Source organism: Carettochelys insculpta, chromosome 21 (assembly GCF_033958435.1).
Source record: "Carettochelys insculpta isolate YL-2023 chromosome 21, ASM3395843v1, whole genome shotgun sequence".
In the NCBI taxonomy this organism is placed as follows: Eukaryota; Metazoa; Chordata; order Testudines; family Carettochelyidae; genus Carettochelys; species Carettochelys insculpta.
Genome location: NC_134157.1, coordinates 15,596,352 through 15,736,909, shown reverse-complemented (window position 1 = coordinate 15,736,909; position 140,558 = coordinate 15,596,352). Strand labels below are relative to the sequence as shown.

The window sequence follows — 140,558 nt, the reverse complement described above, 5'->3', positions numbered from 1 at the left end:
ACGGTACACGCACATCGTGAGACAGTCCCTGCCTCAGAGGGCATCGGTCTAAATGCACAAGGCAAAGGTGGGGCTGAGAAGGGAACTGGAAGCACAGAGGTTACTTGGCACCAGTGGCAGAGCTGGGACTGGAAGCCTGGTGTGCTGATTCCCAGGCCAGTGCTTCATCTGTTGGCCTGTGTTACCTAGAAGGAGATGGAGCTGTCGTGAAGGTTGGCTCAAGTGATCAGGGTGAAGGAGACGCAGCTATGAAGGCACCTTATGCGATGCACTTTGAGCAGAGGCTGCCATAAGAAATACCAGGTGCCAGCCCTGGATGTGCTAAGGGTGCAGAGTCACTTGCCAAATGACCCGGCAGCAACAGTGGAGAGCGCGTCCTGGTGCTTTTTGGGTGCTTTGCTCTTTTACTGACATTCAGTTGTTGCTGGGTTAGCCCTGGCTGGGAGCGGCTGACTGGCCCAGCCCTGCTCAGTATTTCAGGATGAATTCCCATCAGGTCTGTGGTTGGATCGCAGATTCCCTGGGGCGGGGCAGTGCCACTAGTGAAGTAATTTCTCTGGGCCCTGTCAGCTCATCAAGCAGCCCGGGAATGACTGTGCTTCGCCCCAGGAGGGATGCAGCATCGGCGAATGTCCATCGAACTGGCTTCCTCCTTTGTATCGGATGCTCTGTTCTCCACTTCCTTTCGTGTCCCTGCCTCGCGCGCTTTGGCCATCAGTCAAGGAAAATGTTTGCCGACGTGAGCTGACGTCAAAGACTGCTCGGTGGCTGGCTGCCATTGATTGCAGGCTTCCAAGGCAGATTCCCTGCTCCCTGGAGGTCTGGTGCGGACAGCAGGAGTTCATCCGTTTAGGAGATCGTTGTAGTTGCCTGATGTATTTATGGTCTCTGGCTCCTCCCCTGTTGCTGGAGTATGACTGAGCTGGATGGAGATGGGCTGGTGGGTTTCCATGCTGTGTTTTCCTGTCTGAGACCAGATCTGGCAGATGTCTGCCAGGGAGGCTGGGGCGTGGGATGGCTGTGAGGTGGGCCGTGTCTCCATTGAACTGTCCGTCCCAACTTAGATAATGACCTTCCCTGTGTTGCCTGCAGAGAAGGGTCTGCAGAGGGGTAATTAAGGGGAGAGGCGATAAGACAGAAGAGGTGAAGAATGAGGTAAGGCTTCAGGGGTGAACTTGGAACCAGTCCAAACCCATGCTCTTCCCAGACCCTGATGGAGGTTCTGGCATGATCAGCTGAGCCTTCCCCCTCCCCCGGTCGCCACCCCCACTGCTAGCTTCTAGCCATGACTGAGAGCTGATGCCAACTGGGACCCCTGCACCTGACCATTCCTGGAACTTTGGGATGCTCTTCCCAACCTGGACTCCAAACCTTCCTGAGCTCCTCAGCCCGGAGAGGGAGGAAGTGGTGAAGAAGGGAGGCATCAGAGGGAGCGGCGATTAAGCTTCTGTGGGGGGTGGCTCTTCTGCATCATGATTTGAGGTTAGTTGCCATGCAGCTCGTGTAGCTGCAACAGCCTCCCTCCGGGCACACGTTAGCTATTGTTCTCCCTCTGCTTCAACATAGGCGGTTCTGTGATGGCCATCTCCCTCCCGAGAGTCCCTCCTTCCTTCAGCCCTGCCCCACCTCAGCTAAAAATGCCCTGCCCCTTCTGGAGACAGGGCGTGAACTCTGTAAAGGTTGCATCTGACACATGGGAACCTGCCAACTCGTTCCAAAGGAGGAGAATGGGTTGGCCCGCCCCTCTGGTTCCCACTCGAGGATAGATGGGTGGGGAGTTCAGAGTGTCTCACTAGGCTGGTGGAGGTCATGTTGCATTTCTGGGGTGATCTCCAGGATCCATCCTATTGTGTGCTCCTGACATCTAATGCCAGCTTTCCCACCCTGTGCTTTCTGCCATGGGAGCACCATGGCTGCTCTGCTGCACGTTCCGTGCTCACGAGCCCATGTGCTCCAGCCTCCTGGTGTGGCCGTGAGGCGGGCTGGCTGGAGACGTCGCCAGTGTAAATAATTGTGACAGGAATTTGGGAAGGAACGTGTGATTGCAAGTCAGCGAGAGGCCAGCACAGCGAACTCTGGCGCCTTCCCTGAGAGAGAAGGAAATGGCCCATCCAGAGGATGCGCTCTGACACAAGAGGTCATGGAGACCTGGCTCCGAGAATGACTTTGAGTGATCGGGACATTGGTTGATGGCTCAGCCTCTGTCTGGTTCCTCCAGAAAAGGGTGGTTTGAAGCTTGGGGATCAGGCAAAGCCCCAGGCTAAAACAGTGGGGCGTAGAAAATCCAGGTGGGACAGCCTAGGTAAATCTGTGGGGGAGAGTCCTGGAGCTGGAAGAACAGCAAGGGCTGAGAGTCGGGACTGAGATGCCCTGACCGGGCTCACTGGACTAGAATAGCAGAGGGTGCAATGGATTGATGTCGAGGAACATTGGCAGAGTTGTGTGGGGGACCTCTGGGCTGGGATAGAAGGGGACAAGGAGGCTGCTGGTAGGGGTGACAGATGCCTGTGGGGGGAAGGGTACAGGGAGGGCTGCCTACAGGGGTGGGAGGGTGTGTGGGAGCACCCCATCTAGCAATTAAAATTTTGGCAGGGCCATAGAGGGGCAGTGCCCCTCCCCAGTGCTACCGCGAGTCCCCAGTGCTGGTGGCTGGGCCAGTGGCGCATTGGTTGGTCGAGTTATGGGGAGTCCCTGGGACAGAAGAGCCTGGTGGGTTTGGGGAGGAGATTGCAGGGCGGCTTCTGTTGTGTGGTGGGTGTGGGTCCCAGGAACAGAATAGCTGAGGTGCTGCAGGGTGTGATTGAAGCACTCTGGTTGAGCCATGGGGTGACCCAGCCCAGCTGTACTTGATGCAGCCAAGGGTGAGGTGCTGAGAGGGTGGAAGAAGGAAGGATAGAGCAGGAAGGTCTGTCGAGAGGCGTCATGTGAGATGGAACCTAGGGCAGCATGAAGGCCCCTACTAATGACGGTCTTTCTCCATGCTGGCCTGTCACAGAGCTTCAGTGGCTTGAGCACTGGCCTTGTAAACCCAGGGGTGTGAGTTCAGGCCTCAAGAGGGTCCTTCAAGGGTCTGGGGCAGGTTAGATTTAAAAAGAAATGTCAGGGCTGGGGATGGGCCCTGCTGCGAGTGCAGAGGACTAGACTCAATGGCCTCTCGCGGTCCCTTCCAGCTCTGGGAGCAATGTCCGTATCTCCATGTTTCGACGAGCATTAGTTCCGCAGCAGAGGTGCCTCGGAGTGCTGCTCTGGGCTCTGCAGGCTAACGAGAAATGGAAACACCCTGAGCCTGTGGCCTGGCCAAATCTCTGGTGTCCCATGAGCCACACCGGGGCCAGTTCTGCTGGGCAGTAGTTGCAGGCCACCACTTTTCCATGGCGATGAGGCGGGAGTTCCTGGCAGCCCCGTGGTCCTCGGGACACTGAGATAACAAGGCTGGAGAGAGCTGTGCTGCATTGCGATCAACGTTCCCCAGTTCCTGTGGCGGCCAGTCACAGCACAGGCAGGAGGGTCAGAACTGTACTTCATGCAGGCCCAGACTGGGCTGCTCGTCTGAGGGAGGCCAGATTCCCGTGGCAAGAGACAGATTAAGGATAAGGTGTTGTCCTTCTCCGCGAGAAGCTGCTTGTAAATAACAACAGTGCCCCACACTGCCCGTGGGCATCACCATTCCCATCCCTCCCCGAGGGAAACTGAGGCACGGAGCAATGTGATAATGCCTCAGTCCCACAGACAGCAGATGCACAGCCCTGTGCTCTAACCACTAGGCATGCTTCACCCCAAGGGCTCAGTCGCACCCAGCTCTGCCTAGAGAGACCATCCCTGCTGGCTGAGCTCTGTCCCAGAGAAGGAGCCTCCACCCAGCAATCTCAGCAACAACTCGAACCATTGGGCTCGGCTTCTTCATCAGCTGTACTCCAGCCCCCTCTGAGTGTGGAGCCTGGATCCCAAGGGTTCATGGGGCCACACCTTCATCCACAGTTGGTGGTGAAGGCCATGTCCTCTGTGGTGGTGGTGAAGCCCATGTGGCTGCAGCCATGGTCCTTGAGAACAGAGATTCAAACAAGGGGAAAGAGCCCACTTCAGAGGCACCATGCCTGGTCTCTGGGCCCAAGGAGCCCTAGCCCTGGGTTAATGGAAGTGACTGGAATACCAGTGCCTCTCACACTGCTGTGGAGCACTAAGAGAATTACTTAAGACTTCGTATTCATAATCCAAGCTGGAAAATATGAGGCCTGGCAATGGCCCAGTGTCAGTACCTCAAAGAGGGGTCTGCGGGGATGTGGGAAAGGCAGTCGCTGGGATTGTTGGGTTGCCTGCCATTACTAAAATCCCTCTGGTGGCACTCTTCGGAAGAGTTGGGCGTGAGCCCCAGCGTCTCAGCCAAATCCCAGCCATCGCATGTTGCCTAGCAACGCTTCTTGGTTGGCTCCCTAAGAGACATGCTCTGCCTTCACTCCTTGTCCCTCGGGCTCCTGTGTACAGCCTGCTGGTGCAGCAGCAGTGGCAAAGCAGAATCGAGTCCTGCGGGAAATTCCCAAATTTGGGTTTGTCCCCAAGGGCGAGGAAGAATTGAAATCTCAGAATTTTTTGCAGAACACAATATTTAGAAATACTTCCTGTATGTGGAAGTCGCAGCCTGCTTGGACCTTCACCATGAGCAAACTCCTTCAGCCTTTTTGAGATTCTGTATGTTCCTGGACAACATTTTGCTGTTGTCAAATCAGCCAGGGGAAACTCTTTGACCAGCTTTCCTATCGCCTCAGAAAAGGAGCTGCATTGTCCTGGGGCGTGAAGTGAAGCAATTCCACTGTGTGTTTAAGCACCCCTGGCTGCACACACTTATTTTTCTGCAGCCTTTACTGAGTGGATTCTGGCTCCTGTAGTGTGCAGCTCAGAGGACAGATGCTCTGAGGAGTGCAGCAGTGGCCCTGTGAATCAGTAAATTCAGTTGCAGGTGTATGTAGAATCTCCGTGGCTGGGTATAAGAAGATGCAGAATTGCACAGAGCTGTTGAAGTTAAGTGCATGGGATGCAAGTGATTTTACTCTGTGTTGAGTTGTGCTGTGAACTTTAAATCTCATGGAAAAACAGATGCTTTTATAATAGTGTGACATGCATTTATCACCTAGCTGCAAAGTGTTTTAATCAACCATATTGGAATCCCTTGGAAGTGTAAATTCCAGTAGCCCAGAGGGGGTGGTAGGGAGCTAAGAGTTGCCTCCCCTGTCAGGGTTAGTGAGTTGAAGACCAAAGTGTGTGTTCCCCAGGAGAATCCAGTCTCTTTGAGGTGGGGGGAGTTGTTACAAGCACCAGGAGCTTCACCCGCTGTAGCTCCACTGTTGGGAATCCACCCGGCTTTGGATAAAGCCAATGTGCCCTGTCCTGCGGCTTTGTAACGTGCTACTTGCATAACCTGCCTTTGCTCCATCCCCACTGCAGTGATCTTTGAAAGGGTGTTTAGTTAATAGGATTATAAAGCTCTCTGGTCGTTAAGCAACACTAATCGATGCTCAGCCCCAGGCCAGCGCTTCAGGTCACTTACGAGGGTCAGCCACTAGGTGGCCCCAAGCCTTGGTTTGCGCTTCTTCCTGCCTGACAGCCTGAGCCCCTGGAAGGGGAACCTGTAGTAACATGGGCAGGTAGGCGCAGCTGTCTGTGCTGGGTCCCTGCATCTAATGCCCTCTGAGGGCTGGGGGTGAATCCATATGAGAAGAACTTGTGTGCATCCACCCACAGCAGCTGCCACCAGGATTCTCCCTGGCGGGGATGGGGGGTCCCTGTTGGTGGCAATGCTTGGGATGAGGGCTCTTGCTGGTGTCTGTGGGACGAGAGCCCCGAAGCAGCCTTCCCAGCCCAGCCTGGTCCTACAATGCAGGGCATCAGCCCCTGCTCCTAGCAAGTACAAGACCGGGGCAGAGGTTTCCATGCATCTCATACAGTCACTGCAGTGACTTCCTTCCTTGAGGCTGAAGTCCAGGGGGATATAAGGCAGCTGTTTTCTTTGGGCCAGTGGATCTTGCTGCCAGGTAAATGAGCAGCAGCCACATCTCAGTGGAGGGCTTTCCCTCTTCTCTGTTGGGTTATGAAGCATCTTCAGTCTCCCTGGACCAATTGATAGGTTTGCAGCGGGGTCCCAGCTAGTGCAATTATTGAACAGAGCTATTTGATGCAAACCTACCCAATCCCAGCTCTGTGAGCTGCTGCAGAACTGGCACATGTTGGGAACCAGGCAAGGATCCAGGCCTCTCTGGGACAGGCTGCATTGCTACACTCCAGGCGGGGGGGCCAGGCCTGGGACAACTGATATTTGATACCAGCTGCTAGGGAGCTGAGGGCAGGACCTTTGCCCTACCTGGACTGTGTTCATCAAAGCAGACAGCCCCTGTTGCCTTTCCCTGCTTCCCCTCCCTCCTAGAGGGAAACATGTAGGACTAAAGCCAGACTGTGAGAGGAAAGGAGGAGATGCAAATTTAAAAGAATTTCCTTCTCTGGTCCAGGCTGAGCCAGTTTGGAAAAGGAAAAGGTCTGCAGAAAGGATCAGCTTCTCGCACTGCTGGGGAAGTGGCTCCAGCAACACTGAGCAGCTTTTTGTCCTGATAAGTGGAGGGGAGCTGTGTAGAGACCAGATTTTTGTGTGCGCCACAATGGAAATTCTCAGTAGAAAATGGACCCGCTCAAAGAATCTGTCCGTATGATGCACATGTTCCATCCACCCACCCATCCGGCGCAGAGATAGCAAAAGTTGATCACTTGTCAAACGGAAACCTGTTGAAAAGACCAGGCCTGCAAAGTGAGCGCTGAGAGGACAGACGGCCTCCCTGTGTGACGCTGTGCACAGTCCTCCATTGCTCCGTGCCTCAGCTTCCAGCCTAGCCTGTAGGATCTCCTGGCTTTGGTGTGTTTAGAGGGTTTCGGTGCTGTCAAATGTTGCGATATTTGTCTGAGTCCCAGATCTAGGAGATGAGAGCTTACATGAGAATCTCAGCTTTCATTAAAAAAAAAAAAAGTCCAGCTCATGCAGCTATAGAGAAGTTTGAAAGTGTGACGGAGGTGTGTCCTAGGGACTTAGAAAGGAGAAGGCAAAGAAAAAGAGCCCCGTATGCACCTCCCACATACCAGGGTGTCTGCCTCTCCATCCAGCCATATTGCCCCATCCATTGACTGACCTAAAAGCAGGAGGATGCCCCAGTGGTTCATGTTAGACTGGACTGTGAGAGAGCCATGTTCTATTCCTGCTCTGATCCTAACTCTCTGTAGTCCCTGGGCAACTCACTTAACTGCTGTGTGCCTCAGTTTCCCCCGTGTTAAACTCGGAGTGGGGGGGGTGAGAATGGGCTGCAGGTAGCTGAAGGGGGTAAAGCCCCACCCCCACCCCCAGAAAGAGTGGAGCTTTGAAGGGTGGAGCAAGGGGAGCAGGATGAGGAGCCAGGGGATGAAATGAAGAAAAGGAGCATTTAGAATCGGGAACCGTGTCCTCCGATGTGGTGGACTGGGCTGTGCAACAGCCTCCAGAGGGAGGCCGTGAAGCCTCTTTGTTTGGGTCATTCCGGAGCTCAGCTAAACCCTGGAGAAGGCAGCGCAGTGCTGACAGGAACAGCCCTGTTCCGACGGCAGGGCGGGAGCCTCCTAGGCACTGCCGGATCTAGCACCTGGGGCTTTGTGGATGCCTCTGCTGTGAGGAGAGGCCCCAGCAAAGCCCTCCCCACACGTAGTGCTGTTCTGCACATGCACACGCACGTCCCCGTTGACACTAGCGCCCATGCACGCTAGCGTGCGGGGAAGCGTCACGCCCTGCGTCATGGCCATGCACGACTTCTCTTGGCATCCAAGGAATCCCGCCTTGGCAGCCGGTGCAATGAGCACTTGCAGAGGAATGATAATGGGGGTCTGTTGAGACGGTGGCAGCTTGCTCATGTCCTCGTTTCTCCCAGCCCCAGGCCACCTGCAGATTCTTCCGCCCAGCCAGCCAGGTCCTCACCTGCCGCCAGACTGGCTCCTCAGCCCAGCGGCTCCTGCGGGCGTGGGGTTGGCTGGGTAGTGTGTACGTGCGGTGGGAGGCGGAGGAGACTGTCTCATCTCTGGCCCCCACAGCTGTCACTTTACCCCTCTCTGCTCCCGCCTGGGCCCAAACAGGACACTGCATGTGCAGCCATGCAGCTTCGCTGTGGCCCTGGGGCTTGCGCCTGCGTGTGTCACATGGGCGCCTGGTTTTGAAACAGTCCCCCCTCACCCTCTCCGTCTGCCCCAGAGGAAGGGCCGTCCGTGGCTCTTGGGAGTTCCAGCTGCATCCGACGCTGCGGTCCCTAGGGGCTAATCACCTGCTCCATAACAGCACAGCTTCCCTGCGTCGTCAGGTCCCGGGGGAGTGAGCTACCTCCTACAGAAGCACAAAGGGGGTCAGAGCGAGGGGGTTCTGGCGGAGCTGCCTGTGGCTCCCGGGCACTGAGAAGTCCTCTTATTTCTCAACCCCCCGTTCCCCAGGAGCGCTGCCCGTGGGGGAGGGTTAATGTGATGCAGAGAAGGGGAGACCAGCTGGGTAGAGGGGCAAGAAGGCTGCACGTGGCAGGCAGCATCCGGTTGCTGTAGTTACCCACCCCTTGCTCCTTCTGGGTGCTTTGCAACACCGTTGTGGGATAGGGGAGAACCCAAACAAGATGCCTGTGCAGGGATTTACTGTGAGGGGTTGGGGGTTGCCCCTCCAGCCTTGCTCACTGCAGGGAGCGCTGCTGAGCGGGCAGCAGGGCTGGGGGGTTCGTACACACTGCCCCACAGCAATCTGATGGAGTAAGCTGCTCAACATGGTGCCAGCTGTTGCACTGGGCTGTCCCCGCCCTGAGTCTATCCCAGCTCTGTTCTAGGGTCTGTCTCAGCATTCCCAGCCCTGCTCCAGCCACAGAGCTGAGCAGGTGCTAGTGCTGCAGAGATGGGGCAGGAAAGGCTCAGGAAGGCACTAGGGGCCCAGGGAGCCTGCACAGGTGCCCTCTCCTTGGCTGGGCCGGATTAGTCAGCGGTGACGCAGGGCTCTGGAATTCTTCCCCTGCTCCCATGACAGGGGATTCTTCTCTGACAGCTGCTGCTGTCTCACCCAGCCCTAATAGCTTGTGTGTGTGCATGCCTGTGCCACGGGCGGGGCGAGAGTGAGGGTCACCCTGCTGGGGTCAGGGGGTCAGGACAGGCCAATCTGTGTGACCTAACCAAACCCGTCCAAACACGCTGCAGGTCTGCTGCCGTCACACACACACACACACACACACACACACGTCTGTCTGTCTGTCTGTCTCTCTCTCTCTCCTTAAAGCTTAGTAGGGGCTGGAGGATGGGGAGTGGGAATGTGAAAAATAGATCTAATGCGGCAATAAATCCAGCCTTGTGCCAGTCTGGATGTGGGCGTGGGGGCTCACAGGCCCCTACTAGAGTGCACTGGCTGTCCTCAGGCTAGCACAACAGACGACTGGGGGCTTTAGTTGAATCTGCCCTGTGGGGGGGAATGGTGGGGTCAAGGTATGGGGTGAGAGGTGGTGGGAGGGATGAACTCGGGGGAGTAAAGTAACCCCAAACAAATGGCTCCAGAGGGTCACAAAAACCACAAGTGCCCCTGCCCCATCCCCTGCCTCCTACCCCACTGGGTACGTCGTTCTGCTTCCCAGCTGCTGGCCCTGCCAGATGGCGCCCCCAGAACCACCTGAGTGCAAGAAATGGGAGTCGGTTGCTCATAGTGTGGCGGACATGGGACTGAGTCCTAATCTCCTTCTGCCCTATGCTGTCAAATCCAGCTGCTTCCACCCTTGCTCTGGGTAGCCCGGCCAGTAGCACGGTGAATAGCAGACACCTTTGTACCAGGTGGGCAGAGAGCTGCTTTCCAGGTAAACAACGAGATTCATTGCTCAGTTTCCAACCCGTCCCTGGGCTCCCCACCTCGCGGTGCCCCATGTGATGCAAGAGCCCAGGCTAGGCAATGTTGTCAGGGAGAGTGGGCAAAGCAACCGGGCTGGAGGAGAAAAGACGACACAAGTCGTTTGGGAGCTGTGGCCACTAAGAACAGGTGCCAGACAGATGCCATGTCCCCCATCCAGAAATGAGTCACTCACTGACACCACCCTTTGGTAGGCAGTGCTCACTGGGGGATGAAGAGCCGGTTTCCATGACTGTGCATGGAAGGGAACAACAAATACAGAGGCCGTTCTCTGGAACTGACTCAGTCACACAGACAAGGCGCCAGCCCCGGGCGGTAGTAGAGACTCAGCGCAGGGTGTGTGACAGGGAATGTATTGTCTGCAGAGAGGCCTTTGTGGTTCTCCACAGCCCTGCAGCGGCAGGAGGGCTCCAGTTTGCCACATGTGGCTGGTTGTTAATACAGTTTGAACCTCTCTAACCTTGCCGGACCACGGGAAGTCAATATTGTACAGCACATGACCAACACTCCCACTGCTGACTGGGCTCTTAGATGACATTTAGGGGTAAATTACAGTGAAATGGCAGCACAGAACACGGAGAGCCAGGACTGGTGGCTGCAAACAAATTTTATGGGACCCCAGGAAGCTTGGCCCCAAACATAAGCAGTCATCCGGCTAGCTAAAATCATACCACATTACGGATGTTGCTGGACGAGAGAGTTCTGGATTAGAGAGGTTCAACCTGTAACTGGGGAGCAAGAGTAAGTCACGGGATGGGGCAGCTGCGTTTATCCAAGAAAGATGGAGGTATTTATTAATGCATGCATGCAGCTGCTGTGCAGAATTGAGTCTGTCTGTCTGCATGCATGCATATGGTGGGCTGGGAGGGGAGGGGTGAATGAATGGATGGATGACTAGGACATGGGCAATATTTGCTCTAATTTTTTCCATCCGTGGGCGGAATAAATTTTGCTATGTGCACCAAGGCACGCGCTGATGTACATCACCGATACACATGCATGCTGCTCACGAGGGGTGGCTGTGGGTGCTTTGCTAGTCAGCTGGGCAGCACCTGAATCTCTCCTGGGGGGCTGCAGGAGAGAACACAGGACATGGGCATCTGTGCTGCAAGTGTGTGTGTGCTCTATGGCGTGACATTTATCAGGTCACTGGCCCTCGAGCCCAGCTGGCAGGTGAAGCAGACGTGGCTTGTAACCTGTCTGCTACCGTTGTGATTCCAGCCTCTGTCTGCCACTGCACCCAGAAACTAAGGGTGTCCCGCAGAAACAAGTGCCTGGCTACGGAAATGCCCTCTGGCAGATCACAAGCTCCTCAGAAGCAGGGCTCTTTTTTGTGGAAACTAATAAATTTGGTAACCATAGCAACCTCAAGTAAAGCTCTCCCCTTCTCCGCTTGCAGATGAAATACCCTTCATGACAGCATCAATGTTACCAGCTCCTGGGGGATTTATTTCAGCTGGATAAAGCACTTTAGCACACACTAAGGTGGCCAGATTGCAAGCAGGAGAGCCTCTCTCTCTCTTTTTTTTTTAAACTGCTGAATGAAGATACATGGAGAAATAGCAATGAAGTCTATATACCTGCCATTGTCTCCTGCTCCCATCTATGCAGCAATCCCTCTGCCATTTTTGTGCCATTTCTTAAAAACGCTCTCTTGGTTCCCCCTCCACTCTCCCCCAAACAAAACAGTAAATGCATCTGTATCTGTTTTTTTTCCCCCCCATATCCATTAGGCAGTTGTTACTTATGCTCGTCTCCATGGAGACGTAGATGGGCTCTGCCGTTCCCTAGATACCTATTAGATTGATTGTGAGCAAAACCAACAGCTCGTTTTCTGTTTAGTCTTAAGTACGATAGCGACTGGGGTCTCTGTGACATTCAGGTCCTGGGGTGAAATTCCAACCCACATAGGAGCTTGAAAATTAAAATACATCAAGTGTTAAGGCATGGAGGAATCCCATGAAAACTAATCGGTCTTCCCTTTTAATGCTCATTAGCTATTCAATTTGCATTACTAATTGGCACTCTGTTCTTATTACAAGGTGCTTCCTAAGGTCTTGATCACAAATGAATTTTGCATGCCCGTCTCTTCTGAGGACGAAGGGAGTTTTCAGAGTGTTGGCAGCTGTGTGTAGCTGTGGGCATTCCATGGACCAGGGAGACAGTTTAGGCGGCAGAATTTCTTATGAGTTGTAACTCTGATTGAAGAAAGGGGGCACGTCAAGTAATCTGTTGGCAGCAGGAATGCTGGGCTTTTCCTGACCTGCACCTCTGCAGAAGGAGACTGAGCACAAGGAGCAGAAAAGGGTAGGTGGATGGGAGGTCCCATGGTGGAAAGAAGCTGTGATGGGAACGAGGGTGGAAGAAAGAGCCCTTCCACCATTCAGGGATCAAACCTCAGTGTGGCTTCTGCTTTGACGTCCCCTAGGCCCCAGATTGGCAAAGGTATTTCACATGCAAGTAGGATTGACAGAAGCACCTCAGAGAATTAGCTGCCTAATGTCCATTAACTTTCAGTGGGGCATAAGGATCTGACCTGTGTGGGCACTTTTGTGAATCCCACCAGGTGCCTAAATCCCTTTGTGCATCTGGCCTTTTGGGTTTTTGCCAGTCCTGCCAGGGAGATTCCATAGAGGGACTCTGTGAAGATAAGATTTCTGTTGTTTATAAAAACAGATTTCCTCCCTGTGTTCCTGCTGAGTATCAAAGAGGAAGGACTGCTTAGGAACCTTATTTACTTTTCAGTCCTCAGGCTATTTTATTTCCTATTTACATTTCTGTTAGTTCAGGGCACTGAAAACAAAGGGGTCCCTTTCACCTTGTTTCTCCTGAGTTTCACATTCTCCTGTATGAGCAGGATGCTGCTGTGTTTGGGTTGCAGACAGCTCAATGGGTTGTGGTTTCCTTTGGAAGTGCAAACGGTCCTTTGTTTTTGTGGGATGTCTTTAATTTCACAGGGCCTTTGATGTTTCACTTGTAAAACCTGCAGGTCAGATTGTGAAATCCATGGTGGGACTTGTCTCCAGTGAGCCGCCTCTTCTGCTAAGGCCTGGGCTATGCTGAGTGAGTCACCTGGATAAGTGTCAAGTCTTTGTAAGTAGAAAAAGAACTCCAAAAGTTACTTGAGTAAAAGTACAGCTGCTTTGGGGAGTCTCTCTCTCTCTCTCTCTCTCTCTCTCTCTCTCTCTCTCTCACACACACACACACACACACACACACACACACACACACACACACACACACACACACACACACACACACACACACACACACACACACACACACACACACACACACAAAAAAGCAGCTGCCCTTTACTTAAGTCACTCTTTGGGTCCTTCTGCCAACTCTGATGGTGTCTGTGTTTTCGGTTTGCACTGTCCCAGCCACCTGGGTAGCTAACATTTCAGTACAGACAAGGCCTTGTAACTTCTGTGCCGTTGGTTGAATTGACAAGGAACAAACTCCACACTGCAGCCATTTCCTGCAGGGATCTTCTGGGGGCCGCTGAAAACCTGGGAGCCTTTTCATAAGGGATCTTGGGTGTTAGCCGCCACCCTGCATGGGGACAGGTGTGCATCTCACTGTCCCTGCAGGACACAGGGAGGCATTATGCCCTGTGGCAGTGCAAAGCTCCCTGCTGTGTGGGGGCAGCTTGCCCATGGTGCCACCCCATAACTGGGTGCAGCAGGGCTTCCCCTCTTCTGGCATTGGGGGGCAAGGAGCCAGCATGTGAGATCATTGTAGTGGGGAGGCTTTTTTCTTTCATGTGGTTGTCTGACAGCTTCCTTTTTCGCTAGCACTAAAAGCATGAGCTGGTGCAGCTGGGGCCCAGGAGCCAAGGCTCTGCAACTCACATGGTCTGTGCATCCAGGGAAGAGGTGCACATGTAGCATGCATTGACCAGGGGTTACTTTTGCAGGGAGCAGAGGTGAGCTCTGTATACCCACCCGTAGTGGGGCACCTGTGCTCTGTCTCTGTTCACATGATCCTACTTCTGCCCGAGAAGATGCATAGGCAGGTGCAAGCTGAAAGGCTTTTTGGAGCCTACAAGCCTCACCCATGGCTCAGGGCAGCTGTCTGTCCCAGGACAGTTGTCTATCCCTAGAGCACTGGTGGACCACTCAGAACTGGCAGGGGCCCGTGTAGGAATCCCTGGCTAACTTCCCTGGATTTGTTCTTTTCCTGTCAAGACCTTTACTGGAAATTGGAGTTGCCCAACCGTGGTTGCCAGCTGCCTGGCTGGACCTACTATCAACAATCAACCTGAAGTCCTGTGCAAAATTAGATAGCAAAGCAGCAGAGACTGAATTGGAGTTTTGCCTCCAACAGGAGCCAGGGAGATGGCTAAAGTGATTCGGCAGGGAGGGATTCTGCATCAGGTGCAGCAGCAGATGGGTTGCGTGCTGCGGTTTGTAGATCAACCCTTTCCATGTGGTATAAGGTTTACTCCTGCTGGAATTCGGCAGCGGTAGGATGGCTCCAAATGTAACTGTTGCAGAAATGCAACAGGAGTAAGGGTTAGTAACTGATGGTTGCTTTGGGTCAGACCCTTCTCCATTGATATTGGAGGAACCAGGATCTTTGCACGTGACTTATTTTGACACCAGTGGGTTGAGGAGGTGGAACTGGGGCCATATACCCAACTCCTTGGGGGATCCCTGGGGAAGGTGGCTGGCTTTATTCTTGCTAACAGTAGCTGCAATCTCTGCATTCCACTGTTGTTGAAGATCCCTGGTGAAGCCACACTTCAAAGCTACTGGGATGGGGTCACTAGTTTCCCCATCCTACTGGAGCTGTTGCGAGAGCAGTGAAGGGGAATGAAACATCATTCAGGGATGAAGAAGCTTGTGGGGTCCTTTCACTGACGTGAGATACCTGTTGGGGACCAAGGAAGAGCCTGATTCCCACCAGGAATCCACCCCAGGTTTTACTCTGAGCCCAGTGCATGCTGGGACCAGACAGAGCCAGGATTTGCCCCGGGAGTCTATAAAACTCAGCATCTCCCTGCCCTGGCCAGTCCCAGGGCTCTGGCTTTAAGGTGCTGTTGAAAACAGCAGGGTTGGCTTAAGTCTGGTCGTCCAGCATAGGTGAGAACTGCTGCCTGCTGTCCAGGGAGGAGGAGTAGGACACAGGACAGGGGGGGGCTTCCCACGGGACACTGCTGATGTTGGAAGCTGGGAATGCAAAGGAGAAACAGCCTGGAGCCCCAATGTCGGGGCCCTGCTGGGGCCTCGCTGGCAGAGCAAACCTCCAACCTTCCCTTCAGCCACCTTTCCCCCTGGTCCCGCTGTGGCTGATTCCAGCTGGGCCTGCAGCTCCTCTGTGTAGCCCCCCGCCGGTCTCTGGCTGCCCATGATCATCTCTTGTAAGTGGCACCAGCCTTTCCATGAGGCCATTCCCGGGACACAGTGTTTGTTTTCCCTTCAGAGTCTCTTGCGTGGTTTCTGACTCTTCCCAAGAGGTTATTTCCTCTCTTTGACGGCTTTATGGCTGTCCTACTCAGAGGCCACTGAGCTCAGGCCTGCAAGCAGCCATGCGCCACTGGCCCTGTGCCAGCCATGTGCTGGCTTGCAGGGAATGCTCCTGTCACTTTTCTCTTCCTGCTGCCACCGGGGGTGAGGAGTGACGCAGCTGCCAGGCGGCTGATGGGCCTCGGTTTCCGTATCACCACTTAACCAATTGCAGAGGCGCCTGTTCCCATGGGAAAGAGCCAGGGAACTCCCAGGGGGCTCCGGGGCTTCAACCAGATCTTGTCCTTCTCCAGATGTTGAGTCTGCCAGCTCCCAGGGTCACTGGAGGGCCTGGTGGCATGGCTGAGCTGGGCCCACCAGCTTGTTTCCGTCAGGCCATGTTCCTTCTAATCTCTTCCATCCACGTGGGGAATAAACTTTTGTTCTGCGCGCCGGGGCATGTGCAGAGGTGCACCACCAGGAGAAACACAAACCCAGCTGGGGGCGCTCTGCTCATCCGCCAGGCGGCATTGGAATCTCTCCTGCACGCAGCTGACAGCGGCCGCTGCTGTGGGGATGTGAAATGTGTCCCGCTGTGCTGATACATGTGTTCGCACAGGCTTTGGGGCAGGAGCCGGACCATGGACACTGAAGACAGGAACCCTCTGCACCTGCTCTGACTGGAAAGGTAGTTGGGACTTGGCTCCTAACCCCGGAAGGGAACTAAAGGTCTTTATGGACCATCCTACAGAGAAGATTCTGATCTGCTTCAGAGAATGCACTGATCAGCCTGGGGCAAGGAGGGATTGTTCTCTCTCTCTCTCTCACCGCCCCCGCCCCCAGCATGCAATAAGGGGCCCCATCCTTGGGAGCCCTAGCAGCAGGTACTGTTCTGCATTGGCAGCCTTAAGTACTATCCATCGGTGAAGCCTCTAGAGAGCCCCTCCTGCAGCACCGCTGAGGGCAGAGTCCCCTCTCAGCGATGCCGGGGTCAGTCGTTTGGCATTCTGCATTGCTCTAAGGGACCCTGTAAGCGTCAAGAGGCCGTTGGGTAGCGGATTGCCCCATGGGGGTGTTCTCGCTCAGTAAGGAGCCATTCTGGCTGGGGCAGGCAGACCACCTGGGCTCTATACTGCTCCCCTCCTAGTCCCCCCAATATCAGAGCATAGTGGGGATGGTTACAGAGAGGAAGGCGTGGCTGGAAGGCACCCTAGCTAGTTGTGGTTACCCATGAGACTTATGGCAATCAGAGCTCCTGTTAGAGCAACCCCAGAGCTGCTGTAACTCTCTGAGGACCAGACAGGCCCCTGGACAGGCCCAGACTATGGGCGTAACCAAGGTGGTGTTTAACTCCACCCTCTCCGTTGTCACCCTGAGCACAGTCCCTGGAGGGCGAACACCAGGCCCAATGAGCTCAGAGGCGGCCCGGCAGGTTCACCAGAGCCTGATGACCGGCAGGCACTGGCTCTTGGCCTCCCCCAGCTCTGTCCTGGTTTATGAGGCAAGGCTCTGGTGTCCCCGTGCCTGAGGCAGTGTTTCCTCCAGCTGGCACCTCCCCCAGCTCTGGGTAGCCAGAGCCTGGGAGTCAGTTCCAGGCAGAGGCAGGGAAGTCCACTCCCTTGTGCCTAGGAAGAGGCTGGCTCAGCAGGGCTGCCAGAGTGTGCCAACCCCGTCTCCCACCCCGAGGGAGAGCCCCCGCCCCCATCCTAGCAGCACTGAGGAGGCTGTAGCTTTCCCCCATGAGGCTGTGCATGTGTGAGGCCTGCCTGGCCCGGTGGCTTGGCCAGCTCTGGCTCGAGTGTGAATGACTCACCCCCACCAGGGGATGGCGGGAAGAGAGAACTGGAGCCACTCGGAGGCTGAGTGGTCTGTTACCTCACGGCAGAGGAATGCAGCTCCCAGCAGGACCCGACCAGAGCTCCTCCGGAAATCCATGCACACGCCGCGCCAGGCCAGGCCCCTTGGCCAAGGCCAGCCAGAGGCAGTCGGAACAGCAGGGGCATGGCTGCCGCCCAGCGAGGCACAGAGGCGATTCAGAGTCCCAGAACGGCGAGTTCCCGTTCACTGCCCCCCTCGGGCTGCACAGCCCCAACCGTCTGCCCAGGGGCTCTGTTGGCCTCTGGTGATCAGACCCAGCGTGAGTTCAAACAGCCTGTCACGCCGCACAGCCAAGGGTAAATGTTCTGTTTGCGCAGGTTGGTACGGCTGTGGGGTGCCGGTGATGGTCCTAGTGGGTCAGGTGGGCTGAGGCAGTTCTCTGCAACTGATGGGGGAGATGGAAATTTACATTCCCTGGTCACTCTGCCCTGTGCCAGGAGGCACCTGGAAGGGGGCTGGTTGTGAGCTCCTTCTCTGCTGGCACCTGGCAGAGCCAATGCAAGTCATCCCTGCGGGAATCTACAACAAGCACAGCACCGCGGCCCCGGGGGCGTGCAGCCGCCCCCACTCTGCTCCCTGGGCACCGCCAACGGAACCTGCTGGCCTGCTCCTGTCTGACTGGCCACTCCCCCCTGATTTCTGGCACCGCTGGGGATACAGTCGGTGGGACTTGCCTTGCTCTCTGGCCTGAGCCAGCTCTCTGCTGCAGGGTCAGGTGCTGAGCAGTGCACAGGGAGCAGGGGGGACGGGGCAATAGCGGAGCTGAGCAAAGGGGGAAAGCAGCAGAGCCATCCTTCCTTGGGGGAACAGCCTGTCTCCAGCCAGGGCCCATCACCCTACAACCCCCGGCGAAAGTAAGGAGGACCCAGGCACTAGGCAGAGGCACCCCCCTGGATTCTGTTCTGTGGCAGTCATCTGGTGACCAGCAGCAGCCTCGTTTCACTGGGTCCCCAGGTGCCAGCTCCATTGCCCCAGCAGGACTTTCCTTCTCCTGCCCCCCAGAGGTGTGGTCCCAATGCTGGGGAGCAGGCAAGTCCCAAGGACAGGGGTTTGCTGGGGTGACTTCACCCAGAGAGGCAGGAACACCAAACTGCTGGCGTGGGGAGAATTGCTCATGCCCAACTGACACGGACCCAGTCACCGCTGCCAGCCGCTGTGAGTGGACACGCGCCACGTCCCAAACACGGCACCAGCAAAGCCCCGTTTCGAACCCCGGGGAGAACGCAATGGATTCTGTGGCTGCAGGAGTCCCGGAGTGGTGGCAACGCCTGACCCGGGGCAAAGATTTTCACAAGCCAAATGACTGCGACTCTCCCCTGGTCTGTATTAGCAGCACGCTGCTCTTCCACAGCAGGAGCCCCACTGTGCTCCATTGGCTTGCCCTATTTACACCACCTGCTACCCCTGTGAGCTTAGGGAGGTGTTTGTCTGCAACAGTGCCTTAAAGGAGGTGGGGTGGGGGATGGCAGAAGGAAAGAAAAGGCTGAGGCTGAAGTTCATCCTCCCCACACCCCGATCCCTCCAGCACCGTGTGCCTGCCTGACACAACACCCGCTGGGAAATGCTGTAGCAGCTGCAGACACCGTTCGATCCTAATCGGAACGCAGGACCCGGCGGGACCAGTTGTGGCTCTGAGACAATGCACAGGCTTTGCGAGTGCCACGCATGTAGATGAGGCTGGAAACCCTGCGCTGGTGCAGAGCAGTGGCATAGATCTCGCCGAGCGAGAGGAAGAGAGGCAGGGGGAACAGAGCATGTTGTGGCATGCTCGCAGAGAAGGGCTGTTTCTCAGATCTCAAGAACATCGCCGGCTGCACATGCACACGCACACAGAAAGCCTCTTGGTGTGGCTCTTTGATCCTCAAGGAAGGAAATAAGACCTCTTATTGCAGCAGAGGCAGCAGCTGTTGTTGGCAAGATGCGCTGGCCAAGCTGATGAAAGGGAGATTTTTAATCTACTTCATTGCCAGGGCTGGACTTGGTGTAGGCATTGGAAAGAGAGAGGGAGACAGAGAGAGAGAGCAAGAGGGAGCGGGAGACCCCTCCAGCGCTGGGAAGATGGAGGCGAAACCTTTGTTCAATGTGCAGAAGGCTCTGGTTCAGCCCATGCAGATGTGTATGTTGGATATCCCCCTGAGCGTCCAGGACGACGATGTGAGTACAGAGAGAGCAAGTAGCAAAGGGCGCTCTGGTCCTGGGGATGGGGAGGGGACCCAAGGGGCTGGGAGAGGTTTTTAATCCCCACCCTCCCATCCAACCAGCTGCGGTCCCGGAAACAGGGAAGTTCTGGTGAAGTTTGAGCAGCAGAGGGCTGGTGTGATCTTAATGGGCAACAGTTTGTCTCTCTCCTTTGCTGAGGGGAATGGTCTCTTGCCCTTCCAAAATCCAGGGGACCATATGTGGGGGTGGGGGTAGAGGGGGAGGTTCCAAGGAAGTTCAATGCATGTCACCTGTCAAAGGCAAAGAGGGTTTTATCGTGTGAGATGGGACAACAAACGAAACCTTATTATCGTCTCATCGCAAGGCAGCCGGTCTGCTCAGTGCAGGACCGTTCTGAGGGGGAATTTCGGAGGCACCATTCAGTTGCAGAGCTTCAATCTCCTCTGCACAGGCTTTGGTTTACACCTTCAGTCCTGGTCTCTCCAGCTGTTTGCTCTGCACTAGAGTCTGCTCTTTAGTAGTCTGGTGCAAACCCCACTGGAGCTCCTAAGAGTGGCATCTGGCCCATTATGTTGCAAAAACTCTATTTGGTGCTTGTGGTGAACTCCTCAACGCTGCCCCCAAAGCCAGGAAAGCCAGAGAGAAGGTCACTTCCACGGCTGTAACTCCACTCTGTGCACAAGTACCTTCCAGACCTGTTCGCACAGGGCTGTATCCAGTGTCACTGCCTCTCTTTCCATGGGCGCATTCGTGGCGTGTGGTCTCCCTGTTGGTACTGCCTGGGACCCAGTCCTGGTCCTGGGTCAAAACTTCTGGCTTCACTTAGGGTCAGAATTGGTCCCACCATAGGTATACCTGGGCAGGGCGGCAGGCAGAGTTTGGTTGTCGCCGGGACATTACGTCTGAATTTCTTGACAGCTCTGCCAGTACCGTAGAGGTGTTGGCTGCGTGATTAGGTGATTCCCATGCGGCGGCAGTGGCTTCAAAGACAAAGAAGGAGAAGGACTTTGTGCCTTCCCTCACCCACATGCCCAGGGAGCCAGGTTCAGTCCCAGGAGGGTGGGAAACACAGCAGGCCTTGCTCAGCAGACTGGGGAAGTGTCGCCATAAGTACAAAGCCACTAGCAGAGCACCTGTCGTTAGATACCTCCCCCCTCCTGGGCTTTGCCCAGCAGCTGCTGCGGGGGTGGGGGGGGCAGTAATGAGGATGCCTTCATGGCAGCTGGGCTGCACAGCTGGCTGGAGCTAGGTAACCAAGCTGTGCCTAGAGTGGTGGAGCAGGTGGGGGGCTGGCAGCTGCCAAGGGCTCAGCATCTCACAACTCCCACTGCAGACACTGGGAGTTGGGGTGGCCACAGCTTCTCAGGAACGAGGCGGGGAGACTTGTGTTTCAAGGGAGTGAGGAGAGGCGTGAGGCCAGCCCATGGCCTCCTGCAGCGCAGCAAACGGCTGTGGCAAAGAGGGCTGGTATCTGAACGCAGACACTGCCTGTCTCAGGGCGGTGGCTCCTTTGCAGTTTGCTTTGTCTGCAGTGTGTTGGCTGGGGTGACCAAATAGCTGGTGTGAAAAATCAGGATCGGGGATGGGCAGGGAGCCGGGCGGGGGGGTGTCTGCATTCAACAAAGCCCCTCAGCTGGATGGGCAAAATAATATCAGGACTCCCTATTTTAGGACCAAGAGGCTTGTGCAGCCTTAACCAGGCTGGACTGTTTCACGGTCAGCTAACTGCAGCGTAGTCAGCCCAGAGTCCATTCCTGCTGGGCAGGGAAAGCCAGTGCTGGATTTGCCAGTGACTCTACAGGCATTACCTAGGGCTGTCCCAAGACAGGTAGAGGATTCCCTGGGAGATTAATGTCAATTGAGCAAGAGGAAAACCCGAACTGGATATCTGTGCTCACCTGAGCTGGCTCCTTGGGACTGAGCTTGGGGGGAGAAAACCCTGGCCTGGACCACTCCGGAACGGCCTCTCCTGGTTAACGCATCTCCTGGTTTTACTGCACAGAGTCAAATTTGCTTTTACTTTCGAGCCTAAACAGTGAATTTTAGGAATTGCGGCCGTTAACCCCTTTGCTGCTGAAGGAACACGCACAGAACTGGGCAGCCAAGTTGCTGGGAGAAGCCCGGTCGGGTGGCTGGAATGTCAGGGTGTATCCTAGTCCTGGGGGAACATGTTTTCCCAATGTCCTGGCTCCACCAAAGAGCTGAGTTGGTCCTTGAACATAGCAGCACTGCTGTTCAGTAGGGAAGGGTTAATGGGCATCCCCCCCCCCCCCTTCCCCCGGCCTCAGGCCTGATAAAGATTCTGAATTCTGCTGTCAGTTCCACTGGAGGGAATCCATGGTAAAGAGGCGTCACCCTGGATTTACACCAGTGTAGGTGAGCACAGAATCTGTCCCAGCTTTCCTATTGCCCAGACAGCTGGAGGCTCTCATCCCTGTGTGCCTTGTGCTTTTTCCTGCAACTCTCCTCATTTAGGAGCATTACAAGGTAAACCAAGGTGCGCAAGTTGTACAGGGAGGACGTCCCGCTAACTCGAAGGGAGCTGCTCCTGTCCATCAAGGCCACGCTGGCATTTTACAACTTCCTGGCCTTCCTGCTTCTAGCAGAGAGCATTTGGATGCCGACTGGGCCAGTGTCAGCAGGCTTTTGAGCAGGTTGGAGACAGATTTGTTCTTGCTGTGTATAAACTTGTCTGATTCCTCTGCAAGCCTGAGAAGCATTAACTGTGTCCGTCAGCTCTGGGAAGTGGGGGCGCAGTTGCATTCTGCTGTGCTTGCAAAACCAGCATCCTTTCCTCCTCCACTAGCAAAGTTCATGCCATAGTGGAAACTTCAGTGGGGAAATCCAAAGCCTTGTTGCTCCCGTGCCAGTGTGAAAACTCCACTTGCACAATCCCATGTGCTCACTCCTGCTCGCTGCCCAGAGAGGAAATAGAGCATATTATTCCCTTCATGCCCGCTCCTTGTATTGGCAGCTTCTCCCGCCTGTCTGTGCCACTACTGGTTCTCACTGGTTTGGGCCTCCCATTCAGGGGTGCCAGCCCAGGCATTTCCCCAGGCATTTCCTCTCCGCTTGCCAGGCTGGCTGTCTTGATGAAGTCAAGTTAGGAAATCTTGGGTCAACCTGGACCAGTGCATATGTGTAGAAGGGGATCTTGGCACCCTCTGGCCTCCATTCTCCAGTCCCCAAGAGATCCCAAAGAGACACTTTCTGAGAAGTCTTTCCTAAGGCTTTTCATGGTCCCTAAATCACAGGCAGTCATTGCTTAACCCCCAGCCCTGGCTCAGCAAAACCACCTCCACACCCTTCCCAGCCCCAGGCATGGATTGGCTGCTGGGGGATGCAGTCTCCCGAGACCAGGGTTCAAATCCCGCTGCAGGTTGCACATGAGAATAGGTTGGTCTTCTTACCCCTGGCGGTTCTTTGTCCACACGGTCAAACTACACAGTTGGTGAGGGGGGCTGGCAGAGCTTTGAGGGGGCTGTGGTGCAGGACAGCAGGGGATGTTGTGGTTTAAGGCTGTGGTGCATTGGCAGAGCAGAATGGGGACGTGGATCTGGGCAGGGGATGCTGTGAGTCAAGACATTGATGCATGGGGCAGAGTTATGTGGATGAAAACTTGTCCCGTGTCTGCTCTTGGCTGGATGTGCCTCTGGCCAGTGAAATCAGGTTCTCGTCTTCTCAAGCAGTGAAATTCATCCAGCTGGAAGAATGAAGGAGCAGCTGATTGAATGCATGGCCCATGCCGCAGTGAGCTGGCCCCAGCCATGAGCTGCAAGCAAGAGAGAAGCTGAGGTGGCCAGGCGGGGGAGGTAAAAAATGAACTTCACGCACAGGGGGGAGCAGCTCTCCCAGCACTGCGGGTCCCAACCTGTGCTGCCTCAGCAGCCTGTGAATGCCAGGGGCTGAGTCACGCACCCATTCATGGCCTCATGCCCTTTCCCAGAAGCTCCCAGGCATATCAGCCACTCATTTTCCATTGCACTTGATGATCTTCCTCCACTCCGTCCTGCTCAGCGGTTGCTTTAATCTCGCTATCTTGCAGTACTATCCTGCGTACCCTTTGCCAAACAGCACAGCGCTGCCAACAGACCCTGTGATGCCTCTTCCCAGCTCCACGTCCCTGCTCCCTCATCAGGCACCAGTACCGCCAGGTTAGCCTGTTGCTGGGTGTTCTAGGCAGCTGTGTTCTGCCCCAGAGTTGACTGCATTTCCTTAATGGCTGGAGACATGCCTGCAAGCGTGTCCTTTTGAGAAATAGGCTTTCCATTTAATTTTACTCTCTCTGCTGGGTGCTGTGCAAGCGTCTCCATGCACACAGCCCAACTTGCTGCATCCTCAATGATCCCAGACCCGGAGTCGGCATCCCACATAGCAAGAAGACCCATTTTTTTCCAATTCAGGAGCCACAAAGCAGGACTTAAAGAGCCAAATGTGGGTCTGGAGCCGCATGTTGCAGGCCCCTGTCGCAGACCTTCAGCTCATACCACACTCCCCGTTCGATGCCAGTCCCAACTGTCTGTACTGGTTTGGGGGAGGGGGTCGGTGGGCAGAGCAGAGATGAATGAACAACTGCTGTTTCCAGGTGTGCATTGCAAGCGCTCTGTGCGGTGTGTGTGGAGGAAAGGAGCTGTTATCGTCAGAGAAGCTGGGCCGGTGTGTGTGTGTGTGTGTGAGTGAGAGAGAGAGAGAGAGAGAGAGAGAGAGAGAGAGAGAGATTGGCTCCTCCTGATTAACAGGCTGCAGTTTTGATTTGCATTGGCAGGAGATTTCTTGCTCCTTCAGCTTCTGCCCCTGCCAGCTCCCCCGCCGCCCTCCTGGGGCCTCCTGGAACCAGCCGCAGCACGTGTTCTCGGTGAAGCTGGTTGCTTCCCAGCACGAAGTTGCTGGGCTCCTCAGGCAGAGCAGGCATTTGGGGAGCCTTCCTGTGGAGTCCTTCCCTAGCCCAGCAGGGCGCCGCTGGCATGCGGCGGGTCGTTGCTGCCCTGCAGCTCTGGGAATGGCGTAAGATTGCCGTAGCTCCCCTGGAGAGACTCGCTGGTTGGCGGAGGCCTCAGTGCGAGCCCGTCTCAGTAGCTCACGGCATAGAGAATTTGCCCCTTCCAGAGCTCTCCCTTTGGCTTGGCTGGTGCTGCTGTGCTTCCCTTCACGATGGATGTGGCAAACATCTTCGCGCTGCCCTGTTCAGTGTTACAGTGTTTCCTGTGGCTGGGAGACTGGGTCCCCTCCAATTTTTTCCATCCAGGGGCAGAATAAATGTTACATGCACCAGTGCGTGTGCAGATGGGCACCACCAACAGAAACACATGGTGACCGCTGTGGGCGCTCTGCTCATCAGCTGGACGGCACCTGAATCTCTCCTGGACGGCTGCCCAAGCGCCCAGCTTACAGGGAGCACTGCTGGGCGATTCTGCGTCGTATTTGGAGACTTCGGTGACGGGCAGTTGCGGGAGGGGGCGGAGGAGCGCTCCTGCTCGTATCGTTTTAATGATCAGATCTAGGGGTCTGTCTCCTACTGCCACGCCTGTGGGGAATGAGTGATGTAATGGAGTCCAGCATCACAGGAGAGTGCTGGGGGTGCACAGGACACGGATGCCATGGTGGCACCTACCACAGGTAATAACTATTTTGCTCAGTGGATGGTTAGATAGAGTGCCTCTAGTAAGAGGCAGAATAGGCTGCTAAATAGGGTATTGGACTGGGTTTCAAGAGACCTGGGTTTTATTGCAGGTTTTACTGTTGCAACCCTGGTCAAGTCATGTTGTGCCTCTGTTTCTCAGTTTTCCTGTCTGTGAAATAGGGGCAAGGTTGCTGATCTTCCTTCGTAAAGTATTGCGAGATCCGTTTATAATACGGGATCAATAACCTGATCGTTGCTGGGCCTGAGTTTCAAAATCTGGGAAGCCGAGGGCTGTTGTGATAAAGGAAAGGTGTGTGCAATTGCGCAATGGATTAGTGAGTGCCATTGTCGTGACTGGGCCTGCAAATCAGGACTGAAAGCATAGGGGTGTATTTTTGCACCCAGTGCTGCGGCTTTTGGTTTTTGAAAGCTAAGTGTTGTGTGCGTTCGCCACACCTACCTGACACGCTTTTTAAACATGACATCTGCACCAGTTGTGTTCCGCCTACTGAAGGGGAACATGCTGCCAAAGGTGCTGTAGTTTCCCAGTGCGTCTGTCTCATGTTGTGGGGGTTATTGCAGTTCTACTTGGAGTACAATGAGGTCTTTGTTGTTCAATGGGAAGACGTGATTTTGCTCTGGGAGGACTCCAGCGTGAGTACAATTTTGTCCAAACATCCCTTGGGAGGAGAGAGGATTCAGCTGGTTGATCAAGGGTGAGGAACAGGAGGGTGGTTGTACAGAAGGGTGTGGACGGGAGCTCTTAAGGACAAATGGACGCAGGTGGCAAGAGGACAGCCGGACAGGGAGAGGACTATCGAGAGGCCCAAAGGGAGACGCGGACCAGCTCAGAGGGCAGCTGAGAGTATAGGTTGTTGCAAGGATAGCTGCCCAGGATGTCTGAAGGGTGGAAGGGTTTATGTGGGAGGGCAGATGGACAGGTGCATGGCAGATTCAGGTGGAAGCAACAGAGGGAACAACTGGGGAAGTGGAGCCCCTCGCTGTGGCCTGGCTCCGAGGAGGAGCTCGTCTGGTGTGATGTGGAGCCAGGAGAAGATATCATTCTCCAGGCATGCAACTGCTGTCTATTGGCCCATCTGGCGGTAACGTCATACAACCCTGATGGGACTCCTGGCGAGGCTCCAGCCTCAGCATCTGGGATGCGCCTCTCCCACAGGCTTGGGGGAGATGGGCAGTTAGCTCTGTGTGTTTTTAAAACAGAAGTAATTGCACTGGAGGGTCCCTTTGCTGAGTGATAACAAGGCTCCTACCCGGCAGCTTCCCACCAAGTTCTCTGTACAGTGTCCTTGTATGGGCTGTGGTGCTGCACACCTGCAAAACCCCCTCTCCCTGAGAACAGGGCCCTTCACCATTGCCCTGAACCCAGCAAGCAGGCAGCAGATGGGACCACTCCCTTCAGCAGCAGGGAGTGACCAGGTGCGCGGGAAGCGCTGTATAATGGTTGGAGCGCAGCGCTGGGAGTTCTGGGCTCTGTCCCGAGTCCTGCCACTGCCTTGCTGTGTGACCCTGGGCAGGTCATTTCACCTCTCAGCTTGCCCAGCTGTCAGATGGAGCTCATCAGTAGCCCACTCACCCTCACTCCCAGGGGGTTGTGAGCAGGGTTCCTCCTCATTTTTTCCATTCACAGGCAGACTAAATTTAATGTGCATCCGGGCATTGTGAATGTGCACCGCCAATAGAAACACACACTGCCAGCTGTTGGCCCTCTGCTAATCAGCTGGGTGGCCCTTGAATCTCTCCTGGGCAGCTGCCCAAGTGCTCAGCAGGGATCACTGGTTGTGAGGACTAGTGCATGAAGGGCTGCAAAGTGCTTTGTGCTCCTGCTTCCAAGGTATTTGTTCGGTGCAGAGAAAAGCTAAATGGCTCAGGCCATCTCTCTTCATACAGTGCTTGTGTCTGGTCTAGAGCTGTGAGTCCCAACCTTTTCACTAGTGTGGACCCCCACTTGACCCCCAAACTGTTCGTGGACCCCCAATAACCTCCCAAACTGTTCATGGACCCTCATCAAAGCCGATTCTAGTCGCTAGGTACGCTTCATTCAGTGAGAAAGGAAACGTAAATAATTAGCATTTGAAGCGATACGTACTCATTTCTGACATCACAACGATTCGACCGCACATCTCATCACAGCAAATTACCACAACGATTGGGCTTACCCAGCACCACGCTGTTGGCTTACGTAGTGAGATCCTGGGTGTTGTTTCAGTGATTGCAACTTCATGATTTATTTAGAACTTATTTTTATTTATCTTCCCCCCACCTCCCATGGAACCCCTGCAATGTCCTGGAGGACCCCCAGGTGTCTGTGGACCTCAAGTTGGGCACCACTGATGTAGAGCTTATTGGACGTGGTGTTTAGACTCTCCTTGACTCCAGTGGGGTTTGCATCAGGCTGCTGGTAGCTCGGTAGGTTCTTAAGCCTGCACCCTGCACCATGTGACCCAAACCCGTGGGCTGACATAGGACAGTGCTGTAGGTCTGGACAAGGGGCGTTGGCAGAGCTATTCAGGAAGATTGCCTGGGTCCCCCCCCATCCCGCCTTCAGATAACACAGCTCAGCAGAAACAGTTGCAAAATCTGCCCCAAAAGAGCCAGAGATGGGAACTTATTGCTAAAGAACCTGGAGTGCTGTGTCAGTAAAAGGGCGTCTGCTGCTGTGGCTGCCAAAGCAGATCTGAGAAGGGGAAATCAGGGCTGGGCGCAATGCACGCAGCCTGTGGGGGGCATCTCTAGCATATTGGTAAATGCTTCAGCCAAGGTGGAAAAAGTACCCCAAAAGTTACTTAAATAGAAATGCAGCTGCTGGGGGGGTATACTTAAGTACAAGTTACTGGTGTCCTTCTGGAAAACTACTCAAGTAAAGGTACACACCAAGCTCATCTTGACTGTACTCAAGTATCCAGATGTGAAGGCAGCTGTGCTTTTACTCAGGTAACTTTTGGGGTATCTTCACCTCCATGTGTCATAAAATGTCACTTCACAGTACAGTACGCTGCTTTGCCGACTGAACCAGCAACAGCTGCAACCTGAGACGGGTGGAATCTGCAGGGTCGGGGTGACCGGTGCAGTAGGTTCCATTGTGATTTTACCCCTGTTCATGGGAGGAATGCACAGTAGTGTGCCAGCTCAATGGTTTAGCTCACTTGCTGCAGGAGAGCGCAGGTCTGAGTCCCTGCCCTGCTGCAAAGCAGGGGTGAGCAAGCTTTTTAGGTCGGGCCCCACTTTTCATTCCTACAATTAGCCGCCTCCCCCACCCTCCCAAAGTGTCTGGTGTAATCCAAGGCAACGGAAATGTTGTTTATGTTCATACGGGAAAAAACACCTTTCGGTGTGTGTAGGAAAATAAGGCTGTAGAATGGAAAAACTTTATTCATCAGATATAAATGTGAAGACACAGACATAAAGCCAGGAACATATTCCAACATTTTTAAGGAGATGGATGAGCCTGAGACCCAGCAGCCAATCCTACTGTGCCCCCACTTATGAAATTTCACATCAGCCCCCTCTTTGCATATCCCGCTGTAAAGCAGAGCCGTCGGTCTGCTCCTGTATTGCAGCGCGTTACAAAGCAATACAGTCAGTCCAGGGCTGTGTTACGGTGCACTGCCTGTTAAAATGCAATATATACAATCATACTGGCTGTAGTATGCTGCAGTGTAATGCCAAGCAGCTCAACCACCGGCATTCGTGTAACGCATACTGCTAGGGTACAGGGGTCAGCTACCAAAAGAGCAAGAAGAGACGTTTTTTTCGAATTTGGTTAAAAAAAAACAACTCAGTAATTCAAGAGTCGCAATGCATGTGAATACGAGCTGGCCCTTAATAGATAACTTCAAATGATACTTTTTGTTACCCCTATTTTAAGAGTAGTGCACACACATATCCCACAACGCATGGCACATAGTAAAGGGGGAGTTATCCAGTGTTTCGAGATCACATATTTGCTGTTTAGATAGTTGTTCATTGTTGGGCTTTTAGTTGTTCACCAGAATATTGAAGCTAATTAGGAGGGTTTTTTTTTTTTGTTTACTTTGGAATTATAGCGCAGGGAGCCACAAAGAAGTCCTCAAAGAGCTACATGTGTCTCCAGAGTCACAGGTTACAGACCCCCGCTGTAGTATCTATGCACTATGTAATGCAGTTACAGGGCAAAATTATATCAGTGGACAGTCTTATTTCAATATAAGCAGGCCTTTCTCCCATTTAACTTATGTCATTTTGAAAGGGGTTAAAGGTAAAGCAGAACAGCCATTCTAATGCCAGAATAACAGGTGGATATAGTGGCATAACTATAGTAATTTAATTATACCACTGTAGCTGGTAAACATGTCCCATGCAGGCAAGCTTTTAGAGGTGCAGGAGCATTAAGTCCTGTTGACTTTCCTCTGTTACTTGGATGCTTTTCCAAATTCCACCCCTTAGAGATGTTCCTGGGGGTCTGTCCCTCTTCATTCCCCTCCGTCTGCATGGTGAAAATTTACCAGCACAGTAGAGCCCTTAGAAAATATTCTCCTTTCAAATGAGCTCATTAGAGAAATTGTATTTCACACGTTGATTTATTCCTTTAATATATATTTTTCCTAGCACTCTGGAAGCTGAAAGTTAGATGCTTAGTGTGACCATAGATCCAGGCACAGGAACTGAGAGACAGTAGACGGGAATGACATTTTAGGATCTGGTTTACCCCAGTGCTGGATTATTCCCTGCCACATTCAGTGCTTTGGTTGAGCTTTACAAATAAAAGCTGGCTGAAGCACTGGGTAACTTTGGTTTTACACTGCCCTATGGGACGTACAAAAAGAACTTTCAGGTCAGCTGTAAAGAGCTAGTAACTTTCCGTCTATAGCACTTTACAGGTTCAAAGCACTATGCAAACATGAACTAAGCCACCCCTGCAAGGCTCCTAGCTGGGAATATTGTTGTTCACAGGGGCAAAGAAAGGGACATGCTCAAGTTCCTACAGTGAGTCAGTGGCAGAGCCAGGATTAGAACTCAGGAGCAGTGAACACCCAGGTCCCTGTGCAGGTCAGTAGGTCAGATTGTCACCCTCAAACCCTCTTATTGGGGTTCAGTCCTCCTCCCTAAATAAAAGCTGTTACACAAGGGAGAAGTGGTGCACAAAGGAGGCAGCATCTGTGAGAGGATGGAGAATTGGATCGGAATGCAGCAAAAGATTCTAGTTTCTTTTCCACCACTGGCCAGCTGGGTGACCCTGTGGAAGCCTCTGCCCTGCTCTGTGCCTCAGTTTCCCCATCCGTATAGATTGTCCTGGAGGAGTGAAATGTAGGTTTCTCTTTTAGAGATTGAGCGCAGAGGCTACACTGCTGTGTCCTCTCACCATCCACAGGGTCCTTCTGGGTCAGAAACTTCATTCTCCAGGGCTCCCTGTTAACAGCTGCCCAAAGGAAAGAGCCCTGAAATGCTGAGAACCTTGTGCAGTAGCCAGCTATCAAGGATCAGCACCTCCCAGGCTGTCATACAGCCTGTGCGCCCACCATGGCAGTATTAAGTGCCTCCCTCGCCGTGGCTGTGCAAGCCTGATTTGGGGCTGCTGATCAGAGCGGACATGTTTTGCTGGAGTGCCTGGCGCAGTTGCTCAGCCTGTGTTTGGAGTAACCCTTAGGCTTGGCCAGCTCACAGGCTGTTCGGATGGACAGAGTGTCGCTAGCAGCCTGGTCGTGAATCAAAGACGCTGTCATGTTTATCTCACACCACCGTGTCTTTTCCACCATCAATTTTATCAGGAGGGCGGAGCCACAAGCGAAAAGTGGGACCGTTTCCTGGTGAAGGCTGTCATTCAAAACAACAGGCTCTCTCCCCTCGCTCTCGGCACAAAGGCGCCAAGCTCTTCTTCGGTGCAGTGCGAGGGATGGCTGGTTTCTTCAGAGGAAACAAGAAACCACAGAAGTGATCCGGGCCAAATTCTCCTCTTGCCTCAGAGGTGTAAATCCAGAGGGCATGCAGTCAAACCAAAGAGGCTACTCTGGCTTTGCACCAGGGTTCCCTCTAATTTTATCCATCTGTGGGTGGAATAAATTTTGTTATGTGCACTGAGGCATGTGCACCACCCATAGAAGCACAGGCCAGTGATTGTGGGTGCTCTGCTAGGCAACTGCCTAAGTGCTTTGGTTACAGATAACACTGCTTTTCACCCACGAGGCTCAGGGTTGAGTAAGGCACCAGAAGACACAACTGCATCTATGCTGACAGCATTAACCACCTGTTTTCTGCTGTTTATGTAATGCCAACAGACCTGCATTGCTAGCACCAGGGATAGAACCTGTAAGCACAGGCTCGAAAGCCCTGCACTCTACCCCATGAGCTAAAGGCCAGGTGGCTCTCAGCTGAGGCTGTAGAGCAGAGACTTCACTCACCCAAGCATGAGGTCTTAGTACCTCTGGGTCCTACATGCTTCCCAGGGTTGAGGAAGCACATCCTAAGCTTCTGAGACCTTCCAGCAGTTCTTCCCAGCCAATGCACCAACTGTAACCCTGACAGACCCGGGCTGCTGGCACTAGGAATAGAACTTGTGCGCATAGGGGCTAAAGCTCTGCACTCTCCCACATGAGCTTGAGGCCAGCTGGCTCCCAGCCAAGGCTGTAGAGCAGAGACTTCACTCACCCCAGTATGTGGTCTCAGTACCGTGGGTACTACACTAAGACTGTCTTCGAGTGGTGTCTCACCCCGTTGTGAGCAGGACTGGGTGGCACCATGGCTGGTTACACTGGGCTGTCATGTTGCTCACCCTTGAGGGGTTGTGCCCATGGCTGTGAAACAGCAGGTGACAGCCCTAAAATTGCCATTGTCGACCAGGCCCTCTTGCATATTCTGCCCGGCTGTGCTTTATTTCCTGATCGTAACCCAGCTGGTGATGTGTTGCGTGTAACAGGCCTCATGTTTTCTTTGACATTGTTTTCGAGACTCAGCAAAAAAGCAGCTCCGCAGCAAAGGCCAAGAATAACCCCAAGCCGCCCTGAGTGCTTTTCATCTTCAAAGCACTCTGCAAACATTGGCCGCAGCATTAAATGGGAATGTAATTAATAATCCCAGCCAAATCCTTTGTTTGCCCAGAGTGCAGGCGGAGATTTCCCTGTAAGGGGCTCTCTGCTTTGCAGCCGAGGGGGCTGAAATAGCTCAGGTTTGTTGGCCTCCTGGGAGGATCCTTTTGCTCAGGGTTGGGGGGGGGAGGCATGTGATTGGGGGGAGCGGTGGCTTGCGTGGTGAATGAGAGCTGAAGGCTGTTTATCTGAGGGAGCTGGGGGTAGCTGCCAGATTGGTGGTACGTTCCCCTTCCCAGGTGTTGGAGGCAGTGAGAGTTTTCCTAGGGGTGCCTCTTTTTTCGTGCATTTGTCACTGGAAATAAATAAGCAGCACAAGGTCTCTATGGTGCCAGTCCCAGCAAAGCACACTGAAGGCAGCAGCGTTTGATGAACCTTTCTTGGCGTGACAAGTTGGCCCAGGGCTGTCTCTCCTGTCTGTCGTTTGGGTAGGAACCTTGCAGGTGGTGATCACCTGTTCCCCTGAGCCATGGAAACCTCATGCACATGGTCCTGCATGATGCTATCCAGGGCACTTCCAGACTGTTTGCCTCCACAGCAGTTCCCTCACACTGGTTTCCTTTGTGTCTCATGGGCACTTAAAGGTAACATCTGATCTGTCCAGAAATGAGTGCAGCATGAGGGTTTTGTGCCTCGCCTTCCCCCCCAGATGTAGGCTTAGTCAATTTATTCAGAGCAGGCCTCCCCTCAGAGACCCCAGCAAGGTCTGCCGAAAGCAGAGCTGCTGCAGGTGGGGAGACAAATCCGTTGCAAGTCAGCTACCTGTCTTCCCCCCAACTCCAGGGGGACGCAGCTGGGGGGACCGTGTGTGGTGAAACGGCCCAGGTGATATCTGTTGTGTGGTCGCAGAGGACATCAGACCTAAGGCTGTGAGGCCATCGCCTTTCACTGGCGCTGACTTGACCGTCCGGTGGCAGGTTTGAGTGCCATCACGCAGACCAGCAATGGGCAACCACGCCCGGCGGCTGGGCTGCGTGAGTGGCCCTCCTTCACCTCCATGGGCTGTCAGCTGATCTGCAGCATTCCAGCTCTGGGAGGGAGAGCAGCAGGAATGGGGTGTGAATGGGGTGATTTGTGTGCTCCCAAAAAGCTGGGAGGGGGCAGCCAGAGGACTTGTGGGCCTCAGGTGGAGCTCCAACAGGCCACAGGTTGTCCACCACTGCTGCAGCCCCTGCTAGTGGAGGGCGTGGGGGGGAGGCTGCATAGGAGCTGGTGTGGTGCTGCACCCGCTGGCTCAAAGTAGTTCCATCACACAGGTTGAACGTCCCTCATTTGGCACACACGGGACCATTCCGATGCCCGATGAGAGAATCTGCCGCACCACGGGAGGTCAGTGTTGTCTAGCACGTTACCAGCACTTCCGCTGCTTACTGGGCTCCTAGACATTTAGGGGTAAATTGGAACTAAATAACAGCACAGAACACTGAGAGCCAGGACTGGAGGCTGGAAACAAACCTCAGGGGACCGTGGGAAACTTGGCCACACCCATGATAAGTGGTCATTCAGCTGACTAAAATCATGCCGGATTATGGATGCTGCCACTTGAGAGAGGTTCAGAGTTTGGTTCAATGGTTGCCAGCAGATTGATTCAGCCCCCTAGCAAGCTGCCTATGAGGACTCCTTGTCCGGAATCCCTTTTCTTTCCTCCAGGCAGTGTCTTACTTGTTGTCGATCTCTATCTGGTGTGTGGCTCCCACGCCAGCCCCCTCCAGAACGTGCACCTTCCATGAGCCATCAGTCCAGACTCATTGGCTCAGACGGATCTTCCAGCTGCGGTTGGGAGGCTCTGGGGAAATTGGGAAAGACGGTGTTGGGCAGTCCTGCTGGGCAGCAGCCGAGGGACATTCCTACACAACTGCAATCTAGATATATCTTCTCCTTGCAGGAGGGGTAACAGAGATATTGCATTTGAATGAACAGCGCTGGCTGGGTGCCAGGGCACGAGCTGTGGGACTGGAGCTGTTAAAGCAACTTTAATTGTCTGTGTACCGCAGATTGGGAAGGAGTTGCCATTTCCCGCTATTGTTCCATCAGGCTGCTCTTAGTCTACGTGCATCAGTTACTTTATTGTACCCACTTCTGGGGTAACTGTTTCAGCACAAAAGTTATAACCAAATGTGGCTAGAATACCATGGGTCAGATCCTCAGCTGGTCGCACCAGGGTGGGGAACTACCCCTGTTTACACTAGCTGAGAACATAGCTTGATGTGAATCATCCCATCCTAAAGCTTGTCTCTGTCACTCCATTTCCCTCCTCATTCATTCTGTTCACCTAGCACCCAATTTCCCTCGTCCCACTGCAGCTGAGGCGAGAGCCTTCTCTGCAGCCCCGAGGGCTGGGATGGCTTTTCCCTCCTCTGTGTCTCCACTGGATTCCATCTGAGATGGTGACTCATCTCCCTCGCTTCTGCCTCTTCATTTCTATCCCCTTCTGCTCTTGTTTTTCATCCCAACGTTGTCACTGGGTCATCTTGCGCCATAAAGTGTCTGATGTTGCCGTTTGTGCAGTGATTGATAATCAAGCCCCATTGGGCTGCATGGTAGCAGATTGTGATTCATTGCCTTTTGGAGCACTACAGCTCGACAGAATACTTAAGTGAATTGGCTGTGGGCAGCAGTTAATTGGTAAAGAAAGAGGTGCTGGAGATCAAGCAATTTTTTTACATTCATAACTGATGCAGCAAATCAGAAGCGCCGGAGCTAGGAACTGCCAGGCCCAGAAGTGCCAGGGCCAGGAACTGCTGGGGCCAGAGGTGCTGGGGCTCTGAACTGCCAGGCCCAGAGGTGCCCAGGGCCAGGAACTGCCAAGCCCAGAGGTGCCGGGGTTGGGAACTGTGAGGCCCAGAGGTGCTGGGGCTCTACCTTGACACAGATTAAGCCCTGACTGTGGGACTGATGTAACCCGACTGGCTGCTGCTGAATAGTTTCATTCAATAAGGGTCTATCAATACAGTTTGCTGTCAGCTGTCAGTTTGCATCACGTTGGATGGGTTTAGGTCAGTGCCCTTAGAAAACAGTCTGTGGCAGGGAACAGCAGGAAGGCGGTGAGTACTTGTGAAAGGGGAGGATGGTGGGTGCATTCTTTTAAAAAAAAGTCTGTGTTGACTGTTGTGGTTTGTTGCAGCAATTCAAAGTGCTGTAATTTAAATCAGTCGTGGGGCTAGACTGCCCTGGGCTCAGCTGCCACACCAGGACATAATGCAGCGACGGGCAGTCTCGTCTAGGGAGCGGGCTGCATGAGCGGCATTTCTTCATCTCAGTGGGTCGCAAGATTATCACAACCAAAACACTGTCCCGGTACAGGCTACTCTTGCCAACTGCATTTGTGTACCGGCCAATGTGCCACTGACCCGTAGCAGCGCTGTGATTAGATGCAGAGGGAGCACACGGCTCTCACGGTCTACGTTGTGTGCAGTGAGCGTGGACCTCCCTGCATGTGCCCTGGCTTTTACATGGGTGTCACTTTAGTAATACTGGTAGGAAAAAAACTGCACGGATGGAAGCCAGTGGAATCTGGCGACCCTGTCCTGGGCTGAACAGTAAACGAAATGTCTCACAGGCCGCACGAAGCACCCCAGTGAGCTGCACGAAGCCTGTGGGCCAGAGGTTGCCCACCACTAGCACTTCTGCATGGCCTCCCCCGGGCGTGGATCTGGGGGCAAAGGGGCAAGTAGGTGCTGGGCACATTCTCCTTTCCCCCCTCATCTGCCCGTGGGAGGGGGAGTGGCCGAGGCTGAGTTCTCCCTTCCCTGGTGCACAAGAGCTGGCCGGGGAGAGGAGAGTAATGTGATACAGGTAGGGGCCAGCAGCAAATTACTACCTTGCTAGAGCAAAGGGATTGCAGGGAAGAAAATGGTGCTCCCCTGGCATCTGCTGCCTTCCCTCTGCTACTCCAGGGATAATGCAGCTACGCTTCACCCCAAATGCCAAGGCAACACCTAGCCCTTATGTCCTCCACCAGGATCTCCGTTCAGCTCTTCTTCCAATCACTGGGAGTCTAGGTGTCAGCTCCACTGAGGGTTGGACAAGGCCTGCAAGTGGGCCTAACCGGTCTCTTCTGAGCTCTCTTCTCCCCTTCCTTCCCTGAAGGGAGGTGGCATTGGGTCACCAGATCAGTTTGTTCCAGTGCTCGCTCCATATCCACTTACTGCTACTGAACACAGTCTGTCCACCGATCTCTCGGCTCCACCTGTGAATTCTTGTCTCACGTGCCGCCTTCACATGATTCTTGTCCTCTGCGCGTTGGAAATGGCCACACCAGCTCAGCCGCCTCTCTTGCAGCTCCTCTCTGGTACCAGGCCTTGGTCTCATTCCCCATGACATTGTCCAGCGTCTGGTCTAGCAAAGTCACCTCTCGCTGCCCTCAAGATGTCTCATTTCAGGGGCGCCGAGTCTTCTCCCATGCCCCTCTTCGATAGCCCATGGCTCCGTTCTATACAGAAGAGTTGGCCTCACCTTGGTTTTGTGTGGTTGTTCCTGATGTAGTCTGGAAATCTATTCATCATGAATCACTCCGTCTGTCTTGCACCGGTCTTCCCCTGTGCTCCTCAGCCTTTTTTAAAATTCTGTGATGGTTTCTTCGTTTGCCACTAAACAGCTCCCAGGGCACTTGAATGCTGAACCCTGGTTTAGGGTCAGGTCCTGGATGTTGACACCTCTGTCTTGAATCCGTGCAAATCACCCTCATGGCTACAGTATTCCTTTATTCATTTTGAGGCCATAGCTTGTTAATTGCTCCAGGCATCAATCCCCAGATCAAAGCTTCCTTGCTCTCTGTTGTAAGTACAACACCGATTGCCTATATCAGTGGTCCTTAAGCCGTGGCCCATGTGACCACCTCAGCGCCTCACAGGGAATATATCGATTGTGTGGATGCCACCCACATAACATGTAGAGCACTGCCAGCATGGCCCAGAGTAAGTTGAGAACCACTGGGATAGATCTTCTGACCACTTCCATTTGGATTTGCTTACTTATGAAGTCTATCCCAGTTATAAAAAGTAACAAACTAACTGTGGGGCTGAGCTTCTGTGTTTCTAAATGGTGTCTCTTCCTCACTCAAATGGCCCCAGGAACGGGTTTTGCTGTGCGGCGAGTTAATCCTGATCATTATATGTTGAAGTGATGTCCTCCAGAGCATTGCCGTTCGCGCTTTCAGGAGATCAGACCTGGGGGCAACCTTCTCCTTGCTGCAACAATTAAGTCTGCAGCCAGGCACCCCTGGGGAGAGGGAAGTAGCAGAGATGGGGTGATAATGCGAATTGGGTAAGTTGGGCTTGCATCTCACAGTCTGTTGGTTAGGGTGATATCTGCTGGCCTTACACAGAGACTTGCGTTGTGCATGAAGCTCATTTTAACGACAGGAGCTCTGCTCTTGGAGGTTATGGTGTTGCCAGAACTTGCTAATGGAAATAGAGCCTTGAGAGGCAAGAAACCTGAGTTCTGTTCTAAGTTCTGCTACTGGTTCACTACCTGGCCTTGGTCATGGTACCCCTCCCCCCAAAAATTTTACATTCCTCAGTTTCCCCAGCTCTGATACAGATACACCTCCCTTCTAATGGGCTCTGAGATCCAGGTGAGATTATGTAAGTGCAGCACATGCTGGACGTGACTCAGGACAACGTTTACTCACGTGTTTAGTTTTCAGTGCATACTTAAGTGCAGTCATGAAAAGGAATGCTTTCCTGAGCTGGGGCCTCCAGGCCTGCTTCTGCCAGGCTTACTCACTTCAAGCAATGCCTCCTGACTCAGCAAGCTTGTGGATTTCAGCATGACTGCTTGCTTAGCAAAATGCAGCTTCCCACGTGTACAACATGGCATGAGGCAGTCGTATGTCATTATCAAATATTATTACCTGTTAGATTTTACTCTTCTGCATTTTCAGTATTGATGCCTCAGCTGAAGTGTTAGTTCTACTCTACCCTTAAGAAATACTGTGTTTCCTAGAATTTCAACTCCTGTCCAGTCTGGGGTTATTCACAAGCCTTTTAGCGAACTCTGTTGTGCAGGTTCTAGTACAAGAAGCTGGAACTTCTACAGTGCTGCCAACTCTTGCAAAGTTTCTTGTTTTTCTTAAAGCTCCAGCTCCTGGAATCATGTGAGACTGTCATCTCTTGGAGGTAGGGGCCATCTTTTTGTTCTGTTTGTGCAGCACTTCACATTGGGGGGGCCCTGGCCCATGACAGGCACTCCTGGAGCTACCACGAGACAAATAATACATGAGAATCTCAACTTGTTTGTTTTTAATGGAAGATTCTAGCCTGCATGAGGATAGAGAACAACCTGAAACACGCACCTCAAAGAAAGGCTCCAAAACCATGACGCAAATAAAAAGAGCTCCAACGTGATTCCTTTTTTTAGGATTGTGTAATTTTTGTGTTTGTCATCTGTTGGTTGTTGTTAAAGATCAGCTCCTGAATGGAGATGATATTCAATACAGGATGAGTGGGCAGCTCTTTAATCTTCAGTGTTTTCGCTTGAAGTCTAAAGTCCTCAGGGCGTCGATTACTGATCTTCAGTTTGCTGATGACTGTGTCATCCTAGCGCACACTGAAAATGATCCTCAGTCCATGCTGGATTTCCTCTCACTGGCTTACCTAGTCCTGGGACTCTCACGCCATATTGAGAAGACTAAAGTGCTCTATCAGCCTGTTTCAGACCTTGCCCACGATCCACTAGAAATCACCATCGAGGGTCAGAGTTCGGAGACCATTAAGCACTTTTACTATCGCGATAGCCAACTTTCTCAAAATCCAAAAATCGACCGTGAGATCCAACTTAGGATCCAGTGTGCAAGTGGTTTCCTTTGCGATTTGTTCCCATGTGTTTTCATGGATGTGACCTCTGGTGGGACACCAGGAGCCGGGACTACCAGACAATTGTTGTTTTTCCCACACTTCTTTAGGGATATGAAAACTGAGTGACCTATTGAAGCACTTTGAAAAGTCTGGAGAGGTGCTGCTGATTGCCTCCTCTGGAAGATCCAAATGGCAAGGTCGCTGTACTAATGCCACCATCTTCTCGAAAGCCTAGAAGCAATGTTAGGAGACAAATGCAGAAGTGTTTTGTTGGTTCTTCATGTAATCCACAGTAATGTTTGTGTGCATGTATCTTACCAACTGTGGTTTCCTAGACCTCCTGAAGGAAATTGCAGCCAGCATGGACTTCTATCACTGTTGTCATTTGGGGTGTATGTCATGAATGAATGCCTGTAAAGGGTTAACAGAAGGCACTCAGCAAGGGATGGTCAGGTAAGCCAATGGGAGGAAGAGGAACTTTTTGGAACGGAGAATAATTGCAATCTGAGGGGTCTTTGTCTGCGTGGCTGATGCAGAGGCGACACAGAGAAACAATTTCTCTCGAGCAGTTGGAGTGAATCCCATAAATATCCCGACCATCTCAAAATCAGCCATAGATACATAAGAAGAAGGGAAATGCGAAGTGAGAGGCGATCAGGTTATGGTTATTCTGGACATTGTGTGCAGATGCCAGACTCTCGCCTCCCAGAACAAGTCCTCTACTCTCAGCTCACCCCGGTCAGACATCCTGTGGACATCACAAGGTGGGAAGAGCCAGCGAGGAGCCAGCCACCAACTGACCCCAATGGTGTCGTACCCTCCATCAGGCCGTGGCCTGCTTTGAGGAGAAACACCTTAGCCTCAAAGCTGACGAGAGGGAGAGGAAGGAAGGCGAGAGGAAGCTTCCTCCTAACAGGCAGCTAGCCTGCCACAAAATGTCTGTACCTCCCACGGGCAGATTCCTGGCTCCAGGATCAGACTCCTGAGTCACCTCAGGACCTAGGTGTCAATCGGTGGTGGAGCCCATCTTTGCGTGCAGAGACCACCAAGGAATGAACGATGCATTTTTATAGTCAGCCTCGTGATTTGGAGGGGGTGGCCCACAATCGCTGAGCAGGGGGGTTGGCGATGCCGAGTCTGGAACAGTGGAACTTTGTCCGTTTGATGTCTCCCCTAGAGGCAACTGGTGTGGGGATTCTAGGGCGTGCACCAGTCAAGTGCCTCCCTCTCCCTGCCCCTGCTCCGTGCATGCCCCATTCCTTCCCTTTCCGTGTCCCTCTGCGCACCCCTACCCCTCCCACTGCCCACCTCGTGCTTTCAGACTTTGCTGCTGTGGGGAGGGGTGGGGCCGCCTGCCCCACCCCTGTACTCATCAGAACTGACATGGCACTCAGTGAGTGCGGGGGGGGGAGTGCATGTGTCCCCCTGTGCACCCCCACTCATCCCTCCAATGTCCCCTGTCTGTGGCACACAGCGAAGGCTCACAGTGGCGTGTGTACTAGGACACCGTGCGATGGCCCCTCATGCTGTCCCTAGCTGCTGCTAGCTTGTACCCTGCAAGCTGCAGTGGTTGTTCGGGGGGCACCAGAACTCCCCTCTGTCTCTGCCACTCCCTCCTGATGGGAGCGAGGTCCCCTTTGTCAATAGCTACAGTAGAATTTGGGGCCAGGCCCTGCCAACTCTCGCCTGGCTAAGTCCCCTTTGCAGTTTGCAGGAAGCGGCCCTTGATTTGGAGAGTAGAGGAGGTGTTTGGAAAAGGCATTGAGCTGAACAGCGTGACAGTCGCTGCATCTGGCTGTGATCCTAGCAACGGGGAAACAAATGCACAGCAACATCCTCTTTGCAGCTGGCTGACTGCACGGAGAGGCCTTGTGCAGTTTCATGCCTGTCAGGCTCTAGGATTTGAGTTCAAGGTAACTTAAAATAAACCTCCCTGCTCATGCTTCTTCTCCTCACCTCTCCCTTTCTGTCTGCACTGCTCTGGGTTGGGTTTTCTCTTTGCGTCTCAGATCTGCTGTTCAAAACGTGTAATGTCCAGAACGGAAAGCGAAGTTCGAGGCTGGCTATACATAAACCATGGCGCGTGAGTCTCCCAGTTACTTGCGGCTGGCTGAACAGAGCCGCCCCTAAGCAGCGGCCGTCACGCGCGTGAGAATGCTGGCGGGAGCTGGAAGCGTTAGGAAAAGGAGACGGCAAATGCTGCAATTTTGTCGTGAGCTTGCTGAACCAAGCCGCTGTTGCTGGGCAGAAACATCACGGACCCTGTATTCCTCCTCCACACGGTCATTTGGGTGCAGAGCCAGTGGCTGTTCCCCTGCCGTGCCCCATGTGACCCAAACCAACTGAAGAGCGCTGCTGCGTTGGGGCACCCTGCATGGGGACGTGAAGAGCCAGCTCGGAGCAGCTGAAACTCCAGGGTTCTCTTTCCCCATGGCACACGGATGGCTTAAACCAGGCGTGTCCAGCCCGTGAGCCGTATGCGGCCCCGGACAGCTAGTAATGCGGCCCCACAAGATCGTAAACTTTTAACATTATTATGTGATTTATATACATTAACTATATTATATATTTTATACGCGGCCCAAGACAATTCCTCTTCACTCAATGCGGCCCAGGCAAGCCAAAAGGTTGGACACCCATGGCTTAAACAATAGCCCTGGCCCAAACTCTCCCCTCACTCCATACAGCACAGCGTGGTTCCAGCGAGGCTGATGAGGCTTTCTCTGCTAGGAGAAGACTCTGCAGCTGGATTTGCCAGTCCAGCCCCTTTCTTACTGCGTTAATTTTGCTGCAGCCATCAGCAAATTCTCCTCCTGTCCTGAGTCGTAGGCCATCCTAGTCATCCGGGCCACAGCAACCCAGCAGCAAACCCCACCCAAGTGAGCAGGGAAACAAAACAAACCCCAGTTCCCCTGTTCCACTGATTCCCAGAGGAGCTCCTCCCACCGCCCACCCACGTACTCCCCAGACTCCTCTTCCAAACAAGGGGCTTTGCAGCAGACTCTGCAGAGCCATTTCGAAATTCCAGACCCTCTCCTGGGGGCCAGCCTCAGAAAAAGGCCTGGATTTGCCGTCTCCTTCCCAGCAGGTGCTTCATACCTGTCTCAACCCCGAGTGGATTCTGGCCGCTGAGTTGCAGAGCCCAGTGTGTGTCATGGAAATGCTGAGACAGCTCCTGGTTAGCACATCCTCCGAGCAGTGTGGTAATTAGCCCTTGGTAAGGAGATAGTGTTACCAGACTGATTTGAGCAATAAAACTTCATCAGCGGAGGCTGCTCGGGGGAAGTGAAACAACCCACCCACCCTGTGAAAGGAGACTCGATGCAGTGTTGCTCATGAGACAGCTCACCATACCCCCGTAGATAGGACGTGCCCCAGGCTGTGAAAGGCTCCGCAGCATCTTCCAGGACTGCTCTTGGAACACACACCAAGGTGCATTCACTGTCCCAGGTAGTGGCAGAAATATGTACATGGAGAAACAATGAGTCTCCTCCACAGCCTTATGTGAGCACCAGCTGCTTTTTAGCTCACTCCGTAGAGGCTCCTACACTAAGCTTCAGGGGTCCCAGGTTCAAGTTTGCCTGGGGGTGGCTACACTTTTTCCCTGGGACCAATGGAGAGCATGTCATTGACTTCCCTGGGGACTGGATCTGGTCCTGAGCCGATGCCGCTGAAGCTGCTTTGCTTAGATCTCTGATGGCAGGAAGAAATGGACACCCTGCATGTGCTTGGCTGCTGAAGGCTTTCTACTGAGGTCGACATCTCTAGCTCCAGTCGGGGGCAGGCAAAGATCCTGCTCCCTTGGAGAAAGTCCCTGGCCTTGCTTCTGATGGACTGCCAAGAGCACCAGCCCCAGGCTTGCATTATGGGGCAACGGGGGGGAGGGGTCCCAACTGTTGAACGGCTTACTTATAAGTAAACGGTAGAAAGAAGGAAGGGGGCCATCAGACAGAAGTGAGATGGGTCCAGCTCCCACCTCATTCTTGCACTGAGCTGGTCTCACTCTGGTTTCCAATGCAGATCCCAGGCATAGGACCACCTCTGAAAAGTTGCCAACTCTGAGTTGTCAAAGCTATAAGTCAAGTTCCAAAGTCCTGAGATTGGCTTAGAATTATATTTTGATTTTTCTTTCTCATTCATTTGAATCCTGAGCCTGCAGGGAGCACTCGGGTCACATTTTCAAGCTTTCGTCTGCAACCTTGGGGCCGAGACACAAGCTGGTTCTAAGGAACGGCTTCAGAAAAGCAGCACAAATTGCAAAGCTTGTGATTACAGTCATCAAAGTTGGCAACACTGCGGGGAAGTTAAATGCAATGACACCAGTGTGGGTGAGCAGCAGTGGGGCAGATGTCAGCAGCATTACTCTGTGTTTACCCCAGCATAAGTCGGAGGGGAATATGCACCGCTGACACTGAAGTTGTTTAGAAAACCTGAAAAGAAGTCTTGCGTGCAATTGGCAGGCCTCCGGAATAACATCCCTTCCTGAAACAATGCACCGTGGAAACTGCTTTGTGTGCCACTTTAAGAGGCGGGAGGAACATCCTTTGTCTGGATCATTAACAATACCAGGGAGTATTAAAATGACTTTAAGTGTGTTAATTGCTTTTCATCACTGCTGGCTGTTGTAGTTGCATTTTACCCCGTGTGGGGCTTGAGTGGTGGAACTTTCCAATTTTCACATGAGGTTTCCTTTCAGATTGTCACGGATCCTTGTGTGTGGATTGATGCTACCACAGAAGGTTTAAATTTCCATGCAGTTCCCAACCACCATCCCTGTACAGCCGTGCGGGTGAATTTGAGTTGAAGTGACTTCCCCAAGGTCACATACCAAATTGGTGTCAGAATCACTGATTCCCCACCCAACCACTAGACCTCTGCTGCAAAGCACCTCCACAGACTCCTCTGTTTGAATCTTGCCAGGCTTCGGATGCACTCGCTCTGGGCCCAGCCTCCTCCTTTGGTCACATCAACTTTTCACTTTTCAGTCCACGGAAGCCTGAGCGCAAGGTTTCATTTTTCATTGTAAGTCACATGAGCTCTCCTTCAGGCTAGGGTATTGCTTTGTATTTTATATGAGTTTCCTTCAGCACCAAAGGCTTTCAGGGCTGTTGCAGACACCGTGTCGGCTGTCCTTTAAGTGGCTTTGATCCCATTGTTGAATTTGACTCCTTGCTTTAAATAACTTGAGTTTCCAAAGTTAATTGGCTTAAGTGCTATGATCAGCTTGAACACTGCTATGTTTGGGGCTGGCTTCCAGAGGACCCCCCTTTTTGCTTCCTGCAGATGGATGTCAGACAGTAAGATGCTGCTTGCCACTTTTAATGAGTTGTGTCCTGGGTTCGTTGGGGTCTCATTCTCATTTCCCCCAACTCTAGCTACAGGGCAGGCCTGTAGAATAATCTTTGTCAGACAGTTCCTTGGAGCTCAAGTGGGAAGCTGCCCACTCCAAACCCTATGACAATAGACAGCGAAAATTACAAGTGCTGAATGAGAGAATTTGCCTGTCCATGAGAGATCCATATTGTCTAGCAGCATTACCAACCCTTTCACTGCTTACTGGGCTCTTGGAAGACATTTAGGGGTAAATTACAGCTAAATAACAGCATGGGACACCGAGAGCCAGGACTGGTAGCTGGGAACAAACTTTATGGGACCACGGGAAACATGGCCACACTCATGATACATGGTCATCCAGCTAACTCCAATCATGCTGGGTTACGGATGCTGCCAGACTAGAGAGGTTCAGCCTGTACTGCTAACACTTCCAGAGCCACGTTGCAAGCACTGGTCTGAAGACTGGCGGAACAGCACCTACCGTGAAGTGACGGGAGCTCTCTTTAGCTGCCTGAAATGTCACGACAAGCAGTGGAGGGGGCAAGCCTCTCCCGCCATCTAGTCCCTGTGAGAGCTAGTGTGCCAGGCACTGGCAGGGCAAATACAGGGAGACAGCTGCAGAGCTGGGAGGCTGCTACATCCATCACCAAGAATAGACCCACGGTCACGGTCTCAAAGATGGAGAGCATGGACCACCTCATGTCACATCCCAAGATGGCTTGGAGCTGTCTCGCCTTTGTGTCTGTCCTTTCTGTCCCCCAGATGTTTCCATCCCACACCCCTCCTGCCTGGATAGCTCAGAACAAAATGGATCTGAGATAGAGGATCTGTCAGGGTGGAGCTGGCAGGCACGTGCCCTGCTTAGCAACGTTTCTTCTTTGTCCTGTGAGGTTTGAGCGGGTGCCAAGGCTCTTGTTTCTGAGTCTCCTGTTACTCAATTCAGCTAAATGTGTCATTTTGGCGGCATGTGGTTGCTGGGAAAAATGCACTCACTGCCCTTGAGTATACTCCTGAGAGGTGAGCGAAGACAGAGCCTGGTGTCTCAGACCCACGAGCTCTGCAGCCCGCAACTCCTGCCTCTCCAAACACCCACATTCCCCTTCACAAACGGATTCCCAAATCACGCTGGGAGGTGCTGTACCCTGAGGGTTTTGAGCAGGGAGGGGGAGGAAGGGCAGAGACCAGCTGAAGGTGGTTGCTGCGTGGGAGTGAGTGGATGACTCCCCTCCCCCTACAAAGATAACATCAAAGGGAGAACCCCGACTCCAGCCTCCCACTGCTGGCTGTAGGAAAGGGAGGTTTCTGGCAAGTTGGCTGTTTTCCCAGATCAGCTGAAACAGTCCAGCTCCCAGAACACCAGCTGTTTCCAAAACCCCAGCTAAAGGCCCAGATGCAGGGGAGGATGCAGGCCTGGCTCAGGAGAGAACCTCTTTCTTAGGCATGCTGGATAAGTTTCTTCTCGCTTGACTGGGGCTGGAAAACCAAGCGGTAGATTGACTGAACTGAGCTGGAGTTTTAAGAGGCTGTTCACTTTGTACTTTGCAACTGTTTAGCCCTCCAGATGCAGCGTGAGGGGAAGTGAAGCTGCCCCTCTGCTTGCTGGAGCCATGGTACTGGAGGGCACATGTATCTGCAAGGCATTGAAGAGCTCTATCTGGCATTAACTGTGCAGCCACAGACGATAGCTGGACCCTATCAGACAGGTGCAGGCAAACCACCCCCCGTGCTCTTGGATTGGTTGAGCCCAGACAATCTCCTGCTTTGGCCACTGTATCCATTAGCCCTGCTCTGGGCCTGGCATCTTTTGCTGTGCTCAGTATTGTACAGGCCATTGATGGCTACCGTCATGGCTGTGCATACTTCTGCATAATTAATACTGCAGTAGATAGCTGGGAGAAATTGCTTGTGTACCTGTTACTCACTCTCCTCCTTGCTTCCTGGTAATTCAACATAAGCACAAGAAACAGTGACATTCATAACAAATCCTCCAGAGATTCTGGTTCTTAGTAGGTGAGGATGGAAAAATGAACTATGCCCAGTAAGTGCCTTTCTAGCCTGGGCTCTCTCTTGGGAAATGAGGCAGGTGGGACCCTGGAGCTAACCTGACTTTGCTCTCTGCATCTGTACAGCCTCCAGTTGTTATCTGGACTGCTAAGCCAAGCAGGGTTGGACTCTCATTCGTCGCATGGGGGAGCACGTAGGAGTTTCAGGAAGTGATGATGATGAAGAGAAATTGACATCATTCCTCCTGAGTCAGGATGCCATCTCCCAGCGGGGTGTTTGATGGAGATGGCACCGCTAGAATCAAGTGTACCATTGGGGTTCACCTACCTGCTTTGGGTTGTGTTGTGCGAAAGAGCAAATCCCATGTGCTCCCCACGTGAAATTACTTTTATTTTGGCATAAAGGGACAGTGTCAATTTGAAAATAGAATTAGAAGCATTTAGACAATACTCCTACCCTGCCTCTCTGACCATTATAATGTTTTCACAGTCACATTTCCCTGTTAAACATTTTTCTCTCTTCTTTGCTGTTGTAGGAAAGACGCATGTTAACAACAGGGAAAACTAAGCAGCTTTACTAGGAAAATGGGAAACTGGCTCTACACAATGGAGCAAAAATATTTCTCCTCTATTTTTCACCTTAGCTGGTATTTGTTCCAAGCACCGGTGAAAATCTTCAGAGAAGGGTGATGTTAAGCTAGCAAAAACATCCTTTAAAGCAAAACAGAATAAGAAAGAACAAAAGTAAAGTTTCTCAGGGAGAACACTATGACCCTCCCCTGTTAAACAGGCTGCACTGGGGAGATCAAAATGGCTGCTGAACTGTGCTCACAGGGAGAGTGCTTAGATACATAAAGTTATGGGGTGCATAAAGTTCCCCTACGCAGTGTAGCGCATGGAACATAAAGGTATTACAGATTCAGAGTGACAGGTACCACCCTGGCCTCTTCTGACCATTAAAGTGTCCCACGTCACTTTTCATAAAAGGTGGGCTGTTATCTCAGGTTTTCTGGACAGATCCCAACATAAATAGCCACCTCTCTAAATTCTGCATGTCATTCCCATTGGCTAAAGTGAGCCTCACTTCTCCTCCTAATAACAGCTGTGTCATGCGCTCTGTGAACGGTCTTGTGAAACATTGTCACCAGCTGTTTCTTTTGAACTTCTTTGGCTTTTGGTGATGGTACAGGTATGTCCAGTAATCAGGGGTGAGTGAGTCTGGATCAGAATGGTTTATGTTGTCCCCGAATGCCCTGGAAGCTGCTCAGTGATGAGGTTGATATAAGAACCTGAGTAGAACAGAAATTCAGAGAAAAAAACCTGTCATGGGCTCATTAGACCTGGAGGCAAAAACACACCCATGGCATAATCGTGAGCCTGTAGCTCAAGTGGTGAAGTTTGACACCACTGCATGGGGTGGTGGAGGTCTAGTTGAGCACAGAGACAAAACAAAAAAGAAACAAACAAAAAAACCCTTTTTCCAAAAGAAAAAAATGTGGAGCATTCACACAGCCGTGCAAGAAAAGTCGAGACAAGAGGGCTTTTCCCTCAAAGTAGTAACTCCAGCTCCGCGAATGACTTTTGTCGATCCCGCCCCTTTCAGGCTGAAAAGGAAAGCACGTGAACAAAGCACGGCTGTTCTCGGCTTACGTGAACACTCCTGTTGCAGTGCTGTGGCTGAGAACGGTGGCTGTAAATGAGAATGCTCCATTTCCCGATGCTGCGGTTGTGTGAATGCCATTTTTTGACTTTACTTATTTTGACCTTGGGAGGTTGAAAAGCATATCCTTGAAACAAACGTGCTGTGTAGACCTGGCCTCAAAGAAATTAAAAATATGCCGCTGTCAGACAAGAGCTTTTGAATTCTGAGTGCCTCGGGGGTGGTGTATGTGTCTTTGTGCTGCTGCTGGGCCCTGGCTGTAATTAGGAGCTGACCTGGCTGCATCAGAGCTTAAAGGAGACTTGGGAGGAGAACTGAGTTCCTGAACTAGCACTCAGTGCTTTAGCCATAATCAGAGCCAGCAGTAGGCAGAGGCAAGCTAAACATCGCATCGGGGGCCTGTTGTTAATCACTAGTATGTCTGGTGTGGGTGGGGGTGGGGAAATACTCCAGTTCAAAGATCCCAATGGGCAAGCACAGGCTGTGTCCATGACGGCCTGTGGGAGAGGGCACTTTGCACAGGAAGAGCGGTGTCCCAGCTGGAGAACAGGCAGAGTACAGAGCCAGAGTCAGACTTTTTAATCAGCCAAACAGAGGATACCGATCAGCTCAAAAGCATCAGAGGCTCAGTCCTGAGAAATGCCCGGAGCCTGAATTAAATGGCACAGAGCTCTCAGCTCTGAAACACTAGGCTCTTAGGAGTTGTCTACATGGGAAAATCTTTCCAGATTAAGGGAGGATGTGAATGTAAAGTGGAGTAGCAATTCTGCAGTTGCTTCTATGTGACTTAAACCCTTATACTCTAGGTGGAGCACAGGTCACCTACAAGTCTTCTCCACTTCACTCTGTCTGGGGACAAAACTTCTAGCTGACTCCAGGAGTATCCCAGTTGTTGGCCTTCAAGCTCAGTAGACCTCAATGTTGTCTGAGGTCTTCCTCTTTTTCCTTGTGGGTTCCATGTGAGAGCTTGATGGGCTATGCTGGATGATGGTTTTCTGAGAATGTGGCCTAGCCATCTCCACCTTCTTCTCTTGATTCGATTGTCGAGTAGTTCTTGTCCTGCTCTGTTCCAAAGCTCCTCATTTGTGACAAAGTCTTGCCGTGTGATGCAAAGGATGTACCTCAGGCATCTGTTTATGAATGTCTGTAGCTTGTGATTTGAAGACTTTTTAGTATGCCAGGTCTCGCATCCATACAAGAGCAACACTCTGCACATTTGTGTTGAAGATCCACCATTTCATCTTCGCAGATATTATTGTGAACTCCATATGGGACTAAGCTGTTGCTTTCCCTATCCTGGCATTGATATCCTTTTATGTTCCTCCATCTCTTCCCATAAAACTCCCCAGGTAGATGAACTGCTCCACACCTTCCAGGTCATCCCCTCACAGCATGATGGTGGTGGTGGTGGTGTTGGACTGGTTGATCATCATTGTCTTGGTCTTTCCCTTGTTAATGATCATTCCAGTCATTGAGGCAGTTTTGTCTAGTGATGCAACCTTTTCTCCCATGCAGACACATTTATTCCAGAGGACCTACTTCGTAATTCCTAGTCCAGTCAATTTCACCCTTAGGAAACCAGTCCTGAACTGTTCTTTAGGGTCGCTGGTTGAGCTAGGAGTACACTGGTTGCTGCCTTCCTGGCCGTATTCTGACACCTGTCTTCCAGCCGTGACTGGGAATGGGAAGTGCCGGGGGAGCAGAAATGGAAGTATTTTAAAATTAAATAGAACCACAAAAATGCTTTGGCTCATGTTTCAGTTCAAGTTAAGATGGACAGAGCACCTGGGCCAGCAATGCACAGCTCTTTGTACCCCATAATCCTTTGCCCCCGCCCCATGGAAGATAGGACGTGCTGTGAAGCACAGAATGTTAGAGTAACAAATCGAACTTCATGTAGTGAGTTAGGGCCAGAGCTTGAGCTAGACCCTAGACTGGGGTGAGCAAACTTTTTACATCGAGCCCCACTTTTTGTCCCTACAGTCATCCCCACCACCTGTCCAACATTACCCAAACCAACGGACATTTCGGCAGGTGTAAGAAAACAGGTCAGTACAATGTAAAAACTTTATTAATCCATATGTAAATGTGAATGCACAGACATAAAAACAATCACAGATTTCAACGTTTTTACAAGATAGCTGAGCCTGAGGCCCAGCAGCTGATCATGCTGCACTTCCCCTTCTGAAATCCACACCCCCAAAGGGGCCTGCCCCCCACTTTGCACACCCCCACCCTAGAAAGCCTCATGTCCAGCCTGCAGAATTTCCCATAAACCATTCAACCATGCTGCCGCTCAGCCCAGGAATTCACCAAATTCTCTGAAGCAGCAGCAGTCACTAGCTGGTAATATCCCTGGGGGGATGCACCCCGAGATTAACTGTTACATGCCCATTCCCTTCTGAACGTAGAGCCGAGAACAGGAATTCCGAATCCCCTGCTCTGATGCCTCTGTTAGCGTTTTAGTTTCCAGAGGCCTGAGGGAGATGTACGTTTGATGATGTAAAGACTGGTGAACAATCCCAGGGCAGCTGCTTGAGGCATTTGTACAGTTACATGAGCCTATGCGTCAGGACTTGTCAATGCCAATGTTCCATATGAACAGACCTTATGGAATTGTGCCTGCTCTGGGCAGAGCGACATGGGCACATGGCTACGGCGTCAGCATGTGGCAACGGGAATGCTGGGGCTTTGTCCAAACAATGTATTGATGTGTGAAGCATCAGCGTGTGATTTGGCAGCACATCGGGGGGGTTGTGTGTGTGTGTGTGTGTGTGTGTGTGTGTGTGTGTGTGTGTGTGTGTGTGTGTGTGTGACTCACTAGCCCAGCCTCCGGATGGGAAAGCAAGAACCATGGAGCACAGGGAGCAGGAATGCAGTGCAGTTGTTTTGTTCTGTAGGAAATCCAGACAGGTGGAAAGCACTTAGCAGAGCAGGGGATAAAGCTGTGCAGGGAAGTCAAAGTGAAGGCTGGAGAGCCAGTGTGGGCAGAGATTTAGATGCATCACTTCTTGCTGCCTTTTCCCCTACACACAGGTGTGTCTTTCTCTCTGTTGGCGTAATCCATTTGCCCCCTCCCTGGCATTTCTGGGAAGTAGGACACAGGCTTCTGGATCCCCTCTGTGTTTTGTAACTCCCCGGTGGTAGATTGCTGCCTTCTTCCAGCTGCAGGAGTTCATCCTGAATGTCAAACCAAGAAACACTTGGCCTCTAGATGAATCTTTAAACCCGACTGGGAGGGAGGCAAATCCTGCTGTCTTGGGGGTTGTGGCACAGCGGCACCATTTCTGCAGTGACTCGAGGTGCCCTCCTTCCTTCCCTTCTGCAGTGACAACCAAAGAGACAGCAATAGGGTAACACTGGACTCCAGGACTGCGTCTACACAGCAGCCCTATTTTGAAATACGGTGTTCTGGACTAGCTATTCCAAAGTAACACTGCTACACACAGAAATGTATTTTGAACTAGCACTTAGCTATTTTGAATGCATTTTTGAAGCCAATTTGATTTGCCCACGGAACCCTTTTAAACTCGAAAGAATTTTCCAGAGCCCTGTCTCTAGGCTTTACCCACCTCAGCCCCCAAACCCATCCCCCATCTCTAGGCTTTACCCACCTCAGCCCCCAAATCTGCCTCCACAACCCCCAAGATTTACTCCCCATCCCACAAACCCACCCTCCCATCTCCAGGCTTAACCCTTCTCAGCCCCAAACCCGTACCCACATCCCTAGGCTTTACCAACCCAAATTTGCCCCCCCACCCCCAAGATTTACCCCCCATCCCCTGGGCTTAACCCCTCTCAGCCCCAAACCCATCCCCCCCATCCCTAGGATTAACCTGCCTCAGCCTTAAAGTAGCCCCTGGGACTACCCCAGCCTTGGCACTGGCTGGGGAGCCCACGCCGGTGGCCACATGCACCCAGCGGAAGGAAGGCTGGCGTGGAGGTGTTCTACCAGCAGGGGTGAGCCACGTCACGCCCACCTATTTCAAAGTAGGCGCTATTCCTGCCCCAGTGAGGTTTACTTAATTCAAAACAGCGCGCCCGCTTTTCCCAGTTTATTTCAAAATAGCGTGTGCGTAATGTAGACGACAGCCAAGTTATTCTAACTTTGGAATAACTTTGCTATGTAGATGTAGTGCAGGAGACCACATAGGCAAGGACAGTTCAAGCATCAATCAGGCTGTAATGTCAACTAACGGGCTGAGCTGTACTTAGTGAAGGCTCTGTGATCCCATTCTTAACTCACCCTGCCATACCCTGGGGCCATGAGGTCCTAGCCAGCCCCTTGGGCAGTCTGTAGGAGGATCTGGGGGCCACCAGAGTTGTGTTCATGCAACTGCCAAGCGTGGGGAGGGCGGGAGCAGGCCGCACATGTATCTCAAGGTTTCAGACTCACACCGTGATCATCGTGTGTGTATTTCGCACCTTCCTTCTCAAAGCACTGTAAAGTCACCAAAGCAGTTAGCCTCAGCTTCCCCCACCCATGCCCTCAATGTGGGAGACAAGTATTTTCACCCCATTTTACAGATGGGCTGACTGAGACACAGACAGCTAGAGGAAGTTGCCAGAGGTCACATAGTGCATTGGAGCAGTGCTATGAGTAAAGCTCTGTTCTCTTGCTACCCTCTCTCACACTTTAAACTCTAGAGATTCTTCCCCCACTGTGACAAGTATCAAAGAGGTAGCCATGTTAGTCTGTAACTTCAAGAACGACAAAAAGTCTTGGGCACCTTACAGGCTTTTTGTTCTCCCATTGTGGCATGTGTAAGTCAGTCAAGAGTGGATAATGCAATCCATAGAAAAGAAGAGGCTCTTAAATTTCTGTGGCTGGAGGACTGGGATGAGAGCCAGGGAGCTGTTTGAGAGGATTGGCAATCACCTGGTTTCCTAACCTCTCCAGAATAAATTGCGAAATGGGCAAGTACCGTCTGGGGAGAAGGAACTCTGAATCCTTGTTTATAAAATGTAATATTGTCTTCAGATAAACTCCCCCAGTGCTGCCACTCCAGGCAGCTTGAGGCCTGCCACGCGGGGATTAAAAAAGAAACACAGATGCAGTCCTGAAGGTGAGACCGGCCGGTGCGGAATATCAGGCAGATCACAGGGGCACAGAAAAAGCCTGGGGCTCAGAGGTGCGGAATGCAATTAAAATGGTCTCTGTGGGGTTTGAACTCTCTCTCTGGGATGGGTTTTGTTCTTTTGAGTGTTTGGCTGTAAACACCCTGGTGTGTTTAATGTAAATTCCTTCTTATGCCAGGCAGCCTGGTCTGGCTGATTGTTCTGTACAAAGGGGTGGGGTGGTTCTGGCTAGTGCTTCAAAGAAGCAGGGGTCCAAAGGTGGACAGCAGCAGAGGCCTGGCTTGGAAAGTGGGTGCTGGACTTGACTCAGTTTCCCCATTTGTAACAAGGAGGTGGGAATATTGCTCAGGGGTCACATGGAGTTAATTGTTTTCAAAGCAATGAGGGGGCTGATGATCGGTGCTAATGCTAAGGGAGCTGACCTAGCTCGCCTTTGCTCCTCCTACCAACCCTTTCCCCCACCCCAGAACGATTACAGTGGGCGCTGTCAGCTTTAGAGAAAATGTGCCTCCTAGGGTGTGGGAGAAAGGCTGTAGGAGCCCAAGTGCAGCTACCACAGAGGGCAGACACCTGGTGACACAGAGGGCAGATCCTGAACTACATAGGGAGGCCAAATCTAGGAGTGTGAGAGGAGTGGACAGCTCTGTAAGGGAGACATGAGGAAAGTGACCTTGGGCAATGGGTTAGGGGCAAGAGAGACCACAGGAGAGGGGAAATGAAGAAACCTGGAGTTAGAGAGCGACTGTGTAAGGAGGAATAAGAAACGGGACCACTAGAGGAAGTAGAGAGAGAGGAAAGGTGCGTTTGTGGAAGGTGTGGTGGGGCACAGATTGGGGGTGGAGGGATAGATGAACAGGGAAATGGGAGGACAATGGCAGGCAGAGGAAAAGGAGAGATGAAGAGGAGAGAAAATAATAACCAAACAGAGATGCACCAAAGCAGGCCAGAAGGGGAAAGAGGACCCAGGAGGGAGAATGGGGGCAGCTGGAACACACAGACAGAGCCAGAAAGAGCCATCCTGCTCAATTCCGTACTCATTGGCATAATGCTGTTTCCATGTTAGTTAATAAGGGCTTTACCAAGGACAAATGTCAATGGGAGCAGAGTTAGGCCAAAGCATTCAACATTCAGTGAAACCCTTGCACTGGGCTGGCTGGGAAAGGGGTGTGGCCAAACCTGCACTGCCGTTTTTATCACAAGTGTCACGTTTGATGTTTTTCTTAAAGCTCCAGCTCCTGGAGTCATGGGAAAACCTCATTTGAAAATAGTAAGTTTCTAGCCTTCCTGGATATTGAGAAAGGCTTGACAGTGGGATTTGAGTGCATCCTATATGGAGAAAAGTAGGAGATAAAGAATCCTGAATTGGTTTAAAATCATGAAATGTTTTAATAATCTCATGGTTTTGGGGGTTCGTGACTGTTCAACACTTGAGGCTGGCAGAAATAAGAAACTATGCTGTGCTTGGGCGAGTGACTGTGGTTTGAGTGTTTTGTTTTTCAGGCCCAGAGAGATCCCACGAGAACAGAGAGGAAGCTGTCCAGCTATTTTTAAAGCCTGGTAGTTTACTTCCTGTCGTGTATTATTTATTACCCATTATCATCAGTATTATTCCAGGGAAACTGTTTTTAGTGGCCAGCCGAGGGACCAGCACAAATTTAGTCATCTAATGGAGCTGCATCCTTTAGTAATGGTCCAGCACAGCTGAACTGGAGACTGGTGTGCAAGACAGGGGTCTGTGATTATAATGATGATGATTAGTCTTTATTGTGATAACGTGTAGGAGCCCTAATCATGGACCAGGACCACATTGCTCTAGACATTGTATAAATGCCTCAGAATGCAGTATTCACCCTCAGGTAGCTCACTGTTGAAGGGTATGTGTGCATTAGAGAGCTTACAGCAGCACAGCTGTACCAGCCTCTGGTGTAGCCCCTCTACGCCTGCAGGAGAGAGCTCTCCCATCAACATAATTAAACCAACCCAGTGAGCAGCAGTAGCTGGGTCCGTGGGAGAAGCCGTCCTACTGACATACAGCTGTGTTACCTAAGTAAAATCATGCATGTGTATTTAAGGTGTGGTTCCAAATGCAGGAGCACTGGGTGAACTATCACATCTTTTCCATCTCAAGTCCATCTTAAGTGACTTGACCCAGGTCCCACAGCAAGCCAAGAAGAGAAGCAAGAGGTCCCGATCTCTGCTGCCATAGCACAGTGTCTTAGAGACAAAGAGAGGACCTTCCCAACAAGAATATTCCCGGAGTAAGGGAACCTGCTGACCAACATAGAGCCCCGCTCCACAGTATGGAGGTGGGAGGGGCAAAAGGAGGAGGAAGGAGTCAAGTCTGAGGCATACTGCACACAGGCTATTATCAGCGGGCCCTTTGGGGGCTAAGGCCAGCTGCTGTGAAATAAGAGCAGCCCCAAGGCTGCTCTTACAACTGGGGCTAGACAGGCCCTAGGCCCCCAGCTCTCAGCCATAAGCATAAAGGGATTGTGTAGAAAACGGGTGCAAAAAGCCTTTGCCATAAGCTCCCTGCCCATTCCTGTTCCAGGAGCAGGAGCAGAGGAAGTCAGGTCTGGATTTCCCAGCGTGCAATCCTGTGCTTTCACCACATGTCCATCCAGCTGTGGACAATTTTATCAATCACATACAGATTGCCAGCCCTCACTAGTTAGGAGGGATACCTTCTATGTGTTAAGCAAAATTTCTCTTTTTTCTCCTGTGTTCCTATGAAAAAAACCCATCCAACCGATTTCAAAGCGGTTCCCCTATTCATCTCACCATGTGCCCCTATTTATAGCTTCCAGATGTTGCCAGGACTGCAATCAAATCCAAAGAGGAGGAAAAGTCGACTGGTTGTAGGTTCAGGGTCACTGTAGGTTTCGTGCAAATTCTGTTCTTTGAAGTTCCCAAACTGGACTTTAAGAAAATAAGGACAAATGTCTAGCCTTCTAGTGTCTGGAGTGATCATTTTTCAGAGTGTCAACTGATGCAGCATTCACCCTTTTGAATCTGCAGATAGACTGGAACAATAACATAGCTTACGCTCATTCATCTCAGGGAGCTGTTAACTTTCATGTTGAATCATTATCACTTTAGTGATGGCTTTGTTAACTCTTTCTTTACCCATCCTCTTGGCAGGAACTTCCAACTGCTGATGTGCTAATCTAAATATGCAGCTGGATGCACTTCTCTCAGCCTGATGTTCTCGTAGGTAGTATGGCTGTGCGGCTTTAATACACAAAGGGTGAGTCTACACTAGGAACTAACTTTGAAGTTAGCCACTACTTTGAAGTAGCCAACAGAGAGTCTACACCCATTTTTCCTTACTTCGAAGTTAACTTCAAAGTAGGGAGCCCAATGTCGACGTCCTTACTCCATTCCCAGGAATGGAGTAGTACCCTACTTCAAAGTAGGGTATGTGTAGATGCTCTACTTCGAAGTAAGTAACTTTGAAGTTATTTTTTTAGTCTAGACACAGCTAAGGAGTTTAATATTCTTTCAGCTCTTTGGAAAACAGAGATATGAAAGTCCAGTTTCTGGCCTGGGGTTTGGGATTCCAGGTTTGCAGGATTGCACCTTTGAGGAGCCATGACACTTATAAACAATTTTGCCTGGGTCCCTTTGTACTTAATAATAATTATAATATGTGAATTCAGCATCACCATTGGTTAAAATCTGCAACCCCCTCCCCACTCAGGCATTGCAAACCATGCCCTGGGCCAAATTCTGCCCTGCTGTAACATCTTTCCATATGAGTCTCTACTTTAGCCCCTTGATCTCTGGTATAGCAGGACTGTGCTGACTCTGCACCCAGGCCTTCTGGCTATAGTAGGACATGTCTGGTCCCCATGGAGGAGGGGGCTTGTGTGCATCAGGTGCTTCCCCAGTGGGACAGGCGGTTGCAGAGAGAGCCTATCCTGGATTCACCCCACAGCAGCTATCTCATGGACCGGGCTGTGCCCAATTCCCTAGTGTGGGCATGGTGAAGTGGCCTCTGGTGCCACAGAACTGCAGTGCTGCTCAGGTTCAGCCCAGCCCCCTAATGGCTGCAGGGCAGCTGGGCCAAATCTGAGTGAGTGCAGCTACTGAAATGTAGCCTGATGGCTGCCCACCAAAGTGCCTTCTAATTGTTTCCATCTGTGTGCAGAATGAATTTTATGTGCACATGCGTGGATGTGCACCATCCATGGGAACACATGCCACCAGATGTGGGTGCTCTGGGCACTCTGTTAATCAGCTAGGTGACACCTGAATCTCTCCTGGGTGGCTGCCCAAGCACTAAGCTTACAGGGAACACTGCTGCCCCCCCCACCCCATCAGGGAATCCAGTACAAACCTAAGGAGTGCTGAAACCCTACGTACCAGGGACCAGATTGCAATGCCCAGCCCTGTGAGACAGGAGCTGCTTCAGCTGGGAAACAGGAGTTTCAGGGATCTAAGCAGGGACTATAAGAAGGATGTGATTTTCCTTTGAACATGCAAGGTGCGATCTAAGGGTTAACCTCTCTCTGTGGTCTGGTCTATAGTAGTACAAAGGTTACATTGTTGTAACTAAACCAAATTAAAGTCCATCTAGACACCCATGCAAGACACTAATGTAGGTGTGCTCAGTCTGAAATTATTATTGCTCTATCCCCTAGGTTAGTGTGGACCACCACTTCATTGTGATAGGCCCTGTACAAACACATGGCAAAAAGGCTCTGAGGCATTTATCCTCTTGGCTTTAGTTTAATTTGCTAATTTTACCACTTCAAATTAATCCCAGAGGGGTAGCTGCTTTAGGCCATGCCTACACGTGCACGCTACTTCGAAGTAGCGGCTACACGTGTTGGGTGCTATTTCGAAGTTGAAATCGACGTTAGGTGGCGAGACGTTGAAGTCGCTAACCCCATGAGGGGATGGGAATAGCGCCCTGCTTCGAAGTTGAACGTCGAAGTAGGGCACGTGTAGACGATCTGCGTCCCGCACCATCGAAATAGCGGGGTCCGCCCTGGCGGCCATCAGCTGAGGGGTTGAGAGACGCTCTCTCTCCAGCCCCTGCGGGGCTCTATGGTCATCGTGTGCAGCAGCCCTTAGCCCAGGGCTTGTGGCTGCTGCTGCCGCAGCTGGGGATCCATGCTGCATGCACAGCGTCTGCAACCAGTTGTTGGCTCTGTGGATCTTGTGTTGTTTAGTGCAACTGTGTCTGGGAGGGGCCCTTTAAGGGAGCGGCTTGCTGTTGAGTCCGCCCTGTGACCCTGTCTGCAGCTGTTCCTGGCACCCTTATTTCGATGTGTGCTACTCTGGCGTGTAGACGTTCCCTTGCAGCGCCTATTTCGATGTGGTGCTGCCCAACGTCGAAATTGAACGTCGACGTTGCCAGCCCTGGAGGACGTGTAGACGTTATTCATCGAAATAGTCTCGCTACACCGAAATAAGCTATTTCGATGTAGCGTGCACGTGTAGACGTAGCTTTAGTCTGTAGCTTCACGAAACCCAACCAGTCCTGTAAGCCCCTTAAAGACTAACACTTCTATTGATTAGGTAATGAGCTTTCGTGGTACCACAAAAGCTCATTACCTAATCAATAGAAGTGTTGGCCTTCAAGGGGCTTGTTCTATGTGAACCTGGATTTACCAAATAAATTGACCTAAATTTACCTAATAAATAAAAGCTAGTCTCAAAGGTGCTTGTTTTACGTGAACCTGAATTTATCTAATCCATAAATTATTTACCTAATAAATGTGTGTCAATTTACCTAATACATAATTTACCGAACAAATTTACCTAATGAACCACGTCCCTCATAAATGAAAGGGTTAGTCATTCAGGGGCTTGTTCTTCGTGAACCTGAATTAACCCAGGCGCGAAGGGTTCAGTCTGTCGCCTGCGGGGCCCGCGGTGGCTGGATCGCCCATGACGAGCTGGAGCCGGGAGGGGGGGGGGGGACCTTTCTGCCGTCCCCGACAGCTCCGTTCTGCGCCGCAGGCGGCGGGAGCGCGGCAGGACCCTGTTTCCGCAGCCGGGGGCCCGGTCCCGAGAGCAGGCCCCGCCCAGCTCTGTGGGGAGCCCGTGGCTCCGCCTCCCTGGCGCGGCTTGTCGCCTTTCCCCGCCCCGGCCTGAGTGCCGGGCGGCTGCGGCGGCCCCTCTCCGGCAGTCCGGCGCCGGGCTTTGCGGGCGGCCCTTGCTGAGCGGGCGGCCCCGAGCCGGACGGGTCCGCGGCGCTGCGGCGCGGGTGCCGGGCGGGCAGCGGGTCCGCATGGGGGGCTAGCGGCCCGGCGGCGCCCATGGTGAACCGAGCGCGGGCGGAGCGGCGCCATGCCGGGGCGGGCGGCCCGGAGACCATGTTCGAGAGCTCGCGGCGGACGAGGAGCCTGTGGGACGGCGTGAGGCTGGAGGTGGCCGGCGAGGGCAGCAGCCCCGTGGTCCTGCACAGCTTCACCCAGCTCGACCCCGACCTGCCGCCGCTGGAGGTGAGGGCGCGCCGGAGCCTGGCTCCGGGCTGTGCCGGCCCTGCGGCGCAGGGGGTGGAGAGTCACTGGTGCAATGAGTCGGGGGGGTCTCAGCCGAGCTCAGGCTGGGGGTAGACCGGGGCAGGCGGGGATGTTTTCTGCCAAGGTCCCCTGGGCTCCGCTCAAGGGAGAGCGGAGGGCCAGACAGCAGAGAAAATAACGATCCTCCTCCTCCTAGAATGGTAAATCTGTAAAAATATGGGTGTGTGTGTGTGTCTGGGCATGGCCCCATCTGCTTATTGATTACCCCGGTGTACACAGAGGCATTTCAGGGCCCTGTTTCCAAAGGTCTGCGGCTCCCCGCCAAAAGGGCTCCTCTCCTGCGGTTTGTTTACACGTTTCGTGTTTCTGATTCATTCCCCTCCGTGCCCGTCCCCCTCCTCCACTTCGTGGAGGATGGATTCCTCCTGGGATTTGGTCTTCTGGATGATTGATAACACTGCTGAAAAACATCCGGGGTTCGGTACTTTCTTGATGCTGCAGGTAAGCATCCAGGAGTGTGCGGTGTAACTTCACTCACCATAGCTGCCTGGCGTGTGTATGCTGCGTTCTCTCCAGATGGGGCCGCCTGGCTTGGTTTGCAGGTGCTATGAGTTTGCACGGTCTCTGACTAACGTGTTTCCAATGCTGGCTTACGCGTCTGGTTCTGAGGTGCTGAGCCCTGGCATGGCGAGGGATGCTGTGGCTTACGGTGCAGGCTGCTCAAGAAGGAGAGGAGGACTGTGGAAGATGTTTGGGCAGCGCTTTTATTGCTTGTATCCAGGAGGGGTAAATAGCTGCCCTCTGTGATCTCTTTACTTCCCCTTAGGCCATTATCTTTTTGGCAGGCCTTCTGCCGAGCTGGAATATCTGTCAGGAGAGACCAGAGAGAGGCACGCCATCTGATGCAGCTAGTGGAAGGGAGCAGGGAGTTAGAGCCAGGGCATTTAAATATTTTATTTGAAAGTCTGGCGTCTGCTGTACCGTCTGCTCAAATTCTAGCTGCCTGTGAAGGCGTCGGGCCTATCCAGGTTGCAAAGGAAGGACCTGAGCATCATCCGCCCCTGTGGAGGGGGGAAGGCTGTGGGGGTTGGCTGGTAGGACACTCAGTGGAGGATGCAAAACATTCATACTCAAGGGTGTGATCTGGACCTTTCTGTGAAACACTGGCTCTTTCTGGCTTCAGATCCCAATTGTGCTGGTAGGAATTGGGGCTGTCCTTCTAGGGAGGTGTGTGTGGCGCACACAGCAGCCTGCATTTTGTCAAGAAGGCTGCGGGAAAACGAGGGGGACCCTGATCAAATGACAGGCTCAGGGAGAGGAGTTTGCATAGCCCAGCATAGGTAAGGGAACATTGGGTTGCGGGGGTTGGGTCAGTGTCAGAGACCTGCAAAAACATCCTTGGATATGTCTGGGTAAGCCAGGCCTATATCCACCATCCTGTGGGTCAAAAAGAGCACGGTGCCCTTTGTTGGCTAGGATGGTGACTTCGGCTCAGGGTAGTGGGTGATTAGGGACTTTCTTCCACCCATCTCTGGGTAACTAGCGCTGCGTTTGGCAGCTGCCTCTGGTTTTGTCCAGTTCCTTCCATTGGCGGATGGGGGAAGTTCAAGTGTGCACATGTGTGGCCCAGTAGAGAAGAAGTTCAAGAATGGGTCAGCAAGGTTTGTTTCCACTGGAACTTGCAACCCACCAGGCTTATCCAGCCCTGGAGCTGTGGTGCTTCAGAGAGGGTCACCACTAAAGCTTCTGGGATCACAGCTAGGTAGCTGGAAGGGAGAGAAGACAAGACTTAAATGAGTTATGGGGCAGAGCAGTTAACGCTAGGATTAACAGCCCAGTGCTGTGGCGGAAGCACCTTCCTTGTACACCTCTCTGCCCGTGTAGAGCCCTGGTCTCTCAAAATCCCAGTTAGGAAAGGGGACTCTGGTTGTGGCTCCCCAGTCCTCATTTGTCCAGTGCTCTCACCCCATGGGAGCTTTTCTAGGGACCAGCCCCGTCAACACCGTAGAAAGTTCATAAACATGCCATTGAGCTGTTTCCCTTCCCTCCCCCTTTCCTCCTTCTCTCTCGAGGGTGGGCGTAGTGACAGTGTTCAGAGCACATCATCTGCTTCTGGTTACGCCTGGCAGGAAGTCCAGACTTGCAGCTCCTCCGGTGCTGGGAGAGCAGGGCTCTTGGCTGGGAGAGCGTTCAGCGCAAGGGAGCAGGAGTGGGAAGGGCTGCCATTCTGCTCCTTGTTGAGCATGCTGAAGCCCTCGTGCCTTCCTGCCCAGGTCTTTGAGTTAGGTAGTTTCAGCAGGACCCCAGGACTTGCAGCAGGAGTAGAAAAGGGGAGATGGGGGCTGGGGGGAGGGGTTAGGGACAGCGCTGCCCTACCAGCAGGGGGTGATGCAACCCTATGGTCAGACGGAGTAGGATGGACCTGCTTGAATATTTGTTTGGAGTGATTGCTCCCCTCCGCACCCCGCTCATTAAAAGCTGTGACCAGCAGCAGGGTCGTCTTTCTGGCTCTTATCTCAGTGCTTCTCCTTTGTGTTGATTGATTGTAGGAAAGAAACATGTCTACTCTACTGCTCTAACCATTAGACACCAGGATTCTTGGGTTCTGTTCCCAACGCTGCCACCTCTTCCCTGTGTGAGCATCGACACGTCACTCCCCCACTCAATACCTCATTTTCCCCGTTTATGACATGGGCAGATTGCTACATAGCAAAGTGAGGAGTTGTGAATCAGGGAATGACTTTTTGAGACCTTCAAAAGGAACATACTACAAAAGTGCTGATATTAGTTTTATTGTGTAAGGTCCTATTCGTTTCTCTTTGAGCCGTTAAGTGTTTTGTTGTGACAAAACAACTGGAAAATGCCAAACTGTTACATCAGTGCAGTTGGTGAAATCGCTCTGTGGGACTTAACCTGGACTCTTCCTAGGAAATATATTTATATTTTAGTAAGAAAAGCCCTGGAGACAAAAGTATGGCCATAATGAGTCCGACCAATGGTCCTTCTAGCCCAGTATCTTCCACGAGCATCAAGCATGAAACACTTCAGAGGGAATTAACGGACTGGGGCAATTATCTAGTGATCTATCATTGGTCCCAGATTCTGGCAGTAGGAGGTCTAGGAACACCCAGAGCAAGGGGTTGTGTTCTTCGCTCTTTGGCTAATAAACATCAATGGACCCACACTCTGTGAATGTTAACTTGGTCTTTTTTGAATCCAGTTATGCTTTCGACCTTCACAATCTCCCCTGGCAATGAATTCCGCAGGTTAACTGTACATTGTGTGATGTTCTTCCTTATGTCTGTTTAAAATCTGCTGCCTATCAATGGACTGCAAATGGAAGTTTTAAAAAAAATTGATAATCTGGCCTTAAATGCCAAGGGCTGCATGGAGAATGCCTTCAATCAAGTTCAAGGTTGGAGGAAAGCCTGGGAGCAGAGGTAGAAAAGTACCCAAAAAGTTACTTGACTAAAAGTGCAGCTGCTTTCACTTCTGGATACTTGAGTACAGTCTAGATGGGGAAAAAGTACATACACAGGTGTCACAAGTGGTTTTTCAGAGGGACACAAATGACTTGTACTTAAGTACATCTCTCTGCCCCTGCCCCCCACCCGCCCCCAGCAGCTGAACTTTTACCTAAGTATCTTTTTGGGTACTTTTCCCACCTCTGCCCAGGAGGGTTATCTCGACCTACCAAGACATGTTAAAAATACACCATCTTTGTCCAAGCTAGTAGTGGACCACATGTTAACTAGTACATGTCCAAAAAACGCCTTGCTTTCCAGACTTTCCTGCATCCCTGACTTGGTCCTTTTCTGTGCACTGAGTGCAGCTTCATTGGCATGAATGGAATTATGCTGGTTTACACTGGTTCAAAATCTGGCCCAACACGGGAGCAGGGATTCGTGAAAAAGCTGTCCATCAGGCAAAGGGATTATTCACATTTTCATGGCCTCAGCTCATCTCTGGCTGGTGCCTATGGAACAAGCAGTCCCATGCTGGTATCTGTGCCATTTCCAAGGCATCGTCTGTCTGCATTTGGATTCTCACGTACCTACGTGCTGCTGGGGGAAGGTTATACAGCTACTGCCCAGGCACTGGGCGCTGTGTACTGTGGACAATTAAAAAGAGGCTTGCTTTTGTTATGCAAATTGCTCAGTGTTGTTGCTTGGGACCAGGGCTTCATGTGGTATCATATGGGGGAGAGGAGACCTTCTCTTCCCCTGGCCACACCTGTGCTAGGTTTGGGAAACAGAGATCCTGTCTGCACAGAGTGCTTTCCTCTGCACTCAAGCTGAGTGCAAGATGCCTCCTGCAGTTCACAGGGCAATGCCCTGCTGGTATTTCCTGGATGGGGATTGACTTTCTGGCTTCCTTCCAAACGGTGCAGCACTGGCTCCCAAGAGGGTTCAGCTGGTGTACGTGTGCACAAGTGTCTGCAAAAGAACCTAAAGAGCCGGGCGGGCAGGATTTTTTTCTTTGATACCATTAAAGCGGGCTGCGGGAGAGGCTCCCAAGTATGTTTGTGTACAGATTGTGTTACCTGGAGATGGCTGTCTCAGGTTTCAGTAGAGCTCTGGTCTGTTGAAGGTGTAAGTGGATTCCGTGCTGGATTGGCAGCTCTGCATTGCCGCCCCTCCATCCGCAGGCAGAGGTGGCTTCGGAGCCATCTGCCAGGGGTTCAGAGGGACTCATGGGTGCTCAGCTTGGCTACTTATTCCTTGGCCTGTGGGATCAGATTATCAGCAAGGGGACTGAGTAATTGCACTGATGTTGATGGTGCCAAGGGCCTGGATGCTGTCAGATTCACTTGACATCTGCCTAGATCATTAGCACCAGAGTGCTGGATTTGAACCAGTGACCTCGGTGCTGAAGGCCTGATCCAAAGGCCACCGATGCGAATAGGAGTCTCTCCATTGACTGCAGTGGGTTTTGTGGCAGGGATGCTCTTTGAGTTCTCTTTGTCCCGAACCTGGAGCACTGGGCACCTGGGTGCTCCTGGAATGCATCTAGTAAATAGCAGCTTGCTTTGATTTGATGGACGTATAACAGACTGCTTTTTTTTGTGTGCCTAAAGCTGAATGACGCTAAAACCCGAGCCCTAGTGATTGTAAGATAATGTGGGAGGAGAACCAAGCCTCATGTTGCTTGCAGAATTCTGCTTTATGTCTCCTGTTGGACGGGGGCGTGAGTTGCAGAATCGCTTTTTCTCTTGCTCAGGGTATTGCCATAGGTCCTTGAGGTCAGGCCTCTGTGAGAGGGAAAGAGCACAGGAGTGTTGGCTGTTTGGGGATGCAACAGGATCTGATCACAGAGATTTTTCAAGGGGATTGTAAAGGGATGCCTGTGCTGGTTTGGGATTGGTGTGTGCTGGGAAGCCCGTCTTGCCCTGCGGGAGGCCTGGGGGCTTTGATGCTAACCCACTGGCAGCGAGTCCCGGAGTGCCTGTGAATGGTACATTCCTCTCCATCACACATCAGCTGGGCCAGTGACTGAACTGGTATCTGTACAGGCAGGCCTTCCAGTCTGGCACATCCACTAATTGCCCATCACCGTGTGTTCCTCCCACTTCCCCCCTCTGGTTGTGTAATTGAAACAGTGGTTGGGAGCTTAGTTAGGTCTCTCCAGACCATGTAAAGTGGCCCAGCAGCCTCTAGCTCTCTGCTTTCTCCAGCGCGCCACACTCATAGCTGCCTGGGGCAGCCCTTTTCAGGCCGCTGTGTAAATAAATAAAAGGAATGTGGGTTTGCAGCACTGTTGGGGCTCTCATATGTTCCTTCCCCCTTCCTGGACCCAGCGGGGAGTGCAGGGAAGAGGGGGTGGGGAAGCTGTTGCTAGGGAATGGGATTTGGATGCAATGTCAGCTGAATGGGGGAAGAGGGAAATGTTTCCCCTGTGACTTTCGCTTTCTGGGAGGTGGAATTCCACCCTGTGCTCAGTCTGTGGAATTTGAGCCTCTCTTCCCTGCAAAGGGAATAGATGAGACTGTGATCAGAGGGATAACTGGAGCCTTTGAAGGGACTGCTGAGTGTTTATCCAGTGCTTTAAATGTGCCCAGCATTGCATGGATGCCAAGAGAATGTTCCTGCCCCAAAGAGATCCCAGTTCAGTTGAGTTTGCATTCTATGTAAAACCTGCCTTAACCGAAACTATTTTAGATGATGCTCTGTGTCATTTGCCCAGACAGGCCCAGAGAGCCATTCTCCTTGCCATATGAGCATCAATGCTCTGTCTGGGATGTAAAACTGATTTTGTGTGACCATCTTCCCCACCTATACCCCTCTGTGTCTCTCAAATGGCCTTAACTTAGTGCTGATTATCTGGAGAATACAATCAGGGTTATCCTGCAAGGAGAAGTGTTCTAGTGAAACCATGTCCACAATCCTACAGTTCGGATGTGAACAAAAATGGTCAGTGAGGAAATAGTTACGTGGTCTAGGTCAGTGGATATGTGTTATCCCTGGGGAGACTCTGAGCTCTTCCAGAGGGTACATTAACTTTTTTTGTGAATAAAAAAATTGGGTTTATTTTATGTAAATCTATTTTTTTTTAATCTATCCTTTTTGCATAATCATAAGTGCATGGCAAGTTTATTGCCTCTAGGCAATTCCTTCCAACCAGCCAGTTACGATTAGGTGGTTTAAACGAATGTTTTGCAATGGTAAAAGAAAAAAAAATTGTAGGTACTGGGAGTACTTATAATATTTTTTTAAAAGGCAGTACTTTATTTAAAAAAAAAAAAGGTTGAGAACACTGGTCTAGGTCCTTAAGCAATCAAGTCTCAGGAGGGTAGCCAGGTTAGTCTGTAGCTTCCACAAGCAGTCCTGTAGCACCTTAAAGACTAACAAATATATAGACTCAATTTATTACCTAATAAATATATTTTGTTAGTCTTTAAGGTGCTACAGGACTGCTTGGTTTTTTTTGCTAAACAAGTGTTTCCCCAGTGGTGTTCCATGGAACCCCTGGGGCTCTGCAAAGTGAAAATAAGAGTTCTGTGAGAAAATTCCATTGCAATAACATTTTCTGATTTTAAAATAACGATCAATATTTAAGCATTTATGATTTTTCTTATAAACCATTTTCGTTTGTGTTTGCCACGATATGAGTCCCTGTGCGCTGCCAGCTTAGCCAGAGAGTGGAGACAATGATGTCACTACTCAGTGCTCTGCACACAGTCACTGGTGCGATCGCCTGTTTATATACCACTGTAAATCCCCATACTCACTCTGTTGACTCATTACATTAAATGTGACTTTTGTCTTTGAATATGTGCAGTTAAATCATTGGTCTCATGAACTTTGCTTAACATTTGTTTGTTATCCTTTTTCAGCTCCCTATATAAGACTGTTGGTTGGGGCTCTGCAAAATTCTTTTGAGTTTTAAAAGGGTTCTGTGGCCAAATAAAATTGGGGAAACACTGTGCTAAACTATCAAGATTAGCAACCCAGAGTTAACATCCTATTGAAGGGGATGGAGGCACTTCACACCTCTCAGTGGGTGTTGGATAGGGCCCCATGTCTTCAATAGTTTTGCATCAAGTCCTTCCTCTGTGTCTTCATTAACTTCATCGTTTTGTTAGTCTCTAAAGTGCTATATGACTGCTGGTTTGTTTTGTTAAGGTACAAACGAACACAGCTACCGCTCTCTTACTCTTCGCTGCACAGAACAAAGCAGCAGAAATGTAGCACTTTAAAGACTAGCAAAATGATTTATTCAGTGGCAAACTTTCATGGGACAGACCTACTTCTTCAGATCAATCTCATTTCCAATACAGACTGACTTATATAAGTACAGAGGACCGAAAACAAAAAAAAATGGCAATAAAACTGCCAAATCAAACTGATTTATGCATATCAATCTGTATTGGAAATGAAATTGATCTGAAGTGGATCTGTCCCATGAAAGCTCATCACTGAAGAAGTCATTTTGTTTGTCTTTAAAGTGCTACATTTCTCCTGCTTTGTTTTGTTGGAGTAGAGACTAACATGACTACCTCTCTGTTAGTCTTCACTGCACAGTTAATCTGAGGGACTGGTGCCTGGTGTGCCTAGTCCAAGTGTGAGAATCCCCACTGCAAATCCATTCGCTTGTTATTCTTTGCTCACTGGTTCTACACTTGTGTCTGAGACTGTATCCCATGGTCCTTTATGGTGAGGCACTCTAAGATCATTTTCCCAGTCAGCTGAGGGTGAATTTATCTGTCTTTCATGAGGAATGGCGGGATTGAAGCTTTAGCAGCACTCAAGTGACTTATTTTCAGTGTGGTTCTATTAGAGCTGAGCTTGGCTCTCACCCAACTGCACAAACTATCACAAAGCACCTGCAAAGCTGGGTCAGAGGCTTTCTTTGTGTGGGGGCCAAATATTCTGGGCTAAAACCTGGGTCAGGCCCTGGATTAACTGTGCTGTGAAGACAAAACTCTGAGCTGTTGTCTCGGGCTGCCTGCAAACATGGGAGGACAGCACTGCCAAATCTAGAAACACTTCAAAACAATAGAAATCTCAGCCGCTTTAGACTCTCACGTGACAGCATCTAGAAACTTTTTACTAAAGCCCATTGCCACGTTCCTGTTCAATCCAGGCCCTACCCACCAGGCATTAGATTGGGGTCCCACTGCAATAAAGATAACACTTGGACATTGCTCCCAAGGCAATTTGAGCCCGCAAAAGAAAATGGCAACACCAGCTGGTTTTGTGGAGCAGTCTCTACTACAGGTTGAATCTCTCTAATCTGGAACACTCTCATCCAGCAACAGCTGTAATCTGACATGATTTTAGTTAGCCAGATGACCACTTATCCTGGATGTGGCCAAGTTTCCCGTGGTCCCAGAAAGTTTGTTTACAGCCACCAGTCCTGGCTCTCCATGTTCTGTGCTGTTGTTTAGTTGTAATTTACCCCAAATGTCTTCTAAGCGCCCAGTAAGCAGTGGAAGTGTTAGTAATGTGCTAGGCAATATTGACCTCCTGTGGTCCAGCAAATTCTCTGTCCTGCAGCGGTCAGGTCCTGAGGGTGAAGGAGAAGACCAGTTCCATCTGTATTCCCCTGCCCTGTAAGTGGATCCACCAATGCTTGATTGGCTCTTTTGAAGGCTGCAGAGGGAAAGAGGGAAGTGAAAACCAGGTGTAAGGGCTTGGGGCTGAATTGTGTGTTTAAAAATGTTGTCCTGCCCTCCCTTAGGTAAGAAAGGGTATGTCTCTGGGGACAGCTCGTGAGCTGTATATCTAGCTTTGTTGATAACGAGTTCCAATACATGCAATTAGCAGAAATAAATACTCAAGCCTCCCTGCTGCCTTTGACATATAACGGTGTCAGTGTGAAAGGGTTCTTTATTTTGTTCAGATTTTAAAGGGGTGACACTTGGCTTCCCATTCTATCCTTTTGTGGCTTCCTTACATGGAGAAGAGAGCACCTTTCCTGACTGAAGAACTGGGCATGGCTGGTGACAGATTTAGCTCTCTGTGGCCGGGATTGCCTTTGTTGTGTGTGTGTACAATGGGTCTGGAGCCTCAGGCACTACTGCAGTAGGAGGAAACCATAACTGTAACTTGGCATTAGCACATACCATGTCTAGATTTCTCTCTTTCCTTTAGTGCTACGCAGATACTAATTAGTTGATGAATGTAGAGCACGTGTTCCTAGGTCTGCAGTTTGTTTTGGTTTTAATAGGCCAGTTATTTTACACTGAGTAAGTACCAAACATAACTGAAGAGCAACAGCTGAATGTTGGCAGAGCTTTCAGCTGGCATACAGGCATGTGTAATGCATATTTCTTTTGCATAGCTAAACAACGAGATTGTTTTTCATTCCTCAGCTGGGCTTCGGACTGGGTTCATCTCAGAAATGTGACTGTCCAGAGGGAAATGGCTTTTTCTGAGAGCTCACATTGGCTACGTCTACACGTGAAGGCAACATCGAAATAGCTTATTTCGATGTAGCAATATCGAAATAGGCTATGTCGATGAATAACGTCTACACGTCCTCCAGGGCTGGCAACGTCGACGTTCAACATCAACGTTGCACAGCACCACATCGAAATAGGCGTTGTGAGGGAACGTCTACACGCCAAAGTAGCACACGTTGAAATAAGGGTGCCAGGCACAGCTGCAGACAGGGTCACAGGGCGGACTCAACAGCAAGCCGCTCCCTTAAAGGGCCCCTCCCAGACACAGTTGCACTAAACAACACAAGATCCGCAGAGCCGACAACTGGTTGCAGACCCTGTGCCTGCAGCATGGATCCCCAGCTGCAACAGCAGCAGCCAGAAGCCCTGGGCTAAGGGCTGCTGCCCACGGTGACCATAGAGCCCCGCAGGGGCTGGAGAGAGAGCATCTCTCAACCCCTCAGCTGATGGCCGCCATGGCGGACCCCGCTATTTCGAAGTTGCGGGACGCGCAACGGCTACACGGTCCCTACTTCGACGTTGAACGTCAAAGTAGGGCGCTATTCCTATCCCCTCATGGGGTTAGCGACTTCGACGTCTCGCCGCCTAACTTCAAAGTTAACTTCGAAATAGCGCCGGCGCGTGTAGCCGTGACGGGCGCTATTTCGAAGTTGGCGCCGCTACTTCGAAGTAGCGTGCACGTGTAGACACGGCTCTCGGGTCCTGGGCAGCTTTCTCAATCTGGCACTGTGGCAGCAGCTGCCCATCTGAATTCTGGTTCTTTGGTTCTTGATGTTGGTGCTACTGTAGGAAGTAGGAAAAACACAGCTGAAATTTCCAGAACCCAGGCTGAGCTTTCCCTGCTGGTGTTTGGGAGAGTGGTGGAGAGAAGAAAGTTTTTTTTTGTTTTGACTTGCAAACAGAGCAGATTTAATAGGGAAGTGATTGGTGGTGACTTCGTCTGGAATGCAGAGGGGTTATTTTTAGAGTTGCTTTTCTTTCTGTTATCCACATTTTAACAAATAGCAGCTGAGCTGAATGCCTGCGTGGAACTCTGGTTTGTAAAGTGTTCCCTGCCCGTAATACAGAATGCCTTTCTATATGACAGAGCAAAACCACTGAGATTTCCCCTCTCTTTACAATGAACGCGTTTCCATGGTGATGCAAAACCCCAGGCAGCTTTGCATGCTCATTTGAGGTTGATGTTTTCAGTTTTAAAACGTTTTTGTTTTGGTGGCTTGTTTTTAACCTGAGTTAACGTCAAGGAATAGGCTCAAGTGTACACACACGTTCTCTCTCTTAGTGCAGCTGCACAAAGCAGGGCTGTTTTGGTTTGAGCCAAAACTAAATCCTAATTCTAAGCCCCTGGGACTTTGAGGAAATTTGGATCCAGCACTGAACCTTTCAGCTGAGGCCATAATTTTGGGGTGATTCAGTTGTAGGTTTGTGTTGTCTGAATCCCCATAAGTTTAAGGAGGTCTGGACGGTGTTCCTGCTAGCTTTTTCCATGCGTGGGTGGAATAAATGTTATGTGCGCTGTGGCACATGCAGGTGTACAACACCAATAGCGACACACGGTGCCCACCGAGAGTGGCTGAGGACGCTCTGCAGAGCAGCTGGGCGGCCCCTGAATCTCTCCTGGGTGGCCGCCCAGGTGCTCCCAGGGAACACTGAGTCTGGATGAATCATTCAGCCTTTGGCCCCCCTCTTGTAGGGTCTGGCTTGATGCACCAAATTCCTGTTTAAGTCAACAAGCATGTGGAGGATTTTCCGGATGTAGCTCTTACAGCGAGTAAGGCCGGGTTGGGTTGAACTTTCTAAACATGCTCTTCGCGTAGCTCCTGGGGGCGTCACTGAAAGCAGAGCAGGGGAAGGCTGTCGTTTGGTTTGCCGTGGTCAGGTGACGGCACTTTCCCTCACTTGTCTTTATTCAGCAGCTCTTTTGCAAGTGGATTTTTTGGTTAAACTTCTCTCTTGCGTCCGGTGTGTAACCCCTTTGGCAGGAGCATTTGGAGGGTTGGTGCTACACTACTGCCTGTTGCTCGTCTGCAGTTCAATTGCCAGCTGGCTGTTTTCTCTTGATTGTCTTTTAGTGATTGGTGTCCTGGTCACCACAGCGCAGCTAGGCTTAAATGACTCAGGGTGTTGCTATGGTTTGCTGTTGGAGAGGTGAGGTAACTAAGCACCTGTTTCCTGCAGTGTTATGGATCATACTGGATTGTGCTGCAACATTCATCTCTGGATTTTGACTACCCTTCAGATTTGAACTTGTCACGCCCTGGCGTGTTGATTCAGACCCATCTCTGCTAGTGGGTAGATGGAGCAGAATGAGCCCTGGAAGCTTGGGGCAAGCTGCAGACAAGCCCCAGAATGTTTGCTGAGCTACATCTTCTCCAAATTGTCAGAACTTCTTGGGGCTTTGGAGCTGGGCCACCCACAACGGCCTTTTTTTGCACTGAAGTAGTCCTGTCCAGGACCCAGAGTCTGGTTCTGCGAAGAGATTGTGGTACTAGAGAGTTCAGAACCTCCCCGCAAAGTTTTGGCTAGTGAGAGGGGGCAGCTTAGGGGAGTGGTTCCTCCTTCTGCCCAGTCCTGGAAACACAGTTGTGGGTGTAATGCAGTCACCTCCGCCTCTCTCACACCCAGGCTCCTGCAGTGATGTTGCCTCTGGATCCCACCAGCTGTTTCATTAGGGAGCTGCTGTGACCTCTCCAGCAGTCCTGTTTCTAAAGAGAACCATGGCTTGGAATTCAGACTCAGGGGGGCAAGTCTCTGTGGCTGCCAGTCGCTGGTAATCCAGAGCAGATGAAGGAGGAGGCCCTGCAAAAGGGAATTGAGTGTTAATCAAGCTCCGGAAGGTTTTGGATGACAGGAACTGATAAATTAGCCCACCAGTGTGCGTCTGCAGTGGCTTGTTAAATTGCTGTGTCTGAGCGGGGTTTATTACTTGATTTTTTTTTTCTGTGCAATAGGAGCTGCAGGTGTTCCAGTAACATGCCAGGGGCGGTCTCAGTTACCTGTAGTGTGCGGCTGTGGTGCCCGGAATGGAGATGTGGCCTTGGAAGTCTTGGTTTGGTGCAGGGGAAATGGCCCCCAGGCAGAAACTGCCTCCCCCAAGGATATTGATTTAAAGCTCTGTGTTGCAGGGCATTTCTTGTCTGTGCCTCCAAAATGGTGGTGCTGGGAATGCTGCAGACTGTGCATTCATAAATGCAATGCTGCCCATGCAGAGCAGGAATGAGGAGGAGCAGGGGAGGAGGCGGGGACTGCATTCAGGCAGGTAGCAGGGAAGACAGGTAATGTTCAAGCCCTGATGTTGCCCCAGGCCTGTATGCTGCAGAACACAGAGCTTTCTGCCTGGCTACTCCCGTCTGTTTCACTGGGACTGCTTGCAGCAATACGCATAAGCAAGAGCTGTGGCCAAATTGTTCGACGTGGGCATGTGAACATTTGCCTGTTCGGTGCACAGGTTAGGCTCTTAAATGAGAACATCTTGATTCTCAAAGGTGGCAGGAGCCTTCAGCTCCCATCATCATCACTAGCTCAGCACCTGTGAAGATTGGGCCGCTTGAATTCCAGGTATTGATGTTGGGCTCCCAGGTGGGAACTTGTTTGGCCCAAGAGTCTCTTGGCCCTGGTTGCATTACACTTACTGGCCTGTGGGCACCCTGTCAGCAATCCCAGTAATAGGAGATATTGCTGATTACAAAACAAAAGTGCTTGATGTCATCTCTCCCCTCTGCCAATCAGATCGGCAGCACCTGAGTTTCTCCTGGGCAGCTGCGCAAGCGTTCAGCTTACAGGGAACACTGGTCCCCTCACCACAGAACCAACTGTGGGGGCTGGACAGGAACCATCCTAGAGGAGAATTGCTAGCTAATCATCACTGTCTGGCACATTCCCATTTCACAGCTGTGGAGCCAAAGGAGCCTCTGTCATGAAACCCAGGCAGTCAGGAGGGGGTGGGTGACTGAAGCCCCCTTCGGGGTGCAGAACAGCTGAGAAAGCACAGCAGTAACAAATGGAGAATTATGCATCCTCCGTGTCTGGAGCTGGGGGCAGGGAGTGTGGCAGGACAAAAGCCTCGGTTTGCGTTCTCCCTGCCTTTCACAAACAGCCCCGCTCTGGCTGCTGCAGCCCTCTGTTCAATGGACTTTTCCTGCAGTTTCTCTGCTTCAGCTGTTCACTGGGTCATCTGAACAACAACCATCGTAGAAAGAGAGGGAGATGGGTTTTTGATTGGCTGGACTGTACAATGAGACCGTCTCTGCCTTTCTGGATACAGTAGCGGCATTGAATTGGGTTACCAGAGGGTGCTGACTCTGCCGTGCCATGCAGACCCGTGGCGGGGCCGGGGTTCGCGATTTGCAGAGCATTCAGACCAGAGACTTACTGCCCAATGTCTGGGGGCTGTGGATCTCTCTTTTTCGGTAACCCTTCCCTAGCCACTTCATTCTAGCAGGTGTAGGGGCTGATCCAGGCAAGGGTGCAAAGGGTCCTGTGTGCCTAGGACCTTGCAGCATCATCCTTGCTGTAAAGGGTGAAGAAGCTGAGGTAGAGAGACTGACTTTTTTTTTTCTTTTTTCCTGAATTGCCCACTCACTTGGGCTGCCCCTTTCTCATGCACCAGCCTGACTCTCAGCAGTCTGGGACCATGCAATGCTCATTGGTTCCCACCAGAACTGAGCGCTTGTCACCTCTGAACAAAGTCTGTGCATGTCTCAAGTCACCCACCCGGAGTGAAAGGCTGCTTCCTTGTGGAATGTTTTGCTAAGTGCTTTGATGAAGGCCACAGGAAGCTGGGGTTACAAGGAGCTGTAAAATGAGAGAATTCTTGAATCTTTGGACTTGCCTAGGCAGAGTTGATACCAAATTCATTAAGATCTGAATTTAATTCTGTTTAAACCATGGTGTGCGCCCCAGTGTGTACCCTGATTTCAGTGTGGCTTGCTCTGGTTTAGTTTAAGTCAGGACCAGCCACTTTTAAACTGAAATAAGCATGTCCCCACAGGGGCTTGCATCATCTAGAGTTAACCCAGTGCTAGTTTGTGAACAGTAAGGTCAGATGTGCTTGGCAGCCCTCTCATCATCAGCAGAGAACGACGATGTGCCTCGGAGCACCCAGCACTGATACAGGGATCCTTGTTTCTTTGATGCAGGTCGGGCCCAGGCATTGACTCATCTTTACTGTTGCTTTAGTAACCAGGTCTGCATTAAAAGCATCCAGTGGGAGGCAGGGGTGCATGTGTGTGTGTGAGTCGGGGAGGGGGGAACGACACACAAGTGCAGTTGGAACCATACAGCTAAATCATGCTTGAACGGCAGCCAGCTGATGAGTTACAAGCTTAAGAGGATGGATTATTGACTGGGCAGCTATTTACAGAGTAGTGGAACTGCACTGAGTGGCTGCTCTGGAAGGGTGCATAGGCTAGAGGGAGGAAAATGCATTAGCCCCGGTGGAGAGGACTGAGAATTAATTTCTGGAGAGGAGAGAAGCCTTCAATTCCACTCCTGTCCCAAGAGTGCAAACGGGCAGCTGGAAATCAGGGTGGACCGATTTTTGAATCGCAGCAATTTAAAACACCAATTTTAATCGTGATTTGAATCAGCAATCAGGAAACCTTGATTAAAAGCATCTATTTAAATTGCATTTTGCATTTGTACTTCAGTATTTTCCCTAAAGACAGTTTGATTCTCATAGTTTTAATAACCATTAAAACATATTGATTTGCAACTATGGGTTGGATCTCTGTAGTCCGGCACAGTCGGGACCTGACTGGTGCCGAACGAGAGCATTTGCTGGACCAAAGGTGGTCAGTATTGTCTAACAGCATTGCAAATACTTCCACTGCTTCCTGGGCTCTTAGAAGACATTTAGGGGTAAATTACAGATAACAGCAAAGAACACTGAAAACCAGGGCTGGTGGTTGTAAAGAAACTTGGATACCATGAGAAATGTAGCCACACCCATAAGTGGTCAGCTGGCTAACTAAAATCATGCTGGATTACGGGTGGTGCTGAATGAGAAAGTACCCAACTAGAGTTGTTCAGCCTATAGTTGTAAACTTTGTACTAAATTTGGTGCTTCTTTTTGCTAGCTGTACATATTTACTTACACAGTTACGTAGCTCAACTTTTTTTCTCAGATTTTTGATCTTTTCCTTTAATTTTTAATGATGATAGAAAATGGTGAATGATGCCTTTCATACTTGTGATTTATTTGTGTCCAGCTCTGTTTGGATGGAAGTTCAAATTCAGTGGACAAAAGATGTATTTTAATTTTTTAAAATGAAATAAAACTTCCTGAAATGGGCTGGATGCCTAACGAGAAAAAACAATGGGAAGTCCTGTGGCACCTTATAGACTAACATATTTATCGGAGCATAAGCTTTCAAGGGCAAAGACCCACATTGCCAGATGCATGTAGATGCATGCACTACATGCATATGACAATGTGGATCTTGGCACACGAAAGCTTATGTTCCGATAAATGTTAGTCTATAAGGTGCCACAGGACTTCCCATTGTTTTTTCTGGATACAGACTAACACGGCTACCCTTCTGATAAAGAGAAAAAGTTTCATCTGAGTCCATTTCAGATTTAAAACAGATTTATTAAATAAAGTTATCTTTAATTGATGAATTAATGATTTCTAGTCACCATAGCCTTCAAGATGTTAAAATTAACAGATCTCTTCCTTTCTTAGCTAGCTCTTATTCATAGATAGCAAAGGATTTTTTCCTCTTTGAGCTTTTTCAGCTCTTTGGGGCAAATGCTTTGTCTTCACTACATGTTTGAATGCCATGTGTGGCACAGTGGGGCCCTGCTCATGTGTATGCATTGCCATAATGTAAATCATCATTACATCTGCCAAGTCTATTTTTGTTATATTCAAGTAGCAAAGTGGGAAAGTTAATATCTTTTATTAGCCCAACATCTGTTGGTAAAAAAACAAGCCTTTGAGTTCATGCTTTCTATGTAGTGCTGGGGTGTCCAAGGTCTGATGCATTAACCACTGTATAGCAAACTAGCCACATTATTCTGAAAATATATTTATTGTTCAAGCCAGCTAGCCACACTCAACCAGCCAACTAGCTGCATGGAGCTAGTGGCTAGTGTGTTGGACACCCGGATGTAGAGATTTTCCCATCCAGCTTAAATGCAAAACCTTTAATTCTCTAGTTTGTACGAGATGGTTTTAGAGATGAGTAAAACTAAAGGCAGATTTAGATGCTGCAAAACGTAATGAAACCTTTGCTTTTGGAAAGCCCATTTGCTTTGCGCCCTCCCCCCTACTTCCTCAAACCACACTTAGTTTTTAACCTGACTCCTATTTTAATTATACAGCTACCTAGGTTAGCAGCAGGACTGAGGATAGAGACATGGTTCTAGTTTTGGCCTATCAAGTGGTCAAAAATGCAGATAGCTTTGGTTTGGCTTTCATGTAACTGCTGCACTTGTTTTGCTTTTGCCAAAAAAAAAAAAACCACATAGGTCAATACTGGCTCCTTGGAAACCAAACCCCTGAGGTATGGCTGGACAAAGACAGAAAAATCATTATGGTTTTGATTAGTCTCAAAGTTGTCACCATCCTGTTGCATTTCAGATGGACTTATTACACTAACGTCTACACACCTCTTCCTCTGCACCTCTGTTACTCTCCTTCTCTTGCACTGTGTCCCTATGCTAGGAGTCACATCGGTGTTTGAATCCTTCTGAAGTGGAGTGATTTAGGGCTTGGCTTCACTTCCGGAAGATGGACCCAGTTGGGGTTGATCTTCCAGAGTTCAATTTCATGTGAAATCAATCTCTCTGGGGTCAGCAGTTGACCCCAAGACTTGCTATCACGAGGAGTAAGGGAGGTCAACAGAAGAAAACTCCCATTGCCAGAGCTAGAATTGCGTATCTGAAATTGACTTTCAGGTCTAGTGTTGACCTACCCTTACTGCCAGAAACTCTCTTTAATCCGATGCAGTGATACCTATTATTACTTTGTGTACTAACTGTCACCCACTGTGACGTTCTAGCTCTTGTTCCTTGGGCCCTCCTGGGTGAGCCTGCCTTTGTGTGAGCTGTATGTTGCCATGCGTGGGGCTGCCTTTATATATAGTCCGTGGAAACTTGTGCTTATATTAACAAGAGCACAAAGCTCAGAAATGTGACATGAGGGCCGAAATTGCCGTATCTGCTGAGCGCTTTCTGCCCCGAGCTTGGGTGGAGGGGAAAACATACGGGGGTCAGTTTTCTTAAGAACTGCGTCACCCTGGAAAAGCTCTTCCCAGAATGCCTGCCTGTCTGCCAAAGTCTTGCCCTGGGGATACTTGCCTGCATAGTTTTTCCACGTAGGGTGTAACCATCTGAGGGCACAAGTGGCCATTGTACATTCTTTTGCATGGGGTTGGGATTAAACCCGTTGCCCCGGTGTCTGTCAGTCAGTGCTTTCACACTGCAGAGAACAACTACATTTCCTGCTCTCCTGCATGTGCCGTTGTAAGGGCCTGAGTTTCAGAAGCCCTAGTGCCTCCCAGGTCCAGAGGAAGAAGCTGAACAGCCTTTTAAATCCAGCCACCAAGGGATTATGTGCAGCCAGGGGTTTGTTCCTGTGTGCTTCTAAACTCCTGCAGAAGTGAAGCCAGAGCAGGGGCAAATTCAGTCACCCTGCACTGCCTCGTGTCTGGAACTAAGCGGTTTAGTTCCTAATCCCCAGCCACTCACTCAGTTAAGGCTTTGCCGCTTGCACCCTTAGAACAGACCCTGGAGGTTCTTGTCTGCCCAAAAGCGGGGGGAGGAGGAGGGAAAGAGAGAAAACAGAAAGATGTGTTTGATGTCTCCTGCCAGAAAATGTGAGAATTGCAAGGCTCAGACCTGTGGTCCATCTAGTCCAGGGGTCTGTCTCTAACAGGCCAACACCAGATGCTTTAGTTGCAGGTAGGGGTTAATCTGTTCCCCACTTGTCATGCTGCACTGAGTGGGGTTTGCACAGATGGAAGGTAGAGAGTGTCTCTTCTCCAGAGACTTGCAATCTAAATGGACAAAGGGAAGAAGAAACTGAGGCACGCAAAGGGACAAAGCTGGTTTTGTTCCTGGCCATGTGACTAGCCTGCGTCTCTCCCCAGTGCAGACCACTGGCCTGTGGAATATGTTTTCATCCATAAGACAAAATTTCTTGTATTTTGTGTGTGGGAGGACTGGGTGTGGATTTGAAGAACTCAGGCCAAGACTTTTCCATTGCTAGTGTCTAACTTGAGATGCCTTAAAAGGGCCTGTTTTTTTTTTTTTTCCCCCAGGATTGGAAGTTGGGCCCCTACAGTGCGTGTGTTAGGTTGAACACCCAAAACCACTGGTCTCTTTGGAGAATCTTAGTCAAAAACGGAGCAAGCTGTGGAGTATGTCCCCAAAGGAAAGGATCGGAGCCACAGCCCTTGAGTCCCTTAAAAGTCAGCAGGAGATATTTAAGAACAGGTTAGATAGATAGTACTTCGTCCTGCCATTGGGGCAGGGGGCTGGACTCGATGGCCTCTCGAGGTCCCTTCCAGTCCTAGTGTTCTATGATTCTATGACTGAACACTGGAGAATACACTTGCATTGCTTCCCGACAGAGAAAGGGTTCATGTCTCTCCTAGCTCTTGATTTCAGCCCGGGGCATCTGCAGGTTTCTGAAATCATTGAAAACACGGACCCTTTGGGTCCAGTAGCTCATGCTGTCTCCATTGGGCTAAAATGCTCCACTCTTTAACACCTAAAGTAAAACAAAATACGCATCAAGTGTGTCTGGAGGTCCTGACCCACAGAGCCAAACAGCTGATGGGGCAAATGGCCATTCCCAGATTTTGCCACCACCTTGGTGTGCCTTGTAGAAAACCCTTCTCCTCCACCCTCCCCATTCAAGTTTGGCTTCTGGTCCCTGTTCCAAACCTTTCCTGTTTTTCCCCTCTGTCACTGCTTTTTACTAGGGTGTTGGAATTGTTCCTTGACTGAAGTGGCTGGGGACAGGAAGGAAGGAAGGAAGGAAGGCAGAGAGACTGTAGAGTTGGAAGAATACGCATCCATCTGCTTCACTTCCTGACACTATTGTTCTCATGCTTGAGCGATTAGCTCTCCTGGATGGAGGGGCTAGAGGCTATGATGGACTTGGTGCTACAGAAGTACATAACCCTCAGTGAAGGACATGGGCCTTGTTTCTTTCTCCCATCAATGTGACTGGTGAAGCAGACTGGTAATCAGGATCCAGGCCCATCTGCAGGAACTTCTGTGTGTGTGCTCTTTTTGTAGATGTGAGCCACTCCACCCCTACGCAGAGGACCCAGCCCTTCTCTTCCCACACCTATCTCTCCAGCTGCCCCCCCTGTTTCCCCTCTGGGCAGCCTGGCCTGACCCCTTTCTTCTCCATCCTGGCTGTCTCGCACCTCTGCCCCCAGCCCCACACAGGCACCAGGGCTTTCCTGAAGACGCACAGCAGTCGACCTTGCTCCCGCCAAGATTTTCCAGCCTTGAATGCGTTGAGTTATCTTTTGGGCAGGTTAAGATCTGGAATGGATAGAAGGGTGTCCTGCATTTTGGCACCTTATGTTGCTTATCTACAAAGGCCCGTACTATCAGCAACCTAGACCTAGTATGTTGTTACACGGCTTTTTTTTTTTCCTGTGTCCTTGGCTCTTGGATAGCATGGCGATGGGTTCGCTCAGTAATCAGAGCAGGATGGTCTCTCTAAACTGTGTCCTGCGGAACACTGGTGTTTCATGAACTCACAGGTGTGCTGTGAGTGTCTGACACTTTTTTGATATCATACACTGATCTATTTTGTCTGTTAGAACCAGAAACAATGTTACTGCTTCATTGCTATGACACCTGGTTGAATTTGGTATGTATTTTGGTTTTGTTGTATATGTTGCTGTTTGGTTTTGTTTTTTATTTTGTTTTATTTTGGGGGTGAGGGGTCGGTCTGACGATTTTTAACTTTGTTTTATTGAAGAACATTTTCATAGGTGTTCCTCATACAAAATATTGTTGTCTGGTGTTCTGTGGTCTCAAAAAGCTTAAACACTCCTCTAGGCATCGTCCTGGGCATTGCATTTGAAAGGGAAGTTTATGTCCCTGGGTGTGCATGGGGTAAATTAATCTTTGCTACTTGTATCTCTGCTCTTTGGTATTGCGTGGAAATCCCCCCCCCGGAAACCTGTTGTGTTACTTAGTCTTATTTTAGATGAAGAGAAGAAGAAGGGGGAGCTTCTGCTTTTGTGTTTGATTCACAGAAATGAAGCTGTTTCCCTCTCACTAAGAGTGGGGCTTTTTGTTTCCTTTCAAACAGGGTCACGTGTTGCAGCTTATGTAAGAAGCTCAGAAGTTACTGCAGTTCATTTTGATGAACGGAGGCTTCTGCTTGCGTGAAACCTAACTCAGGGCTTGTGTGAAGTGTGGGGGAAATGGGCTCAGATGGAAAGGGGTTTTTAGACGAAGCTTTCTGAGAAGGACTCCAAGGTATCAACGACTGAGCACCATCTGGAACGGGGCATGGGAAATCTTAGTTTCACCAACATGGAAAAAGTCACCAACAGCTTCGTCCAAAGTCCATTGTACTCAATGCAGAGACTCCCGTTGACTTCAGTGAGCTTTGAACCAGACCCTTAATCTTGTCTATGTTCACATTCTAAGATTGTTAATTCTCAACAGGTGCAGATCCACTGGGGCGGGGGAAGATGAACTGTAAACAGAGTTAACTGAGATGATGGTAAACACTCCTGAGTCTTGGCCTATATTATGTAACCTTTACCTCTACTGCTGCTGGAGTAGCTGCATGTACTCAGAATTATGCATCCAGATCTACCCTGTTGTAGTAACAGCTCCTGTGCCTTATTTTTCTTGCCTGTGTGTAAACAGGGCTGATGGTATCCCTTGCGGAAGGATGCGAGACATCAGTCACTCAGGCTTACCTAATAAACACTCACAGGCTTGTAAAGCATTTGAGTTCCCCAGCTGGAAGGTGTTAGAGAAATGCAGAAAGTGTCTTATTATTTTGATCCAGATGCTGTCAGCATAAAAATAGCTTCTCTAAGCATCTATGTCTCTGTCATCCCATATTTCAGGCTGATGCCTTTGTAATAATAGTGCATTATCTGTATTTACTGAGGGCTAAGAGTAAACTCATGGGCATATAGTTACTGCTTAGGCCTTGGTAATTGCACGCTTAATTGTTTGTATCTCACATGCAGTGGTTTTGTCATGCCTGCAGTTAAATTAAGTCACACATTTCCTCTCCTCCTTCACCTTTAACTAGTTTCAACAAATTTAAAAAATCATATTTGTTTGCCACCATTTTGGAGATGCCATCTTTGGTATCTATTTTTGCATCATTCTCCAGGTTGGCCAATGAGACTCGACAGAGTTAATTTTGCTTTCCTCCTCAGTTGGTTCCATTGCGCGGTTCTCCCTGCCACAGGGTGTGGGTTGCAGAGCTTCAGGGGAAGGTCTGTTTATAAACAGTTGTGGCCACTGAAATTTTACAATGTTTTGGAAATCACATTTTTGGTTTTTTAGCTCTGTCCCCCCCAACATTTGGAGCTGTGCTTGAGGGCCGTGTCTCTTTTGACAATAAAGCGTCCTCTGAGGAGAGTGTCATTCTGCCGTCAGGATTGTGCTTTTGCTGTGAACTCTGAGTAATTTACAATGACGCTTGGTCAGGCCTCAGCTTGAAAATGGTGCATTCAAAGCTATAAGATGCAGAGCTCAAGAACGTTACGAACAAGGTTAGGATTCCCCCCTGCACGCTAGGCTTCTTGCAGATGGGGAAACCAAGGCACAGAGAGGTGAATTCACTTGCCTGAAGTCATCCAGTAGGCCACTGATAGATCCTGAAGTAGAACCCTGGTCTCCTGAGGTCCCAGTCCTCTACCCACACAGCCACAGTGCCTCTAGCATTTTGAACCAACATTTCTGGAAGTGCTACCATTTTCCCAACAGGGCAACAAGCCATCTGGGTTCTGCTTTTATATTCCTCTGAGTTCTACCAATAGGAAACTTAGAAGCCTGTTCAAAAGGTTTACAGTTCATGTATAATTGTACAATCAAACCCTGCCTAATTAAGCAACGGGGGTGGGGTCCCATATGCCTTGATTATATGCTGAACTGGATAGACTGAGTCTGGAGCTCCCTTCGGAAGTGAGTGCTGGTTTCTGGGAGCCTTCTTTTCTTGGGTTCCCAACCTGAGTCACTTTGGGCTGTTTTCAGGGGCGCTGAGCAGTGTTCACTGTAAGCTGAGTGCTTGGGTGCCCGCCCAGGATAGATTCTGGTGCTATCCAGCTGATCAGCAGAGCACCCACAGCCGGCAGCCTGTGTTTCTATTGGTCGTGCACATCTGCACATGCCTTGATGCACAAAACAAAATTTATTCTGCCTATAGATGTAAAAACAATTAGAGGGAACATGGGTGCAGAACCCTCACTGATCCATCTGAGCTCTGTGGGAGTTGCAGGGCTCAGGCCCATGGAGTCAGAAAAGTTGAGTTACTTGGGGCCGTAGGTGGAGGGAAACATGGCTGCAAATATCTCCCCAGAAGCCAGGGGAGAAGTTGGTGGGAGAGCTGGGATTACAACTCGAGCGTTCCTGGGAATGTTCCCTCTAATCTTTCCCTCTGTGTGTGTGTGTGTGTGTGTGTTTCCATCCATGTGTGGAATAATTTATGTGCACTGAGACATGCAAATGTGCACTGCCAATAGAAACACACAACCTAGCTGTGGGCACTCTGCCAATCAGCTGGGCAGCTTTGGAATCTCTCTTGAGTGGCTGCATGGGTGCACAGCTTCCAGGAAACAGGTTCTTGGCTCTCCGTACTGTGCTTAGATTACTAGCTCTTGCCTGTCTCTCAGTCCAACTTCTTGTCCTGTTTTCTGCTAAATTGCAAAGTAAGGGGAAATGCACTGGGACGTACGAGTGTAGATGTCAGTTTGAGCCTTAGCTCTGTCTCTGTTTCTGCTTTGTTTTGCTTCCTTAGTTTCTGACCAACCTGTGCAGAATGCACAGTTAGTTGGAAAAGGCAAGGAGGAAAGAGGAAGCTGATATCCAGAGTAAAGATTTAATATTTTATAGTCCTAGCAAGACAACAAGCCCTTGGTGCACACCTGTCCTAGAGCCATTGGAGATCCAGTCACTTTGAGCATGGCTTGTGAAAGGGGTATCTGAAAGTCATTGCAGGGGAAAAAAAATCATGAATCAGATGGACTCAAAATAGGAAGGAAATGGAATTTACAAGAATATGCCGCAAAGCAGGGCATTCCCTCTGCGTGTGACACGGAACTCGTGAGCGGAATCAGTTGCTGACTGGGTAACATTGCTTTCCCTTTCAGCTGCATGGCAACTCGGTGAGTGAGTCATGGATTAAACACTGGAAATTTTGTACATGCTAGTATATGACTGTACTTTATATTTTAATGATGTGGCTTTAGCAATCTTTCAAACCTCTGACTCAGGAATTTAGTGGCAGAGCCAAATTCTGCTCTTAAACTAGTATAATCTGGGGTCTGATCCTGGCTGTTACTGTGCACCTCCAGACCTCCATTCACTTTGCTGGGAGGTACAGCTGCTCAGCATCTCTAGGGTCAGGCCATAAAGCCAATGTAACCCAATTAACACCAGACTTTCACCCGTGGAATTTGTTCCATGGGTTCGATTATGGTGATTGAATGAAAGGTAAAGCAGGAAAACCCCCAGGGTGCCACTGTGCAGTTGGATAGGTCCATTGTGAGGCAGGATTTAGCTTCCCTCAAAGCTTTTGTCAGTCACTCTTCCTTGAGCATATGGAACCACAGGCTGATCTGCTGGAAAACTGACATGTTGGAAGCAGTGTTCCCTCTAATATTTTTCCATCCCTGGGTGGAATACATTTGGATATGTGCATCACCAGTAGAAACACATGCTGTAAACTGGGGGCGCGGTGCTAATCAGCTGGGCAGCACCTGAATCTCTCCTGAGTCGCTGCCCAAGTGCTCAGCTTACAGGGAACGCTGGTTGGAGGGAATAAATTGCAGGAAAAGTCTTTTTTTTCCAGAAACAAGACTTTGAGCAAGCCTGTCTGGCTGAGATGGTTTTTGGAAGGTGTTTCGTAGCAGTCTTTTTAGGCAGACTGGGTCTGTGAGTGGATATGAGGCTTTGATAGTGTAATGAACACCACACGAAGGTTTACACCCTGACTTGAGGAGCATTTCCACAGGTTTCTTCCAGATGCTCAAACTTAACCATGTTCCCACTTCACTGAGCCCCATCTGTCTGTGTGGACATTCTTACTCCAGTGTGAGAGTGGCTCGTTCTCGTTTGTGGAGCAAAACCAAGCACAAGCAGGGGCGGAGTTTTTCAGGAATAGCTATTTGTGAAGAACTCGCTGTGTTAAACCCTCCGCTTGGAAGCCAATGCCTTGTAAAGTCCATGGGTGGTGAAAGAGGAGTAGTCCACATAGTCTGCAGGTATGATGGAGGAATGGCTTGGGTGAGGGCTGCCTGCAGGGACAGACTAAGGATGGCTCGTATGTTGGTTTATGAGGGACATGCTTCCTGTGGTCCTGTGCTGGAGGATCCTAGGGCATTCCAGGGCTGAGAACTGCAGGTTTTGCACAAATTGTGGACGTTCCTTAGCTGGCAGACTGACTATTTGCATGACTCCTGATACAGAGCTTGATCGCACAGAGCATCACCTGCAATCTGGCTGGGGCCTGGGCCTGCTCCTGTGGAAGCCAGCAGGAGGTGGCCCTGGGAAGGCTGTTCTCCCCACTGGATTGGTTTTTTAGCAGCACAAAATGTCACCGTCTCCTCAGCAACAGGCCCTCAGAGCTGGCTGCCTAACCCAGCTCTCCGGCTTGAGTCTAGGCGCCGGCCAAAAGCCTCACAGGCTGCCGCAGGAGGTGGCTGCTGCCCAGGGGATGGGGCCAGCCTGTTTGTCCACTTGACCCCAGTGTTGCATCAGGTTTGTGTTTCCCCTCTGAGGCATGGGAAGGAGAACGAGCTGCCTGGGTTCTGGACATGGCGGTGCGAGGGGTCCCCGTGGCAGTGCAGGGCAGCTTTCCTGCCTTCTCACGGGCATGCATGGTGGCCCGTGAACCAACGTGTAACGGCTGCGTGGGTCAAGCCCACCTCCAGGTGGGGCAGTGGCGGGTAGAGCTCTCTTCGCTTCAGTGGCTGCTGTGAGCCTCTGGTGCACCCTGCTGCAGCTAGAAGGGCTGTCACTAGCCACGGTTCCTCTGGCTCTCCTTCCCTCTCGGGGTGTCGGGCCCAGCTGGGTCTGTGTGCACACAGGAGGGATTTGGCTGCAAGACTCCCAGCCCATCCCGAGTAAATGTCTCCCTCAAACAGGCGTCGCCGGGTAGGGTAGTTCGGAGTGCTCTCCAGGGGATGAGGAGCAGGTTCATTGGATGCCAAACGTGTTTTACCGTATTGGGGGTGTGGGGATGGGGGAGGAGTGATCCCCCGTGCATTAAAAGGTTCCAGTTAAATCCTCTTAGAGGAGCTTTGCCTCAGCAAGTGGTAGGGAAGAAGGGCCATGTGCTGCTGTGGGTTTGGCATCCAGTGAACCTGCTCCTCATTGTAGGTAATGGAGCTAAATTGGCGTCGCTGGACTAGCCCTAGAACTGGGTTCAAGGCTGCTCTGCAGCATGTGCCGGCCAGAGGAGGCTTGGCCAGACAGGCAGAAATTAGAGCAGCTTCAGAGCTGTCGGAACCAGTCCAGTCCTCGGGATCAGTCAGAGGTAAGCTGCCCTGCCGATCCCCTTGTGCCCCCACCCCCCCAAGCCCAGTCGCTGGGGGTCAGGATGGTTTTTTAGAGGCGCTCTAGGGTTTGCAGTTGGGCCAGTGGCCCTGCGGAGCTGTGACCCACCTCTGTGGCTTAGATGCAAGACACTTAGCACACACCCGCCCCCCCCCCCTGTTTTCCAAGTGGCTGCTGATCTGAGGGGCTCCACTTGAGGAGACAAGGGGCTGATGCTCAGCCATGCCAGGGACCTGCAGGTCCCATTGACTTCAGCTGGGTTGGTGGGGCCAATTGAAAAGCAGGCGCAAGGCCCCTCGGGTTGGGCATTCGAGACCTGAGCTGCCCAAAACGATGAGGCAGGGCCCTCGTGTGCACAGAGGGGAGCACAACACCTATTGCTCTCACGTTTGTTGTCAGAATCACTAATGCTGTCATTTGCAACGCACCAGAAGGTGCTTGTGCAAGAGGGGCAGGATATTGGTACCTGGATGCCACGGTGATGGGCCCGTTGGAATGCCCGGACAGCTGTCGGTGGAGTGCCCCAGCAGAGCCCCCTGCGAGGCGTTATGCCTATGCTCACCTGTCTGCCTGCAGAATCGTCCTGTCTCCCGGCTTCCCCACTGGGTGCTGTCTGCTGAGCACGTTCCCTGCTGCAGGGGCCAGCCCGTGCTTGCAGGCCAGTCGACATCACTGTTGTTGTTGTGTATGTTGTGACTTTGGCGAGGTGAGGAGCAGAGAGCCGTACGCTGTGTTCCTGTGTGTGGTTACCTGTGGGACGAGGAAATGCTCCAGGGTGTCTGGAATGGGCAGCAGCCCAGTCAGGGAAGGGAGAGCTGAGGGAACAGGCCTGCGATCTGGCAGCGCGGAGCGTTAGCTCCTAGTTTAAAACCCACTAGCAAACGCTGCCGTCCTAGCTCCAGATGTTAGACACAGGGGGCCGGGTTCTTGCTTTCATCAATACCAGGTGCCTTGGGCCTGACTGGCAGAGGAGCTGAACACCAAAATTCAAGGAGCAGCTGTGCCCAAGAGCAGCCCTCAGCCCTGCTGCATTTTGGGGAGGAGGCGAGTTTTGGGGGCTCAGCTCCCTTACAGTTTGCAGGACAGGGATGTGAGTGCTGCACTTACTGGGGTGAGTGTCCCAGTGCTTGTGCAGCTGTTGAAACTGGGTGATGCACTAGCATTGGTAAGCAGGGAGGGCTTCTCCTGTCTAGCATACAGAGAACTCCAGAGTGCCATACGGGGGAGAATTCTACCCATCTGCATGGGAAGTGCCCCTAGGTTTTACTCTCTCTACTCCACCACAAAACCTTCCTATCCTCCTCCCCCGGTCATGGTGTTCCTGATTTGCATTCAGGGGATCCTCGATAGCTGTTGGGAGGGAGGGGTAGGGACCGTAAAGTTGTGACTTAAAGCAAAAGGGCATATAATGAGGAATTTTTCCCCATAAGAAGTAGTGTAAATAGGGGGGATAGGGACTGTGAGGGTGTAAATGTTGCCTGTGTGACCATTTAGACCCTAACGTTCCACCCACTCACTGGTCCAGACATTTAAAGCATTTTAAGCAACATTTAAGGAAATTATCCTAACCCAAAATACATTTTTAACTGTTTTTATCCCATGTGCTGCCTGAGACAGAGGAAAGCCGCAGAGGATTCTGGGAGGGTTCGCTAATGGTCCGTTTTCTGAACGACTGAAATGCTAGGAAGCTGATGCTGTGTTCCCCCACATTTCAATGTGATAAACGCGACACCACTTCTATCAGAGCAACTTTTATCGAGGATGGACTGTACTTAAATATACAAATATCTTGGCCTTCCGGCCATGCCCCTGTGCAAGGCCCCTGTGCTGTGAAGGTAAATGCCTTGCATTTCCTCTCCCCATCCAGAGCTCCACGCAGGAGATCGGAGAAGAGCTGGGAGATGGTGTGATCTACAGCATCTCCCTCCGGAAGGTGCAGCTCCACCACACGGCCAACAAGGGGCAGCGATGGCTTGGGGTAAGCAGGGCCCAGTCCCCCTTTGCCCTCCACGACCGCGGCTGTGCAGCTCCCCCTCCCTGGCTTGCTCTGCTTATGCCATCCAAGGCTGGCATTGTCCACTGGGGGAGGCCCTTGGGGTGTGGTGGTGCCAGCAGGTAGAAGGTGGGGGGGTAACGCACCCCAGCCAGAAGTTTCCATTGCCAGCTGCAGCGCCAGGGGAGGTGGGGTAGGAGGGGGTTGACTTCTCCCCTGATAGGCAGCTTCATGAAACGGCTTCATGCCTGGCCCCGGGGACAGGGGGAGCCGTATGGTTACTTGCACATCAGGAAGGAATTGGGGGTGAGGGATGCAAATTTGAGGCCCTATCCTGCAAAATTCCCATGGAAATCTGTGGGAATAGGGGACCTCAGCACTCCATGGGATCTGGTGCTTTGTTCCCTGGAGCAGATGAGTTCAGAGCGGCTCCTTCCCCTGATGAATAGCCTGGCTCAGAGGAAGCCAACAGCTGTTTTTTGTCCTCCTCCTAGGGACCCAGGCAGAGCCTCTTCCCTTCTCCAGAGCAGGCATGGGGCGGGGGCTGGGGGGTGGCAGACAAGCCCACAGGAATGCAACGTTGGGTATTATTGTTTCCGGCTGTCCAACTCCATCACATTCCAGTGGCAGAGTGGATGGGCAGCCCCTGCGTGGGTGTGCAGAGAGAAGAATCCCAGAGCCATGCAGGCTCCAGGCTTGGTTTTCCCTGCTGCCCATGGGTGGGTGTGTTTCATGCAAAGAGGTGAGGTGGAGCCCTGGAAGGAGCCAGTGGAAGGAAGAAGCAGCTGCGGCTGCAGGAGATATTTCCCTTCCTCTCCTACTATTTCGTCTTCTCCGACTCAGTTTCTTGAGCTGAGTTGAGCAGGTGTGGCCCATGCCTGGTGGGGAGCTGGTGGTTGCTACCTGGTAGATGCAGGGCTGCCAGCCCTTCTGCCTGCTTCAGCAGGGATAGTAGATATCAGGGATGTGGGAGTAGCAAGTTGGAGCCACTTGGGCACCTCCCTACTGGGACATCTCTGCCAGTAGAGAATAGGGGTGCTCTGGGAGCCAGGAATGCCCCATTTCTAACACAGGCACTGATGCCCTCTATAGCCTTGGGTGAGTCACTTGACTGCTCCAGGCCTTAGTTTCCCTGCTGTGAAACTGGGGGTAATCCCTGCACTCCAGGAGCATCATGACAAAGCTTTAGCTGGACCTGCCTGCACGTGTGTGCCAGTCCAGTTCTGATGCTGTCCTTCCGTGAGTGACAGCTCCCAGGGGTCGCTAACCCACGCACAGCTCTTGCAAATGGCTGTGTGCTGAGCAGGGTCTCCTTACATGGAGCTTTGAGTGTCCAGGTTAGAGGCAGACACAAGGCCCCTACAAAGGGTCTTGGTCCTCCATCATCACCCCATCTGTGCTTCCCGTCTGTGGAGCCCATGCTTGTGATCACAGTTAATGGCGCCAACCCATGGCAGGAGTGTCGCTCTCCTAGGGGAAGCTGCTGAGGCGTTACTGGACTCAATGTTCCATCCACACCCAGGAAGCAGCCGCGCCCCCCACCCCCACCCAGAAGCCATGGGCCTGTGTCCCTTGGGGCTTGGCTTCCCCAGCTCTGCACTTATGTTCCTGTCTCTTTCCTCGGCTAATGCTGTCAATCACCCCCCACACCTCCAGTTTGAGAACGAGTCGGCCTTGAACCTCTATGAGACATGTAAAGTGCGGACGATAAAAGCCGGGACCCTGGAGAAGCTGGTGGAGTATCTGGTCTCAGCCTTCAAGGGTAATGACTCCACCTACATCACCATCTTCTTGTGCACATACCGGGCCTTCGCCACCACCAAGCAAGTGCTAGACCTGCTGCTGAACAGGTGATGCTGCCCTCCCTCCCTGGGGTACCCCTGGGAGTGGAGATGTGTGCCGCATGCTTTGGTCTGTCCTATGCACCCACCCCCCAATGGTCCCCACATGAGATTCATGTGGTTCTCTCTCGTCCATGCCCCTGTAGCACTGGTTCATGCCTTGTTCTGGCCATGGCTGAGCTTTCCGGTTCACTGCTGCCCCTTTGGAGGGGTTGCCTCTACTCTTATGGTGGAAGTGAGTCGTTTCTACTCCAGCCTCAAAAGTCCCTCTGGGCTGGGTTGTCTCCTCTCGGGCAGACTGAGTAGGGTGGCTCTGAGCCTGGCCAGGGGCTTTTCAGCCGCGCTAGTCTCAGGCATGGAACAGCCCTCACATCTGTCCAACCCCAGTTAGAGCCAGGAGCTGCGCGTGGAGAACTACAGCCTGTGTCCTTCCCTCAGCCTGGCTGTGCTCAGGTCCATCCATACCCATGGGAGATGGAGCAGGTTGCAGCCAGCGGTGTGTGGAAAGCCAGGCCCAGGGAGCTGGTTTCTCCAGAGACTTGGGTGCCCCAACCTTGTGTCCTTTCTAACGCTGTTGGCTGTAATTGGAGCTGTGTCGCACCCTCCCCCTCCATAGGCAGCAGCTCAGTGTGTCCCCAGCGTGGTGTGTTTGCCAGGAGGCCAGAGCGATGGGGGCGGTGGTTAGCAAGCGTGAGCACCAAGGAGCACGTGCTCTCCCCAGATTGTCTGGGCACAGCACTGGGGGAGGTGGCCTTACAGGGGGTGTGTAGCTCAGACACTGCTCTGTGCCTGCGCTGTCTCCCACGCCCTTCCCAAAGGGCCGGCCCAGCCCAACGAGTCAGGAAAACACCCAGAACCACCTCGGCTACATCCCGGCCTTCCGAGGTCACAGCCAGGGCAATCCCACCCACACCCTCGTTCTGATCGCGGCCAGGGCCCGTGGCCTGCTGTCTCCCATACCGCACCTGGTTAGTTGAAATACACATCTGGGGGAGAGAGAGGAGGGTTCCTCCCCCCCAGTTATTGGTTTATGCCTGAGAGAAGACGGGAGAAGCTCCCAGGAGATGGCCCATAGTGCCAAGAACACTGACTGGTTGGTGTTAAGGGCACCCCCGGAACTACCGCCTCCGGGAATACAATCCAGGCTCAGCCCTCTAGGGTGTCGCGGCCAGTGGGACTACTTGGGGTGGGGCATACGGGTGGACATAGTGCCCCTCAGCCCTTCCCTGACAGCAAGATCGTATCAGAGGGGCTTGGCCTCGCTATGGTGAATAGTGTAGCTGGAGTTGACGTCCCTTAGATGGAGTTGCCACAGGGTCTCTCTTGGGAAGTTCGACAGGGGAAACTCTTCTGCTGACTTCCCTTCTTGTTCCGGTGGAGTACCAGAGTGCTCAGCAGTTGATTTAGTGGGTCTTTACTAGACAGCTAAACCAACCCTCGGGGGATTGGTTGCGTTGATCTCCTGGTAGACAGGCGCAGACCTGCCCTGACACTGGAGCAGTCTTGTGGAAAAGTAGGTAGCTTTTGTCTGCCAGATGCAACTTCTCTTTGCCTGTGTGGGTGTACGTGGGAAAGGGCAACCTGTCGTGGCTGCTCAGGGTAGTTGTCCCTGTGCATGTGGGACATGTGCCAGGTCCTGTGATCTACACAGTTTGCAACCCAGGCTCTGAGCCACGGTTCCCTTTATTTTTTTTCCATCCACTTGTGGAATAAATCTTATGTGCACTGAGGCATGTGCAGATGTGCACCACTCATAGAAACACACGCTGCTGGCTGGGGGCATTCTTCTGATCAGCAGGGCAGCATTTAAAGGGCTCTTGGGTGGCCAGCCAAGTGCACAGCTTTCAGGGGGCACTGGTCCTAGCCGCAGGCAACCCTGAGTGTCCACGGTGGGTACTAGGTACCCTGAGAGGCAGTGGGCAGGAGTGGGTGGATCCAGGTGTTTTTGGAACCCTGGCCTGACCAAAATAAGCCCCCAAACTCCAGGAAGGGGGTAGCGCCTGTTTGACTGCAGAGCACGATGTGCTGGGAAGAGATCTGGAGTGACAGATGCGCCCCCCCTGCTCCAGCAGGGGTCACTGTGGAGAGGCAACTGCCCAGGGGTGCGTGGTGTAACTGGCTTGTTGTTACCAGGTACGGCAAACTGCCCAGCCAGGTGAATGGGGACCATGCCAGGCACGCTGTGGATGAGAGACTGGAGCTGAAAAAGTAAGTGTGTGTCTGTTGCAGCAGGTCCCTGCTGAGCCCCAGGGCAGGGAGGGATGGGTCTGCCTGGCCCCTCTCCATGGAGCTCTCTTCTTGGATGAAACCCTCTTCAGGTGCCAGAGGCCCATCCCCTCTAGGCTGTCCACCTCTGCTGTGGATCTAGCATTAGGGGGATACAGGAAGGACACTGGGCTGAGATGGGCTTGGATCTAGTCCCAGGCTAGGAACTCTGCCTGGGTGGGTCTTGGAAAGAAGGCAGGAATAGAACCCAGGTTTTGTGAGTCCTAGTCTCCTGCTCTGACAACTAGGCCACATGTCTTCTCCTCTCAAGCTTCAATTTGTCCCATTTGCCGCTGTGATATCACGTGAGTGCTATCACAGGCATTAGCAGCTCAGCTGTTAGCACTTGGGCTGTCGGGCCCCTAAGCGTCCCTACATACGCTCTCATGGAAACTCCTGCACAGAGCTGTCACTTCCTGCCCGGTTTTAACAGCCAGTCTGTCCTCCTGCATCCCCCCAGCACCATCTCCTCCATCCTGGGCACCTGGCTGGACCAGTACTCTGAAGATTTCCGCAAGCCTCCAGATTTCGCCTGCCTCAAGCAGCTCATCTCCTACGTACGCCACAATATCCCTGGCTCAGACCTGGAGCGGAGAGCGCGCATCCTGCTGGCCCAGTTTCAGCAGCAGGAGCACAGCGAGGCAGAGCCCGAAGGTGAGGAGTGTGTCCTGCCTATCCCCCTCAGCACTAGGTGTGGTCTCTCTCCTGGACGTCCCCAGTGACTCCTGTGAGGGTCATCCACGGGGCCCTGGCGGGGAGGGAGGAGCGTTCATGCCCAGGCAGCTCCCAAGAGCCAAAAAAATGTCGTGCGGCCAAAGCCAAACGGGTCTGTTCCATTCCGCCCTCAACCGGGGAGCTCGGATTGCAAATAACCCTCACCCTGCCTGAATCCCTCCGCCTGGTGCTGGCTTTCCCCACGCTGTCACAGACACTATCTTGGCCTCCACCAGGCAGGGTTCTGGGAAGGGGAGCACATGGCTGTGTATGAGGGGGGAAGGGCTGTGAGGTGGGCAGGTCTGGCTGCAGGGTGGGGCGTTTCCCTTCGGGGCTTGCTGAGCAGTGGGGCTGTCCCTCAGTCGTGTCCTGTCTTTCTCAGCTGTGGACCACGCCAGCTGCACCTTCCGGCTAGTGGAGGAGAACGGGCTGGGGGATGGGAAGCCAGACTTCCTCACCTTCTCCCAGGAGACGGTGGCCGAGCAGTTCACGCTGATGGATGCTGTGAGTACTGGCTGCTGCTTGGGCACCGAGTGCTCTGCCCATGTGCCTGGTGCCCTCCCCACTTTCTGTCTGGGCCTGTCCTGCTCTCCCTCCCCTGCTGTTTTCTCCAGTGTGCTGGTTCCCGGTTCATTTGCCTAGTGAGACGCATCTCCAACCCCCTCTCTTCCAGGAGCTGTTTAAGAAAGTGGTGCCTTACCACTGCCTCGGTTGCATCTGGTCCCAGCGGGACAAGAAGGGCAAAGAGCACCTGGCGCCCACCATCCGCGCCACCGTCTCCCAGTTCAACAGAGTCACCAACTGCGTCATTGCAACGTGCCTTGGGGACCGCTCCCTCAAACCGCAGCAGAGAGCCAAAGTGGTGGAGCGGTGGATTGAAGTGGCTCGGGTAGGACTGTCCTCTGGGAAGTCGGCCTTTCCCCAGGGGGGTCTTTCTGGGAGGTCCCCAGCTGGGGCTTGCAGCAGGGTTGGAGCGTGCACTGGCTTGGGCCATGGGTTCTCATCCCTGCTCTGTGACCCTCGGGAACGACCTGTGCCTCAGTTTCCTTCTCTGTACAGTGGAGACAATGCTATCCATCGTGAAGCATTATGAATGGGGCTAGGACTAGTCACTAATAGCAGGAACTCCCTGCCCCTACTAGGCAATGAGATGGTCCCTCTAAGGAGCCCAAGGCTGAGATGGTGCATGGCAGAGGGAGACCCAAATGACCCCCCTCGTCATGGGGTTTGGGTCAGGGAGGCCCAGTTTAACCTCCCCACTGCCTTGGAGTTTTGATTCTGTAAAATGGGAACATGGCCAATGAGGGTCTGTAAAGCTGGAGTTGCCCGTTCTGCCCACGTGAAGGGAGAACCCCACCTGAGGGCCTAACCTTGGCCGAGACCTGCCTGGGAAAGGTTTGCAGGGAGGGGAGCCTGCGGAGGGGACTTGAGATGCTAAGGGGCCAGCTGCGCATCTGAGGTAAATCAGCATAGCTCTGGCTTCGGTGCTGCTGCACTGGTTTACACCAGCTGAGGAGCTGGTCCTAAATGTTGGCATGGCCAAAAGGGAAGCCAGTAACCATTGCCTGGCTGCCTTCTTTCCCCTCCCCTCAGGAGTGTCGAATCCTGAAGAATTTCTCCTCTCTCCGAGCCATCCTCTCCGCCCTGCAGTGTAACGCAGTTCACAGGCTGAAGAAGACCTGGGACGAGGTGTCGCGGTGAGTTTGACCCCATGATCCCATCACCACGGCAGGAGCCTTAGCGTAGTTTGGGGGTTCCCATGCAGGCTGCTCCCTTCTGTGCCCCAAGCTGTCCTGCTGACGGACTTGCCTTCCAGGGCTCCTGAGCTGTAGCTGAGCTGGTGGCACTGGGATCAGCTTACCAGCTCCAGCTCTGCCTCATGGCATCTGCCCCAAAGCCAGGCACCACTGTAAGACACTTTGCTTGTCTTATCAGCGGGAGCAAATTAAAGTAGCTCCCACATAAGGAATGCTGCTGATGCCTGCCCCAGTGGCACAGCAGCCCACGAGAGCGGAGCTCAGGTGGGTCTTTCCGCAGAGCACGACCAGCCTGGACAAGACTGTTTCATCTGGGCAGATTCCCAAGCCAGTGATGTCAGTAAATCCACAAGCAAAGGGGAAGAATGGCAGTTCTCCCAAGGCATGCTGGGAAAATCTGCAGTGCCCAAGAACAGACCTAGAGCACAAGTCGGTGTTTGGGGCTGTGGAACTTTGGAGAACAAGAAGGACTTGGGCAGCCTGGGGCTTAACGAAGATGGTTTTGGAAGGGCACTAGAGGTGGGCAAGAAGAGGGAAAGGCCACCCCGAACAGGGTGGAGAGAGAATGCCTTGTTTCGCCCCAAACAGGGAGAGCTTCCGCACCTTCCAGGAGCTGTCGGAAATCTTCTCAGATGAGAACAACCACTCGCTGAGCCGGGAGCTTCTCATTAAGGTATTGGGAGCTCAGAGTCTCTCTCGCAGGCTTGCTTCTGAACTGGGGGTGGGATGGGAATTTACCCTGGTATTGGAGAATTGCACCACGCTTATCTCCCCATTCCAATAATCCTGCGATGCTGTTGGCAGGGTCTGGGGCTCCCAGTCTGCAGCGAGCACATGTGGAGCAATGGGAACAGGCAGGGAAGCTTGTAGCAGCACACGCTGTGGGTTGTTAGAGGTCTTGCTTGGCTTTGAGTATCCCTGTGCCAAGAAACACGTGGAGAGGCAGGGGCATGGACGGACTTTGTGTGTGTGTGTGTGTGTGTGTGTGTTTTTAAATTCAAAATGGGGCTTCCCCCTGAAATAGTTGCATCTCCCATGTTGCAGAAAGCGACTTGGAACTGACTGGCCTGTTTCTGCTGTACAAAATGAAAAGGGAAAGTGGCAGGAGGTCTGTCAAATCCTCCTCACTTTGGACTGGCAGGCAGTGTTTAGAATACATGTGAGGAAACCAGTTTTCCACAGGCCATCTACACCCATTGGCTGATCTTCATTGGAACAACATCCCCTGAGGGTCTGGCCCAGAACTTGCATCCGGGCTGTTTCCCTTTAACCCTGGAAGGGGCAGAGCGAGGTGAATGGCTGTTGCTGAGCAGTGCTCTGTTCGGCTGCGCCCAGCTCTTGCAGCAAGGAAATCCCCAGTGAGGGCAGAAGATAAGCAGGGGAGAGGCTGGCCTGTGAGAGAGGTGTGTGAGCTGAGGGATTCCCTCCCCTTATCTCCTTGGAGCAGAGGGAAAGGAGCTCTGGCTGTGCAGGCCAAGAGATGAGCTTCTGGACCGCCTCCATGTGTGTGCACACTCATTCCTCTCATCTGAGCTTGTTGGCCAAGGCTGCCGCTCACATTGCTGCAGCCGCCCACGCCTGTTTGTGCTCATAAAGGAAGTAACCAGCCAGGCAGCCAACCCAACCCTGCCTCTGAAAATTGCTCTCCTGGGCCTGATTCGCATCTCTGTGGTACAAATTGCCCAGCCTGCAGCAGTGGGATGCTAGGGCGCAGTGCAGGGGTGGAGAGTATTGGTGCCCAGTGTGTATTGCCCACTGTTGAGTGTGGGTGTCTTTCTGCCTACACGTAGGAAGGGCTGAATGGTCCTGCAGGGAATGTGCCTGGCTGCCTCAGGCCACAAGCTCAGGCGCCAATGTAAGAGTGGTGTACGTAGGACGCTGTGTTCCAGGTGGCTGCTCTGCCCCAGAGGTGGCTGCATTTGCGCAGCCCTGCACATGCAAAGGGCCTGGCTGGGGTGCTAGTGATTTTTAGTGTGAGTAAGGAGTGCTCAAATTATATATCTGCTTTGGGTTAGAAACTGCTGTGGAAACGTCCATCTCCCCACCAGGGCGTTCGCGCAGACATTTCATCCCAGCCCTGCCTGAGTTTCTGCCTGTGAGAGCTGCCGGGCAGGGAATGTGACCTAGCCTGGGCTTGGCAAGCCCTGTCCGAATTCTCGCCCCGGGAGGCCCAATTGCAGCGATCAAGGACAGCCTCTAGCAGCTCACTAAGCCAGCCTGTCTCTCTCCCCCTGAATCCAGGAGGGGACATCCAAATTCGCCACCCTGGAGATCAACCCCAAGAGGGCCCAGAAGCGACAGCAGCAGCAGCGGGAGATGGTGAGTGATGCGTGGTGGGGGTCGCTCGCTCACAGCTCTGCAGCTGACCTGTGGGCAGGGCTCACCCCATCCCTCCTCCTTCCAGGGAGTGATGCAGGGAACCATTCCCTACCTGGGCACCTTCCTCACAGACCTGGTGATGCTGGATACTGCCATGAAGGATTTCCTCGACGTACGTACTCTCCCCTTCTCTGCCTGGCTCCCCTCACTGAGCCCAGGCAGTGTGTGTCTGAAAACAAAGGGCTGGATCCCCGCTTGGGGGGACCCCCCTGGCCTCCTACACAGGCTGCTAGACTGTGAGCTCCTACTGCCCCCTAGTGGGATACAGTGCCTCTGCCGGCTGCTCTGCAGGGTCTGCTGGGGGCAGAGTGGCTGCAGGGACCCTCCCTTCTGGGTTCACCGTAACCTTTGTTTGGTTTCTGCCTTTCAGGGGGGACTGATCAACTTCGAGAAGAGAAGGAAGGTGAGAGGCGTCCGCGTGCGGCCGAGCGTTCAGCCTGAGCATGGCTGGGCAGAAGGGAGTGGCTGACTTTGAGCTCCCAGGCAGCAGAGGCCCTGTGGATGCCTGAGCCCAGTGGGGTCTGGTTCCCTCTGCTCCCGTTCGGCCCCTCGTGCTGCAGTCTGGAGCACTGAGGCATCGTGGCTGGTTGGGGGGCTGGCCAGGGGCTCTGCGGTTCCAGGCGGGGCGCCCATGGGGCAGGTGCAGGGCGGTCTGGTCAGCCAGCAGGACGGGGGCTTCATTCTCTCTCTGCCTCGGCTCCCTGCAGGAGTTCGAAGTCATCGCCCAGATCAAGCTGCTCCAGTCGGCCTGCAACAACTACAGCTTCACGCAGGAGGGCCGCTTCGTGGAGTGGTTCCACGGCGTGGAGCGGCTGAGCGAGGCCGAGAGGTGAGCTGGGCCTGGAACCGGGGCCTCTGCAGGGACCTGCACCTTCCCTGTCTGGCTGGGCCCCCAGAGCCTGGGCTGTTCTGCTGCTCACTCAGCTGCCTGGACCCAGGGAGGGGCCCTGTGTCTCCTTCCAATCCAGGCTGCTGAGCCCATAGGCCTGCGGCTCTCCATCCGGCCTGCACAGCCCCAAGCGGCCTCCTTGCTAAGCCCAACGTACTGGGCAGGGGCAGGGGCAGGGCTGGTGACCATGCAGACTGACCCCACCCCCAGATCGGGGCAGTCCAAGCCCCTCCTAGCCTCCCTGCTCCCCACTCGCCAGGCTGACCCCCCAAGACTTGTCGCCACCCCTGCCTTGCAGCCTCACTCCTGAGGCAGTCAGCAACCCGCCGTCGCCCTGCTGCGGCAGGACGGCCTCCAGCCGATCCCTCCTGGCACTGGTAACACAGCAGCCCATGGAGGGGGACCCCAGCCTTACCCAGCTGAATCTCTGCTCTCTCCCCTCCCCCAGCTACAGCCTCTCGTGTGAGATCGAGCCCCTCTCCGAGTCGGCCAGCAACACGCTGAAGGCAAAGAAAAACACCGGCATCATCAAGCGATGGAGCGAGTGAGTCTTCCCGAGGGGCCCAGGGCAGAGCCAGGCTACCTGGAGTCAGCTGCCAGGCAGGGCTGGAGGAGGCAGTATTTGGGTAGCTGCTGGCTGGCATTTCTCCCACCCCTGTCCCTGGCCCATGTGCTGCAGGAGAAACCAGCCACCACAGAGAGGCTGAGACAGGCCCCAGCCTCCCACCTTTGGACAGTGGGATCGGCTCGCAGGGGAATGAGGCAGGTGGCCACCCCGTCCCCGCTAGATACTGTGGGACAGATGGGGAGCAGGGTGCCCTGTAGGCTGAGCGTGTTGGGCAGGAGAAATTCGGGTGCTGCTCAGCGGATGAGCAGCACGTGCCCAGCCGGCAGTGTGTGTATCTGCCGGTGGTGCGCATCCACACAAGCCTTGGTGCACGGAACAAAATTCATTCCACCCCAGATGGTGAAAAGGAGAGGGAACCCTGGTGGGGAATCCAGCCTGGGGCCAGACTGTGTTGGCAGAGGCTGCTCCTCAGGAAGGCTGGCTACAGAACCAGGCGCAGCTCTGTCCTGGGGAAGGAGCAAGGCTGACGCTAGCAGAGGATGCTGTGGGCTGGGAGGCAGCTGCCCCGGCTGAGCTGGGCAGAGATTGGGGCAGCCTGTGAGCTGCATTGGCGGATGATGGAGACCAGAGGGATTGCCTTGGGCGTGTGGGTGCCTTGGGAGGGCCGGGGGTGCAGGCGGCATTAACACGGCTGGGGGAGGGTGCATGACAAAAGAAGGTAGCTGGAGTGCAGGCAGGGCGCCAGGGTCTTTGTCGAGCCGGGGGAGCGGAGGCAGTGGGGAGGTGCAGCTGCACAGGGCACGTCCGCATTGTCCCCTTCTGACCGGCCCCATGTCCCTGCAGCCGGCAGGCGCCGAGCGCTGAGTCCTGCGCCAGCGGCAGCTCCCACTCCAAGTCCTTCGACCAGCTCAAGTGCGGGCAGTACCTGTGCAGTGGGGACGCGGCCGACTCGCTCAGCGTCACCTCGGCCGGCTCCAGCAGCTCCGACGTGGAGGAGATCAGCAGCTTCATCCCCGAGTCCCCCGACTGCCAGGAGAAGAAGGTACGGGGCGGCTCACTGGGCTCTCCTCGCGCCCAGGGGACCAGGAGCCAGGTGCGCCCGCCTCTGCCCTGACGGCTGCGGGGTGGGGCTTACCACGCGGTCCTCAAGGCTGGTCTAACCTGGAGTGGATGGGAGGTCAGGGCCCGAGTTGGGGGCTGGTATTGGGAATTGGCTGGAGCTCCCTCGAGCAGAGCTTCCCTCCCCAGCTCTTAGAAGCCTCCCAGCCCTGGGGCATGGTTGGGGGTCACCCCTGTTCCTTCCCTCTCTGGTTTGAGGCACTGAAGCCAGTGCTTGTCCTGCTCCCTGCAGTTCTGGGAGTGCACCTCACTCTCCTCTTTGGACACCTCGGGCATCGGCTCTGGCTCCAGCAGTGCCTCCTCCTCCTCTGTCTCCTCCACCCCGGTGACAGCCTCTCGCACCCACAAGCGCTCAGTCTCGGGCATCTCCAGCTACTCCTCCCTTTCGCTGCCCCTCTACAACCAGCAGATCGACGACTGCTGCATTATCCGCGTCAGCCTGGCCGTGGACAACGGCAACATGTACAAAAGCATCCTGGTGAGCCTGGTACCCGCAGCGTGGCTGGGGGAGGGGCTGGAGCACCCCAGGGAGACCCTGCAGCCTGACCGATCCCCTAGTCTCCCAGGAACCTGCACGGCAGCTGGGGGAGGGGCTGGAGCGCCCCAGGGAGAACCTGCAGCCTGCCTGATCCCAGGGCCACCTGGATATCTGCAGCATGGCCAGGGAAAGGGATAAAGCATCCTAGGGAGAGCCTGCAGCCTGCCCCATCCCAGAGCCCCCCTGGGGGACTGTGAGACTCATGGCTTCTCCTGGCAGAGCGTGCAGCAGGAAGGACTGGGGCATTGCATGGCAAGCAGGAGCGATGGGCTTCACTTTGAGCCCTTCTCCCGGCCCCTGGACTGACGAGCGCTCTCCCCTCCCAGGTGACGAGCCAGGACAAGACCCCTGTGGTGATTCGCAAGGCTATGGCCAAACACAACCTGGACGGGGACCGGCCGGAAGACTACGAGCTCGTTCAGGTCATCTCGGAGGAGAGAGGTACCTGGGATTCTGCGGGAGAGCCCGGGCTGGTGTGAACTGCTCCCCCTGGAGTCACTCTGCCGCTCCCCTCGGGTGTGGGCTCGTCAGCCCAGCCTTCTGCCTGCGCTTGGCACGCAGCACGGCCACAGCCCCTGTGTGAGCCAGCCAAGGGAGATACCTGGCTGAGAGGCCTTCTGCGCCCGAAGAGTTGGGATGGGGCGTTCTGGTTTGCGTCCCACATCTGTTCTGCCTGACCCATCCCTAGACCTCTCTGGGGGCTCTCCCAGCCTGAGCTGCTCGTCCTATACTTGTACAGCGGCTGGGAGGGGTCGTTCCCAGCTCGGCAAGACATCCACAGGCTAGTGCCCTACAGTAAGGCACAGACCTTCACCGGTTGGAGGAATTAACCATTGGAACCACCTCTCCAGGCTGGGCTGTATTCTTCATCACTCGCACTTTTCAGGTGGAGAGCGGCTGTCTGTCTGACAGATCTGCCTTGGGGAGGGACCATGCGTGCGTTACCCAGGCAGTAAAACCCTTAGGGCCTTGGAGCCCATGAAAACAGCCACCAGCAGCTTGGGCCAGCGACCTAGGCCCATTCCTAGAGCTAGATTTGGGTGGCTAGTCCCAGCTGCTGCCTGTAACGGTCATAGCCTCAGACTGGGCTGCCCACACTCCTTAGGGGTGATGTGCCCTTCCAAGAGAGGGGATGGCCAGCGGCTCGGCACGGGCTGCCAGAGACCCAGCTCCTGTTCCTTCTCCACCACAGACTTCCTGTCAGACCTCGGGCAGGCAGGGTGGTGTGTGCCTCAGTTTCCCCAGGTGCCCAATGGGCCCTGTTGTGCCAGAGAGATTCCCTGTGATCCCTCCCAGTGGCTACGAGGCAGCCCCTGCAGTTTGTTCTGCTGGGGAGTGGAGCAGCCGTCTCCTTTAGGCTGAGGCACTCGGCCAATGCGAAGACGAGTTGGCAGCAGAGCTGGGGATAGGGGGAGCTGCCAAGGCCTATCCTCAAGTACCCTGCGTGGTCCTAGCCTGGCGCTGCCGTGGCTCCAGGCTGCGCGCTCCTTCCCCTTCCGTGCTGGCAGCCGGCGTTGAGCCCGTGAGCGACTTAACCGACCTCTGTCCTTGCAGAGCTGAAGATCCCTGACAACGCCAACGTCTTCTACGCCATGAACTCTGCCGCCAACTACGACTTCGTGCTGAAGAAGAGGGGCTTTTCCAAGGGCGTGAAGATCAAGCACGGCTCCAGCTCGACCCTGCCCAGGATGAAGCAGAAGGGCCTGAAGATCGCCAAGGGCATCTTCTAGGCGGGGCCTGGCCATGCCCCTGGGTGATTGGGCCTGGAGAGCAGCCTGCTCTGGGCCTGGCTGCTGGCCTGCTTAACATCCCCTGGTCTGGGTAAGGGCAGCCGGCCTTGCCCACTCTCTCCTGGGACTGAAAGCATGGATGTGGCTGGGGCCTTGGGGTGGAGGCCCACGTTCCAATCCTGTCTCCTTGCTCCACGGAGGCTGGGTTTTCAGCTCCTTCCAGCTGTGGCCGTCGGGTTGCCCAGAGCTGGGACCTGCCTGTCTGCCTTAGGTGCCTTCTGTCGCAGAATGGAGCTCTGTTGGCCTGCGGGAGCCACCATGCGTGGGCAGAGGGTTCCCTGGGAGCCGAAGAGCTGGGCTCTGGGCTCTTCAGCGAGGGGAATCAGCACCTGTGAATCGGGCCCTGGAGTCATTTTACCTCCCTCGTTCCCTGTCTGGGGTAAACTGGCAGCGTGACAGTTCTGGGTCATGCACCTGGTCTGGGCCCCTGCACCACTGCCCTGGGGGAATTAAACTGGAAGAACCAGCTGCTGCTCCTCCTGACTTGCAGTCCTGGCAGCGGCATGTTCTCAGTGGGATGACCTCGCAGGCGCTTTTAGCGACTCAGCGCTGCAAGACTGTGTCTTTCTTTCTTTCTACTGATCCTGTGGACTCCCCTGTCCCTGCAGTGCACCGGTATTTTCCAACCTGCACCAAAGATCTAATGCCGGAGTCTTGACAGGCAAAAACCACCCAGCTGGAGCTGCTGGCGGCAGAGCGAGGAGGGGAGAAGCCAATTTCTGTACAAATGTTTGTAAATAGAGACTTTTGCGTGGGTGGGAGAGGAGCAGCCCTGTGAGGCTAACGCCCCTGGGCTCCATCCTGCCAGCCCCCTGAAAGTGCCACTTGCCTTGGGCTTTAAACTACTTTTTAAACATGTGCCAGTGAAATGGGACTGGGGTGAGGCCAGGGAGATGAGCCAACTTTTGTCAAAACCAAACCCTTGGGTTTACTGAATTTTTTTCGCTATTTATTGGTTGTAAATAGGAGCGTCAGTCAGCCTTGTATATTTTAACTAACCCTGCCCCCCACCCCCACACTTGTCTGTAATGTTGCTGGGTGCAATTTTTGTCAGGGCTGCGGTGTTCTGTTGGGTGCAGGGGGTGGAATTTTCCTACGCCCCCTTGTTTCTCTTCTCCACCCCCTCCGAAGCACTTCCCCATCCTTGATAAAGAAACAGTTTGTAAATCACTGAACAAAACCCTCCCCGAAAGGCGCTCTTTGTTCTGGGTGTTGCTCAGGCCCTTTCCGGTTCTGACCCTATCCCTGCCTTTGTATTGCAGCAGTGCTGGCCTGCTGCCCACCCAGGGAAAGGAAGGGAGCTTTCAGGACAACACCCCTAGCAGTGACTGGCCCCTGGGAGATCTCTGTAGGGCCCTGAGAATTTCCACCAGCTTATGTGTCAGGTGATGTGAGCCGTGCACGTGTGAAAGCAGAGACCCAGGGCAGTGGAGGGGGTGGGAGTGTCCAGTTGCAGGGAATGGTGGGGGGGATGGGGGATTTTATTGCAGCATGACAAGCCAAAGTATGTTGGCCTCTTCTGGGACCTGCCTGCTCTCCCCGACCTTCCCAGAGTGACAGCTGGAGTGTGTTGGGCCTGGGTGCTAACAGCTAGCAGAGCCTTCTGCCCAAGGACTAGGGCCTGCTATGCTGGGTGATGCTGTGTTGGGGGCTGCTCTGGGCTCTTTGCAAGGGGGGTTTGTTCATGCACCTGCAGGGGCTTAAGCGCTACTGCATAACCTCTCACCTCAGGGCTGCTGTGTGCTTTCCCTGCCCTGCACATGAAGGGAGCCATGGGCTCCTTGAAGCTGGGGCTCATGGCATTGTGCCCTGTAGGAACCTCTCCTCTCCCCAGTGCTGCCTCCAGCATCCCAAGCTGCTCCTGCTCCTGCCTGGCTCTCTTTGGCTGGGCTCAGCCCCCACGTCCAGCCAGCAGCTCCACCTGTCTCCTCTGCAACTGTGGCTTTGTGCAGTGCTATGGGAGGCCTGTGCCTCGCTGCCAAGCTGGCTGGGAGGAAGAGATCCTTCACCTCCCGGCAGAGATGCTGCTGCTCAGCCAGTCTGCCCAGCACCCCAGCCTGCAATCTGAGGGCAGTCCCCTATCCTACACTACAGGGGGGGCAGAAAGTGCCTACATGCTCCAGTCTTGGGGGGCACCCTGGCTCTAGAGGATCCTGCAGGGGAGCTGTCACTGTGAACTAGCCCCCTTTTGAGAATGTGAATTTGAAATGCTCCCCCGCCCCAAGACAAAAGCAAACTGACCCCCTTGCCCCTGTGCATCCACCTGCTTGGCTCTGTGCCTGAACACACATGCCCCCCTGCTGAGGCTACGGCCGGGCAGGGTCAGCCCTCCTGTCTTGCCAGTTGGGCTCAAACACTGCAGCCAACCCTTGTGTGTGATCACTGCAGCTGGCTGTATTATATGTATGTGTTTTGTAACACAACTCCAATGAAGGAGCACCCAGAGTGGTGCAACATGTACACAGCAATGTAATTAGTCTTTGCAATAAAATACCAGCAGGCAACCCTCCCAGCCAGGGAGCCATGTGCATTTTGTCCTCAACACAAAAGTGAGACTGGCCGTTGGCTTCTTGCCCAGCTTGAAGAGGAGCTGGGAAGGACTGAACCCTGCAGTCCATCACCACTCAAGTGAGCAAGTGTCACTTGGTTGCTGGGAAAAGAGGCATTGAGGTGCTGGGATCAGTCACTCAGTCTTGTTTCAGGCAGACCTGCTCTTCTAGGCACGAGCTGAGAGATGAGGCCAACAAGCTGTTGTCTGCTCATCTACGTGGACTAGCGCCCAGGGCGGCAGCCCTGAAGGAACATTTCATTCATGTCCTGTGCCACTGAATTCAGCAGCAAGGAGGGGCGGGGAGGATCCAGCAGTTTTTCACACCTTTGGGGTAATTTAGCAACAGGCCTGTAAAACAGCTAAGGTGCTACTTAATGTCTTACTAGTAGGTTGAGGACCATGCTTGCAGGAAGGCTTAGGGCTCAATAACATTGAGTGGAGGAGCCTGAAATCATCTGTGCAAGGGAACTGTCTGACATGGGCATGAAAGCCCCAGTTTGAGCAATGCCTTTAGAGCATCCTGGTGCAATTTCACCAGGCAAGAGCATCTTGCAGGTATGAGCCCTGACTCCACTGAGCAGAGGCCACCACCTCCCCCAGGGTTCTGAGTGAAAGTTCTGTTGCAATAAGATCAGATGAGGCCCAGAGTTGCAGCTCAAAACAAGCATTTAATTGGAATTGGACAAGTTTGTTTTTTAACTGGAATGGGTGGATTGGTTTGTTGGCCTGGCTCTAATCCAGGGAGGTGGCCTGGACATCAGGCAGGTTGGGGTAGGTTATAGTCCAGAAATGCACATAGGCGGTTCTCAGTCCTTGCTTCACCGACTCATAGTTGATGTCGCTGTTGATCTCGAGGTAGTAGCCATTCTCCTGGGTGTAGGGTACCCAACCGATGGGCACCGATGACAGCCCTTGATTGGGGTCACTGAAAGACAGACAGACAGACTGAGCGGTGCCCGGTCTGCTGGGTTTCACACTGGTCCCTGGGAGAAGAAATCACTTCCCTGCAGGCTTGAACGTAGGAGCAGCAGCATGGGCGTGAGGCAGGAGCACAGGTATTCACACCTGGGAGAAGCTAGACCTGCAGGGGGGTGGGGGGGCTGCTGTTGGGCAGATGAATGAGTTAACGGCTGGGTGGTGCGAGGCAGAGACACGTGTAGCTGGGCACAGTGAGCTGCTCCAGTGCATGTTCCTGGGACCATTGCCTGCTCAGGCACAGAAACCACATCGCTGCTCTTATCACACCTGCAGCAGGGGCCTTCAAACAAACACCACAGGTGCTGCAGCTGGGACTGCCCACCTCCCCCTCTGGGGGGGTTGCCCTAGCAGGCGAATGGGTGGGGGTGTGTGTGTGGAAATTGCTCCTTGGCATCTGGCCCCAAGTTGGGTGGGAGGGGGCCCTGCCCACCCAGCCTGAGCCCCTTACCCAGTTCTAGCAAAGTTGGTCCAATAAGCAATCATGGCTGCCGAGACAGTCCTGTGCTTCGGGAAGTAGCCCAGCGGGGTGCTGAAGGGCTTCCCAAAGACGTACTGAAGGTCGTCTGCGTGGTCAGCGCCTACCCAGTCGGGGTACACGGGCATGCGGGATTGCTGGGAGAACACATAGGAGTAAGTCCTGGCGCTCCTGCACAAAGCAAAACAGCCATTAGATGTGTGATGAGGGTGGGGCAGCAGCCCAGCTGCCAATAGACAAGGTTCAGGCAGGCAAGCTGCACATCTACTGTCAGGGTAAAACAGGCCAGGCCCACGCTGGCCCACCACCCTCCTGTGGCCCACTGGGCCCTGGGGCAGGGGCTGCGCCTGCCCGGTCCTCACACTGCAGTGCAAAGCATCCAGCTGCAGGGGCCCCATCCGCTGGACAGGGCTGTCAGGCACTGCCCCAAGCAGTGAGGTCTGCAGAGCCCCACCCCACTCAAAGGGCGCACAGAGTATATGGCCTCCCGCCCCAACCAGGCAGCTTTGCACAATGTGCAGGGGTGTGGCAGGCAGTAAGCCTGACCCCGGGTCCCACTGGGCTGCTGGTTGGGAGCTGCACCCAAAATCCTCTGCACCCCCACCCCCCCCGCTTCACCGCACATCCCCCCTCCTGCCCTGGGACACAACCCCTGCGCACACACCCCTCCTGCACCCCAACACCCTCCAAGCTGCTGCACCCCCAATCTCTGCCCAAGGTCGCAACACCCTCCCCCCCCCGCCCCCCCACCCCGGCCCGGCCTTTCACCCAAACACCACCCCCCCCACCCCCACCCCCAGCTCCCTTCTGCACACAACAGCCCAGACATGCCCCCCCCCCGCCACCAAAACACTGCCGCCACTAAGCTCATGAAAAAGTGCAGCCCTCGCCCACTCACCCAATTCCTGGCATTGCCCCCAAGCAAGTTATTGTCCACCTCTGGGTTAAAAATCATACTAATGCTGGTCCTTCCAAGTTCACATAACCAGCTTGACTTGCACTGTACAAATCTCATTTCTGCTTCCTCGTCCCTGCCCCTTATTTGTTGCCTTTCATTAGACACGGCAACCAGCTGAATTACACTTCTGCTTCAACTCAGTGTCTGGGTAATCCACACTTCATTTTATGAACTCCTGTCCTTCCCCTAATGCTACAAGGGGGTAACCTGGAAACACTAGCAGAGACTGTTGGGGTTTTCTTTGTTTTTTAAACCCAAAACCTCTTTCAATGGGAATACTTAAATGTTTTTCTGGACCCTGTGCATAAAAGGTTTTGTTTTGTTTTTTAAAAACAAAGAAAGCCTTGACCCACATGTCATCAAGAAGAGACGTTCCTGGCTGAACTGAGTTCTCAATCACCCACCTACCAGCAGGGTAGATAAAAATCAATGATTTTTCACAAAGGATTGTAATTAGGTTTATTTCGCCTATTGGGAATGAAGACATGATTTTAAAGGCTTAAATTTACCATAATATATTAATAAATAAAGACAGTAAGCAGTGTGTATTTGCTCCCAAAGTGTTAAAGGAATTGCTGGAAGTCAGTGGCAAAGCAGCAAGAATCAGTCTGCGGAACAGCTGTAACCTCTTCTGCAGGTCCAGCCTTTTTTTCCCCCCTGTTTTCATTTATTCAACTAGCACGGCTTAAGGACTAGTCTGAAGTTGAGCAACTGATGCGGATTTGACAGCATGAAAGTTAATTTTTACCTTCCACTCTATAAATAAACATGAGATGTGAAAGGATGAGACCTAAACATCTGAAGACAAGAGGGACCAGAAATAATGGGTTCGTCACTACCTACTTCTTTTGAAAAAAATCAGTTGTAAGTTTAGCAAAACGTATTTTTGAGAAATTCAAGAAAAAAATATCTAGTACAGCAGCTTAACAACAAAAATTTAAAATGTCCCCCTTTCCATCCAAATGGAGCCTGTCACATGGAAAAAAGGTGAATACTGCATTTCTCATGTAATAGAGGGTGATTAATACTAACAGCAAAAGTGGATACAGGTTCAACCTCTCTAATCCAGCACCCTTGGGACTTGACCAGTGTCAGACAAGAGAATTTGCCGGACCATGGGAGGTCAATATTACCTAACAGCATTACCAACACTTCCACCGCTTACTGGGCTCTTAGAAGCTTACAGGTAAATTAGAGTTAAATAACAGCACAGAGCACTGAGAGCCAGGACTGATGGCTTTAAACAAACTTAATGGAACCATAGGAAATTTGGTCACACCCATGATAAGTGGTCATCCGGCTAACTAAAATCATGACGGATTATCATGTTACCAGACAAGAGTGTTCTGGATTAGAGAGGTTCAATCTGTACAAAAATTTTAAAATCCTGATTCTGTGCATTTAATAAAAATTCTGATTTTAATAAAAATTCTTGGAGCCTGGCACAAGAAAATGATGAATATTGCATTTCTTAGGTACTAGATAATGATTAATAGTAACAGCAAAAGTAGATAGTGAGACTGTGAATAAGTGAGCACCTCAAGCTATATAACTGCTTAAATGAATTTAAGAGTTATACCAGAGAGCAAGGGAAGGGGAAAGGTTATATAGTTTGTTACAATTCAATATAAATACTGATTACTTAGCAATGAGACTCAATCTCTCCTTAGGACAAGACCTACAAGTGCCAACCATGATGCAAATCAACGATTTAAAGCTAAGTTTCCCGCTTGCTGCTTTAAACCCTGGGGAAAGTCTACTGACCCACTCCAGCCCGCTGTGGGACTCACTTAGCATTTGCATGATGCAGAGCAAGTGTCCTCTGCGTGGGAGCCAGGAAGATGTAGTCGGTCTCCAGATCCACCACTGTCCTTTTCATGACTTCCTGCTCAGGGTTGCTTTGCCACATTTGGGTGTACAGGTTGAAGGCAGCATTTGCTCCTTGCTCTCCCTTCTCCATGGTCAGACCACGAGCCACATTATAGACCTCATCTCTGAAAAGACACAGAACACCTATGAACTAGGTATTGGCCTTGGACACACAGAAATGGGCGCAAAGGAGCAGATCTTGGTGGCTGAGATAAGGCTGCCTTCAGGCACTAGGCTGCCAGCTGAAATTCAGCTCCTGGGTGACTGCAGGGCACCATCAGCTGGTGGCTGTTTGATGGAGGGGGAGCTGGTGCTGTCAGCTGAGATTCTGCATCCTGCCTAAGCTCCGTCCTCCTCCCCCTCCCAAGGGGCATTGGTTGAAGTTAAGCAGGGCAGTTGACTGCCCATGTGGTACTTGGTCTATGCCTGCAGGCACCATGTCATTCAATGCTGGACTGGGCAGCTTGGTCCCTACCAACCCAGTCCTGGCATGATCCTTCCCTGCTGCAGGGCAAGAGGCTTCCCCCAACCTCCTGCTCACTGAGGCTCTAGGTCTGAGTCCTGTGGCTTACGATCAATGTTTCTTCTAATTATTTTTAGCTCCTGTGCCAAATAAATTTCATGTGCACGAAGGCATGCATGGACGTACACCAGCAGTAGAAACACACACATGCAAAAGACCAGCTAATGCTGCCAACCACCACCTAACCAGTAAAGCTCAGTGTCTTTATTTATTTATTAAAGAAGCTGTTGGCAGTAGGACCATGAGTGACTTTAAAAAGTGTCACTGGAATTTTGACCATACATAGAGGTCAAAAGGTCAAATCTCAGCACTCTGCCTCAGAAAGGTTGTTGCTGACCGAGGGTTCAGGTGGTGGTCGGTAGCATTGGCTGGTCTTTTGTTAACCCACAGCTGGCCTGGCTTTGAGCAAGCTCTGGGCTGCGTGGGGGAGGAGGGTCAGGGCTGAGCTCCCACTTTGCATGCCAATGAAAATTGGCTCATGTGCTGCTCTTGGCCCCCCGTGCTGTGGTTGCTGACCCCCTGCTCTACACACAACTTGTAAAGCCAAGCAACTGTAGCTTTCTGGAATGCACAGTGTCTAATCGGTGAAGGACCCAAAAGTCACGCCCCACCCCCACACACAGGGAGGTGGGAAAAAGCCACACAGTTGTTGAAAACGGTCCGAGACACAAGATCCAGGCTGACTCTTGGAAACAGTTCCTGGCCCAGTTGCCGCCGTCCAGCTCCCACCAGCAAGAGATTAGCTTGGCGTTTATAGGCCACTTCTCCCCGGCCCGGCCTTTCACGTGGCAAGAGCGAAGCTCTAACTAAATGGGCTATTTTGTCTGAGGTACCATTGGCTGTGTCTGGGTTGATGCCAGTGGCTCTCAAACTTTTCCACGGGTCACCCCTTTCACAAGCCTGTGTGCATTATCCCCCATTACTACTACAACAAACACTAGAGGGAAAAGACGGTCTGAGGCGGAAGCTGACAGCTTGTGCCTCCTCTACTAGTAACCTTATGTCCTCCAGCTGAGAAGCCCCGGCAATGGGATCGGTGTGGTACTGCTACCAAGCTAGTCTCTGCACTGCCACTTCTCAGGTGCTCTACTCAGTCATTAGCTGTCCCCCTCTCTCCAGAAGCCCGACTTGCTTTTCCTCTCCCTGGCTGGGCCACTGCTACTTACGCTGTGATCTTCACCAGCGGGCGGTTGATGGCAGGCATGTCAATGGCAGCAAAGAAGTGCCCATCCATGTTATTCGTGCCCGCGATGTAGTCAATGTCTGCAGCGTTAGCGAAGAGATTCTCTGGCCGGTCTGGCAGAAAGTCACCGTCAACCACGGGAATGATGGCAAGGTAATGGACCAGGGGGTCTGCAGAAGGAAAGCGGGAGGGAAAGCCATGATTCATCCATGAGAGGGGCCAAAAGCCCTTTGCCTAGCACGGCCTACAGCTGCTCTCCACACGGAGCTTCTGGGGCCACACCTGATATCCCTGGTCCCACTGAAGTCAGTGGGGAGCCTTGCCAGGGACTTCAGCAAGGTCGGAATATACACTACAGACCTCTTGCCTAGCACACCCTGTGGCTGACTTGCACAGGGAGCTTCAGGATATATACCTTCTAAGATCAGCATCACAGACACTGCATTATGGTGACTAGCGGGGAGAAGAGAAGACACTATAGGACAAACTGGTGCCAAAAAGGCCACTAAGTAGTCCAGCCAAGGCTACAGAAGAGCAGGCCTTGCCCATGAGCAAAAGCTCCTCCAGCCACATTCAGCTGGTGCCAGAAAAGGCCTAGACCAGCAGTGGCCACTGTAGTAGAGGATTCAGACACAGGGCTACAGCAGAAACAGTAGGCGGGCTCCCCCTGCCCGTGAAGAAGATACTGAAGAAGGGTGAGGGAGGAATGTCCAGGTTGGGTCATTAGTTATCCATCAGCAGTGGTGGGGACAGACAATTAGCAAAGAGTACTGGGAAAAGATACAAAGAGGAAGCCGTGCTAGTCTATACACTATCAAAACAAAAAGCAGTCAAGTAGCACTTTAAAGACTAGCAAAATGGTTTATTAGGTGGGCTTTCGTGGGACAGACCCACTTCTTCAGAGCATAGCCAGACCAGAACAGACTCAATATTTAAGGCACAGGGAACCAAAAACAGTAAGCAAGGAGGACAAATCAGAAAAAGATAATCAAGGTGAGCAAATCAGAGAGTGGAGGGGGGAAGGTCAAGAATTAGACTGAGCCAAGTGTGCAGACAAGCCCCTATAGTGACTCAGAAAGTTCCCATCACGATTTAAACCATGTGTTAATGTGCCGAATTTGAATATAAAAGCCAGCTCAGATGTTTCTCTTTCCAAAACGGTGCGATAATTCCTTTTCAGTAACACACATACCTTTAGGTCGTTGACAGAATGCCCCATTCCATTAAAATGTTGACTAACTGGTTTGTGGATCTGGAGTGTTTTGATGTCTGTTTTGTGCCCATTGACCCTTTGTCTAAGGGAGTTAGAAGTCTGTCCAATATACAAAGCATCTGGGCATTGTTGGCACATGATGGCATATATGATGTTAGTAGAGGAGCATGAACAAGTGCCCGTGATTCTGTGAGTAACCTGGTTAGGTCCAGTGATGGTATTTCCAGAGAAGATATGTGGACAAAGCTGGCAGCGGGCTTTGTTGCAGGGAAAGGTTCCAGGACTGGTATTCCTGGGGTATAGACTGTGGCTGTTAGTGAGGATCCTCATGAGGTTGGGAGGTTATCTGTAGGAGAGAACAGGCATGTCACTCAGGGCCTTCTGGAGTGTGGCATCCTGATTAAGGATAGGTTGTAGGTCTTTAATAATTTGTTGCAGTGGTCTGAGTTGGGGGCTGTAGATGATGACCAGCGGTGTTCTGTTCTTGGCTTTTTTGGGCCGATCTTGGAGTAGCTGGTCTCTGGGTGTCCGTCTGGCCCTGTTGATTTGTTTTCTTACTTCTCCTGGTGGGTAATTCAGGTTTGTGAATATTTGGTAAAGTTCTTGTAGTTTTTGGTCTCTGTCAGTTGGATCAGAGCAAATGCAATTGTACCTAAGAGCTTGCCTGTAAACAATGGATCTAGTCACGTATGCAGGATGGAAACTAGACGGGTGTAGATAAGTATAGCGATCAGTAGGTTTTCGGTACAGTGTGGTACTGATCAGGCCATCCTTGATTAGTACTGTAGTGTCCAGGAAATGTCTCTCTTGCATGTTGTAATCGAGACATAAGTTGATGGTGGGGTATAGACTGTTAAAGTCTCTGTGGAATTCCTCTAGAGCCTCTGTACCATGGGTCCAAATCATAAAGATGTCATCAATGTATCTTAAGTAGAGGAGTGGTAATAGGGGATGAGAGCTGAGGAATTGTTGTTCCAGGTCAGCCATAAATATGTTAGCATACTGTGGGGCCATGCAGGTGCCCATAGCAGTTCCACTAATCTGGAGGTATAAATTGTCCCCAAAACGGAAATAAGTGCGTGTGAGAACAAAGTTACAGAGGTCAGACACCAGACTGGCTGTGGTGGCATCTGGGATGGTATTCCTGATTGCTTGCAATCCGTCTTTATGTGGAATATTAGTGTACAGAGCCTCTACATCCATTGTGGCAAGGATGGCGTTATCAGGAACTTTTCGGATGTTTTGTAATTTCCTCAGGAAGTCGGTGGTATCTCGGATATAGCTGGGAGCGTTGGTGGCATAGGGTTTGAGGAGGGAGTCCATGTAACTGGATAGTCTGGTGTTAAGGGTGCCAATACCTGAAATGATAGGGCATCCAGGGTTTCCAAGTTTGTGGATTTTGGGACGTAAATAGAATAATCCAGGCTGCGGCTCAGATGGTGTGTCCGAGATAATGAGGTCCCAAGTAGCAGCAGGGAGTTCCTTCAGTAGTTGTTGTAATTTCCTTTGGAATTCCAAAGTGGGATCAGCGGAGAGAGGTCTGTAAAATGTGGTGTTGGAGAGTTGTCTGGCTGCCTCCTGTTCATAGTCTGACCTATTCAGGATGACAACAGCACCCCCTTTGTCAGCTGGTTTGATTATGATGTCTGGGTTATTTTTGAGACTCTGGACAGCACGGCGTTCAGCATAGTTCAGATTATGTCTCATTTGGCATTGTTTGTGTATAATGTCAGCCTGAGCACAGTTGCGGAAGCACTGTACGTAGAAGTCCAGACTTTCACTACGACCCTCAGGGGGAGTCCACATAGAGTTCTTCTTCTTTTGTTGTTCGTAGGGTGGGGGTCGAGAGAGTCAGACTGTTGTTCATAGGTGTGCTGGAAAAATTCCTTTAGACGGAGGCGGCAAAAGAAGGCTTCAAGGTCACCACAGAATTGTATTAAGTTCGTGGAGAAGGTAGGGCAGAAGGAAAGACCCCGGGATAAGAGAGACTCCTCTGCTCAAATTCAGCACATTAACACATAGTTTAAATCGTGATGGGAACTTTCTGAGTCACTACAGGGGCTTGTCTGCATACTTGGCTCAGTCTAATTCTTGATCTTCCCCCCCACCCCTCCACTCTCTGATTTGCTCACCTTGATTATCTTTTTCTGATTTGTCCTCCTTGCTTACTGTTTTTGGTTCTCTGTGCCTTAAATATTGAGTCTGGTCTGGTCTGGCTGTGGTCTGAAGAAGTGGGTCTGTCCCACGAAAGCTCACCTAATAAACCATTTTGCTAGTCTTTAAAGTGCTACTTGACTGCTTTTTGTTTTGATGGGAAAAGCTAGTCGCATAGTGACTGAACTGGCAAATATTTCCCCACCAGGTCTATTGAGAGTAGGTCTTGCTGGCTCAGAGGTTCCACCTAGTGGCCCAACTGACAACTGCAGGGCAGCAACAGCACATTGGGCTACTTGCATTCTCCATTCTTGCTTAGCAGTTGCCATGGGACCTACATCGCCCCATGTCAAACTAAACTGTGTTATGTCGTTGATAATTGGAAATCTCCCAAGACATCCTAGGCCCACCCCTTTTTCTTGCTGGATTTTCTGGCTTCTGACTGCAAGCCATAATGGGTAGTCCGTTAAGAGCCACTCGTTACACGTGCCCTAGCCATTGAGGTCTTCTCTTACAAATTATTTGCAACAGACACCTCACTTCATTATTCCATTTTCTTTCCTCATAGATTACTCTTAATATTCTCCACAAGCATTTGTGGTGAAACAGATCTAACCTCTGAGCATCTGTTCTCTTAAATTGCCAGGTTTCACCACCGTAGGTTGCTATGGCTACACTGAGGGCCAAGTAGAGGCTTAATTTTGTATGTAAGAACATAGTATTAAGTTGCCAAATGTTCCTAAGCTTACTGGAGGCTGCATCTGCTCTTCTGATCCTTCTTATTTCCTCAGAACATGCACCATCTTAGCTTGGTGTGCTTCCAAAATATCTGATTTGATCTACCCTCTCTAACTCCGCATCAGTTTTGATGTTTAAATCCATATCACCAGCTACCATGGTTTTACATTTCTTTACATTGGATCGCAATCCTGCCTTCTCCATTGTTTCTTTAATTTCATTTGTGCATGCTTGAGGTCCTTCAGCATTTTCATGTAGGAGAAGGCAAAGGTGCCTCCTGTCTCTGTTCTGGCTCATCATTGATTATGGCCTCAAGTGACGCAAGAATAATCAACATAGCTCAAGGTGGAATCATTTGAGATTATTCAATCTACATTTCAGTGGTGGCATCACTCTTCTATATACAACAATTTTCAGAATTGCTCCTAAACTGTGCTCTTGACTTTCACAGGATATGAAGTGCAGTACAGTAGCCCATCTCCATTTAAGAGTGGGTTAGACAGACATCCATCATGGATGGTCTAGATGTTGCTTGGTGCTGCTGAGAGGGCAGGGGATTGGACTTGATGACCACTCGAGGTCCCTTCCAGTTCTAGTGTTCTATGGGACACAGAGGTTGTGTGAAACCATTCCATGGCAACCCGGGTAGTGCAGTACCAGAAAAGAGAGGAGCAGCTTTCCCAGCATCATCCCAGTCAATGCAAAGTGCACTGTATTGGGCTGCTACCAAATGATTCATAATATCCCATGTGTTCACTGACTGGGCTCTGTGGGCATGGAGCACACAGGTCCAGGTACACATCCCACTAATGCCCACTGACTCACATGGCAGGTTAATCATGTCCAGGTGGTAGGCCAGCGTCAAAGCCTTGGGGTCGGTGACCCGCAAGCAGTTGCCCATGGCTACGGTGTCACTCGTAGGGCAGCCCACCTTCTGCGCAATCTGCAGGACATGAGAGAGAAGTCACCACGGAGTTACACCTGCAGCCACTGTTGTCACAACCAGCCAGGAATGAGCACAGAACTAATACCAATGGGAAAGGGTTTCTTTTTAATCCTAGAGAGGGTTTGGTCTGTAAATCTGCACCTCTCTGGCGTGTTGTCCTGCTCTGAACACTTTTGGTTTTGCTTCTGCTCCCGCTTATTAAATCACCCTCAGTTTTTCACATGCAAGCAAGACCTGGCTGGCTTCAACTTTGCAGTAGCAGCATGGTTCTGAATCCCAATGGCTTGAATAGCTGGTACACACGGTTTGTCCCCCTGGAGCTGTAATTGCTGGGCTTCCTCTCACAGGCTAAAGTCTGAGAGAGAACCTGGGAAAGTCTTGCCTCAGGACACTGCCTTACTTCTGGAGTCATTTTTACCTTGATAGCCAAGGAGAGAGGGTTCTTCTGGATAGCCCAGGCGCACAGGGCAACTCCGCTTTGGCTGATGGCTCGTTTGAACAGCCCCTTGTTGTACGGTGACAGCATCTGTCACATGGAAGAGGAACAGGAAGGTTATTTTGTACAGGTTGAACCTCTCTAGTCTGGCACCCTCAGGACCTGACCAGCACCAAAGCAGAGAATTTGCCAGACCACAGGAGGTCAATGTTGTCTAGCAGCCTTACCGACACTTCTGCTGCTTACTGGGCTCATGGAACACATCTGGGGTAAATGAGAGATAATAGCACAGGAAATCGAGAGCCAGGACTGGCGGCTGTAAAGAACCTTTGGGAAACTTGACCACATCCATCATAAGTGGGCATCTGGCTAACTAAAACCATGCTGGACCATCAATGTTGCCAGACCAGAGAGGTTCTACCTGTACCGAGTCCTGAAAAGATCCTCCCGTATTCTGGTATGGCCAAGGCAAAGAGCTCCAGCTCCCACCAAGGCTTACGTGAGGCTCAGAAAAGTTTTTTGTTCATTACAGGATCTCAGGGACCCAGGTACTCAATCTTCTAAAACACTAGGCAGCTAAGGTGTTCAGATACTACAGCCAGCAGGGCACCCACAGGAGAACAGACCTGGAGGTGAAGATAAAAGAAGCTGATACAGCAAGGGAACCCTCAGACAGGACATTGCTTGGGAAAGCACCCCCCCACATCCCGCCAATCTGGATAGGGAGGGGTTTTTTTATTTAGAAAGAACATTTCTAAATCAAAGCTGAGAGAGCAGATGTGTGACATCAATTACTTTCTCCAAGCAGGGTGGGTTGCTCAAACGGCTGGACCTACCACCTTGCTACGACAGCACCTGCAGGAGAAAAGCCCACTGAAACCAGCTCTGATGGGGCAGGTTGTACCATTCACAAAACTAAGGGGAAAAGGAACCCCGTGGTGGCCCAGTGGTGATCACGCACCTGAAGTGAGACACTGACAGCACCAGCCGACTCCCCAAAGATGGTGATATTTTCTGGGTCGCCCCCAAAGGCCCTGATGTTTCTCTTCACCCAAGCAATAGCCATGTGCTGGTCCTTTAGCCCATAGTTACCTGGCCAAGGGGAGGCAAATATTTCACTAAGGAGAGAGCTGAAGTAATGAGGTTCAAAGCTCACCTTGCCCTACATCCCCAGCTCCACTGGGGTTAGAACTGAGGAGTTCCTTACACCTGAGCCCATTTCTATATGTTTTGTAATGCTGTGCATTTAAATAAGGGTTTTATAATCTCAACACCCATATTCTTGTCCTGGGAAGGATACCACTTCTGTCACACTCCCCAGCACAGAGTGAAGGAGACATCCCACAGTGCATGCCTGTGTCTGAGGGAGGCCGGACACAAGTCAATTCAATACGGTGAGAACAACAGTAGCAGATCCTGCAGCGTGTGCAGAGGTAGGGGGATGCCTTTGGAGCAAAGTGAAGCGGCTGCCATACCTGGAATACTGGAATCACCCGTGCTGAGGAAGCCCAGTGGTCCCACCCGGTAGTTGAAGGTCACCACAATGACATTGCCTCGCACTGCAAGCTCCTGGCCATCATAGAGGTAGTTGTCAAGGAAGTTAGCACCTTGGCTACCTCCCACCAGGAATGCGCCTCCATAGATCCATACCATCACCGGCAGATTTGTGGACACTGCAGGAGGGACAGATCACCCAAAGTCATGGTGCTGAGTAGTCCAAGTGAAACCCAAGCTCCTCAATGCCATGGAGGCAAGACACCCCTCTGTTGCATCCATTCACCAGCAGGTGTCACCTCTCTCAGGCATGAGAAAGTCTCTTGGGTAAATACAGAAACATCTGCCTTCAGGTCCATCTGACCATGCACACAGGCAAATTACTACATCATAACGACAGATGCAGGACTCAGCTACTTTGCTGCAGAGAGTTAAAGAAGCCTGGGGCAGCAATATTGTGAGGAAGAGTATGGAACTCCACTCCCTACTCACCAAGCTGTCGTTGGAAATGGGTTCAGTGGTGTGTGCTATCACCACCCATCCTCCCAGAACCTGCAGGGAGGGTCATGTCCACAGAATCTCTGTGCTTTGCAAGAGATCTCACCCCACTGGGTAGGAGAGTCCCTGCCATAGTGGGAGGGAGCTGGTGAAAGACAGCTGATGCTGCCATAACACGAGGCACCAACTGCCACCGGTGGAGATAGGGAGTACATGACTGGAGACTGACAGCCCCAGGGGAGTTTGTCAGGGATGGATAGCCAAACGGTGAGCTGCTCAGACCTGGCAGGCCTGCAGAGAATCTTCTCATCTCCTCACATTACCGTCAAGCCTGTACCTCCTTTCTTAGATTGAGGGATCCAGATGTTCAGATAAAGACAGTCCTCACTCCCTCGAGTACCAATCTGAGTGAGCACGACCTGCAGGCAACGGTTTTTGTACTCCTTGGTTTTCAGTGTCCCTGCAAGACAACACCCTGTTCAGAACCCTCGGTTCCATCCTGCACCCTTGCAACCCAGGTCCCGTTTCTGGCCCTCCTCACTACCATAACATTGGTTCCAAGTAGCAAAACAACTGTGATGACACCCCCCCCCCCACTCACACCTTTCTAACTGGCCTCCTCAGACCCACCAAGAGGAAGAAGCTACAACAGCTTTAAACTTCAGGCAACCTTGGAAATTGTGGCCACAGAATCTGCAGGTGCCTCGCTCTGTCCCAGCCCCTCCCTTTATTTAATGGGAAGAAGGATTCTTTCGAAGATGGGGTTTACTTTCAAAAGAGCAGCGTCTACACTGGCTTTCTTCTTTCGAAAGAAGCTCTTTCAAAATTAGAATATGCAAATGAGGTGCAAACATGCACATTTATACCTCATTTGCATTTTCAATTTAGCTCTTTCGCATGCCTCTTTCAAAAGAGGAATGCAAGTGTAGACGCACCCCAAATGAAAGATCATTGTGTTATTACTGGGGCAAGGTATGCCATGGAGAATGGCAAGACAGAAAAGGGGAACAGGACTATGACATTCATTATGCGAGAGCAAAATACACCCCAAGAGTGGTAATTCAGCCACAGCCACATAATAGGCCTCTGATGCTTTGTAAGGTGGCTAATGCAGCATTGGGAAAACAGTACCAGCCTTCCAAAACAGTGCAGCTGGGTCTACAAGTGCCCCTTCCTTTCGAAAAGGGCATGTTAATGAGCAGGTTTGAATATGCTAATGAGGCGCTGCAATGAATATGCAGCACATCATTAGCATAATGGCAGCCGCAGTGATTTGAAAGTGCAGCTTTTTGAATCGCACACCGCCTGTGGAGACGGGACCTTCCGAAAGGACCCCCCCCAGTTTTCAAAAGCCCCTTCTTCCGATCACGGATAGGAAGAAGGGGCTTTTGAAAACGGGGGCAGGGGGGTCCTTTTGGAAGATCCCGTCTCCATGGGCGGCACGCGATTCGAAAAGCCGCACTTTCGAATCGCCGCAGCCGCCATTATGCTAATGAGGTGCTGCATATTCATTGTAGCGCCTCATTAGCATCTTTCGAACCTGCTCATTAACATGCCCTTTTCGAAAGGAAGGGGCACGTGTAGACCCAGCCTATGAGATTTAAAACGTTTTCAGGGTGGGGAACCAGAAAATCTAGAGACATTCTAAATCTATCTTACCAGACCAGCCAGGATGTGGTTTGGGGTCTTCAAAAGTGCTTGGAGGAGCAGCAAAAGGGATTCCTTTGAAGATATCGATGTAGTCGCCAAAAAGTCCAAGCCTTTCACTGATACCCTCAACAAAACCTCCTTCTGTGTGCACCACACCCAGCTAAACACATGCCAATAGGAGAGAGAGGACAGCAAACACTTCCCGTGAATACAGAAAGGCAGAATTCACAGCAGGAACACAAACTTCCCCATTTGTTTAGCCTTGAGACGCATTCGCTATGAAAACAGCACGTTTCCAAAGCAGCTGTATTCTTAACCAGACTTGTTCTACATCACCCGAAACAGCATCCTCTGAAGACTCCTTATCAAATTAATGAACACTGTGTGCATTTTTATTAGTGAATCATCTGTGCTTGTATGTTCAAGGTTTTATCCAGCAGGGATTTCTAAATGTTTTACAAATATCGGAGCGTGACAGATCCTGCCTGCATTTTACAGTCGGGGATGCTGAAAAACAGCCTGGGAGGGACATGAAGTCAAAGGGAGTTGAAGGCACTTGTTTCCCACTGTTGATCAGCACTTCACAGGAACAATTCTCTAATAGTTAATGGCTAGTTGCACCAAACTCACTCAAAAGGAGTTGCGCTGGATATCTTAAGGGAGGTCCCAGACTCTCTCCTTCCTTGTCTCCAAGAATGCAGTGGTAAAAAGCAGAACACAGCACACCCTCCATGAAAACCCATTTCCAACAGCCAGCTTGTCTTGACCACTGGAAAGCATCCTCACACTCCATTTTGTTCATTTTTTAGCGATGCAGCTCAACTGGACAACTGACATGCTACTCTTGTGTGCAACAAGCTGTCTACAATAGCCTTTTGCATCAGTTTGTATCTTCTAGAGTTTAAGAGGATGTCAAAATATGGCACCTCAAGGAAGTTAGAGCAGCTAAAGGAAACAGAGTTCTAGTGAGAAAGTTTTGAATGATATGTTGTTTTGTGCATTAGTGAAGCTACCGGCCCGTGCAACATGAGCCTTTTAGTTACAAGAGTTGGGATTTTTAATGAAGATTAAGGGAGTCAGACACCCGGATCCCCTAAAAAGAAGTAAGCAACTCTTGGCACAGATGCCAAGAGTGGCAAGTGAACTGACTTTCATCAGCACACGAGACAAGAGCTCTGCCCTGCCTCTCCCTCCCGCATGTACCCAGGAGCTTGCTCAAAAGCCATTGCCACCTGTGGATTAACAACAGACTAGCTAATGCTATCAACTACCACCTAAACAGTAAAGTTTTGCATCTTCTTCTGAATAATGAAGCTGTTGTAAGCACGACTATTAGTCACTTTAAAAAGTACCATGAGCACTCGGACTGTACATAAAGCTCAAAAGGTCAAATTTCAGCACTCCACCTTGGAAAAATTGCTGACCTCTGCCCTAGAATATTAACACATATTGGGATTTTCAATGGAGCCTCAGTGTCAGACCTACCCCTAATACCCACATCAAGGGCTTCCAGAGGAAGCTAGGGTGAATCACAACAAACAGAACTACAAGAAGTCTTGTGGCACCTTATAGACTAACATATTTTGGAGCACAAGCTTTCGTGGGCAAAGACCCGCTTCGTCAGAGGCATGAGTCAGAACTGGAGCTTAAATGACTTTGCAGAGCATCTTACAGTCAAGATATAACAGATGAAATGCGAAAGGTAAATGCTTCCCATCACCTGTTGCCATAATTATCACAATGAGGTTGCTAGTAAGCAGTCATACAGAAGAATAAGTCCTACCCTTATTGAGGAGGCATGAGCTGCAGCAGAGAGGAGCAGGCGGGGGTGGCTTATGTTTCATTGGATGAAAGCTACTGAGATACCAGTAATGAAAAGATAAGTGCTGGCAAGAAGAACATAGGCCAGACACATTCAAACGAGTGAGCTCTGCATACAATTTAGCCATTTTCCATTACTTTACCCAAAGCTAAAACAAAAACCGGTCGCTTGCTACTTTGCCTTCCTACTTAACCACAGTCCACCAGTGCACAAAGTTTTGGCCAGTGGATTCAGCTTGTAGAACTGCTTCCCTGTCCCTCATTTCCCTTCTTGACATGCCCGTTCAGACTCATGTGGGAAGACAATTAGACAGGGCTCTGCTATACACAGGATGTGGAATGTCCTTTATGCAGCTCCTCTTTAGGTTGTCCTGTAGTTCCATCACTTTTCAGAATTCACAAACCAGTAAAGGGAGTAGAGAGAACAGAAATTTGTAAAACTGAAGAATAAATTATAACTTATTTGCTTGTATATGACTCTGCATATAATGACATTTTAGGTATGCTTCAACTCAGATACCATTGTAACTAACCCCTTCGGTGTATTGATCAGAATGTTCTCAAAAGTGCTCTATCTGGATTGGAACTTTCCATATTTCATTTCATCTGCTTCTAAGTGGTTCAGTGTGCTGGAAAGTTCACTTGAGGTCTGTTCAGCTGCTGATATATTAAGGCAATTGGCAGGACAGATATTCAATTTGTTTTCTAAAAAAAACGTGGTAGCAAAATTTAATACAAAATTAAAACATGTTTAAAAAAGAAGAGTTTCATTATACCTGAACATGAACTTTTACCACACCCAAAATTCCCACCGATTTCCATGACTTTTGGATGCACCACAAACACATGAAGGATTGACAATATCTTTGGAATATATATTCCAAAATATATTGCAAATTAAAAAAAAAATTGTTTTATTTTGTAATATCATTGCCTGCAAATATTCAGTAACTTCACACAGCTCCAGGTACATATTAAGCATCTCTAAAGTGGCAACATTTAAAAGATGTTGAGTTTTGTAAAACAGCATTAAACAATACTAAAGCATCACTAATTAAGTTGTTCCTGTTCTTTACAACCTGGCCAAAAGGCAAAAATGCAAACAGGGCAGTTGCAAATTTGAATGCCTGAATCTGGGAATGCAAACATTATAGTTGCTATGGCAACAACAAATCATCCACCTTTACCACTTATTATTTTCAATGGTTAAAGGTAGAATTCTGCATAAAATAGGTGTAAAGTTTCTATATGTTAAAATTAGTATCTTCCAAAGAGATGTATATTCAGATTTGCAACCTTTTATATTGGATTACCAACGTAGTTTTCACACTTACTAGATTCCCTCCTTCCTTCCCAGAAAAATGATGAGGAAGAAAAAACAGAAAGCAGAGCGTTCTATAGACCATGGTTTACATCAGAGAGATAGTCAGTAACAAGACATACATTAAAGGAGAACTGCTAAGGATAGGGAAGAAATGGGCTAGAGCCCTACTATAAACTGGCATGCAGACACAGCCCTTTTCCTCCTTTGCATGCTACCTTTAATGGATGTCTTGAGATAACTACCCATAGCCACAATGGATGCTTTCTCATCTAGCTAAGGGCATTCAAAAGCTTACAAGCACATTTTTGCTATAATCAGACAGGCTGTTTCCACTCTGGCAAAGTTTACCTTTACACTGACTGTTATGAATCAGTGAACCTCATACTTACTGTTGTAGCCCATGCTACTCTAAGGTAGCAGGCTAGGGCAAAGCACAGAACCTCCCAATGACCCATGGTGCGTGCTGGACAAGCTTGTCCCAGGATCTATGCCTATATATACTGTAGAGGAGTGCAGATATTGACATGAGCCCATGCAGTTCTGCGTCATCCGCACCTTATTGCCATGCGCACCAACAGAGATCACACGCACCTGCAATTCCCCTGACTGCAGCCAAATCTTTCATTTCATTGCAGAAAATGTAAATAACTGGCACTGGTGCATGAGACACGTCCAGCTGTTGCTGTTAAGGGCTGAAACCCACCTTATCATGAGTTCCATTCCGTAACAGATCTATGTGGGGGAGGAGGAAAATTCTTTAAGAGGCCCAAGTAAGTTACATTTAAAGTGAGGCTAAACCATAGATCAGTAAACATACTGTAGGCCCAAGAACAATCTTGCACTGGCTGGCGATTGGAGAATGGAGAATGTAAGACTCAACAGGTCTGAACAAGATCTTTAATTTCTACGATAGTGCCAGAAATTCAGGAAGCAAAAGTATGTTCAAAAGGCAACAAATCCCAGTAACTCTGAGACATGGAATGCCTTCCTGAACTTTTTTCATCTTTACCCATCAAGCTGAGAATATGAACCCAATCACTGCATTTTACAGGAAGAACATACACAAAATTCCAGTCAAGGGTTTACTCCTTACTTCGAGTGAATTACTAGCCTGACCTGGATCTTTCTCTTAGTTTGCATGTGACCATCAAGTAAAGCCCTGTTTAGACGAACTGTTTTAATCCAACTCTTAGTTAAAATGCTCAAATCAGAGTCACCTACCTAATGAATGTCCAACTTACCAAAATACTTCTGTTGATTCAAAATCAATTTGGGGATATTGGCTGTACAGGTTGAACCTCTCTGGCTTGGCACCCTCAGGATCTGACCAGTGTCGGATGAGAGAATTTGCCAGAGGACGGGAGGTCAACATTGTCTCGCAGCATTACCAACACTTCCACCGCTTACCGGGCACTTACAAGACATTTAGGGGTAAATTATGGCTAAATAATAACACAGAACACTGAGAGCCAGGACTGGTGACTGTAAAACTTTAGGGAACTGAGGGAAACTTGGCCATAGCCATGATAAGAGGTTGTCCAGCTAACTAAAATCATGCCGGATTACACAGGCTGCTGGCTGAGAGTGTTCCAGACTAGAGAGGTTCAATCTGTACAACGTATAGATACATAGAAACCCAGAAATGCATGTATTATTGGAAACCAGAAGAGTTTTATTAGAAGCACAGAACACAGTTCATGTTTCAAGGGGAGCTGGACTTTTCCTGAAATTACTGTTTGCTTTTCATGTATATACAAAATTATTACCAATACCTGCACATGTGCCATGGGATGGGCTCCTCATTGGATTTAAGCCAGCCAGAATGACACTCTCCAGTGGCTCTTGATTACGACAGCAATGACCTTATTTGTGCAGTTCTTGATAAATTAATTTTGTTTGAAGATTTTCCCACTGACCCAGATGCCAGGTTTAGAACTGTGTGAAGGTCACACATTTCCTGCATAAGTTAACCCTTTAGGCTCCAGGTTGGATTCAGCACTTGTTGAAGTCTCTGACATATCAGAGCTATCAAGGAAGAAGAGGCTCTCAACTTCCGGTAGGAGGATTCAGTACACTAACATAACTTCACAATGGCTCTCTTAGAAATGCCCATACTGCCTCAAAGGGAAGAACAGATCCCTTGTGGTTGTTTGTTTAATTTCCCTTCCCTCCCTGAGCTTAACAATCTAATGGCCCAGAGGAAAAAAAGTAAGTGAAATGCCACCTAGCTCCACTCTGATCAGAATAACTTCCACCATAAATTCCAACCATGCACGTTGCCCGGGATGGGCAATGGGCCAGCAACCCTCCAATGGCATCTTCACAACTGCTTGTCACAGCAGCACTGTGAAAAGGTGTATTTTACGGCCTGCGCCACCAGAGTCCTTAGCACAACTGCTAGCACCACATCTAGCGCCATGTGTCTGGTTGGCGTCTTCCTGAAAAACTGGTCATGATTCCATATACCCCAGGGCTCAACAAACAGAAGTCCCATGCAGCCTCATCCTCTCTGCTCTCTGTGTCACACATAGTCCAGGATTTCTGTTTCCATTTCATTCTCGCTCCCATCGGAAGGCTTGAAGTCCTCCTCTTCCTCTTCCTCCTCTTCCTCCTCTCCAGAGTCATACGTCAGCTGTTCTTTGCCATCTTCAGTGTTTGAGGTACTTGAAAACAGAGCTTAAGCAGAAAGAGAAAGAAGATGTCAATGTTGCTTCCCTCCTCATGTCAACAAGGGATGTGTCTGTAGATAAAATTCACTGAACCAGACAGAAAATGGAGAAGTGCAGATCATAGTTAGACAGGAACCTTAATAAAGCCAATCAAACGCACTTTTACTGTACCAGGAATTCTAACAGAACAAGGCTGGAAAGTTTTGCATTTAGAGTGACCATGCATCTCACTCCAACTGAAACAAATCTAATTTCTTTGTATATTGGTCTGCACCAGGACTGCAACACAAACTTCTCTCTCCTGTCCTTGCTCTATTACAATATGCTATTAAATTAAAACACATTAATGACAAGACCCAAATGCTGTCAATTTGTACAACTATAAAAACATGAGCAAGAGTATCTGGAACGAAGACATTTAAAACCTAGAAACTATGATGTTGCAAAGGCAAACCTGGGAATTCTTACCCTCGCCCCCAACTATTTCACATTCACATGCCTCCATTCACTTTACTTTGCTGGTATTTAAGTGGTAAAATCTACTTACTTTTTCCCAGGCCCACAGAGAATTAGTCTTTTTGACATGGCCTAACAAGCACTGTTTTAAGCGCAGGTGCCCTGCAAATATGCAGGTTGATTACCCTAACTTGCACATCACAATAACAGAAAGGGATCTGGGAGTCATAGTGCACTACAAATTAAATATGTCAGAAAAAAAAAACAAAAACCACCCTTCTGTGATGTTCCAGCAAGAAGTGTTCTAAGCAAGACACAAGAAGTGTCTTCCATTCTACTCCATGCTGATCAGGCATCAAATGAAGTACCGTATGCAATTCTGGACACCACGTTTCAGGAAAGATACGGACCAACTGGAGAAAGTCCATAAAAAGCAACAAAAATGATTAAAGGTCTAGAAAACAGGACCTATGAGGGAAGACTGAAAAAACTGAATTTGCGTAATCTGGAAAAGAGAAAACTGAGACAGAACATGATAACGGATTTCAAGTATGTAAAAGGCTGTTACAAGGAGGAGGAAGTAACATTGTTTTTCTAAACCTCTGATAATAGGACAAGACTCAATGGGCTTAAACTGGAGCAAGGGAGGATTAGGTTGGACATTAGAAAAAACATCCTATCAGGGTGGTTAAACACTGGAATAAATTGTCTAGGAAGGTTGTGGAATCTCCATCACTGGAGATTTTTAAGAGCAGTTTAGATAAAACTCTTGTCAGGGATGGTCTAGATAATACATAGTCCTGCAACGAGTGCAGGACACTAAACTAGATGACCTCTCAAGATCTTTTCCATTCTTATGATTCTATAACAACACTGCATGTGCAAAACAAGGGGATCTAGCAGCACCTACATCTAACCAGGCAGACTGAGTCTCCTAACACAAGGGGAAATCACAGCAAGAATGAAAAGACCAGTTCGCTGCTCCACTGCAAAACACAACTCTGTGATTCAGCATCTCCCAAAAGCACACTCCACAGAGTCTGGACAAGTTTTTTACAACATACCCTTCAATGTTCAAAAATCCCAGAGCTATCCTTACCGGGTCTTGTGGATTTGATGATCTGCTTAATCATCAGAGACATGGAATCCCTCAAATCATCACTGGTCTTTTGAAGGCACCAGCCATCCCGTTCTGTGCATTCTGTCTCCATGCCATCATTCCGATGGATAATTTTCTGTAAGCTGAGTAGAGGACAAGAAAAAAAAGTCAGCCTCCTGCAACAAGATGTGAATCCTATCTAGCCCATCAAACATCACAAAGGCCACAAACAAGACTCCACCATCCCAATCAATTGTGCTGTTTGCCTGAACAGCCACACTGCTGTTTCTAACACTAAATTTTTTTCAAGGCTACATTGCTGGCCTACTACCCAACCCCCAACCTAGAGGGTCAGTGGCTTGTTCGTTATCTGATACCTGCCCTACAACCTGTCCAGTGTGGATAGCCCAAGCAGGATTTTTCAGTCACTGGACAGCAAATCCAAGTGATTCAGGGCTGCATTAATGACACAGATTAAGTAATGAAGTCTGCATGGCTTCCTTTCAAGGTTCTTGTGAGCATGTTACAAACACAAGACCTCATTCAGACAGCTGGTTGGGAATTTTCTAACAGAAAAAGGCTGTTTCTGTAAAACTAACATTTTTCACTAGAAAATTTAAAAAATTTGCTAATTTTTTTTTCAGTTTTTATGTTTTTAAAAAAATAGCAAAAGGAATATTTCATTTCAGGTTGGTTCAGTCCAGATTGGGATATTTCATTTTGTTGACATGACCTAAAACACTTTGCTTTTAATTTTATTTCAATTGTTCAAATGGTTTAGACAATAAAGAATCAACTTTTTCAGATTATTTTGTTCTGTCAAAAATTTCAATTGTCCAGTGTTTTGTCCAGAGTGAGATGAAAACACATACTACATACAGGAATTCCGCATGAGGCAAAAATGCCAAATTTCCCTTAGCTGTACTTGCTAGCCACCGGTAGGGTAAGAAAGTTATTTCCAATGCTCAGAAGGAACGACTGAGGTACAAAACAGATAAAGTAATTGCACCCAGATTGCACATATCAGTTGCAGAACCAGTAAGAGTCCAACGCCTGTGCTTCAATCACTACACTATGCTTTCTCTCTCCAGTAACTTTCTTTGACCGTACTTTGTTCTACATGCCTATCATACCTCAACTATCTCCACCCTCTCTCTCTGTAACATTATAAGCAGTTTATGAATGAAGAGGGGAATGATAAGACTGCAAATCAAACGCTTTTCTAAACATGATGGCTAGTTATTGGTTACATTTAGTGTCTGTATTGCATATTTTTAAACCTATGGGGGTGTATGTGTACATAAAAAAGTAGCAATATATTTCCCCAGCTGTATGTGCTAATTTGTTTTTAATTCTGCACATGAAATATTTCATCAATGGGAGTAACCTACTTAAGTAATTTTCCCATTGATTTCAATGGCCTGGGATCTGGTGCAAAACATGTCAGGAAAGTATATTTTGCTAGCTCATACAACTTGACTGGGAAGGAATTTCCAAGGTCTGTCTGTTGAGAAGCTAGGAATCTCCCAAATACCAGGGCCAAGAAAAAAGAAAGGAGCCTGATTACAAAGGGCGGGGTTTTCAATCAAACATCTGAGCATCTGTGAAATCTGCTTCGGTCAAAAGATTCGGCACATCAAGTGCAGTACCTCTCCACGTTCAAGTCACAGAGCTGATAGAACATCTGTCGATACGGAGGCAGAGCTCCTTCCTGGAAGATATAAATAGAGTCCTAGAAGAAGGCAAAGACAAAGAGATTCAATGGGCGTCTGAAAGCACTTCCACACCTAAGACATGGGGAACAGTCTTGCACGGCTGTAGCAGAACTGCACTGCAATCTGCTGGCCACAGCAACCAGAATTATCATAGCAATGACTGGTAAAGAAATCTATACCTATTAACAGTTACACAATCACCAATAGTTTACTTCAAAAGAAAAGGGGAGCAGGAATGAGAAATTGCCATTATCAGAAAATGGAGAAAACACAGACTATACCTTACTGGTTTCTACAGAGCAATCTGAAAATATACCATAATGGGCTTAAGGCTTTGCTATTCATTGCACTCCACCACCTGCTTCCTGAAATGCAATGCAACGGTTGCATATATGATTTTCCTCACTTACAAAAGAAATTAAACTTAACAGCAAACTTTGCAGTGATACTGATATAGGTAAACCCAGTCTTTCTTAAGGATAGCTACATGAGGTGGGAGAGGCAATGTTTTACTGGACCAACTTCTGCTGGTGACAGAGACAAGCTTTCCAGCTTACACAGTGCTTTTCTTAGCTAATCGCTTGCAGCTCCAAGTAAAATCTGTATATTTATCAATGTTGACAGTCCACCTAGATCAACACTGCCCCAAAAGAGTGACAAACCCCACCAGATTCCCTTCTTATTATACCCCTGCAACTTTGTGGACGGAGACGAGTAATACCTACTTTAAGTTTGTATCTGCTGGAGGCAGATTTTTTTGCACTGGATGTGCTAGATGCGTCCAGCCCATGTTTTAAGTCCTGTACGCTGACCGTGTGACTTACTGAAAGATAAAGGAAGAAGATTCCTGAACCGTACGCTATTTTGCATTTCGTGACATAAGTATAGGATTTTAGCTGCTTCTCTAATTCAGTTCAACTTTGTTGGCAGAAGAAAAATAACCAGCAAGTAAATGTTAGTGTAAATTTTCATTTTTCATTCCCTCTACCATTCTCTGGCAGCTGCATTGGCAGGCTAACCATGTCTGCAGCTACTGGGAATGTCCTCATTCAGCTAGACTCTCTTCTAACTTCTGATTTCTACCCTCCCATTATTACCTCTGACTCCACCAGCCAGACATCAGTTAAGACATGCTCAACGGGCAACAGCTCCACAGGTTTTAAGAGGACACATATCACAATCTGAGACAGTGAAAAAAACCTAAATAATCAAGTGAAATAAGCTGCATTGTATTCTATGCACCCTTCAACAGCAATGAAAGGATGAAATGAAGAGGCCAGGTTATGCTACGCACATGTCAACCCCTGTTCAGCATACCTGGTTTTTTGATAGTGATGGGCAGACTGTAATTGTACGTGCTGCGTTTTGCTTTCACTGGCATATCATTAGTGGCATAACCTGGAGGCCAAAAGAGAAAACACTCTTTGAACCAAGATTAGCATCCTGTAGAAATATTTCAGCTACAACAGGGAGTGCTGGACTTAGGTTTGAAAGAAGGGCCAACCAGTGTGTTGATTTTGGCGGGTTGAAGAGAGAGGGAGAAAGATCAGGGAAATACAGTTATTTAACAAGACAAGATGGGAAGATATGCCCTATCACTGACTCATTACATAGTCATTTGACCTCAGTTTTATCATCTGCAAAATGGGGATAATACTGAAAGACTTAGTAGTTCACGAAGCGCTCTCAGATCCCTGAGGAATAGGTGCTATTACTGTTGTACTGAGACCCAAACACTCTAAGAAAGACCCCAATTTACATTCTACTTCTAAAACTATGGCAGGGAACACACAAAAATAAAGTACCAAAATGCAACATAATGAAGTGTTTTGTACAAAGTTGAGTGCTGCATTAAATATAAATAGCCAAATGAGTTAGTAAAAACAACATCCCTCCTCAATGCGTTACAATGGCACTGGCTGAAAAATCTTAATCCTGCAGTGTGCTGTCAACAGCATCTGATAAGGCACTGAAGGATTTTTTTTTCCAGAGGGGAATGAGAATGGATAAGAGCCAGATGCATTCTTGAATTCATAATGCACATTCCTCCACTTTGCATAAGATGTATCTGCTTTCCCAGCTGCTGGCACTACACCAGTTGTTGTTTGTTTTTATTTTTTTAAATGGCTTTCTCTAGCATTAGTTGGACCAATCATATTTGTCATATTTACCCAATTTTTCCCTTTTGGAAGTGGGAAAAAAATCACAAAGAAATGAGCCCTTAGGTGGCATTTGAAATGTGTCTCTCTTCTGAAACTGTAGCAGGTTCTGGAGTGGAAGGGAAGAGAGTAGGATATCCCACTGACAGGCATTGGTGAGGTTGGAAGTTGAATGGCTTTTTGTTAGGTCTGGAATATGCCCAGTGGCCAAACAAAAAGTCCTTCTCCTTCTTTAACACAGATTATTGCTTGCCCCACAGGTTGTAGGGAACAAAGTTCAGAAACTACTACCAGTACGACCACCTCTCCCTCACCGTCCTTCAAACAAAAAGCTTGAGGAAGATGCTCTCTGGGTTTAAAAACAAACGGAAGGAGACTGCAGAAGAGCCGAAGAGATAGACTGGCTGGGAGGCAAAAAGAGAAAGTCTTGATTGGGCCACTTTACCATATTTCATTCCACAGCGAATTCTGAAGTCCAGGACTTGATAAATCTTTGCTTCGGGATGTTTCCTGGGGTCATACCCAAACCGAACCCAAAGGCTTCGCCAGGGACCTGTGAGCTGCACAGACACACAGAGGAGACAGAAAAGACATGCAGAGTATTAATGAGTGCTACAATGCTTCCCCGAGCTATTTATGTCACACAAAGGAGGAGGGATAGCTCAGTGGCTTGAACATTGGCCTGCTAAACCAAGGGTTGAGAGCTCAATCCTTGAGGAGGCCATTTAGGGGTTGGGGCAAACAGATGTCAGGGATGGTGCTTGGCCTTGCCAAGAGGGCAGGGGACTGTACTAGATGACCTCCTGAAGTCCCTTCCAGTTCCAGAAGATGTGTATCTCCAATTATATTTTATATAGCTTATTCTCCCTCCCTCTTCCCTAACCCTCTTCAACATACACAATTAACACCTAACCTTGGACAATGGAAGGCTACATGTCATAAATATTTGTCACTTCATACAAGAAATCTAAAGCTCAGAGTGGCCTTTTTGTGGAGGGCTTCTGCTAGCCTTTCCAGATGAACAGTCAATTTGATCAATTGTTACTATAACTGCAAGTCAGTGCAGAACCAACAGAAGCACAAAGCCATTGCATCACTCATTGTTTTAACTGCCAACTGTGTGTGGGTTCCATTTGGAAACAAGCTTTTCCTCCTCCGTCTACTCCCCACCCCTTCCAAAAAAGACTGGAACTCCTAGTTAAGAATATTTAATGTCAAGCTTTGTGTACAGTGGAATCTGAACTGCAGCTAACCAGGAATTCTCCGTATACATCCAGCTGGTCCTCTTATCTGAGGCAGGCTTCGGGGCAAAGGGTAAGAACAAGATGCACAGAAGGTCTACAAAGAAACTCACCATATAATAAGCCAAATATGGTAGAAGAAGCTTAAGCTTGTCTGGGTGGACACTGATCTTGGCCTTCACAGCATTACGAGACCAGATGGGACGAATCTCAAACAGCTAAAGAAATACACAAAATGGAAAATAAGGGTTATTAATGCCAATTTCAATTTCCTAATGGGAATCCCCTTTTTATCACAGCCTCTGGCCCAGACTAAAAGATTCAACGATATCTCTACAGAGCAGCATGACAACAATCGAGAGAAAAGTAAAAACAAGCCTTATTTAAGGGATGTTGGCACAGTAAGGAAACAAACTTGCCTTTCTTGTCTGAAGAGACAGGCTCAAATACCACTCTGGGTAACACATGAAGTGAGCAGTGCTCTCAACCAGCTTAATCCATAGGCCAGGTGAGGGTAAACTTTTTGGCCTCACAGCCAGACTGGAGTATAGAAATTGAATGGAGGACTGGGTAGCGAAGGCTGAGGGAGACTGAGCCCCTCCAAACAGCCAGGGGTGGCCAGGACCCACCTCCTACCTATCCAAAAATCACAAACCGATTCCTGCCACCTAGGATCCCTCACATCCTACCCAACGCCCTCCTCATGCTCCACCCTCTGAATGCTTACCCGGATCTCCTGCCTCCTAGCCTATCCAAAATCCCTCCCCACCCCTATGACTGCCCCCAGGATCCTCTGCCTTCTATCCAACCCCCTTGCTCCCTGTCTCCTGACTGCACTGTCGGGACATTGGGGCTGGCAGTGTGGCAACCATGCTGCCCAGGCCTTGGGGAGCTGACACTGCAGGGGAGGGGTGCTGAGCTAGCCTCCCATGCTGCCCAGGAGCTGGGCTGGCTCTTCCCAGCAAGACTGACCCCACCTTGCTCCCTAGAGTGGTCTGCAGGCTGGAATATATCCCATTTTGCCCCTTGTGACCTGTCCCATCAAGAAAAACACTAGAAAATTTGGTACAAAAGATGATAGGATCAGCTCCAGAATGGACTGACAGCTGGCCAGGCTCAGGCAAATTGAAACATATTCTTTGGCAATATATGAACACACTAAAAGGGAATTTTCAGAGCTATGGGTAGGGTTTCATGACGTCCACTGCCTTTAACAGAGTTGATTCCCGGACAAATTTTTATCCCATAATCTCACACCACAAACCCTTAATTCTCTCAAAGTTTAACATACCTAGGGAAGTGGTAGAAGGTAACACATACATCACTTGGCTGTTCAGGTTTCAAGTAACTTGGAGTAAGCCCTGAACTTCAGTGTATTTACTTTTGCCTCCAACAGAATTTTCATAAATATATGAAGAACCCTAAAACTCTTGGCAATGAGAACTGTAAGAGTCCAGGGGGTTAATACTTCTATAGCATCACACACCTCAAGATTTCAAAGGATTTGGCAAACATTAAATATTACACTCATATATGTCCATGTTCTCCCTCTCCGTTTACAAATCATAAAAACAAAGAGAGGGCCAAAACACTGACAAAAATACACAGCAAATATGAGGCAGACCAAGAAAGAGAACTCATGAATTCTGGCTTTCAGTTCTCTGCTCTGCTGATCAGAAAACACTATCTCCTTCGCCATCACATTTCTAATAAGGCACTTTGATCATTCTTGAGAATCCTTTGTGGAAGTCTGTGAATACGTTAAATACAGATATCTAAAATAATTCCTTGTCAACAGCAGTTACCAGGGGGCCAAAAAAATGTCACTGAAGACAGCCTGAGAACCTTCTCTCGTACACTATGCACTGGAATTCCTTTTGTCCCAGACCCTCCCACCAAGATCTGCTCTGCACCTTTCTCAGCTCTTCCTCCACTTTTTTGTCCATAGGATTAGTACACACTTTCTTCCAGGTTTGCACTGCAGGCTCTAGTGGCTTAGTAGGGATGTCTTCATCATCAAAGTTCACAAAGATAGCATTGTGTGGCCGGCGGGCTCTGCTGAGGCCGATCAGGTTCTCACAAGACACTTGGGGATTGTTGTAGCCATCCCTAGGAAGCAATGCAAAGTGTCAGTTACACTTTCTTCCTCCTTCTCTTTCACACTTAGCGGCCTCCACTGAAGCATGTGAAAATTAGGTTTATTTTCTAGTCTCAGGAAAAGTGGCAGTGGTGAATTAAATGAGGTAGAATGGGGGTTTCTGAATGAGGACTTTACCTCTCAAGAGCTAGGGTCAGAAGATATTTGGGTCCCATGTAAACAGGGATCTGGTTAGTCTAAGCCAAGTCACCATCCAAGACTTATGGAGTGGTCCTAAGTGAAGAAGTTGGAGAATCACTTTTTCAATGAGAAAACTGCGAATGATGTCCAGTATCCCTAGGACAGAGCGTCCATGTACTCATTTTACCAAACCAAACCTTGTACCAGTGGTCCCCAAGCTTCTGAGAGCTGTGCTCTCCTTACCCCTCTCTGAGCCCCCCACCTCTACCCTGGAGCTGGAAGCAGGCTGCAGCCTGGGGTGGGAGTGGGGGCAGGTGCTGGGGCTGGGACCAGGAACAGAGCCACAAAAAGGGGCAAAATCTAGGAGTGGGAATGCAGCTTCAGCAGGTCCTGAGGCCATGTACAGAGCCACAATGAGGCTCAGGGCAGAACCAGGAGATAGGGACAAGAGCAGAGCAGAGCTGAGGGTGGAACAGGGCTGGCTGACACTCTCTCCCCATCCTCTGATGGGGGCTGGCATGGGCCCATGGCACCTCTCCAAATGTTCCTCTTTGTGTCCACCCTCGCCCCTATGCACAACGGTTCGGGGCCTTACGTGTTAGACATTCAATTGGAATTTTCAATCCACAAAGCTTCCATGAGTTCTCATTGCTACCGTCAGCAAAGTACAGGGACACAGCAGGAGGTGAGGCAACAGAGCTGTTAAAAATTCAGTCCAGTCAGATTATATTTATTTGCCCTTTTAAGATCAACTGAAGGACAACAGTGAGAAAAATAAAGATGTTTCTCGTGGGAGACACCACAGATTTCATTTTTTTTAAATGGCAAAACAAATAAAGTAACAGAAGCAAACAGGTGCAGTAAATGCCAACTCGGCATTTGCACCACTCTCTATCAACCTCCAAGCCACTGCAAAGACATGGCAGACAGCCAAAAAAGCCTAACTCACATAACTTCACATTACCATGTAGTATCCAATTCCCACACCCAGGTGGGAATAGGCCTTCAAAGTTTCATTTGACAGACACTCCAAGGGTGCCTGATGAAACAGAAAGCTTTCAAGCAGCCAAATAGTCTCAAACTACATCTGAAGAGTGGGAGAAGAATGGAAACTTAACAAAATAAAAGATTGCTTTTGTTGTCACCTACATGTGGGTTTAAAGTGGACGGAAGGCTTTTAGAATGGAGAATGCATGGAATAGAACTGAAAACATGGCAGAGGTCTTAGCTCTTTATGGCTCTGAGGGAAAAAAAAAAATATCTAAAGTAACTCTGGCATTCATCAGTGAAGTGGCAGAGCACCCTCACAATCAGTAATGTACTTAGCCTCACAAGTATTTGTGATGTAAGAAAATGCTATTACCCTCTTCTACAGATTGGGAACTGACGCACACGGACAAGCAATTTGCCCAGATCCCACAGGATATGTGTGCCACAGTAAGAAATGAACCATGATCTCCGGGCTCTTAGTTCACAACCTCGACTATGAGATTATGTTTCCTTTTTCTGAAAACCTTGAACTTCCACAAGCTAGACATTCTCTGCCACAATAAGATTTGAAATCATATTAATAATTTCCAGTAAAAACCACATTTACATACAATTCTCTAGGATACTGCAGACTATTTTTGATGTTTGCTTTGAGACTGACTAAAAGCAACATGAGGTGAGACTGCAGTGCTAGCTACCAGACTGTAGTTCCCTAAACACAATCTCATCAATGGCTCTCTTCCACAATGCAAGGTTTCTCCAAGGGCTCCTTTGTTCAATCCCAAACAGGTTATCCTCTCTCACTCTCTCTCTCTCCTCCCTCCCCACCCACAACAATGGCATTTATAAGCGATATACTGGGCCGTGAAAGGTTTCCATTATCTGTTCATTCGAGAAACAATTATATTTACTATTTCACAAGTACAGGGACTGACCTGTGTTGCACATCTGGACGATAGAAATAGTCTACAGGGGTATCCAAACGTGAGAAAAGAGGTGGTGGAATGTAGAGGGGTAATTCCCTATTGAAGAATTCCTCCTTTTCTGGTTTGAGCAACAAGACCTTGTCATACATGGAGATCTGTTTGTTATCAGGGCCAGAATGCATTGCCAGGTACTGGAAATCAGACATCCCTATGAAGAAGGAAAAGTCAAGATAAAAAGGTATGTATCAGAGACAATTATATGCTGCACAGTACCCAGTTCTCCTTTTCTCAGAAACTTCACTTAGGGAAGATGCTGTCTCCAGCACTGAATTAGATGGGCTAAGTATTAATTCACACTGAGAAGCAGCACCACATCGCACATTCATAAGCCTTGATCTAGTTCTATTTTCCTATCTTAAACACCTGCTAAGCTCTCAAGTAAAGGTTAAAAACAGTAATTCATTACTGTCCATGAAAAGACTACTTTCACCCCTCCTCCTCCACACCCACATCCGTTACAGAAGATGTTGGATTACAGCATAACCTAACAAAACAGCAGAGAGGACAGTGTGTTATGAAGTTACTATACAAAAGGAGGATTGTAGCAAATCCAAGCCTCACACTGAGTTCCCCACATACAGATGCCCCTTTCCTACCCAAACTGCTAGTCACTATTCCACACAAATAGACAGACCAAACCTTGAAATTTGTAAACAGTGGAGACAACCCCAAGAACTTCCATTTCAAACTTGACTTCCTCTTGTATTTCTCCTTCAGCCTCCAGTCGCTTCCTCCTGATCTTCCGCTTCACCTTGAAGAGCATGGAGGAGGTAGGAAAGCGGTTGGCACACACAGGATGGCAGTAGGGATCCAAAGGACGGAAGTATAACTCGAGCCTTTTGCCAGGGTCAGCATAGATCTACATTACCAAGAGCACCATCACTTTTCATCATCAAATTTGTCCCTTCCTTCATCAAAAAAATCACAGAATTTTCCTCAGCATCATTCCCCAAATCCACCATGACAAAATTAAGCCCCATCTTCTCTTTATGACCACCCCCACCTCTTTCCATAGAATACCAGCCCAGAGCTAAGGCAAACATACGTCTCTGTCCCAAATACAGGACAGGGAGACATGGTGGGGAGGGGCATCTCCTCCCGGCTCCAACAAGCCCCAGGGAGCCAGGAAGGAGGCAGCAGCCACCAGTGCTTCCTGGGAGCCCCGGGATAGCGGCAGCCACCGGTCCTCCTCCCAGAGCCTAGGGTAGCAGCAGCCCCCAGTGCTCCCCAGGAAAGCAGCAGCCACTGGCCTTCCCTGAGACGCAGGAAAGTGGCAGCCGCTGGCCCTCCCACAGAGCCTCAGGGAAGCGGCAGGGACATGGCAGCTGCCAACGGTCCCCCTGCTTCCCTGAGGCTTGGGGAAGTGACTCCTGCCAGCAGCTGTACCTGTGCAGCTGCTGGTGGAAAAGGTCAGCAGGAGATGGAGGGCCCAAATATGGGACAATTGTTCCTTTAAAAAAATAAGGAGGCCAAATATGGGACCATCCTGCTTAGCACAGGATGGATGGTCATCCTGCCCACAGCCAGTGTTTTTACCCCAGAGTACTGTAGATTCTCACACTCTCCTTCAGGACATTTCCCTCCAACTACAGTCTATCCCATACCCCTACCTGATCACTATAGCCAAACATGCATCTTACAGGGTCACCCACAGCAAGAGAACGCGCTGACCTGAAGCATCTGCTTTTACTGAGGGCTCTAGACCCTGTTCCCAGCTCCCTGCCTCGCCTCCCTTCGTTCCCCCTCGTTACCTTCCCCCCTCAAGGGCTCTCTGTCGCCCCCCGCAGCGGCGCTCCCGCCCTTTTTCCCCTCGAGGTCCCTTTCACCTCCCTCCTTCCGCGCAAGCCCCCGTAACTCCTACTGAATACTGGCTCTGCCCAGCCCCTCAGCTGAGCCAGCCCCCGACCCCAGCTGACCCCACGCCGGGCCTGCAGGTGGCTATGCCCCTTCGCTGCCCTTCCCCCGGGCATCCTCTGCCCGCTGCCCGGCCCCGTACCCGGGACACGGCCTCTTCGCCGCCCAGGGTCCGCAGCATCTTGCCCACGTCGCGCACGACGCCCGGGTACTCCACGCACACCAGCCGCGGGCCCCGGGACAGCTCCCCCCCGGCTGAGCCCTGCTCCCCCCCGCCGGCCATCTTTCCCCTGCCCGGCCCCGGTGTGCGCCTCCCGGCCCCGCGCCGCGACGCGCCGCGCTAAGGTTCCGGGAGAGAACGGTTCCCACCCCAGCAACCTGCCCCCCCGCTCACGACCCCACTGCAAGCGGGGGAGGGGTTCTTGCCACTCAATAGCTCCCCCACCCCCCAGCCTACTTTAGCCCCCAGCCGCTTTGTGTGGGTCATCCAGCCTTTCTGTCTCATAGAGCTGGAAGGGACTATCAAAGGTCACCCAGTCCTGTCCCCTGCCCTCCCAGCAGATTTGTCCTTTAAATCTATTTGCTCCAGGTTCCTAAACGGGCCCTCAGGGATTGAGCTCGCAAGCCTGGGCTTAGCCGGCCAATGCTCAAACCACTGAGCTATCCCTCCCCCTGCTCCACCCCTCAGGCACTTGGATTTCACCCTGCAGCTTTCAGGCGATTAACTAGATTCCCTTGCACAGAGCTCCCATTTTCCCTGCAGATCCTTAGTCTGTTGCCTCCAGTCCTGTCTGTGGCTCTGCACAGGCACCTCAGACTATTGCCTCCAGGTCTTTATGGGACATCTCCCAAACCCAGGGCTGGATTTCTGATTAGGCGTGTTAGGCACAGGCCTGGGGGTGTTTTTTCCTTCTGCTTTTTACTTCTTTAAAACTGTGTGCCACACCATGGGCTGCTGTATCAGGGGGTGCAGAACATTCGGTGTCCAGGGGCACTTAAGATGTGACTCTGTCCCTGCCCAAACCTGTACATTTTATAACTAATTTGGGCTGCCTTTTAGAACATCCTTGTTAGTGTGGTATCGGTGTGGTTTCCCACGATCCGTTGACTAATGTGGTTAGCCTTACCTGTAATTCCTTTTCCAAAGATGCAGAAAGGGGAAAGAGGCACAGAGTGCTAGGGTGACTTGCCCCCAGTCACACATCACATCCATGGTAGAGGAGGGAACAAACCTTGTGAGTTCTGCTTGTCAGGTCAGTGTCCCATTTATTATAATAAAAACAACCAGAAGTCCTGTGACACCTTATAGACTAACACATTTATCAGAGCGTAAGCTTCGTGGGCACAGAGGCACTTTGTCGATGCATTGTTTTTGTGGACGCAGACTAACACAGCTACCCCTCTGATACTTGTCAATATTTATTGTAGTACATTGTCCTACTTTGTTTTCTTCTTAGTACTGCTAATAAATCTGGAAATCTGTTTGTTTTTTTTTTCCCTGGGATGGGCTGAATTATGAAGAAAGCCTAAGGTAGACAGGTGTAAACGCTCATTGAAAAATAGTGCTATAAAATCATTGGTCCTGCTATTTCTCTGTATTTTGCAGATGTAAATCAGAAATAACTCCACGGCAGTGAGTGGAGTTGTACAAGAGACAGATGTACATGAGATGACAGCAGAATCAAGCTCTTTATATTTTAATTTATATCTAGTGTTTCTTTGTTTTACACTTCCACAATTTATGTTTTTCTTTTTTCATTGTTTCCTTTTTCAGTTGTCGAAGCTGTAGTTAATTGTTTTGTGCTAAAGTCAGAGAACCTTGATGGAGGATGGAAGTAGTATAGCCAATACAAAATGTTCAAAACTCATGAATCAGGACACCTGAAATCATGACATTAGCTACAAAGTATGAGATTTTTAATAAATAGTTTATTTGAGGCTCTTTGTGTATACTTGCTGGGTTTTGAGCCTACAGGGTATTCCAGCATCACATTTTAAAGCTTTTCTCTGCAACTATTAAGGATAGAAACTTGCTTTAAAAAAATGAGAGCTCTGATTATGAAATAGTCCCTTGTTTCCGTGAGCCAGGGATTTAAGGAATACACTAATTATCATGAAACTCAAGGTAAAATCATGATAGTTGGCTACATTGCAATTGATAAATAAAACAATCATTATCTATTACAAATTATTGATATCTTGAAAGAATTTTTGCAATTCGTGCTGATTAGAGAGACAAGGTGGAGGAAGTAATATCTTTTATCCTGCCCACTTCTGTTGGTGAGGGAGACAATTTTTCCAGTTTAAGCAGAGCTCCTCTTTTGGTCTGGGAAATGTACAGCTTTGAAAAGAGGAGACTAAGTGGG

General features: G+C 50.8%; 3 protein-coding genes across 6 annotated transcripts; 1 reads left to right on the top strand and 2 right to left on the bottom strand.

Moving 5' to 3' along the window:
- Window positions 1–59,129: 59,129 nt before the first annotated feature.
- Window positions 59,130–104,446, top strand: RALGDS (ral guanine nucleotide dissociation stimulator). 2 transcript variants are annotated; one of them, XM_075015682.1, is made up of 18 exons: window positions 59,130–59,431; window positions 87,949–88,059; window positions 89,731–89,924; window positions 92,049–92,123; window positions 92,641–92,834; window positions 93,277–93,398; window positions 93,568–93,783; window positions 94,488–94,591; window positions 95,240–95,324; window positions 96,893–96,970; window positions 97,056–97,142; window positions 97,401–97,433; window positions 97,738–97,859; window positions 98,368–98,463; window positions 99,331–99,529; window positions 99,839–100,084; window positions 100,471–100,585; window positions 101,699–104,446. In XM_075015682.1, the coding sequence occupies exons 1-18, from the start codon at window positions 59,246–59,248 to the stop codon at window positions 101,872–101,874; spliced, it is 2,439 nt and encodes an 812-aa protein (XP_074871783.1). In that variant the 5' UTR covers window positions 59,130–59,245; the 3' UTR covers window positions 101,875–104,446. The 2 variants fall into 2 exon arrangements, with proteins under 2 accessions (XP_074871783.1, XP_074871782.1); XM_075015681.1 differs by having other exon boundaries at window positions 99,331–99,580.
- Window positions 104,447–104,587: 141 nt separating this feature from the next.
- On the bottom strand, window positions 104,588–123,215 carry CEL (carboxyl ester lipase). Its single transcript, XM_075015683.1, has 11 exons — window positions 123,135–123,215; window positions 119,610–119,760; window positions 118,288–118,410; window positions 117,434–117,631; window positions 116,920–117,050; window positions 115,941–116,048; window positions 115,402–115,519; window positions 110,455–110,641; window positions 108,687–108,890; window positions 105,912–106,109; window positions 104,588–105,410 (listed from the first exon to the last, which is right to left on the bottom strand). Exons 1-11 carry the CDS (start codon window positions 123,198–123,200, stop codon window positions 105,218–105,220), a joined length of 1,677 nt encoding a protein of 558 aa, XP_074871784.1. The 5' UTR covers window positions 123,201–123,215; the 3' UTR covers window positions 104,588–105,217.
- A 418-nt stretch (window positions 123,216–123,633) lies between these two features.
- On the bottom strand, window positions 123,634–138,475 carry GTF3C5 (general transcription factor IIIC subunit 5). Of its 3 annotated transcripts, none has more exons than XM_075015684.1 (11): window positions 138,335–138,475; window positions 136,978–137,197; window positions 136,288–136,486; window positions 133,998–134,193; window positions 132,198–132,302; window positions 131,289–131,403; window positions 130,002–130,082; window positions 129,410–129,507; window positions 128,619–128,701; window positions 126,970–127,112; window positions 123,634–125,421 (listed from the first exon to the last, which is right to left on the bottom strand). In XM_075015684.1, the coding sequence occupies exons 1-11, from the start codon at window positions 138,473–138,475 to the stop codon at window positions 125,267–125,269; spliced, it is 1,536 nt and encodes a 511-aa protein (XP_074871785.1). In that variant the 3' UTR covers window positions 123,634–125,266. The 3 variants fall into 3 exon arrangements, with proteins under 3 accessions (XP_074871785.1, XP_074871787.1, XP_074871786.1); XM_075015685.1 differs by having other exon boundaries at window positions 123,637–125,421; window positions 136,978–137,246; window positions 138,335–138,448; XM_075015686.1 differs by lacking the exons at window positions 136,288–136,486; window positions 136,978–137,197; window positions 138,335–138,475 and adding an exon at window positions 134,958–136,171 and having other exon boundaries at window positions 123,635–125,421.
- Window positions 138,476–140,558: the final 2,083 nt, after the last annotated feature.

What these genes read in the sequence shown, in the direction of transcription:
- RALGDS (XM_075015681.1), top strand. Translation starts at nt 59,246, where the DNA reads ATGGTGAACCGAGCGCGGGCGGAGCGGCGCCATGCCGGGGCGGGCGGC. An exon ending in AGGGGCAGCGATGGCTTGGG is followed by an intron (nt 88,060 to 89,730) that starts GTAAGCAGGGCC and finishes CCACACCTCCAG; the next exon opens with TTTGAGAACGAGTCGGCCTT. An exon ending in CCCAGGGGACCAGGAGCCAG is followed by an intron (nt 99,581 to 99,838) that starts GTGCGCCCGCCT and finishes TGCTCCCTGCAG; the next exon opens with TTCTGGGAGTGCACCTCACT.
- CEL (XM_075015683.1), bottom strand. Translation starts at nt 123,200, where the DNA reads ATGGGTCATTGGGAGGTTCTGTGCTTTGCCCTAGCCTGCTACCTTAGA. An exon ending in GAGTAGCATGGGCTACAACA is followed by an intron (nt 119,761 to 123,134) that starts GTAAGTATGAGG and finishes GCATGTGTTTAG; the next exon opens with CTGGGTGTGGTGCACACAGA. An exon ending in ACCAACTTTGCTAGAACTGG is followed by an intron (nt 105,411 to 105,911) that starts GTAAGGGGCTCA and finishes TCTGTCTTTCAG; the next exon opens with TGACCCCAATCAAGGGCTGT.
- GTF3C5 (XM_075015684.1), bottom strand. Translation starts at nt 138,475, where the DNA reads ATGGCCGGCGGGGGGGAGCAGGGCTCAGCCGGGGGGGAGCTGTCCCGG. An exon ending in CGTCCAGATGTGCAACACAG is followed by an intron (nt 134,194 to 136,287) that starts GTCAGTCCCTGT and finishes ATTGCTTCCTAG; the next exon opens with GGATGGCTACAACAATCCCC. An exon ending in CCAGCAGATACAAACTTAAA is followed by an intron (nt 128,702 to 129,409) that starts GTAGGTATTACT and finishes GCCTTCTTCTAG; the next exon opens with GACTCTATTTATATCTTCCA.